The 133,546-nt window shown below is 29.9% G+C and overlaps 3 protein-coding genes across 5 annotated transcripts in view; 1 reads left to right on the top strand and 2 right to left on the bottom strand.

Annotated features, from left to right (window-relative positions):
* The first annotated feature begins 3,646 nt into the window (after positions 1–3,646).
* Positions 3,647–39,999, top strand: TyrRS (Tyrosyl-tRNA synthetase). Of its 3 annotated transcripts, none has more exons than XM_075377139.1 (11): positions 3,647–3,792; positions 6,189–6,420; positions 7,761–7,936; positions 15,602–15,723; positions 18,207–18,347; positions 18,920–19,105; positions 23,270–23,506; positions 24,560–24,688; positions 26,725–26,875; positions 27,038–27,182; positions 31,651–39,999. In XM_075377139.1, the coding sequence occupies exons 2-11, from the start codon at positions 6,205–6,207 to the stop codon at positions 31,759–31,761; spliced, it is 1,614 nt and encodes a 537-aa protein (XP_075233254.1). In that variant the 5' UTR covers positions 3,647–3,792; positions 6,189–6,204; the 3' UTR covers positions 31,762–39,999. The 3 variants fall into 3 exon arrangements, with proteins under 3 accessions (XP_075233254.1, XP_075233255.1, XP_075233256.1); XM_075377140.1 differs by lacking the exon at positions 3,647–3,792 and adding an exon at positions 3,815–3,981; XM_075377141.1 differs by lacking the exon at positions 3,647–3,792 and adding an exon at positions 4,098–4,233.
* Positions 40,000–45,216: 5,217 nt separating this feature from the next.
* LOC142330888 (uncharacterized) lies at positions 45,217–98,081 on the bottom strand. The gene is made up of 10 exons (XM_075376356.1): positions 97,985–98,081; positions 72,980–73,068; positions 57,943–58,239; positions 54,362–54,415; positions 54,105–54,242; positions 53,900–53,995; positions 53,766–53,813; positions 48,070–48,126; positions 46,717–46,780; positions 45,217–45,383 (listed from the first exon to the last, which is right to left on the bottom strand). Exons 1-9 carry the CDS (start codon positions 98,079–98,081, stop codon positions 46,766–46,768), a joined length of 891 nt encoding a protein of 296 aa, XP_075232471.1. The 3' UTR covers positions 45,217–45,383; positions 46,717–46,765.
* Positions 98,082–119,936: 21,855 nt separating this feature from the next.
* LOC142331586 (uncharacterized) overlaps positions 119,937–133,546 on the bottom strand; it is a 188,053-nt gene continuing 174,443 nt past the window's right edge. Inside the window, exons 2-3 of the mRNA XM_075377589.1 lie at positions 126,330–126,641; positions 119,937–122,157 (exon numbers count right to left, since the gene is read on the bottom strand). Of these exons, the coding sequence (XP_075233704.1) occupies positions 121,609–122,157; positions 126,330–126,641 (861 nt within the window). The 3' untranslated portion in view covers positions 119,937–121,608. The remainder of the gene's footprint in view (positions 122,158–126,329; positions 126,642–133,546) is intronic.

Below are 133,546 nucleotides of genomic sequence, written 5' to 3' on the forward strand. Positions count from 1 at the left end.
TTTATTGAAGTATAGTACACAAGTTACAATAATTTTGAATTTTTTTCTTTATTATTTTTATATTTACTATTTTATATATTTTCTATTTACTGTTTTACAATTTTATACATTACTGATTTATTATTATACTATTTCAGTATATTAGTGGTCGAAATCTAAGGTTAAAAATCATAATATAGTAATGTGTTTCTGTAAAAAAGATTATACACGCATTATACTATATAATCTTTGCTCATTATAAATTTCCCCTATCTAACAACTATATTTCCCTTCAATTTTTACCAAGGTTTGATTATACAGGATGAGCAACATAAAACCAAGCCCATAATCAAACTGCTACCCAACACTATTTATGAAAGCTTGCACACAACTAGCGTGACTAGTGGATGTATATGTTACTACTGATTATTGCGCTGTTTATCAGGTGGTTATGTGTCAGTGCAGTATATGTTTTGGCGCACTGCAGTACTACTCTCCTCAGGAAACAGACAAGATCGTTAGAAGCAATGCAACTGGTAAAAGGAGGCTGAAAACAAGCCTCTTGTGACTCACTATCTGTGCAGCACTCATTGCCTGAAATTCCTTTATTGGTGGGGATCCAGCAGAAGCTAACTGTTGCATTATGTCACACTGAATCTCACAAACAGCAGAGTGTGTGGATTATACATCACTAATTTGCCTGTAAGGCACTCATGGAATCTGAGCAAACAAGAACATGTTGAAATTTTGGGCTAACCAAATGTGAGGCCTTTAATGGCATACAGTTCTGCAATGAAAATACTGGTGATGCTGGGAAGGCCAAACATGTATGTTCCATTGCCAATCACAACCAACAAACTTAATGTTTCTAGAGCCGTCCATATAAACTATAATATCAGGATTCATGCTATTTATACCATAAAATTTGTTTTGCAAGATAACCAGATTTGTGTTCTTTTTATTGCACTGATGAAGATCAAAGTAGTAATTAATGAGAGAAGGCTGCCAAGGAGGGTAGCCTTAACAATAAGGACTGCAGGTAATTGTATGGGGCTAGAGCGAAAAGGACCCTTAGCAAAATGGATGAATGAATGATGGACTGCATCAAGCATTTTTAGTGCGGTGGCCTGCATCGACGAATAAGCCATGTAACTGTAGTCTAATCGGGAATGGACTAGAACTTGGTAGAAACGCAACATGCATATACGATCTGCTCTCCTACTGGTATTGGATAGAATCCTCAGCATGTCGTATGTTTTTAGACATTTTACCTTAGGCTCCACCAAATGTGTTACCCACATCAGCTGTTGATCTAACCACATTCCTGGAAATCTAACCTGAGTGCTTGGCTCAACTGGTTCACCATGTAAATACAGTTGAGGGTCAACATGTCCCATCAACTGGAAAAAGCAAATGCACTTCATTTTTTCTCCAGAAAAAATTTTTCTGGAGAAAAAATGAATCCAATAGATTTACACCATGATTCTAAGCGGGTTATTGTGTTTCGAAATAGCCTGTTACCAGTAGGTAATGTTTTACATGCTACTTAAATAGAAAATCATCTACAAATAAAGAATGCATAACTGGTTTTTGCACGCAGTTTATTATATTATTTATGGCTATGGCAAACAAAGTAACACTTAGGACACTTTTCTGAGCTATTCCTTTTTCCAGTGAGAAACTTTCAGACATCGTTCCAATTCAGACTTGAAGAACCAACTACTGAAAAAACCCCTGATAAATGTGGAGAGATTACCTTGTACACCCCATTCATGAAGTGTATTTAGGATTCTTCTCCTCCATGCCATGTCATACGCCTTTTGCAAATCGAAAAAGCAAGTACAGCAACCAGGTGTTGGCGAAGTAGGAAGGCATTTTGAATAGAGGCTTCCAGGGCAACTACGTGATCAATAGATGATCTGCTCTGGCAGAAACCATATTGTTCTGGGGCAATCAGGGCGTTTCTCTCAAGTACCACACCAGACGGTTTGCCATTTGCTCCATCACCTTGCAAAGGTTACTGGTCAAGGAGATAGGATGATAACTTGTCGGGCGTGATTTATCCTTACCAGGTGTCAGTATGGGGATAATCAGTACCTCTGACCAAGAAATACGGTCAAAGAAAATTTTATTATAGATACACAAGAGATATCGTAGTGCACTATCTGAGAGATGTGATAATATACTGAGTCTGAGGTTACCATTTCCAGGGGAAGTGTCTCAAGAATTATTCAGTGCATACCTATTTCATATAAGAAAAGGAAATTGCATATATTTCATTATAAAAAAAGGATGTGTTTAATTCATTTTGTGAGTCTTCAATCCCTAACGGGATATTTTCTACCTGCAACTTATATCTCACAAACTCAGAGCAGTACGATGATGCAAGTGAAACTGCCTTCCAAATGTGATTGGTATATAAACTGGCGCAGAAACAATGTTATCGCCACTTTATGGTCCAGTCAGCTGCGATGACTACTGATCCACAGATGGTTTCAACCTTTCTCCATACAACTGATGATGGTGTTGTTCAAGAAATGGATTCGACGTAATTCAACTGAGAATAATGTTTAGCACATCCTAACCCCTAAGGGGATATGTAATGATGTCAGTTGCCATGCCACTCCCTCTATACCTAGCTCTGATGGGCTTTACTGGAGGTCATCTTCAGACTCAAACCAATTGACATCCAGTGGTTCTAAAGTCTAGTACTAAGCTGTGCCTGCGAAAGAGGGGTTTGACTTCTTTGAAAATAGGGGTAGTGGCATGCAAAGTCATATATTGTTGCCGACGCTAATGATGGCGATTTTTCCGGCTGTCTACAGGGGAGACTCTGGCCTCCACGCGGTTCCCCTTGGGTGTGCAATCGCCGATGGTGTGCGTCGGGCGCCGGGGCTGGTACTGTTTTGTTAGACATCCAGCGCCGGTGAGTGGCATGGGCTGGTGGCTATGCGGCGAACAGCCGACGATCCTGTAGACCGAACTTGCAGTAGTTCTCGTTTATTCTTCACTGCGGGCCAACTTTCTGCCCAGATTGCACTGTTCCGCACACCAACCTCCGATTAAGCCACAACTGGCTAGGAACGGAGGGGGTGGTGTAGCGACCAGACACGCTACGAGGAGGGATCTTCTCCCCTAGGGGGAGAATCGAGATGTTCCGGACACCAGCTGGTCAGCTGAGTGTCGGCCTTTGGGGAGACCCTAACGTATATCACGAACGCAATAGCTTTGCACCCTATCCTGACCACAGGGCGTCCGGGGACTTCGATCCAAATCAGGAGGTTTAGTGGCTGTGTGGGTTGCCCGCCCATAGAACTCAAATTCTATGTTGGCCCAAAAAATTGTGGAAAAGTAAAAATTCTTGCCTCGGAGTCGCGGCCCAGCACACTTTCAAAGTCCTACCGATCCCGGTGGACGATCAGCCAGATAGCAGAAGTCTACTATCCGATACGTGGACGAGGTAGAACACGCAGCTGTATAACATGATAAATGCTTAAAGATTGAAGATGTTCAAAAAGAGAAACCGGAAAGAATAGGAAAGCAAGAATACATCTGAAAAAAGCAACCTAAGCAACAATTTTTTTTGTGGTTTTACACTCTTAAGAGATTGTATTAATACTAACACTTTTCAATCAATTTATTAGGACAACTCAATAAGAGACCTGAATTAGGAGACTCAATAGTTCCTGGGGCTAGTGGCCAAGAAGCGATTTATTCACAGCATAATAATAGTAAGTGATACTAGTAACTGTAGGTTACTCATGCAGGTAGCGTGCGCTGTCTTTTCTTTGACATCAGTGCCACATTGTGAAGGTTTGTTTGTGCATATGTATTAAAACATTTTTTTTAATGTTTGTTATCGTTTATTTTTAAGGTTTTGTTCTAGTCAAATAATTTGTGAAGTGTCTTTTATATGACTTGAGCACATTATTGTGTTGAAGTGTGTTATTGTTACAGGTTTTGATGAACATAACCTATGATTATTTGACACGAGGATTTCAGGTTACAGTTAATTTTACGATTTCTAAATTAAATATTTTTCTGATTTATTGAAAAGCATTTAAGAAAAGTATAAAAACAAATTACTGTGAGATTGGATGAGTTTGCTTATAAAAAGGAAAACTAAAATTCTATTTGAATGAAGAGAATATTCATTTTTTAAATATATTTTCTAGATGCTTGCTGTACATTAATGAATAAAATATCAATATAACACAATGTGATCTAGCATATTTTACTACTGTTATGGTACAAGTGGGTTGAAATTATGTTACTGATATATTTTTCATTTTACGTGTTATTCATGGGTTTTTAGTTTTATGATGATGCAGTTAAATTTGGATTAACTTGTTCATTTTATATTAATAACTTGATTCATTCCCTTGATAATTTTATATAAATTTTCAAGATTTTTTGTTGTACAGGTATGATATTGGAGATTTTATTGAAGAATTGCAATAATATTGTGATGGTAGTATTTATTGCATCTTATTGGAAAATTAATTAATTCTACCTTAAAAATTATGAAAAACCTTTACATGTAAATTAGTCACATATTTTTTGTTATTTTTTATTTGCCCTAAAAGTTTTTAACTGCTTAAAAGGTGCTTTTATCCTTACCATATGGTACTGTTAAGTGTTACATAAAGCAATGGCAACATTGATACGAACTATTCAGAATTCTTCGAATTCTGGGTTATTGATTGTGAAGTTCCTACCCTTCAAAAGCCCACAAAACTGGCTGATAGATGATTGATATTTAATTTAATTAAAATATGTACCTAGGTGATGAAATTAAAGTACTTAAATCTGTAATGATCAACCATTATCAGTTAGTGACATGATTTGAGGACAATTCTTGTTTGTAAGTTAAATAAAAAAGATTTGTATTGCATGATTTTCTCATGGTGTCTGATGGTGTAAAAGTTATTTCATTGTTTTTCCTCCTGAAAGGTTAACAGATCAAGATCTAATTTTATTATGCCCTCTTGCTCTTTTTAAGGTGGCCTAGCAGTTAATGAGGAATTGGGTGATATAATTTTCAAATTGTCTGTTTTAAAGCAAATTTCTCTTGTAATAATTCCACATGTCAGTAGTTTTTTTTTTTAATGATTTTGTTCTTTCATATACTTTGGTTATAATGTAACAGGAGTATGTTACTACACCCTTATTAATACATTTATGTGGCTATTGATCATGTATCATATTTTGTAGTTCATATGATTTATTCATGGTGGTTTCAGGTACTTTTTTCAAAGTTGTCTGCACCTCTTGCACTCAGTAATGCAAGAGAACTATGGTTGCTTGTAAACAAAATTTTTAACAAATTTTTTGTGAAATTGAATTAAGGATTAAAAAATAAACAGAATGAACAGCTAGTTTAAGTACTAAAAAAACAATAAAACTGCAAGTATAAACAATACACAGGTACATTTAACTTAACCAACATAAAGGCACATTAACCTAATGTTCAGCATAGCCAAATTCAGGTTATGTAAAACAACCTTACACAAATAGTAACCGATTATTAAGTCCATTGTATGATTATTGGAAAAAAATACACAGCTGTAAGTAACTTACAACATACAAAAAACACATGCATGAGTAAAAGAAAAAGGCGATGGAATCACAGTTGAGAGTGCAAAGCAAATGCGTCTGGCCTCGCCATGATATCAACGACTATATCTTTATCCAAGTATTGAAGTGATCCAACTTATCATAGCTGTAAAAACCTATTAGAACTGAAAAAGGCAAAGCCAATTTTGAAATGACAATGTTAAATTATTTATTTAAAACACAGTGTAATCCAGTGAGAAATGTCGCAAAAACAAATTATTTCCTTTTCAATTAAAATAGTGTACAAAACTATGTTTGAAGAAGGACATGATTATTTTTTTATTACTAAATAAGTTTATTTTTCAGTTTTCTGTATTAATGTGCTCACCATGTGTAATGACGTTTTATTCATATGCTGTTAATTTGGGTTTTGTTAAAATGAACCATTCGATTTTGAATTATGTTCAGCATACTTGTACAAGTTCATATGTTCTAAGAATGATTTCTTTAGCTCACTTTAAAGTGAAACTGAAATCACTTGTTTCATTATTTTATTGTAAAACCAAAAAATAGCTCAATCTTGATAGTAAATATGTAAGGGAATATTCATACAGGAGTACTTTAAAATTTTGTGTTTTTTTATTTTGATTTAGCTAATTGCTTGACACAATGTCCTTACCAAATGGTGAAGTTATGACATGGGAATCAAAAATGGAATTGATTACAAGGAATTTGCAAGAAGTTCTTGGTGAAGATCGATTAAATGCTATTTTGAAAGAACGTGATTTAAAAATATACTGGGGAACAGCGACTACTGGTCGACCTCATATTGCTTATTTTGTACCTATGTCAAAAATTGGGGATTTTTTGCGTGCTGGATGTGAGGTTAGTTTAATTGTTAAAGTGATTATTGTTATTATTTTTATGAATAATATATTTGATTATATTATACTTTATATTTTATATATATTTATATATTTATTGATTATATTTACTTTACATTATTTTATTTATGTTTCTTGATTTATCATGTACTCAAAAAACAAATTTGAGATTCTAAATTGCCCAGGTATAGCTTCTCTGTAAATTTTCTTGTAGTTTTGTTTATGCTGAATCTTTCACAATGTAAAGAAAATTTGTGTTTTTAAGTATTTTAATTTGCATGATGCATTTTGCTTTTGTATTCTTTTAATAAGTACAAACTGTTTTCAAACTTTTTCCAGTCACTTGATGTTTAATGCATTTGTTCTCTTTCTGTTTATATTGACCTTTTAATTTCATTGTGTTACATCCTAAATCTTTAATTATTTGTTTAACGTATTCAAAACTTTGCCTCATGAAATTTTATGTTCACCACTTCCCTTTATGTTACCAAATTAACTAACCAAGGTACTTTGATATGTGACTCCAATATAGTTTTTCTAGTAAGAATTTGCTTCAGCCTTTCCTTTTTTATGGAAATTCCTTTTTTTATTTTAAATTTCAACTGATGTTTGTTTTTCTGACTTTCTCACTGCCCATATCTTGCTGACTGATGGCATATATTTCATACAGATATGTTATTTAACTCCTAAATCAATGTTTGATTCAAGTAAATTTCTGTTTAGCATGCACATTCTTCTTTAGGCTAACTTGATTTTAATATCTTCTGTTGTAATTACCCTGTAATTAAGAAAATTCTTTGATTTTGCATACATATAGTTCACTTAATATTTAAACCCCAACATCTTCCTTTCTGCTACTTTACACTAATTTAATTTTTAAGCTTATTTAATTTTTAAAATTCTAATCTATTAACAAATCCATACCATTTGTTATAATGTCATAATCTTATTTCTTTCTGTTGTGGCAACAGTTAACCTCTGCTGTAATAATGTCCTTAAAAAGATTACCTTGATTTGTTCAGGTTTTTTTATTATTTATTGGCTGCTGCAAATTAATTAAATTTAAAACAGGAAATTTATTAACTGTGTATTATGATATTTGATCATAACCCCAGTTTTTGTTTCTGAACAAGAGTACAAATTTTCAGAAAATTTTTCTAATCTCATTGTTAAACTATGAGTTTTTACTACCAATAGTTTAATTTTGAGGTACTCAACCTGGTAGACAAATTTGGTTATGCCATAAGCATGGTAGGACTAGACTAAATTATGGTACTTGTAATGAAATTTTAACTTAAATAAACACACTTTATTATAAATTTGTTTAACTTTTTGTTCTAGGTAACAATTTTGTTTGCTGATCTTCATGCTTATTTAGATAATATGAAAGCGCCTTGGGAATTACTAGCTTTAAGAACACAATACTATGAGAAAGTCATCAAAGAGATGTTATTATCGATTGGTGTTCCAATAGAGAAATTAAAATTTGTTAAAGGAACTGATTATCAGCTTTCAAAGTAAGTACCTGATACTTTCTTGTTAACTTTATTCTTCCTTTATAATACTTCTAGAAATGTATTAAATGTATCATAGCCTCATCATTTTCACTTCCCTTTAATCCAAGTTCCTTCAGGTTGGGATTTCTACAAAATTTCTCAATCTACCTTGATCCATGAACCATCTCTCTTCCATTACTCTCACCACAGTCACCCCTCTCTTGTACACTACTTCCATCAGTCTATTTATCCATTTCATTCTTGGTCTACCCCTTAGTCTTTTACTTATTTCCCGTGCGTGTATAATCATGTTTGATAATCTTTCCTCATCTGTCCTTTCAACATGTCCAAACCACTTGAGCTTTGATCTTCCTATTGCCTACCATGATTCTCTTGAATTTCATTTCTGCTGCCATCTACTACTTCACCATCCATCTTTCTACCACCTGTCCAGGTTTGTGCCATGTAGGTAAGAATTAGTACAAAGTATGCTTTATACATAACTTTTTTACATTGCAAAGATACTTCCTTGTTCCAAACCAGACTTCTTAACACTCTGATAAAATCCACTTGTCTTCTTTAGTGTTCTTCTTTAACCATTCTCCCATCCTCAGAAAAAAACTGTTCCCAGATAAGTAAACTCTTTTATCCTTTCTTTTATTTTTCTATCGTTTGTAGTTATATCCATTGAATTTCTCTTTTTTCTGTCTTACACAATCACTTTACTCTTTCAACACTAAACTGCACACCACATTTCTGAATTTCTTCACTCCACACATTTATTGTACAACATCCCTGTCAGACTGCCCCCCCCATGTAACCAAGTCATTGGCAAATAGGACGTTTTCTGCTATTTCCTTTCTAACTTTTTTGAAGATTTCATCCATAGATATTACGAAGAAAAGTGGAGTTATCTTACTTCCTTGTCTTAATACATTCATTATCTCAAACCAATCTGATGCATAACTATAACCATCTGGATGTCTGCTTTATCCACATTCTTCTAGCATTTGCCACACAATTTTTCTATCTATGCTATCATATGCCTTTACTATGTCCAGGAATGCCATTACTAATTTCTTATTATAATCCCACTTCTTTTTACATGTCTCAGGGCAGATATTGCATCTGTAGTGGGTCTACCATATCTGAATCCCATCTGTTCCTCTTCCAATCCCCCTCAGTCTTCCTTCTGAAGCAGTTTTCCAGTACCCTTTCAAATATATAACCAGTATGGTGTTCTTGAAGCATTCCCATTTTTCCTTCACCTCTTTTATTTCTCCTTTTGGTAAGCATTCCTTTATCTCTCCTTCAAACTTTTCCTTTTCTTGTTTTTTTTCAACTTCCACTCTTTAATTTTTCTTTCTCACTGGGAATTATCCCAAATCTAAACTTAACTACTACTAACCTACGGTCTCCAACCACTGTTTCTTCACTCACAACCCTCACATCCACCAGTTCCCTCCTGGGAACTATGTGTTAGTGTCTCTTCACTAACACGTAGTCAATTACCAATTTTCTTCTCTCTCCCCATCTGTACCTTGTAACCTTTCTACTCTTATCAAACCGTGAGTTACCCAGTATGAAGTTATTCCATTCACAAAACTATCATTATTTTACCTTCCCCGTTTCTTTCTCCATATCTATGTCTTTATTTATGACAAATATATTGTACCTAGGCAATGATGATGTGAAGATGTTTTTCGCCCAGGAAAAAAAATCCTTATCTGTGTGTTCCCAGTACTGCCTTTATTGCATTTCTCTGTTTTCCCACCTGCACATTCATGCCTCCTATTATTACTGTTTCATCCTCTATGCAATTTTTCAATTTCTGTAAAAACTGTTGTACATTTCTTTCAACACATCCCAACTGTGATGTACAAACATTTGTATGATATTCCGGGTCTTACCTTTGATCCTTAGCCTTAATTTTATGATTCGATAATCTATTGCCTACCCTGTCTATGCACTCCTTTATCTCCTTACCCACAATAAAAGCAATAACATTTTTGCCTTTGGTCCACTCTCCAATACAGAACATATCCTTCCCTAAGATCCATTCTGCTTTTTCCCTTCCATTTAAACCCACTTAAACCAAAAATCCTCATTCTTTTTTCTTTCATATAATGTACCAGTTCCTCTGTGTAGCCAGTAAGAGACCATAATTTTTGCTGTCCGTAACCAGTCTTATTTTTCCCTCTTTTCTTAGTACCCTGTAGCTCACTTTTCATGCTGTTGCTGTTACATCCAAGATCATGCATTACTTTCAGGGAATGTCCTAGCCTTTTTCTATCTATTTTACCAATCTTCATTTTTGGCTCATATACAATGAGTTCATCACATAAAGGCATTTTAAACCTACTGTCAGATCCTTTTTTGTATTGCCTCTGATTTATTATTCTTGTCATTGCGCTGGAGGGAGAAGTTGGCTTATTTACTGGCGGCCGACACTTGCCATGTCACAAGACTCTTTTCAGCTTAGTGGTATTTTTTAGGTGTACTGTCCCTCCCATTTGGCAGTATCCCACCACACTACAGGTCCTGCCACTGCCTGTCCACAACTGCTTATTTGGGACACCGCTTAATCGTAGCTTTACATCACTCTGATGTCCATTCCCCCATCTGCAATCCAGGGGACACGTCGTGTTGGCTCGCAGCTAGGCTCCTAATCCTTAGGCAGGGTAACGGCATAGCCTTTTGTTCAGTTAATAAAATATGAAGAGTGAAAGAATCTAATCTATGTAAAACAATATATTTAAGTAATTTACATTTATAAATTAAAAACTAAATGACTTGGGAAATTTTTCAAAGGATTTGACAATTTATTGAAAATGTCAACTGAAGCATAGCAAGTTGAGTTATACAAACAGTTGCATTTTTATTTCCTTGTATGAAGTAATGTGAGCGCGAAACATTTTGGTTTTCATATTTCAATAAAAGTGTCCATTTTGATCATCCCTGAATCCATTTTGATTAGCTGCGGCATGATATCTGTACGTACATACGTATATATGTGTGTGTGTGCATATGTATCTCACAACTCAAAAATGATTAGCCGTAGGATATTGAAAGTTTGGATTTAGCACTGTTGTAACATCTAGTTGTGCACCTCTCTTTATGATTGCAATCAAAATTAAAATTAATGAAATATTTGGTTCTTAAAGGGAAGGCACATCGATTTGAATCAGACTTCATCTCCTTTTGTTTTTTAATTTATTTTTTTAATATAAATATATTGATTTAATAATTAATCCGTGATTGTAAAAAAATTTACAATAAATAATAATTCCAGATAGTAAAAAAAAATTATTAGTGAAATAAAATGTTATGTACTTTTAAAAATGTGTAAATGTAATTTAATAGGCATTACATATGTATATATATATTATATTTGGTGAAACATCTGATTATTTAATATTAATTGAAAATTATAATTTAGAATTGTATTATTTTTGGATTTTCTTAGCAAATTCTTATAAAAATTGTGTATTTACTTTAAAAAATTGTTTTATTTAATTATTTGACTGAAAAATAAAATACATTTTTGAATTATACTCAATTTAAAGTGATTTTTGAAATTTTTTCATGGTGAGTGTAATATGCACAAGATTTCTGGTGTGTCATATAAATAAAATTTAATAATAATTAAAGTATTCTGTTTAGTGAACTCCTTTATACTGGTTACAAATATTAATTTTGACTTAGGGTATAGAATAATCAGTTTTTATTATTGGATTGTTTGGTAAACAATTTTAATGAGTAATCAAGGGACTTTTACTCTAACCTATTATTTAAGGTAAGATTGTTGAATTAATAATTGTATAAATATTTGATGTTAATAAAAACTAATATTTTAGCAATTGTGTAACTGTCCACTTTTATTAAAGAATTGGGAGATCATATCTCACTTTCAAATGAAATAAGTTTAAATCAAGTGCAGCAAAAATGTGTATATGTAATTTAATAGACCTACAAGGAAGTCATGTGTTGTCCACATCAGATGTTTTGGTTTGGTAAAGGTGGATATTGCTATCTTTTAAAAATAAGTGAACATTCTTTTTAGCAAAGATTATACATTTGTAAATATAAACAAAAGAATAAGTTAACATATTTAATTTTCTAAATGTAGATCTCTACAATTCATACTTAAGGGTGCCAGATTATGCCCTGACAACCCATTTCTGTATTTTAAGAACTCATTCTGATTTTTTGAGACCATCCCAAGAGGTGATTTTATACTTTATAAGAAAATATATGTAAACATAATAAGTTTTTAATAATAATGACAAGCTTAGAGTTTTATTAAGGCGCTTAAGAGTAAAACAGTATGGCCTGATTATTTTTTTACAATCAGAATCAATTTGATTACCTCATGAGAATTTGCCCCCACGAAAACACCCAGAAATTTTAGTTTGTGAGAAATAGAAATACTATTGTAGTCATTAGTGGAAATTCTGTCTATGCGATTAGCAATGTTACTACTACCTGAGAAGAAACACTGCAATGGTTTTATCCATATTTAAAGTTAGATGGTTACAGTTCACTCAGTGAATTATTTTCTGAGCTGCTGTTGTGTAATTTTTAATCCCTTTTATATCTTCAACTATAGATAGATACGTTGTGTCGTCTGTGAAAGGGTTACAATGAATAATTCAAGATTTTGAGGTAGATCATTATAAATAGTAAAATAAAAAAAAACCATGAAGACGTCCCTGAGGCACTTTGCGTTTTATTATATCTTGAAGTGATATTGTAAATTTTACATTGTATTCTTATCAAAAGATGTGATTTCAATTACTTGTTAACTTGCTAAGATATGACTGACTATAACCCTATAACCAACTGGGAGCAGGTCCTGTGATACTATAGCGACTAAGTTTTTTATCAGTAAAAAAAGTGAAATTCAATTGAATGCTTTACTGAGGTCGCAAAAAATTGAAAATAGAATCTTTTTGTTATATAGATTTAAAAATATTTTGCAAAAACTAAAATTATCTATATTATCAATCTTGACTAATAAAAATTAAATTATTTAAAAAAAAGAACTGAGTATATTATTGTTTCTATAAAACTTAGATTCTTTTAATATCTGAATTATTATAAAACAAAACCAGGTTGCTTTTTCATGGTTGATATTTTATATAGTACAGTCTTTTAATTGATTTAAGGAAATCTAAAAAAAACTAGATTTCAGTATATGAAGGAAAATCTTTCATAATGATTTTCATTACCTCGTAAAAGTATTAATGAAAGAAAAGTTTCATGACTGAAGCGACAGCTTGTTTTTATGCTAATCTTTAGACATGGTACCCAAAATTTCTGATTTTGATTGCAATTGTCCACATAAAGATTAATAGAAATTCTGAAATTTTGGTTAAAGAATACTGCTTTGATAAAGGTTTGATGAAATTTTATGAGCGAGCCTATCTCAGTGGGAGATTTTTAATGAAAATAGCTAAAAATATATTTCATAAAATTATTGAGTTCACCAGTAATGTATTAATGGTATATGTTATCCATGTTTTACTTATTTGGTGAATCCTACAAAGTTTTTTAAATTAAAAAAATAAAAAAATAAATTATAATTAAAAGTACAGTAAAGATCGCAAATAACAAAAATTAGAGTTTATTTCTGTAGGATTTTGATGGGGAAGCTTCTACAATAAGTTAATTTTATAAGTTGAAAATGAATACTAAGTTCAAATGAACTTTATTAATAATAATAATAAACAAATGTTGTTTAATTTAAGTATGTTTTTGTAATTCAGTGAAATTGGGATAAAAAATGAATTACTTTATAATTTGTTTTATGTAATGACATTAATTTTAACAAGCTAATAAAAATTTTTTACTGAATATTATGATTTCATTACTAATTTTCAAACTATAAATTTGTGAAATCTTACTGTAGTTTTTAAAATATATTTTCCAATCTTGCATAAAAAAATTACAATTTGTTTTTCTTCATCGGAATTTAATGTTTTTTTTTTTTTTAAATCAAGAGAAAAAGATATTAATTAGAATTAGTAAAACTCAATGTTTCTCTTGAGACTGAAGTTGGTTAGAATACTGTTGTTAGTGTAGTTAAAAAAAGTGAATTGATATTTGAAGGTTTTATGTTTTTTCCTAAATTTCTTTATACACATGTTGGTTTGATAGATATTTAATAGCTGTTTCGAAACAAAACAGATGTGCAAAGTATGAAGTGAAGAGAATATTTAAAACTGAATAGAACGATTTTTTAATGACGAATAAATAAAAAAAATTATCTTGTAGATAATTTTGAGTAATTTAATTTTTTTATTAAAAAAATCCTAGTAATTAATTAATGTTGTGTTGTAATTAGTGTACCTTTTTTAACCTCAGGGACCACCGTTAGGTGGTGAACCTGGGACCTATCCCAGGTTCGAATGCCAGTCAGCATGTCATTTTTACATGATACAAATAATTCATCACATCCTCTGAAGCATGCTACCTAAAAACTTTGTATTTTTTCATCTTCAATTTTATGCAGACTGGGTCCAATTATAGCAAAAAGGCTTTCAGGTAGTGTGTTTATAGCAATAAAAAACATACTATTTCTTTTAAGATTTGATTACTTTATAGCTAATTTTAAACAAGACTGTATAAGACTACACACTTCATTTACATTCATACATATCTTCTTCATTCATCTTCTGAAGGAATAGCTTACTTCAGGTGGTTCCAGAGGCTAAACAGAAAAAAGAGAGAGAACTAATTTTAAACAAAAAGGTATTGACGTAGAGTAAAACATGAGTAGACGTATGAGCATAATTCTAAGTATAAAATTATTTATTTGTGAAGTGTTTGTATTGTATAATTTATTGGTACTGGGAAGAAGATTCATTGAAAAAATTCATTATAATAAAAATATTAATTTGCTCCTAATAAATTATAATTTATCTTGTCATGGTAGTATTTACATTCGTATGCAATTTTTTTTTTAATGTAAATACTAAGTGGGTTTTGGAAGTTTTAAAACATTTTATTGAATTTGAATTGTTTTAGCATCTTAAGTTTCTTAGAAAGATATTTTTAGTTTTGAACTTTTATAAAATAGCATTTCCATATACTTTTAACCTTTAAGTCTAATCTCTTGAATTCTTTTGGAGTTTTTGAGAATTATATGCTGAATCAGTTGACAAAAAAATCTAATTGATTTTTAACTTATAAAAACTAACTGTATAATTTCATTTTTAATAAATTTTATTGTATGAATTTAAATTTTAATTATTATTCTTTTCTTTTATCATATTTGTTAAACTTATCTACCTATTTTCATGTATATGATTTTTCTCAGTGTTTATTGACAATTGTTTAAGTATCAAAGTGGCCATTTAGATTTTTAGTAAAATTTTTGATAACAATTTTTGAGCATAATCTAGTTTTCAAATTATATAAATACCTGCTGAGATTATTATTGCTAACTGGTAATTAGGAGAAGTGTAAGGGTACAGGTTATAGAATTTCATATGTTGCTGCCTCTTTTAAATGGGTCTTATAAACAGAAGGTGGAATGAGATCTTCCATTCTTTTAAATGGAAATATTATTTTTCTATTAGTATATACTTGGATGCTTTGAATTAAGATTGTATAATTGACCGATTATTAAAAATTATTTATCTAGATGAATTTTTAAAGTGGTTAATTATAAATTTTGTTTAGGGAATATACATTAGATGTGTACAGACTTAGTTCTGTAATAACTGAACATGATGCAAAAAAAGCTGGTGCTGAAGTTGTAAAACAAGTTGAACATCCTCTGTTATCTGGGTTACTTTATCCTGGTAAGTATTATATTAGATTTTGAAAGATATGTTATAACTTGTGTGATGTATTGTACAAGACTTAGAAACAAATGTATATTTGCAATTCATTATTGGTTCTCTTAGCGTGCACAGTCTATTGAAACTCATAAATGTGACATTTTAATAAATAAATAATCTATTGGTTTACGTCATGTTCTTCAACTGATTATGAAATTATTGTGATAAATTTTGACCTAAAAACTTTCCCAAAATTCAGTAAATCACTTAAATTTGAATTCAAATTCAGTTGGTCCCAGACCCATGGCTCTGTTGTATAAATGATAAATCAGATAAAATCAACTGTCTTGATTAATTAGGTATTACCTGTTCCTGAGGCAATATAACAAGAAATAAATTAAAAAAATTACTCCCTAATATTAAACCACTGGTACTTGTACTGGGTGATTTAAAATGGACTTCTTTAAAAGCATATAAACATTTATTTGTATAACTTACAAATAATTAGATATGGTTGTGGTATTTTCATTGCAAAACATCAAGTTTTGACTCCCTCCTGTGGTTCATTAGTACTGTATTCTGCCACCAGCATGTTACCAGTATTGGTAAAAATGAATACATTTACTGATCCGGAATGTGCTTGCTGTGTATTTTGTTGTTGATTTGCAGTCAGCAACTGCAGTTCAATGCAATTTTTGTAGAGTATGGTAGGGAGCCTCCGAGTAGGCATAAATAAGGCACCAAACCTTTGTTCAGATAGGTTGTTTTGTTAAACATACAAAATCACCAGAATACTCACATGTCCCTGAAGCTGCTGTGAAACAACTCAGAGAAAGCTTTGTATATAATCTGAAAAAAATCAACTCGATGTGGGTCATGTGAGACTGACATTCCACAAACGACTGTTTGGTGTGTATTACATAAATGATTGCACTTGAAGTTATACAAACTAACCATGGTTCTACACATTATAATGATGACAAAGTTACTCGGCTGTAGTTTTATGTGGAAAAGATGGATAGAATTGGAGATGACAATACATTCTTATTCAACATAATTTTTAGTGATGAGTCAATGTTTCACATCAGTGGCAAGGTAAACACCCTCATGAAACTTTACAAGTTTCACCAACATGAAACACACAAGTGAGTTTCTGCTGAATCCCTAGCCACATTCGGATTCTGGGTAATGAACATGCAGATTCCACTGCTAAAGATGCATTTAGTCAACCTCCTTCACTACCCATGTTCCTGTCCGACTTTATTAACTATGTGAAACTCACTCTTTGTACAAAGTGGCAAGATGACTGGACGGCTGTAGTAGATAACAAACTCCGGCACATTAAAGGTTATGTGTTACCATGGGACTCCTCTGCCAGTTGCGAATATGACACATAAGAGCTACTCACGGGTATCTGTTGTCAACAGTAAACTCACCAGTATGGATACGATGCAACTGCCGCTTGATTGTGCGCCACAGTTTTGTGGAGTATGTACGTTACGCGGCCTTGTGTCATAAATTTAGATTGCCCAGGAATTTCCGTCAAATCTTGGCCAATAATAAAGTTTTGGACCAGGTGTTCTTGTTTCTTGAAGTGCTAATATTTTACATACTTTTTAATAGTGCTTTTAGATCTTTTTTTACAGTAGTTGTATGTTTTTGTGTCTAACATTTTAGTTTAAGTTTTTTATTTTGTCTTTGTTTTTAATATTTTAGTTTGCTTCATTTTTGTTATTCTATTAGATTTTGTATTTATATTTCATATTTTGTTTTCCGGGCAATGATAATATAAATCTGTTTTCCCCCCAAAAAAAAATCTTTGCAGCACATTCATGAGAGCTTGAAAGTCAATGTTTTTTGTACCCAAGTATCAGAAGACTGTATGGTCCATTCTTCTTCCAGAAGGCTGTAAATGGTATCGTTTATCTGAACATGCTTCAAAATTTTCTAATTCTTCAGTTAGACAATGATGATCAAAATGGATGCCATTTCTATCATCAAAATGAGGCACCACCTCACTCTGCCTAGAAGTCTAAAATTTTTTTGATACTCAATTCCCAGATCATGGAGGTCCAATTTGCATGGCCACCTCACTCCCTAGATTTGACCCTGCTAGATTTTTTCTTGTGGGGTTTCATATTAAAAATTGAGTTTTTGAGTTATTATTGAGCTAACTAGCTACAGTCTGGAATGAAATCAACTTCAGGTGGGATGTATGTCACATTACAAATGCTAGCCATATCAAACCAAAGTGAATGTTGAGTGACCAACATCCCTTTTAAAAAGTCAAATGTGGGCACCATATAACTTTGAGGGAGTAAGTTAAATTCTCGCTCAAAAACCATTTTAATGGTTGCACCCTCTTTAAAACTAGTTAAAAATAAAAAAGACTGTCTTTACAGTAAACTACTGCTATTAGAAATAGTTGCAGGATTTTTTATATCTATAAAGATAATCTGTTAGTAAATATTTAAATAATAATTAAGCTGTAATTTGTTTTTTAGGCCTTCAAGCATTGGATGAAGAATATTTAAAAATTGATGCTCAATTTGGTGGTGTAGATCAGCGTAAAATATTTACTATGGCTGAAAAATATTTGCCGCAGCTTGGATATGTGAAAAGAATACATTTAATGAATCCTATGGGTATGATATTTTATTTATTTTATGATTGTATCTGAGATTATTTTCTTTTAACTTTTCATTAATTCTTTAATTAAGGAGTCAGTTCTTTGATTGTTAGCTTGTCACTTAAATTATTTCTAAAACCCTGATAGTTCTGGGATTTATATCGTGTGATTGCTTTTTTCAATATTAAGTTGTCTACTATTTTTAATATTACGTTTGTTTAAATTATATTTCTTTTGATAGGTTATGTTTTGTTTGACAATAAATTGTGTACATCTTAGAGTTGTATAAATATTATTAATAATAATGCTTTTTTGTGAAATATTTAAAAATAATATGTTATTAGATTTCAGTGCTCCAGAAAAATCATATTTGTTAGAAAAGTGGTATGTGGTCAATTTAGTTTCTTTATTGATTATGTATTGGAATTATTTTACTAAAAATACGGCTTTAGCTGATAGATTATCCTCCAAAAAGTTTAATTATGTTTTCAAGGATAAATCTCCTAAAATTTTATTTGTTTAGTCATGATTTTGTAGAATTATTATGATTTATATGTTTATTTTTTTTTTGTTTTCTTTTAAATCTAGTTCCTGGTTTGGCTGGTGGTAAAATGTCTTCTTCTGAAGAAGATAGTAAAATTGATCTTTTAGATTCACCTTCAGCTGTAAAGAAGAAATTAAAAAAGGCTTTTTGTGAACCTGGAAATATTGAAGATAATGGAGTTTTATCTTTTGCTAAACATGTTATATTTAGTTTATTCAAAGAGGGAGAAAGTAAGTTGACGATGTGTATTTTAACGTTTAATATATATTTTTTTATAATTTTATATGTATGTTTTAGTGCACATGTAAGGCATTATTGTTTATAAACAGAAAAGGGATACATTGATTAATACCTTGATTTAAATCTGTCTTGCAACTTCTTTATTTATGTCTAATGATATATTTTGAGTATAATTTCCAATCACAGAGTGTGATTTTATTAATGCAATTTTTTAGATTGTACTGATGAAATTAGAATAATAAGTCTGAAATTTATTCTTGTACATTTAAAATGGGAACTGCTGATGCATGGTTTGATAAATTCACTGTTTCATGTTTGCATGTAGACTGTTTATCAAATGTCTATATCAGATTGTAATTGTATATTTATATTGACTGTATTTACAAATAACATATTTGTTGTTGTTTTGTTTTAACTTCCTCAACGATATGCAATAATGGAGTAAGAAACTAACATCTATTGGTAGGAATTTGTTTTCAAAACATGTTGTAAGGTATAAATAAGAAAGTTAGATGGTAAATTTAAATAAAATATTTATAAAAGTTTACCTCAGAGACCCAGAAACTGTTAAATGTTAAAATTATTTTGTTATTTTACATTATTATTTTATTACTTTTTATGGCTGCAACACATGTTAAGCAACTGAGGTACATCAGGTCAGTAATTGTGGTGTTAAAGTAAGTGTTCATTTTTATAACTGCTTCCTGTGTAAACAGTGAAGTTGTGACTTGTAATATTGAATGTTACTGACAACTCAGCAAGATAAGCATGCTTATATGCAATAGTATATTTGGTTTAATGTAGAAGCTCCGTGGCGTAAGTGGTAGTGTGTTGACGTTTCATCTGGAGGTCCCAGGTCTGAATCCCGGTCAGACTTGGCATTTTCACATATGCTACAAATCATTCATCTCATTCTCTGAAGCAATATCTAACGGTGGTCCCGCAGTTTAAAAAAAAATAAAATAGAAGCCAATTTATTTTGTACTTTTTCTAGTAAGCATGGCATGGAATGGTTGTTATTCTTGAAATGGTTATTTTGTTTTTGGGAGTGACCTTTTACTTGTGTTGATCACCTACAACCTTTATGGTAAGATTCTAACATCCTTTGGAATTTATGGATTACATAAACTACTTTCTTTGCTAGTTGGTCAAATATTGCAATAAACTTTAATGTGTTGTGTAATTACATTGGATATTGGTTTTCAGTACTTTATAGAGTAATAGATCCTTCCATAGCTGCAATATTGTATCATTATTTGATAGCTGATTTTATTGTTAAACTATGTAATAATGAAATTAAATTTACCCTTTACATTTTTTCTGATACTAGAAAAATATACAAATTTGTTTATATATATATAAGGTCATTTCATAATGTTCTTCTGAGTTTCGAAAATTCATTAACAAAAAACTATTTCATTCATAAGAATAAAACTAGTACTGTACGAAAGAGTACTTCAAATAGTTTTTTCCACATATACTAGGCAGTTAGTAAACCATTTGCAGCAAGATGGTTGTCCTGCCCACTTTCTAATGAGGTTTGACAGTACCTTAACACAACATTACCTCGGCGCTGGATAGGACGTGCATCTGAAGAAGACCAACACATTATGCTGTGGCCACCAAGATCACCAGACTTCATGCCATGTGATATGTTTCTCTGGGGTTACGTGAAAGATAAGGTGTTTATCCCACCAATGCCGCACGATATCGCTGAGCTAAAGGATCACATAATCAATGCAATCAATTCTATTGAAAATGACATGTTAGAACGAGTTTAGCAAGAGTTAGACTTTCGTGTTGATGTGTGCTGTGTCACCAGAGGAGCACATATTGAACATTTATAGATTTTAACAAAAACTCTTTGAGCCCCTGCATCACCTCGTACAACTTTCATTTAGGTAAGTGAAATACGTTTTTGTACTGAATTTTTGTAACTCCTAAGAACATTGCCCTGTAATATATATCCTATGAAATGCCCTGTATATATATCCTGGAGTTACAGCCCAGTGTGGGTTTTGACCTCCTCTACAATTTTCCTCCAATTTTCTCTCTTCATCCTGTCTACCCCATTGCTGTCACATCCCTTGTTACATCCTGGAGCTAGTTCTTGGTCATTCTCTGGTAATTCATCTTGGAGTGTTCTTGGTCTTGCTCTTCTAGTCCTGTCTATTTCTCCATGCATTATATCTCATTGCAGTCTCTGTACTGAGCAGAGTAAAATCCTTTTTGTCCATTCTATCTATTCCTCTCCATTGGACTAATAGTGCTATTACATCAACATTCTCCTTCATTTCATCACCTTTCTCCATATATATTTATATATATAATTCAAACAAGAACAAACAAACTAGCTAAAGTACAAAAATTAACCTGGTATACTTATAGGTCATTCAATATATCCTTAGAAAATCCAAGAAACAGCACTCATAGTATCAAAAACGGTTTGCTTTTACTAAGTGTTATTTGTCACTAGAGTGAAGTTAAAGTTTCAGCTGTATCTATCACGCGTGGTTTCATTGTCATAGTCAATTGAAGTAACAAGCTGTTGTTTATTTAGAAAAATGGAAAAAAGTGTTTCAAGTGGTGATTAAACACTTATATTTAAAAGGCTTAACACCGAAAGAGATCAAAGCTGAGTTGGATTAAGTTCATGATACATCTGCTCTTGTATTTGCAATCGTTTACAATTAGCCAAATGAGTTTAAACATCAACATACATCCACAAAAGATGAACATCATTTGGGAAGTCCAGTGGAAGTGACCACACCCAAAATGATTGACAAAATCCATGATATAGTTTTGAGTGATCGATGAATCAAAGTGCACGAAATAGTTGAGGCCACGGGCATATTGCAAGGTACTGTGTTTTCAATTTTGCATGAAAAATTGGGTGAAAAATTTTTGCAAGGTGGGTGCCGCGTTTGCTCTCAGTGGAGAATAAACACAATCGTATGGTCGACTCTGAGGCTGTTTGGTGCTTTTCCTTTGCAATCCTTACGAGTTTCTGCATTGATACATAACTGTGGAGAAAACATGGATACACTACTACACTCAAGACAAAGGAACAGTCAAAACAGTGGGTTTTTGAAGGCAAACAGGCTCTGAAGAAGTCGAAGATGGTGAAATTGACCGGCAAGATGATGGCCATGGTTTTTTGGGATGCATGTGGTAACGTCTACATTGATTACTTGGGAAAAGGACAAACAATAACTGGAGAGTATTATGCGTCATTATTGCACCAGTTGAACAAAGAAATCAAGAAAAAAGCCCTCATTTAAAAAAGGAAAAAGATCCTCTTCTGTCAAGACAATGCATGGGTGTAAAATTGTGGAATTAAAGTTTGAATTATTACAACATTCACTGTATTCACTGGATTTGGCCCCCAGTGACTTATTTTTATTTCCAAACTTGAAAAAATGGCTCAGCGGGCAATGGTTCATATCAAATGAGGAGGTCATCGCCCAAACAGATGCTTATTTTGAGGACCTTCTGAAATCCTACTTTTTGAACGGCTTAAAAAAGTTGGAGAAGCACTTGGAAAAGAAAATAGAGTTAAAAGGAGATTACGTTGAAAAATAAAAAAATCTACACAAAACAGTTTGTTTTTCTATCTTTTTCTAAGGACTTGTTGAACAACCCTTGTATATACTGGATGAAAAAAAGTAAATTTCATGAGCATCCTTAACCAGTGTTAATTTAAAAAAAATAATGTCAAGAGTCATCTAGAAAATCTGGTGTGATCAAAGTAATAATTAACTAACTATCTGCAGAATAATTATCACTTTAAATAAAGTAGTACATAGCATAGTTATGTAATAAAGACTACGTAGCTTTCTTTTACCTTGTAGCCTGTGTTTAGCCTAAGTATCCGAGATTTCCCTATGTACGTTTTTAATTTTAAATAATTCATTCTGTATCTTTAATGCTTATGAATTTGTTATTCTGCTACACACATTGATAATGCTTACACATTTATATGAAAGCCCACTATAATGCATTTAGTTTGTAAGTTGAGGGCTTGTAGGTTGTGAACATTCTTGGTTTAATTCATATTAATAAGTATGAAATTCAGTAAAGTATTCACAAGTGAATATTACATTTTTTTAAATGCACTGAGAATTTTATGGCTTGATTTAATTTTTTTATTTTAGAATTTGTAATTGTTCGTGATGAAAAGAATGGTGGTAATTTGGAATTTTCAACTTATGAAGATTTAGAAAAATGTTTTGCAAGTCAGGAATTACATCCTGCAGATTTAAAAGCAGCTACTGAAATTTATATTAATAAACTGCTTGATCCAATTCGTAAAGCTTTTGAAAGCCCTGAATTAAAAAAACTTGCATCAGCTGCTTATCCACCGCCACCTAAGAAACAAGCACCCAAACAAGGTAGGCATTTGTTTAAAAATATTTTATTAAGTTATGAAGATTTTATTTTAGATTAAATTAATTAAACCTCTTTGGTTGGGAAATCTACCTATGAGGGTACCCAGGAAAACAAAAATTATTTTCTGTAGGCAAGTGGGTTGTCAGTACTGCCCTCTCCCACTAGATACGTTTATTAGACTCTCCTGCTAAGTTTCCCAGGTACTGTTCTTGAGAAACCATCACAGAGGACAGAGTGATTATTTTTTTAAGCCCCTCCTAATACTTTTGATGGCAGAAACAATTTCAATGCTTATGGGAAGGAAACTCATAAGCCAAGCAAGAATTTAAGAGTACCTTATTCAGAAATGGACAAATGTCACTGAATTCCATAAGGGTTGCTCCTCAATGTCCAGAAACATGTTACCATCATGTTTTATTGTTGCAGAACATTTGATGAATTGGAGGAAAATCTGGAATTTCATAGAGGTTCGTGAAGAATCCTAACTGAAGATTTGAACATGAGATGCATCATGGCAGAGTTTGTTCCACGAATGTTTTCAGAGTGAGAACTGTCTGAGAGTGTACCAGGAACTGAAAAAAAAGATCCAAACTGACCCAGATTTTTTGTTAAAAGTCATAACAGAAGATGAATCTTGATGTTATGGCTATGACCCTGAAAGAAAACAGCAGTCCAGCCAGTGGAAGACAGCTTCATATGTGAAGTCCATGATGGTTTGTTCTTTCGACATCAAAGAGCTGTTCACATTGAATTTGTTTCTCAAGGCCCTCAGTGAATTAACATTACTGCAAGCGATAACAGCAATATTATCATTATCATCATTTCTCTTTTCATCCCTGATGAGAGTTGATAGTGCAGTAGTAGTAACTCAGACAGTACTTTGATTTCTCTGTGATGAAATGTATGTAAGAAAAAGTGTGAGTTTAAATTAAACATAAGTCTCGCTTTTGTGATAGATATGTGGGGTGGTTAAGCTAAGTTTTTTTTTTATCAAATGTACATAATTTAGAATCATTATTTATTTATTTTTTGCTATTATTTTTTTTTTTCCTTAGCTGCAGCTGCTGCGACACCAGCCAATGATGCAATTGATCCTCATAGGTTAGATATTAGAGTAGGAAAGATCGTTGAAGTCGGAAAACATCCAGATGCAGATGCATTGTATGTTGAAAAAATTGATTTAGGTGAGTCGAATAATATTTTTGATTCAGCAGAATAAGTTAGCTATTCTATGTTTTAATTATCATTACATCCAGAATTAAGTTTTCATCCAATAAATTAAGTTCTACTTATGGAATAATTGAATTTATTAAAAACAGTGAAAGTTTGATTTTTATTATGAGTACTGTAAACTTTTCGTTATGGTAAATTATACACACTAAAAAAAAGTTCTAGATCTTGTACATTTAAAAAACTGAATTGTCATATCTTAAGATTAATAATATATTTGTTATTTGGTGTGAATTGAAAATTATCTAATGTAGTTTAGTTTGATTCTAACACATGATTTTCCAGTAAAATAACATTCGAGAGAAAAGGATTTCCATTGTAATTGAAATTTCAGTGTAACTCAAGAATCCATTATACACATGAAAATATTCATGTTAATATTTGGATTGTATATCATACACTATACATATTCATTTGTGTTGTTAGTTGGGAAGGTTGATTTAATTGTTTACTTTATTCTTATAATTGTATATGCAGCTAGTGATTTTCTGTATGCTGCTAGTGATTTTCTCTATGCAGTATTGCACATTATAATTTTTCTTTCAGAAACCTTTTGCATATCTTTAAACATGACATACGAATTGGAATTTTGTGGTAATGGTTACTTTTTGGAGATGCTATTTATTTATGTCTTTTGGGGTTTATTTTGAGAGGTAGTTTTGTTATTTTATGCATAATTTAATGTCTTTTTTATTGGAAGTGGGACAGTATTTTAAGTGAAAATGAGCAGAAAGGATCCATACAATGATAACCACAAAAATTATACTAATATTGTGCATGTACCATTTAACATACATCTTACTTTTTTCTTGTAGAAGATAATGAATGGGCTATATTTATTTTACTTTATTCTGAATAAAATAAAAGACAGTTTTCATACAACCATATATTAATGTTAGTGATTAACGGTTTTTAATTAAAATAATTGTTTTATGACAATATTAAAGAATTATTGCTAAGAAAATGATATTAATTATTTTATGTTAAATTTATTTTTTTCTCTTTAATATGATATGATATGGTTCATATTTTTGTAATAAACATGAATTTTCAGTGATTTTTAAAAAAAATATCCTTCTACATGACTATCAAAGTACTTTTCTATTTTTGGTTGTACTATTTCCCTAGTAAAGTACTAAAAAATATTTATAATACTTCATGTGTTTTTGAAAAAAAAAAATTTACTCTGTGCGAATTAGTAGTATATAAAAGTACCCATTGATGAAGTATAACCATAAGTTGTGTAAGGGGTGATTATGTGAAAAAACTCTTAGTGATTTTGTGATGTAACTGGTACCAATTCACCAAAGGATTATATTGTTTTATTTTTCTGCTCTTCTGTTCTGCCCCAAAACCATGAATTCCTACTTCTGTTACATGGATTAGTTATTGATCTAATTCTCTTCTTTTCAGCACATGATGCTCCAATACTGTACATTTTTCTTTGTTAATTTCCACACCTTTCTTAATTATTTTTTTCTATTTCCTTCTGAAGTATCATCTGCATACTGTACATTCTGTAGCTTGATTCTGAACAACTTTTTCTTCAATTTTAATTTCTTAGCAAATACAGCTAGAATAGCTGTATTAAAGGGGAAAGTATGGTGATCATGTAAAAAATGGGATTTCATGTTTTCTTGCAAATCTTTACATTTTAGGGTCCAATTTGTGTTTGACCCTGTGTTCTGCTTTTACTCTTATATCTCAGGATTGATAAAACTGTTTTTCTTTAAATATTTCTATATTTGGGGCATTGATCATGTAGTTTTTTTTCAAAATTTGTTAAGGTGGTCATCAACTGACAAACTTCTTAGAAACATAAAAGTAAATTTTGATACAAAGCAAATTATAAAACAAAGCTAACAAAGCATTAATATCCCATAAGTGCCAGGTTAAAAAAAATTGCCTTTATAATTTTTAAAATTTATTTTTGTATCTTATATTGATTAAAAGAAAATAACTTTTATCTGAACATTTTTTTTCATTGTAGGGGAAGAACAGCCAAGAACTATTGTCAGTGGGTTAGTGCAGTATGTGCCTCAGAAAGAAATGCAGGATCGTTATGTTGTTGTGTTATGTAATTTAAAACCAGCTAAAATGAGAGGAATCGAATCATGTGGAATGGTACTTTGTGCTTCAGTGTAAGTTTATTCCTTTAAAATAACATTTTTTTCTTATGTGAAACATTATAAATGTTATATTGTAAGAAATGTCGCATCACTTAATAAAATAGAATAGGTTGAGTTTTTAAATAAATTTTCTCATTCTTTCAAAAGTTATCTGGATTCCTTTTTTTGTTGCAGTGAAGATGACGGTAATAAAAAAGTTGAGCCGTTAGATCCTCCAGCTGATAGTGCACCTGGGGACAGAGTTACAGTTGAAGGTTATGAATCTGGAACTCCCGACCAAGTTCTTAATCCAAAAAAGAAAATTTGGGAACAACTTCAGGTTACTGTATATGTTGATACTTTTTAATTATTTATCAATGTTTGTTTGTGCTTGCGCATATGTTTGTTTGTGTGCATGTGTATTTAAAACATAAATAAATTGAGACTTTTTGAGATTTGGGTGTGGAGAAGGATAGAGAAAGTGAGGAATGAGGGTATAATGAATAGTATTGTAGAGCACAGAAGGAGGAGAAACAATATTAGTACATAAAAGAAAAGTAAATCAATTAGGATATGTGATTAATGGAAATGAAATTTTTACAACTGCATTGGAAGGGTCAGTAGAAAGAGAAAGTAAGCGAGAAAGAAGGATGAAATTAATAAATGAGGTGAAGATTGGAAAAGGGCTGAAGGAGAAGGCTTGCGATAGGGATGGATGAAGACAGCAGTAGTGTAACGACCTGCTGCTAGGCAGAACTCCAGATGATGATAATAGTGTACTTTAAATTATCATCTGAGAGAATTGTACCTACTTTTTATTTTATTAATTGGTAATCCTTAAGCATCTGTTGGTGTAGAGTAGTAAATGTATAGGATTTCAGAAACAATCTAATAAATTTAGTTGAGATTGGTGGTGCTTGTCTATAGAAGTTTTCATCCAAAAATTCTCTCTCTCTCTCTCCCTCACTCACTCTCTCTCTCTCTCTCTCTCTGTGTGTGTGTATGTGTGCGCATGAGTGTATGTGTGTCTGATAATAATATTTATGAAATATCTGAATGAAAAGTGAAGTTTTAGAACAAATGTTTTATTAAATATTTATTTTTTATATTAACTTAAGATTTTTTCTTTCAACTTATTCTAAATGTTTTTAATAGAAGCATAAAGGAAAAAGTTCATTAAATAATTTTATGAATTGAAATTAAATTCTATTGGATATTAATTGAATTACAAAAAAATTGGAATCAATAGAAAGTACTTGGCAAAATTTTTGCTTAGTGTATATTGTATTTATTATAGCATATGAACTGTTTGATTAGATCAAGCTGTATACTGTGAAATGCTTATTTATATTTTTTACTGCATTAGTATTATCTTGTTTAGAAAATTTAAAGTAAAATATATATTGTACTGATAGTTTATTGTTTATTATACGTGATAGATATTGAAAAAAAATACAAGATATCTGCTGATTTGGACAAATATTTTAAATAATGAGACAAGTCTATGATGGTTGTGTTTTTAGTTTTTGATAATTGATTCTTATGTATTTTTAGCACTGAATTAAAAAATAACCTTAATTTTTATTCTATCACATTAGGATTTTTCATAAATCGCAAATTTCAAAATTTGTAAAAAGTTGAAAAATTGTGAAAATGTGATACAATAAAATAGATATAAAAACTTTTTTTTTAATAATAAATTAATATAATATATTCATTTTTTAGCTTATACTATGCATTCTTACAGATAAACATTTGAGTGGTCTGAAGCAGATGGTGGAGGATATCATTGATCTCTTAATTTCAAATGAAAATTGCCACAAAATAAGTTTAATTTCTATTATAGTGCATTTTTTAATTAATTAACTTTTGTGAGGTACTTCATGCCTTTGGAAACCACTCTCCCTCTTCATCCACCCATAATGATAAAGTATCTATTTTACATACTTATAATTTTATTCCATGTGTCAAAGTTTCTTTGGATGACTTATACTCTGCTTTGCGCTTTTCCTTCTATGTTCTCTGTAGGGTTCATCTTGGTGTAACATCCAGCAAGAGTCTGCCATTATCATAGTAGTATGTTTTTCTTGATACCTCTTTTTCATTTCTTTCATGTCCTGATGAAATCCCTTGCCCATCTCTTCGTTTACGGCACCCAGATTTTCACGAAAGTAGTCCACATGTGAATTTAGGAGTGAACCTTCAAGCTCATAGAATAGCCTAAATTTTTCTGCTTCTGGAGCATGTTCTGAACGATTGATTTGAACTTCAGTCCTTCTGATTGCCCAGAAACTTGGTTACTACATCTTTAATGGCTTCCCAGGCTTCTTTTTCTGTAACTTCCATTTGTTCTCAAAATTACCATCGTTGAGAAGTATTATAATGTCAGGTCCAGTAAAGACGCCCTCTTTTAGTCTGGTAGTTGATAACACTGGAAATTTGTTACAGATGTATTTAAAATATTTACAGTCTTTTGGTAAGGCTTTGACAAATTGCTTCATCAAGCCTAACTTCATATGCAGAGGTGGAAGGAGAACTTTACTCGGATATGTAAAAGCTTTTTGGAGCACATTTTTGGTTCCAGGTTCTAATGAAGCTCCTTTTGGCCAGTCTTTCCTTATACAATGGTTTTTCTCTGTCTCTGCTATTCCATTCACACAAAACACAAGGAAACTTTGTGTATCCTTCTTGCTATCCTAAGAGCATTGATATTATTTTGAGATCGCCATACGTAATCCAGTTATGATTGCCATATTTTATTTTATTGAGAATGAATTCCAAATTATCGTAATTTTATTGAGAATGAATTCCAAATTATTGTAACCCTTTTTAAATGGACAGAATGTTCGATGGGTATTGACAGATACGTATTCCCATTGTGAAGAAGGGTAACTTTGAGGCTTCTTTTGAATGAATCTATTAACAGCCTCCAATCGGTATTTTTGTTCCGAATGATTTAATGGAATGTTAAATCGAGTAAAAGTCCATGTACATCAGTGCAGAAGACTAATTATTCTTCTGAAAAGTATGGAAAAAAATTCTTTTTGAACCAGGAAAATGAGCTGCTAGCAGGTTCTTCTCTTTAAGCCTCAAACCAAGTAATTCTGAATTTTCTTTGGTCAGATGTAAGTCTTGAACCAAATTGTTTAGTTCAGACTGTGAATAAAGTTTTGGTACACAGCTATCTTCGGGTTCGTACACCTTGGTGTTATCTTCATTTAAATCACTTGTGGAACTATCTACTGCAGGTAAATTTTCTGGTGGAATTGGCGTTGTTATGTCTGGACCATGAGGAACTGGGTGTAAGTTGGATGGCATATTTGGATAGATTCTTTTTTTATTCTTCAAATTGAAACCATGAACACCAGTCTAACAAAAGTAACAATCATTGGTGTGATTTCGTGGCTTTCTACACACCATTGAACTCCAAATCTGAACACTTCTTGTTTACTGTCTAAGTCCACTTAGACCACCATCAAAGTCCTTCAACACATGTGTAGCAAACATAGTGGGGTGCCCAAGTTTGGTTTTGATCTCTTATTTTCACTCTGAGGTACACTTGTCGAACGAAACTTGTTATATTTCATTTTTGTCTTTCTACCATTAACTCGCTACAAATGTAACAAAAAGAATCTCAGAATTTTTTCAGGCTCTTGAAGCCAACCCACCGAGTTGGTCTAGTGGTGAATGTGTCTTCCCAAATCAGCTGATTTGGAAGTCGAGAGTTCCAGCATACAAGTCATAGTAAAGTCAGTAATTTTTTACGGATTTGAATACTAGGTCATGGATATCGTTGTTCTTTGGTGGTTGGGTTTCAATTATCCAAACATCTCAGTAATGGTTGAACTGAGACTGTACAAGACTACACTTCATTTACACTAACACCATCCTCATTCATCCTCTGAAGTAATGTCTGAACGGTAATTACTGGAGGTTAAACAGGAAAAAGAAAGGCTCTTGAAGCCATTTTGAAAATGGAAAGTTTGCTTTATGGCCTGAAAATATTCTTTCCATCAACAAAAACGTCCTCCGTTTGATTACGGAGGATGGAAAAAAACTCGATTTACGCATGGTGATGGTTGAAAAAGCATTGATAGTAGTTGTATGGTACATGATTGGCCTGGTAGCTACCAATAAATATGTTTCATCTTGTTAAGACTTGTCACAACCTGTCAGCCAAGTTCTCCCACTGTCTTGTCATCTTCAACCCAAACTCCCCACTGTCATCCTCTTCAGACCATTCAATTATGTAGCTATAAGAATGCATATTATAGGCTAAAAAAGTGAATATATTATAATGAGTTACAATAAAAAAAATTTTGTTTATTTTATAGTATCTAATTTTTCAACTTTTTACAAATTTTGAAATTTGTGATTTGTGAAAAATCCTGACATGATGGAAAAAAATAAAGTTATTTTCGAATTGAGGTTAAAATATGTAAGAATCAATTATCAAAAGTTAAAAAACATTCCACTATCCAAATTTTGCAGGCTTTGTGATTATACTGTGACACAGATTTGTTTCCAGTTCATTAATCTTGGTTAGTAATTAAGACTTCAGTGCTTCAAATGATTGAAAAATATAAATAGTATTTCAGAAATAAAGTTGTGGTTAATGATGACATTCCTTCCTCACTTTACCATCCCTAGGAATCCTGGTAATTCTTCTCATCAAGTTGCTTATTAATAATTTTAAAAACTCTGTATTATGAATTGTTAGTTTATTATTTATGTATCAAAAATTTTTTCACTTCATACAAGTGGCAGTTGTGAAGTAAAATTGTTAATATGTTTTTTTTCTTTTTTAGGTTGATCTAAAGACATCGTCAAGTTGTGAAGCTCAGTGGCAGGGTGTTAATTTACAAACAAAACTTGGTAGAATAACATGCAAATCATTAAAAAATGCTCCTATCAAATAGTACATTATTAAATTTTCTGTTCAGTTAAATACGAGGTGACCTTTAAAACATAAAAGCACAGCGCCATTTGTGCATTGATAATGTAAGCTATTTCTTTCCACAAATATTTAAAATATTAATATTTTCAGATTTGAAATAACCGATATGTTTCTGGTAATTTTTTTAAAGTTATGAACTAATAATTGTGATGATAATATCTTACATTTTTATCTATTATGAAGAGTAAACTTCATTTTTACACTATTCTTTTAACCTCATTCTAGCTTTTTTTTCATTTATAAATTTTAATGGGTTATCTGTAATTCATACATTGCATTTTTTTATATTGCAGGAAGGTTTCCTTCTTTTTGTTCATATAAACAGATTATTAATTTACCCATGAATATTTACTTTAATTAATTTTTTTTTGGATGAGACAGCTATCCCATAAATATTTTTTTATATAGAAGGTTTGAAATTATTTTAAATTAGTTTTAATGATTATACTTCATGACAATTTTTCTTTTATAAGAGTTTTTAACATAATTTTTATTATTTCATAAATGGCTTGAAATGTAGAAGTAAGTTGTTGTTACAGATTTGTTTAAATGGTTATGTTTAATTAATTGTTTAAAATTGCAATAATTAATGTTTAATACATTTATTTGTAAATATATATATAATTTTTGTTTTGTTGTTATGGAGGGATATCTTATTTAATTTGTTTCACACTAAATTGAAAATTTCTTAAAAAAATAAAATAATATTCCACTTTTAACAATTCTTCAGTGGGTATCTATCTCTTCAGGTATTAATCAACACTGTTATTGTTATTTTTTAGTGAAAAGTTTTTTTTTTAATATTGTTAGTTGGATTTATGCAAAAAAAGCTAAAAATAGTTATTCAATAAATTATTGGGTTGGTATTATTAAATTTCTAATTAGTTATAACTGAGAATTATCTGTCTGAGTTATCCAATTGTAAATGTTAGACTTTTTTGTTTAATTTACCTACTTTAAAAATTATATTCAGAATTTTCATGCTTTTAATGCCATTTTGTAATCATTTTTATTGCCATTGAAAACTGCATTGCATTTAATACCTAATGCAAGAGGTAAATTTTTTGTTTTTATTATTACAATCTCAGATGTGTCCTATATGTGGATGAAATTGTTGGAGCAGAAAAGGCCAAGAATCAAAATTTGTTACTAGATGTGCCAATTTTGTTAATAGAGCTTTTAGTGGATTTTAAACTTTAGTTTAATTTGAACCCAGGACAGTATTGTTGCAGCCAGCAATGAAAACTACTGCATGTATGAGCTTGGCATTTACAATTAAACTGTATTAATGTGACTAACTACATCTGTTTTTTCTAAACTATATGTAGAATTCATTAATAGATATGAACTCAATATTGTAATCAAACTTATATGGTATAGTGTTTGGCAATCACAGATAAATATCCTCAGATGAACTGATCTAATTTATTGACTAATCTTGACTGCACTTGAAAATAGTGATTAAAGAATTACAAAGTTTTTATAATACAAAAATCATAAACCTTTATTCTTGAACAACAGTTCTCAAACTTTGGTTTTACATACCACACATGTGAGTTACAGATCAGTAGTGTACCACTGAAGTATTAAGTATGTTATACGTACGTCATTAAGAAAGCGATAGAGCTATACAATATTATAATTTTTTTATTACAAATTTTTTAATCACTTTTTACAAAAATATTTATTTTCTTTATAAGAAGTGTTGTTATATTATTCATTTACTTACATTATTGATTACATTATTCTTGAAGACTAAAAATTTAATGAGAAAGGTGATGCTGCATGCTTGAAACAAGTGAAGAGTTAACTGGTTTGGTTGAACTTAAATTTAAGTGCAAATTTGGTCAAGTTTCACTTTATATGAAATATATTTTTTATTTTTAACGTAGCAGAAAAAACAGTTTTACAAAGATATGTGGTAGAAAATGGAATTAAAAATAACAGTGCTTTTCTGGTCAGTGATGAATATTCATTTTTAACCTTTAGCCAAAATTCACATGACTACTACTACTACTACTAATAATAATAATAATAATAAATATCTGTTACCGTAATAATTTTGAATTATAATTCAAAAATTATATTATAACAGTTTTTTTTATTGTTGTCTATTTACATACCACCATGAGAAACTCTGCGTACCAACAGTGATACACAGTTTACCAACTCTGTATATTACACATACTATAGTTTGAGAACTGCTGTTCTATAATTTTACTTTAGTAATTAGAATTATTTATTTATTTTGTTTTTTGTGCAACAGAACAGCTTTACAAAGCCTTCATATGTTGCACAGTATTACATAAAAATATATACAATAGTTAAAATATCTTTAAAACAGTTGTAACAATTTACATATAAATTGAAAATACAATATTTAAATACAAAAATATCAGAATACAATACTAATAATAAATTATAAATTTACAACAATGGAAATAATAATTAAAGTTTAAGTCACTATTCACAAAAAGTTCACAAAAATACATTAATTTCGTTCAAGAAACGAACTTGCGGCAAGAAAATCAGACCATCGCCTTTACCATCGTATAAAGCAATAGCAAATTTAGATAAATATGTTAATAAATGCAAGTTATGAGTCTGTGCATAATCATAAAATAATAAAACAATAAAATGGTCCAAAACAATTTTAATAATAACAACTGATATCTATCACATTATACAGTAATAATAAATGCAATTACAAAGAATAACAATTTAGTATTTTACAATTAAAAAACACAATTCAGAATTTATAATATACAAAATCAGAACATAATTTTATAATAATATATTTTAAAACAGTAAGAATTACAAAGTAATAAAAAAGAATAAAATCAGAGTATTGATTAATTGTGATTATTATTAAGCAGTAAATAATTTCTATAAGCAGAAAAAGAATAATTCTGAATAAAACTATTTTAACTAATATAAAGTTAAAATAATATTATTTCAGAAGATGAATTAAATGGAAAAGGTTAATAGTTAGACACTGATATAAGAATGAAAATGGATACAAACATATATAATATATATACATACATATACACTATCTAGCATAACCTAGTCAGTGTCACCAAATATAGCTTGATGTATGTCATCAATAGATGGACGAGAAAAAAGATCTAATAGATCAGCGAAACTGTTTGCCAGACCAAAGCATCTTAATACTGGAGAACACTCAGAAACTCTTCTGATGAAGTAGGGCCTAAAGCTCCTGATGTTCCGAAACGGCACCCGCAGTTGTAATTCACGACATTCCGGCAAAGTACCATGGAGGAGATCTGCAGCAAACTTCAAATCGAAAGCAGTTCGCCGATCTTCCAGTTTCTCTAGCTTTAAATCTCTACATTGAGTAGTGTAGGAAGTGGTTTCAAATTGACCAGGAAACCTGCATCTCAACGCCCAAAGCAGTTTCTTCTGGACGCTTTCAATCATATCATTAGTGAAACCACGATCCCTGTTCCAAATGACTGTACAATACTCAACAAGAGGACGAACAAGTGTTTTATACAGCAATAGCCATGTGCTTATCAATATAAAACGACGACAAAGCCATCTCACAACACCCAAATTTCTTCTTGTCAATGAGGTGATGGCTTCAATATGACGTATAAAGGAAAGCTTCGTGTCAAAAAGAACCCCTAGGTCCTTTATCTCCTCAACTCACTCAATGCGAGAGTTGTCTAAGAAATAAACATGACGAGACCAATTTGTCTTTCTTGTGAAAGTCATCACCTTCGTCTTTTCAAGATTCAAAGGAAGACTATTCTCAACAGACCACAACCAAGCCTCGTTCAACGCTTTCTACAGCAGCAGATGATCTGCATCCGAAGAAATCCTCCTATAGATCTTGATGTCATCAGCGAACATTAGAACAGAACAACTAATACGCTCCATTATGTCACTGATGAAAATCAAAAAAAGGAGTGGACCAAGGTTCGATCCTTTAGGAACACCAGAACCAATTTGAAATTCATCAGACCTGGAGCCACCAAAATGCACTCTGAAGTAAGGTAAGAAGCAGTCCACTTAACCAGCGAAGAGGAAAAATCCATTTTTTCCATTTTATTCAATAGAGGGTTATGTGGAACCGTATCGAAAGCTTTCTGGAAGTCCAGTTATACTACATCTACCTATCCCTGGCCTTCTACTGCTGGACCTACGGTATTCAGAAGGGTACAAAGGTTCGAGGTAGTTGACTTACCCAATAAAAATCCATGCTGCTCCACAGCAACATTAGGTTCGACGTATGTTTGGAAGACCTCGCAGAGTAAAATCTCAAATACCTTCGGCAACACTCCTAACACAGAAATGGGATGAAAGTTCTTGATATTGGAATCATTCTCCTTTTTAGGTATGGGGATGACCCTAGCTTTTTTCCATGTTCTGGGAAAATACCCTATCCTCAAACTTAAATTGAATAAATCAGCCATTATGGGAGACAAAATAACAGATAATCTTTTTATAATAAAAGGTGGTATGTTATCGATCCCAGCTGCTGATTTTCCATTAAGACGATTAATGGCTCTGAAGACGTCATCAGCCGAAAATACAGGTATGGGTGGCTCCATCATATCAACATCTGAGACGACATATTGACCAGCAACAGCAGGTTGACAAACAGACTGGAAGTATTCCAGTTATTATCAGTCGAAACATTGACAATCTTTCGACTGATAATTTGAGGATCATTACATAAACGATCATCCACCATCACAGCCGCAACAGAATTCTCTGGTGTCCTATTGTTACGAATGTACTTCCAGAATCTTTTAGGTTGATACCTTAAATAACTTTCAATCAAAATGCTGTGTCTTTGCCTGTCGCTTTTTAACAACCGTTTTGATTTGGCTCTCAACCTTTTAAATTCGTCATAATACATGGAAAGACCATATTTTTTGTGAGATGCATGGGCCTTTCGTTTCTCACAAAGTGTTGAGATTAAACCTCCAGAGAAAGTTGGGTAACCCCTCAACTTCGGTCGCCTTTGTGGAATATTATCTTGAATAAACTTCTTTTAGTCCATCAACAGCATCGTCAATATTGTCGAAATTATGTATGTTAAAATTCTCCGAATGGAACTGATGGTAAAGACCCAAGTAGTCCCCTGAAGGAAAATAAAAAAAGGACTTAACCTCTTGCCTAAAATATGATATACCATCAATAGGCAACGAGAATGGAGGGTAAAATCTATCTTTATTTAGTATCTCTAAACAATGTTCATTGAGTATACGGCGCTGAAGATTCGTGATGACTAAGTCTAAAGTGTTACCATCACATTGTCAAATTTGCTCCAAATACAACAAATCTAAAAATTCAAATAGAGGAGCAGCCTTTAGCTTCCCATAAAATGTGGCGTTGGAGGAGCACCTATCCAGCCAACTAACACCCGCTAAGTTGAAATCACCAATCATTAAAAAGTTGTTAGATGACGCTTCAACCTTACTCTGAAGTTCCTCTGTAGGACCTAAACAAGATAGCAAGAAACTGGGGAGGAAAGTAGTGAATTCCTATTAACAGAGAAGGTCTACCTTTTTGACGTATTTCGACTCAAACACATTCGTTGGTTAATTCAAGGTCATATCTACGTACCACCTGGAAGGTACGTTTTACTGCCAGTAACACTCTGCCGCCATGCTCAACAATGCCAGGAAAATATTTCCTGTCTGCCCTGAAGACAAAGTATTCCTGTGGAAACAGGTCACTGTCCAGATGTATATATCCAAGCCAGGTCTCAGAAAAAGCAACGATGTCATAGTAATTATCTGCTACCGCCTCAAAACAATCCTCCATCTTGGTTCTAAGGCCATGAACATTCTGGTAGTATACCTTAAGCCCCATTTTTAATAGATGATGCACCATCCCCGGATGCTTTGTTGGTATCCAATAAAGAGTTCTTTCGGCGAACCGTAGAATGGAGAAATAAGCACTCCATTGGGCAAAGAGTCTGCGGAGTTCACAGTGGCAAAGTCAATTTTATTGACCAGCACATAGAAGGAGTTGTAAGAAGGATGCTTCGTCTTTAGCTGCCTAAGCTCAGCCGATCAAAGACCAAGTCCTTCAACAATACCACGCACTACATCCAGTGTCACCGAGGTATGGAAGCGGGAAACAAACAATGCCTTCTTCTTTGCCGCTACAAGATCGGGCTTAGCCCCACCTTTGCCAAAGATAACCTTTTTGGCTGACTTCCTTGGCGCTGATGTTTTCGGTTTTATTCCATCGGGCTTGTCTTTATGAACCTTTGATCTTTTCTTGACAACCTTGCTCCAAGTCTCCTCATCGTCAACTGTGGAGGAGACAACCACCTGTGAGAGAGGAACACTCTCAGCCTCAACCAACTGCGAGACCTCACGAACATCAATCTTCTGCGAAGGATTCTTTGTAACCACTGCAGGAACCCTGGGCACAACCGGTTCAGGTCCCTTTCCTCTACCGCCGTGTCGTCGGCTACCTTGACGGCATTCACCATGACCAACGTCACTAGTAGAAAGTGACAAAGACATAGCTTTAGTCAGGCGCTGTACCTCATTTTTAAGGGCAACATTCTCCTTACGAATAGCGATCATCTCCTGTCTCAGGGCAGAAACCTCACCAATCAGCGAGTCTGCAAAACTAGACAATCTTAATTGAAGGAGTTCATCAATGCTTCGCAAACTTAAATCACCCCTATCAATGCTATCAGCAACCTTGTCTTCTCCATCAAATACTTCATCAGAATTCTCTGAGTTAATTACCTGTGAACCTCTAACAGGAGTATTTTCGTTCACAGTAATTCTTTTTGAGGAGCAATCCCGACATTTGTAGGCCTTACTATCCTGATAAAATTTAACATCTTCATTAGTCAGGGTCTTAGACGTCAATAAACATTTAACGTGGTGCCTCTCGTTACAATTTCTGCACTTCAGATTACTTTGTCTGCCAAAGAATGGCTGATGACAAAAGCAGCAAATATCCTTACTGGATGGCATACTGAAGGGGTCGTGTTTTTATTAAATTAATTATTATTAATAATAATAAAATAAGAGTAATAATGATAAAATAATAAAAATAATAATTATTATATATATAAAATATATTAATTAAAATAAATAATAATAATTTTAATTAATAATAATAATAACAATACAGTTTATCCTCTGATGATAAGAAGGAAGAAAATAATTAATATTATTATTTATTATTATTAATAATAATATGGAACAGTATAAACAAGTCAGTTTATCGATTCACAAACGAGTCACACTATCTTGCTGTCAATCTGGTGATGCACTTAGGTTAACCTATACAATATTTGTCCATGTGGTAAGTTCCCGCCTAAACTGGTGGAAGTTGCAAGCCTAGATTAACCTACAATTCCACAACCACTGCATTTCACTATAAATGACCAATAATTAACAAAAGAACAATGACCAAAAAAAACAAACATTAAACCGGTCAACAATGTAATTTGATATAATAATTAATGACCACCATCATTAATAACGTCCTCCAGTAAAACAGTTTATAATTTACCTGCACTGGATTTTAATGTTGCCACATGGTCTTCATCACAAACTTTAGTTTGTTTTAAAAAAATGGTGTTTTACAAAAGAATTTATTAAAATAAATACTCAGATATAAGTAACAATTTCTTGTAACACATTTACACAAATTTATTACCGACATATATAGAAAAACCACTTATACACAACTTAACAGTCGGAGTTCAAAAATGGCGTGACTTCTAGCCACCATAATAATAATAATAATGATCAATAAATTATTCAATTTTCCTCTATTAATAATAGCATCTATACTTTAACAGTTTCAACGAGCCATGCTTATAATTTAACTGCAACATACAACTCTTTAAAAGCTTTGTGAATTCTGCAGGGGGATAAATTTTAATTTTGATTCTTTAGAATTAATATTTTCATAAGAAAAAACCTGTTATGAGAATGGCTTTTGATTTTTTTTTTTGGGTGTGTCAATTTTGTGATATTCTTATATATAAGAATATTTAGTGACTTCGCATTTGTCTTTTATAAAGAATAGTATGTAAATAATTATATGTATTTATTTTTATTATAAAGGTGCAAATCATTTGGCAATAAAACTTAAAATAATTTTTTTTGTTAATATATTTAATTTCTTATATGTTAAGAAAAATAATGTAGTAATGGTAAAGAAATAAAATTCGGTCTGTGATTAACTGGTTTTTGAGTTTAATTGATTTATTTCTTTACCTGTCTTTTGAATTCTTTCTTTTTTATTTCTTGTTATTTCTCTCTGTTTTAATGTGAAGGTTATTTTATTTTTACGCGTATATTATCATTTATTTGTGTGAATTATAATAAATCTATTTTATGTTAGTAGTTGAAATTAATTTTTAATTTATTATTATTTAATTTAAATTATAGTGGATTTCTATAGGTTTCTCTGTCTGCATACATTCACTTTTACTGGTTATGTATATTTATAATTTGCAAATTCCATATATACGTGTTCATTCCATATATTGTGTTTTAATCTCATCTAACTGGTTTTGTCCATGATGACTTTGTATCTTGTTTGGGTAGGAATCTGTTCTAAAATTTTTAATTTGACACTCCATTCTGTGAAATAGAATATAGTCTGCACTGTACCAGTTGTTGGTGCAGCTTCTTATCTACAGTTGTAGTTATTACGTCTTGTTTTACTATTTTTTTCTACTTGCAACCTATTTGTGACTGTGAACTCCTTCACAAGTGATTAATTTCTGTTACCAATAACATCAATTTATTCTTATTTTAGATCATGCTATTTTTTAATTAAAAGGAAAAAAGTAGTAGTGTGATGAAAATTGGCAAAATTTTGTTTACAAACTTATTTTTTCAAATAAAAATTACGAGTAAATGCATGACTTTTTGAGAATTTTTGATTTAGCTTGGCCAATTTATTTCATAGAATGGGATCAGCTTTATTTTAATCATTTTTATGTAGGTTTCATCAATTGGCTATACACTTGGATATTTGGAATCCCACATATATATTCATAGATTTGAACCGCAATGTTCTAAGAATTTTGTTGTGTACTAACTTTAATTTAAAAAAAAACATTCTGTACTTGCATATTTAGAGCTAGAGATACTTGTGTGTTCATCTAGGGATAAAAACATAAACACACACACATACATATATATGTATATATATATATATATATATATATGTACTTTATGAATTCCAGATAATTATAAATACTAATGGTGGTGTTTTTATTACTTTAGTTACGTTTTTTATGGTAAATAAAGTTAATATGCAGTAAAAAGTCAGCCTCCATTGCACGAGTGGTAGCGTCTCGGCTTTTCATCCGGAGGTCCTGGGTTCGAATCCTGATCAGGCATGGCATTTTCACACGCTATAAATCGTCCATCTCAGCCTCTGAAGCAATACCTATCGGTGGTCCCGGAGGTTAAAAAAAATGCACTAAAAAGAAGAGAGCATTTGTATGACAGTTGTATTTTTATATATAGAAGATGAATGTAAAAAATGTAGCGAAGAATGGAGAAAAATTAGAAGATAATTCTCAAAAAGTGTGACTGATCTCCATTGCTCTGGAAGACCAGTTGAAGTTTCGACTACCATGCTGCAAAATCGCATATATGATCTTATTTCCGAAGACAGGCGAGTCAAAATTTCCCAAATTGCTGGTTTGTGTAATATTAGTGTTGGAATTATGCATTCAATCATTCATTTCATGCTGAATTATCATAAAACGAGTTCGAGATGGGTTTGCAGACAGTTGACTCAAGTTTGCAAAGATACCTGGATTTACATTTGTTCTGAGCTTAAAGAATGGTTTGAAGCAGAAGGTTGTTTCTTTCTACATAAGAAACGTGAATACACCATTTTGACCCCGAATTCAAATGGTAAAGTCTTGAGTGGAAACATCCAGATTTGCCCATCAAAAAAAATTCAAAACTCACATCAGTTGGTTAAGTGGTGTTGACAGTCTTCTGGGAGTCACAAGACCCAATTTTTAGTGACTATCAAAACCAACATACCGTGAGCAGTGAGTACTATTCTAACGTGCTCCAACAGAAAGTGAGACCTGTGATAAGGTGAAAATGCCAGGGCACTCTCTTAAAAGGTGTGATTCTCTTGCATATCAACACGCGCCTCCACATTGCTCAGAGAATGGGAGAAATGCTCAAAAAGTTGGGTGGGAGGTGTGCCACATACTCTTTACAGTCCAGACCTTGCCCTGTCCGATTTTCATTTTTTTGGTCTGCTCAAAGATTTTTTACGTGGCAAGAAGTTTGTTTAACTGCTAATAAGCAGTCAAAAAAGTAATACATGGTTCAAACAACAAACTGAAGACTTCCACGCTGCGGGAATTAGAAAGCTGACAGAACAACTAGACAAGAGTCTAAATGTCGCCGGAGACTATGTTGAAAAGTAGTGTAAGTTTCATTATCATTGAATAAAATGTTTTTTCTCTATATCGATTTGTCTCATTAATTAGTGAACGCCTTGTAACTAAAGCTAAGTGTCTCCTCTCATATTTGTCGTAAGACATTTTGAATTTTATCAACTATGTAATTTTACATCCTGCTCCTAAATAAATTTTAAACGCCTCTGTTATTTTTCTTTTTGTTTTTCCTGTTTTTCATATAGTGGAATATCCCATAAAAAATACCTTCAAGAATTTTTTGTAATTCTCAGTTCTGTATTTGCTACTATTAGATTTCTTTTTGCATGAAAGTGCTGTTTTTGATGATCATCACATTTCACCTATTTTTCATTATCCTACTACCCAAATAACACGATTCTGCATAAATTTTTGATGTATTGTGCTCTCCTATGTTAATATTTAACATTTCAATATTCTCTTTTTTGTTGTAATTTTTTACCTGTTTTAATTATTTTCAAACTGAATTTCTCTACTAGAAATATAACCAAGCCGTTCAGTAATTCTGTGATTTCTGTCAAAAGAAAAATGTTATTAGTGAATTTTTAACATTTTTTTTAAAACTTTTAGGTAGTGACTTCGTTATCAAAGTTTTCTTTCAGTTTCTGCATTACTTCTTATTTATTGGTTATTGAAAGTAATGAGGAACAGACTATATCCTTGCCTCATTTCCATTCTGAATCAGACCTTTCTGCATCTTCTGTTCTTGTAACTACTACTTGTACAAATTATAAAAATTCTTTGTTCTCTATATTTGAGCATGATTTTTTTTTAGTCTGTTTTAATTAATGAATGGAAAAACTTTTGTATAAATAAATGATTATCATTTTACTTTTAAGTTTTGTTTTGAGGAAATAAAATGACCCGTTATATTTTTTTAAATGTGACATGAAAGGAGTTGATGTAACCATTATTGCATTGATGGTTGAATTTACATTCATGTTTACATGTCCATGCTACAATGGGAATATTTTTTGTTTTGTATTAATGTGTCCAAGACAGTTTGAACTATTTTTACTTCCTTGTATGAAGTAAAAGAAGTATTGTGATCGTGAAAAATTTGGATTTCAGATTTCATTAGAAATTTACATTTTGACCATCCCTGAATCCATTTTGATCAGTTTCAGCGTGATGTCTGTATGTACATACATATCTTGCATAACTCAAAAACGATTAGCCGTAGGATGTTGAAATTTTGGATTTAGGACTGTTGTAACATCTAGTTGTACACTTCCTTCTTTGATTGCAATTGACTTAACCAGAAGTTCCAAAAAATTTGGATTTTGGACTTTTTCTTAATTGCAGTAATAATCCCTCATTGAGAGCTTTTGAACAATATATCGTAAATGGTACTTATTTTCATTGGTTCCGGAGTTGTAGCCAAATAAAATTGTACTTAATGAAATATTTGGATCTTACAAGGGAAGGAAGGCACATCGATTCGACTCTGATTTCATTTCCTTTTTTTTTTAACTTTTGTTTAATATATTTTTTAACTCTTTTATTTTAAATATTGATTTATTATTAATTATTAACCTAGATAATTCAATAATAAAAAATGAAAAAAAGATCAGAAGTTATTAGTGAAATAAAATTTTATTTACTTTTAAAAATGTGTGTGTGTGTGTAATTTAATAGGCATTATTACATATGTATATATGTAATAGATTTGGTGGAAACATCTGATTATTTAATATTAATCGAAAATCTTTAATAAATTGCAAACAATTCTTATCTTTTAGTTCATTACTTCTCTGATATTGTCAGACAATATTCTCCTTAACTCAGAGTTGATCATGATTTTGTTTATTTGTTTTTTGTTGCCAATCATTTAATCGCTCTTTGGTTTGATATAATTCTTCTGATCTTAATTTGTGTACCGTTCTCTAGTTTTCAAATTTTCTCTCTCTTTATATTCATCATCCTCTCTTAATCTTTTTATTCTTTCCTTGGTCTTAATGTTTCCTCCTCTTTATATCTATCATCTTGTCCTAATGTTTTTATTCGATCTTTGTCACAACATTCTCTTCCTGTTTATTTTGTTTGGTTTGCAACATTTTCTTCCTTCTCTTAATGTTTTTATTCTTTCTTTGTTGCAACATTTTCTTCCTGTTTATTTTTTTTGGTTTGCAATATTTTCTTTTTTTTATTCTTTCTTTGATTTTAACATTTTCTTCCTCTTTATATTTATCATCTTCTCTTAATTTTTTTTCTTCCCTTGTTTTTAACATTTTCTTCCTCATCATATTGATCTTCTTGTCATTATTTTGAGATATATTTCTTCATGTTGTCTTTCTTTTTCTTGTATACGGTTTCCTTTTCATATTTGATTATTCACCAAATAATCCAATAATAAAAACTGAATATTTTGCACTGTAAGGTCAAAATTAACATTTGTAACCAGTATACAGGAGTTCTCTAAATGGATTAGTATAATTATTATTAACTTTTATTTATACAACACCAGAAATCTAAAACTTTTGTTAATCAGCAATTCACAAAAATACAAGTAATAGTGATCTGGTAATAAGAGTAATGAAAAGGGACCTTTAATCTATCCTAATATTTCATATAAGATTGTTGAATTAATAATTGTATAAATATTTGATGTTAATAAAAACTAATATTTCAGCAGTTGTGTCCACTTTATTAAAGGATTGGAGATTCCTATCTCACTTTCAAATGAAATAAGTTTAAAAGAAGTGCAGCAAAAAATGTGTATGTGTATTAATAGGCGTACAAGGAAGTCATGTAGTGTCCAGATCAGATTTTTTATATGAATAAACTTCATAAATGAAGACTTAACTTAGTTTTTCTTTAATTATAATTATATACACACAGTATTTTATAGTTCTTTATTATATCTTAACTTTTAGATAAATTAGCATATTAAATAATTCTTGGAATAATAGATTACAGTAAAAATATGTTAAGATTTAATTATGATTAAAGTTTATTACTTTTTTTTTGGTTGCTAACTTGTTTTTAAAGTTTTATCTTGTTAAGTAATAATCTTTTATTTAAATAAATGATAATTTTGTTTAATAAAAATTCAATTATTCCTGAAGAAATCACCGTAACTGATTTCTTGTAGATTGTTTTGTTTCAGCTGCAGTGATAGATCTTGGTTGTAGATTATTTAATGCCTGTAAAATTAATAAAATTAATTTATTTTGATTCAAAACTTTGTAATTAATTATTAAATTATTAATTACTAAGACATAATTTTTTAACTGTTAATTATGCATCAAATGCTTTACTTTGTGTAGCTTTCTAATTAGATTCAGAGAAATTGCCAGGGATATATTTGTATTTATTTATATTCTGTCGTAATTGTTATGCTCTATTTTTGCATATGGTTGTTTTGTGGTGGTATATAACAAGTAAGAGAAAGAAAAAATGAACAGTTTTTCAGCTATTTTGTAATTGTTTGTGGTGTAATATTTTTTTTTATGTTCTGGAAGTTATTCTTTATTGTGTATATTGACATGTACTTTTGATAAAAATAATAATTAGGTATGATATAGACTAGATGGTGACCAGACAGGAATTTCTTTTTTTCTAATGTTTCTTTAATATTGTTTTTTCTAGTTCTTTTGTTGTAAACATGAATTATTGAATTTCTATTAATCTCATTATTACAAGAAATTTAACACAAGAAGTTATTGCTGCTTGTTGAAAGAAGTAGATATTCTTTTATTGAATAATTTGCCTATTTCTGCTTTCATTTACTTAACAGATCCTTCAGTTGTAAAAACTTATTCTTTTATGGAAATCTATTGAGTCAAGTAATCATAATTATATCTGTATAGATTGTATATCCAATCATCATTTTTCAAACTGCTATTTGGTTAATTGAAACCTCTTAAATTTTTAATTTTTATAAATTAAAAATTTTTGTTAATTTTTATTACAAGTTTTTTAATTTTTGTTGTTATATTATCATCACGCAGAAAGGCCAATTTGTATAAAAATGTTTTAATAGAGAATTGATATTACATATTTTCCTTCATGAATGAATCTGTTGTAGTTTAATTGGTATCCAGTATGAACATTGAAATTATACAGAATATTTTCAGAGTTTTATGGAACTTGAGCAGAGGATATAAAATTGTACAATTAACAAATCATTAATTTCTGATTAATCTTATTATTTTGCTATTGAAATAGTTTGAAAAATTTTAAAAGTTCTTGTTGAAAGCTAATGTTTCAACTTTTTAGACCATTTTACATCGTAGGTCGAAAAGATAAATCAAACTGAATCTAGGAACAATTTAGATGCCAGTATATTTAATTAAAATATTGACTAAGTATACTTTATTTAATTCAGTATACAAAATTAAGAATAATAAATCGTTAAATATAAATTTGCTCTTAAGTTATAAAATCCAAAATTATTTTATTAAATTTTTTTTGTTTTATTAAAAATGGAAGAGTAATGTTTGTAATACAGGTTATAAAAGTGTATAAGATACTTACATTTATTGCTATGATCACTCCCTCTTTGGAAGTTCAAACACTTTGGAATTCACGGGAAAATCGCCTGCAACATTGCAATTAGTGAAAAATCATAAAATATATTTAACAATATTGTTTTATTAATTAATATTTAATATGTATAATTTGCCTTAAACATACTTCTCATTCTTGTGAAAGATTTTTTTTATAAAATTGTATCTGATTATAATTAGAAGTGATTTAACAATAATTTTGTATGAATGTTCAGTACGTTTTTTAAATTTCAGCTTTTTAAAGTTGCTGAAACTAACACCAAGCAATGACAAACAGTTCTTTAACTGTTAATTTGTTGCTATTTCAACTGTCAAAATTTAATAATAATATGAGACAATTTTTTAATTTTTAGTATAATTTTTGAGTTTATTTTTTTTTACTTCCTTGTATGAAGTAAAAGGATGTATTATAATCGTGAAAAATTTCAGATTTCTACGGAAATATCCATTTTGACCATACCTGGATCCATTTTAACAGTTTCTGCGTGATGTCAGTAAGTATGTATGTGTGTACGCATGTATTTGGCATAACTCAAGAAACAATTAGCTGTAGAATGTTGAAATTTTGTATTTAGTACTGTTGTAACATCGAGTTGTGCACCTCTCCTTTGATTGCAATCAACTGAATCAAAAGGGGTTCAAAAAAAATTGGATTTTGGACTTTTTCTTAACTGCAGTAATAAGCCCTCATTGAGAGCTTTTTAACAATATATCATAGGTGGTACTTATTTTCATTGGTTCCAGAGATATAGCATAATAAAATTTTAATTAATGAAACATTTGAATCTTACAAGGGGAAAAACTTCATTTCCTTTTTTTTACCTTTTTTTAAATTTAAATATATTGATTTGTCAATAATTATTAACCTGTGTTTATAAAAAAAAAAACTAACTAAGAATTGAAAGTCAGAGGCACTATCATCTTGGCAATGATTTTGACAAAGTAATCGTAGTAATGTTAGTTTGTTGAATTCTAGTAATTTCACTTCATGTTTATTAAGACTCATTGAATATTGTGTGCAGACATCTTGCACGGATTGTTACTTTTTTATAACCTTTAATAATGTGAATAAAATGTTACTGTTATAATTTTGTTCCACGTTATGAAGATATGTAAGAAAAATGATGCAAATTGCCCTTCTATGTTATTAAGTAAGTTCTGTTGCAGGTTAAATTAGTTAGTTATGTGAAATTTAACTTATTTTAATGAAATTAGTTTTTATTTTTTATTTGTTTGTTTATATGATAAAACTACACTTAAAATTATTCTTATCATGCATATTGGTGTTTTCATGCTTAATTATATTTAATATAATTATTACCAAAGGAACTAGAGGATCATATCCTATATTCTGGAATTTGGGGGGTGGTCCATATTCCTGAAAAAAAGATTAAAACATTGAATGATTGATGCAAAAAAGTGCATTAAAAATATCCTTGTTTATGGAGCTACATTTCTGAATTATGCAGCTAATTGATTTTAGTCATATGTATTTTTAAATAAAGAATAATAATTTTTTGAAAGCTATTTAGTGAGATATTAAACAAAACTGCTTTAAGTATAATTAATATTTTTGGGGTTTACTATAACATTATGTGTAAGTACTAATAAAAAGAAACTACAAGGTTTCAAGTTGTCAAATATATTAATAAAATAATTAAATTTGAAAATTATTTTAATAAATCAATAAAATGTTAGAATGTTAATCTAAAGAGTTAGTTAAAATAAATTGACATTGTTTACTGAAATTATCTAGAGAAATGATTTAAAACTGGTACAGAAAAAGAAACAAAATAAGAAAAAAATTTTAAACTTTTTATTTCTATTAGAATTTTTCTACAACTGTAAAAATATTTTAACTTAAACTTTGTAGATATTAGGGTAAAATTTGTTCTTGATGTATGAGATACGTAAGCCTGAATGTAATCTTACTTTTGTGCTTCATCTTAGATGAAATGTTTTCATCTTAAACAGTATTTTAAGCAACAATAAATTTTGGTTCTGTGTATCTAAATTGGTTTTTAGAAGAATTTATAAGCGTGGAGTTTTAATGAAGTTTAAATTTTAAGTATCTTGAAGCCAAGGAATAGAGGTACTTAAATCTGTTATCTAATTTTTATTTGTTGAGCTAACAATTAATTTCTAGGGAGTCATTTATTAATCCAGAACCATCTTGTCAGTTTGAGATGAACAGATAAACAGATGTACCAATTTTGATGAAACAAGGTAAAATTTGTTTATACTATTGTGCTAGTGTTAATGTTTTTTTTGTCAGTTTATGAACCAGAAGAATTGAATAAGATAATTTTGGAAAAGATGCATCATGTTACTGATCTAGAGCGTATAAATTTACGGATGATTCATCATTAGAGGCATTAGACAGAAAAATATTCTTAAAATTTATATGTCTACCAAATGGGAGCAAGAATTTGTTAATGTTGAGGGATTTATGGTTAGCATCTCTGAAGTGGTAAATAATAAGCTCTTTCTTGCTATGGAGGGCTTTTAAGTGTTTGAAGCTGTATCCCATTTGAGCAATGAAGATGATTGTGCAGTTCAATTTATATATTTCTAAGGGCATGATGTTTTATATGTAAAGGATTGTTTTGCTTTACTTAGTGTTCTGAAGGGTGACAATGTTTCCAAGTTTATTTCTTTTCCATGAGCCTTTTTTTGCTAGGTTTTTATTTACGTACCCACAAACTTGCCTAATATATTTTTAATCTCAAAAAATTAATTCATGATCTATGGGCTAACATTCCATGATGTATGAGATTTTGATTATGAATTTACTTAGGAGATTATAGGATTCCTTTTGGTCGCACAAAACAATTTTATTATTATTAAAAAAAAAATAAAAATAATATTATGAAAGCCTCTAATTAAGAAACTAGGTTAAAAAAATTTTTATCGAGGCTAAACGAAAGTTACATTGAAAATTAACCTTTTAAAAGAAGTGTAGTTTTGTATTATAAATTAACAAATGAATTAGGAGACTAAGTAGAAGGAGATTTGATTATTAAAAGAAATTTTATACTTTAAAGACTCTGAAAATTGATTTTTTGTTTTCTCAGAAGTTAACATATCAATTCATATTTTGTTATTATGATGAAGCGGCAGAAAATTGCATAACTTTACTGGAATTGAAATAGAATTAGAAAATTTAAAATCAGTTGTAATTATTTCATTATTCACCAACAGTGGTTGGTAGTAAATTTCCAATTTTTTGGGAAAAAGTTGTTTTTTGAAAAACATTTTTCACTAAATATTATCATCAAAATTGATTATTCCATACCACTGTTTATGCAATAAGGAACGTATAAATAATTTTGAAATGTATTAATTCATACTATTTGATGTGTAATTATTTCATTGTAAATAAATACATAAAATAATTTTTAAAAAAACAAAACCAACAATTAGGATTATTTTTAATATAATTGGTTACTATAAAAATATTATTAATAAAATATGTTCATTTATAATAAATGTATAAATACACTACAATTTTTTATTTTATATTGGTAGGAAAATTATAAAAATTAATTTAATTTAAACAGAGAGAATACCTTGCTCTTAAACCTGTTATTATGATGCCAATACAACTTAAAATGTACTCACAGATGCATGAAACTCATGTGTTTACACTTAACGTAAACACATACATATCACTTTCCAACAAAAATAACATTCACTAACATACACACACACACCACACCTAAAAGATAGTGTGTTTCAGCAGTTGGGAGAGGACATAACTCACAGTTAAATAAGAATTTAAAATAAAAGAGCAGGCTTCAAATATTTTATTAAAATAAAATATTAATAAATTGACAGTTTTGATCTTAAGAGTCGATAAATATATTTTTAGTCGTAATCTATTTTTTTTTGTCTTCAGTCATTTGACTGGTTTGATGCAGCTCTCCAAGATTCCCTATCTAGTGCTAGTTACTTCATTTCAGTATATCCCCTACATCCTACATCCTTAACAATTTGTTTTACATATTCCAAACGTTGTCTGCCTGCACAATTTTTTCGTTCTACCTGTCCCTCCAGTATTAAAGCGACTATTCCAGGATGCCTTAATATTTGGCCTATAAATCTGTCTTTTCTAATAATCTATTATGTTTTTATATCCGAACAAGTAACGATATTAAAAAATAAAATTAATCTCATTAAAAAGTTTTCTTTAATATGATTCGTTATTTTATCAGATTTTGCCATTTTAAAAATCAATGGGCAAGCTTTAATTTATAAATGTAAGTAGATATATTTAAAAAAAGCTTTGTTATTGAGTTAAATATATAGAAATATAGATATGGTCTAAAAGATACACCATTTCGTAATTTAGTTAGTGAAATATTTTGCTAATTTAAAATTGCTTAAAAAGGAAACGTGGTACTTATCAAATCAATTTGCATAGCTTCAGGAGTATCTCATGCTTGTAAGCATAATGCATAACCTTAACAATTTCCTTGGTTAAAAATGTCACTATCAATTTATTTGTTTCTAGAAATAATTGAATTCCAATAAATTCCTTCATTATTGATTAAAATATTTGGTTAATTATTATTATAAAATAATAATAAATATCTTATATTGGTTTACATTTATGTACGTACGTGTCCCCAAAAGAATCATCCAATTTGAATTGTTTATGTTTTGAAAAATGTTGAATATAAAAACTTAAGATTAATTTTCTATTAAAGGTTTATTACATACCTAGTCATAGGTGTTCAATTTTTTTTCATAATTAGCCTCCGGGAATCACCGTAAGGTACAGAGTAATTTTTTAGTCCTGTTACCCAATTTTAAATGTAATTTAAGAAAGGGAAATTTAGGTGAATAAAAAAATGTATTTGTTACTTACAAAAGAGATTTAATAAAAAGCTATTACTTACATAACTGTTAAAGAATATGGTCAAAATGCTCACCCCTTGCAGTTATACACGCACGGACTCTTTTCAGCATATTAGCAGAAACCTTTTTAAGAGTTGCATTGGAAATATTCGCGATTAAGTCTGAAATATTGACTTTAAGTTCATCAATCGTGTGAGGATTGTTTTTGAAGGCCTCGGACTTAATATAACCCCACAAAAAGTAGTCAGAAGATGTGAGGTCTGGGGACCTTGGAGGCCATAAGCCCTTGCAGGCCAAAAGCCTTTGCTTATTATTCGATCATCAAAGAACTCTTGCAGAAAATCCATAGTTTCTCGAGACGTCTGGCATGTAGCGCCGTCTTGCTGAAACCAGCAATACTGTTCTTGAGGTTCCAGGAGGGACACAAATTGGCGCACATTATTCCTGTATACTTCACCATTTACTGACTGTTCGAAGAATGTGGGTCCGACTACACAATGACGAGATATCGCACACCACACACCAATTTTTTCAGGATGCAAAGATTTGTCTTGTAAAGCGTTAGGATTTTCAACCGCCCAAATTCGACAGTTTTGACTGTTCACATAACAATCGAGATGGATCCAAGCTTCATCACTAAAAAACACTGTGTTTAAAAATTCGATTCTGTTATTATTTACGAGAGACCTAAACCAGCGGCAATATTGCAATCCCTTGTTTAAATCTGGAGCTGAAGCTCTTGGACTAATCGTACGCGATACGGATACAATTTCAATTTTTTAGCAGCGTTCTGAACACTCTAATATGACAAACCATCTTGCGTGGAAAGTTTTCGTAAACTTTTCCGTGGAGAATTGAGCAATCTTGTTTTCACATTCTCTAAAACGACATCTGTCAAGCGAGTTGGTCGACCACTACGTTTTCTGTCGCAAACACTACTTGTCTCTCGATATCAGTTTGCTAGCCTAGAAATTTATATTTTTTTCTGGCGGAGGAACACCAATAAATTTAATTTGAAATGATTCTTTGACACTCGCGTACGATTTTGTAGCAAAATATTGTTCAAGAATGAAAACTCTTTGTTCTATGGTAAAAGACATTCTGTTCGTAACACGACCAGAAACGGCACAAAAGTTTACACAGCTCAAGGAGAATCAACTCTCACTGCCGTATCTATACCGGTTGAGTAGCGCTACCAACTTCATGTCACAAAACAAAATTTCCCTTTCTTAGAAGAAAATTAACAGACATTAACAATTGGATAACAGGACTAAAAAAAAAAAAAACATCCTGTATTACTTCCTAGGATGATAGGTATGCCAATGGCCAATGGTCTAAAGTTGAGGAATTCATGGTTTATCTAGCAAAAGAAATGACAGCGGAGGTGTTTAGTCCCAGCTTTGCTTCCTTTGTTAACTTTGTCTCTTTTGTTTTTTATTGTTCTTGTTTCTTTGTTTTTGTTAATTCTTTACTAGTTATGTATGTTACGGTTTATATTTTAGTTTTAGTTCAAGTTGTGTGTCGGACTTACTTTTACCTCCTCAGGTAGGTGTAAGTAATTTCAGTCCCTTCACTCAACTGTTGCGGATTCAGCCTTCTTTAAGACTAAATGAGATGTGTTTTGTTTCTACGTGTCCACCTTTGTTAGAAGTACACTGGTGCCGCTAGCGACATTCCCATCAGTGGCATCCTGGCCGAGGCGAGACTGCAATATATCTACCGCCGAGGTTTTTGAAGATGACTTCTGGTAAAGCCCATCAAGGCTAAGTACGGAGGGGTTGGTGTGGTGACCGGAAATGTCACATGGTGAGTGTCTTCCCCCCTTCGGGGTCAGTGTGATAAATTTAAAAATAATACTAATGAAAACAAAAAAAAAATTAATTTTCTGAATCTTAGTCAACGTATACAAAAGTAGTATATGCTAAAATAATTTTCATTAAACGTCTACTGTATGGTGATTTATTTTGTAGTAATTTTTTATATGAATTACACCACACCTTTTTTTATATTTTATATTATGATGGTAGTATTGGTGGTGAAGCTGTTAGGTATGGAATTGGTGGTTTATATTTCTGTTCTATTAGAATTTTTTTCAAGAGCCTTATTTATAGTAATTATTACAAAATTTATAACTTAATAGATGTGTCTTTTACTTACGTTTGTTGGTGGTGGCGGTGGTGGGTATGGAGCTGGTGGTCGATGTTCCTGAAACAGTTTTTTAAAATTTAAATTCTTAATCTTTAGTTTATTTTTAATAATGATTATAAATAATTAATAATTTTTTTACTTACATCTGTTGGTGAAAGAGATGGCGGCGGCGGTGGTGGTGGAAATGGCAGTGGAGGTGGTGGTGGTGATGGTGGATATGGAGCTGGTGGATTACATTCCTGAAACATTTTTTTTTTAAATTTATATTTTAAGTAAAACTTAACTTTTATTATGCATTTTTTTAAAAATTTTATAATTGTTATAAACATTTAATGATTCTTTACTTACATCTGTTGGGTTTGTTGGTGAAAGAGGTGGAGGCGGTGGTGGTGGTGGCGTTGGTGGTGGTGGTGGCGTTGGCGGTGGAGGTGGTGGTGGTGGTGGTGGTGGCGGTGGTGGTGGATATGAATCTGGTGGTCCGTATTCCTGTAACATTGTTTTTTTTTTTTAATTTATATCTAAAGTAAAACTTAACTTTTATTTATAATTTGTATTTTATAATAATAATAAATACCTCTTTAATGAGTGGATATTTTTTTACTTACATCCGATGGTGGCGGCGGTGGTGGAGGTGGATATGAATCTGGAGGTCCGCATTCCTGAAATATTTATTTTTACCTTTTATAATTTATAGCATTCAAGATTGTGTTTATTTGTGAATTTTAATAAGTTATGAATAACTTAAGAAATAATTGCACTGGTTCCAGAGTTGCAGCAATTAATGAAATATTTGGATCTTACAAGGGAAAGGTACATAGGTTCGAATCAGACAGCTCCTTTTCTTAAAATTTTTTTTTTTTAATTTGAATATATTGATTTATTAATAATTATTTACCTTTGATTGTGAAAAAAACGTATTACTATAAATAATTCAATAACAAAAAAAAAAAAAAATGAAAATTTATAAGGAGTTGTTAATGAAAATTTTTTGTACTTTTCATTAAAAAAAAAAGAAGTGTATATTCAATTTAATAGGCGTACAAGGAAGTCATGTAGTGTCCACATCAGATTTTTTAACAATATTTTTATTGAACTTTGAAGGTTGTTTTAGAAGTAAATTTATCCACTCAACTTACTGTTAAGTAAAGGTTATACGGAGAGCGTATCGTACTTTACAACATTATTTATCGTAAGTAAGAATTTGAATCGCTATCTAAATCCCTTTTTTAAGAGACAGCGGCATATGATTTCAAATCATTGAGAAAAAGATTATAAATTTTATTTATCAGAATTGAGTAAACAGTTTTAGAGATAACATCCATTTCAAATTTAATTGTTCTACGATTTTCGTAGCTAGACGTTTGCTGTAATTTTTTGCAGTGAGCTATCTATGTAGTTGATAAATACAGTAATATCCATGAATATAAGTTAAGAAGGAAATCGATTTAAATCGTATTGATACAAAAATGTTCAGATACTATTAAAACCTTTTTAAATAAAAAAAAAAAAAAAATATATATATATACGATACTTTCAAAAATATTAGAATTCTTTCTTCTAATGAACTTTTGAATCTGGTTAGCAATATTTTCTTCTGGAATTACTGATAGATCGTTTAATGTACCCATTTTAAAAAAGTTAGGAAACTTTAACTTGTAATCAAATAATACATTCGATCTTTTAAGTTTTTGTTTATAAACTCATATTTTTCAATTTTGTAGATACAATTTTGTAATATTTTATGAACATAATTTAAAATCTAAAATGTTATTAGTATCTTTGTGTATTCCGTTTCTTTGAGATGTTTGCAAAATTTGAGTTCCTTCGTATATTAAAAGTCTATATATTCCGTATATTTGTGGGTGAATGTTTGTCCTGCCTGTCCAATTGTAATTTAATTTTATGCTTTTGGATTATTGTATTTGTTTGTATTAGCCGAATCAATAAAGATTTTAACCTCGAAAAAATTTATTCTACAGAATTAAATTATTTTAATGGGTTCGGAAAAGTATGTAGAATAAAAGTGTGCTTTAGCGGACACAAGCGAATAACTAACTGTTTAATTTATTAACAAATCAAGGAAACATATTTAGTTTTTCGCCAATAGCGGCTTTATTTTTTGTCGCATGTTAAAATAAAAATAAGAAATAGATAGCTAAGGAAATTTCTCATAAAAAACCTCTCGGGGTACATATTTCTACGAGCAAAACAAAGGGCGCTAGAAAATTTTACAATGAGCACCAAAATCACGCTATCATACATAGGTAGCCTAACTCGAGGGTGCGCAATAAATAAACTTCCAGTAGGAATTCTGTTCCTATTAGAAATAATTAAAAAATTCAAAAAGGTACGGATTCATAAAACCCAGGGCTATAAATTAGTTAAATTTTTGATTTATTTTAGTTTCTGATTGCTCGTTAATCCGGATCTACTGTGAAAATTTGCTAGTTGATAAAACGCCTACAACAATAAACAAATTGCAAAACATAATAAAGGTAATATAACATTCTGTTTTAGAACTATCTACATTCTATAAGGAATATTTCTGTATGTTTAATTGTTTAATTATTAGAATTTAAAAAATTGCATTTTTTTTAGAAAATCTTGTTTTGGTACCTTGGCTAACACTCAAAACCAACAATCATTATTAATTCTGTTTTTCCAAATATACAAATATTTTGTTACTTTAAAATAAAACATGTATTTTAAGATGGCAGAGATGGTTTTTTAAAAACTTTAATTTTTCAATGAGTTTTAGGAAGTAAATTTTAGTATACTTTGTAAACACATGGAAATGACGCTATAATCAAATTGTTATAAAAAATTAATGAAAACATATTTTTACGCAACTTCGTAGATTTATATAAAAATACGTCATTTATAAAAATTTAACCTTAAATCTGATTGATTTTGCAAATTTTTTGTGGAAATTTTTTTTTTTAGTTTTCCGTCAACGTTTTGTTTTTATTTTTAATCTTTTTTCTTTTTTTTTTTCTTTCTTTCCGTAGCGGAGGAAAAAGCACTGCCAGCCGCCGTCAGGCCCGCACTGACGGCAGTGCGGGGCTCTCACCCGCTAAAAAAACCTCCCCTTCTACCATGCAGGAGCCGGATCTAAGCCATATGGTATGTACAGCCCCTGCATGATCACCCAGGCACTCCACTATCCGAATCCGTGTGACCGGAAGGCGTCCCCAGGGGGCGATCGACGATCGACGAGCGACGACTCTGAGGAGCCCCCGCCCCCCATCCAGAAGCTGGCCCCCTTGATCACCCGTCATCGAACTCCAAGCCTCCATAGATTCGCATCAACTCAGCCTGCCGTCGCCTCTCTTCATTGGCCTTCTCTCGTATTATTGATGCGATCGTAGACGAGACACACTCCCACTTGTTGCCATTGCTGAGCATTACCTCGATTATATTGTTGGCCCCCTCCACACCCTAACCCTCGTGCACTACGCGGAAGTTGCGCCATCTAGGGCAAAAAAATACTACATGCTCTGCTGTATTCAGTCCGCCGCAATCGTGACAGCGACTTGTATGGCATCTGCCCATCCTGTACAAGTAGTCTGTACATTTTTAATCTTATGAAAGAATAAATACCACCAGTAGAAAACTAAAACGATTTTGCATAAAAAAACTCGGGAACACTTTTCTCTACGAGAAAAATTAAGAAATTATGGATAAACTATTAACATTAGTGTCACTGTGTACGAGAAGGTATTCAGCTACTATACATCACAGCGCGATTTTGGTGCTTATTGTAAAATTCGTTAGCGCCTTTAGTTTCGCTTATAGAAAAAACTATCCGGAGGGTTTTATGCAAAATTTTTTATCAGCTATCTATTGGTGCTCTTTATTTTTACATGCGATTAAAGATAGTCGCTATTGTCAAAAACTAAAACCTTTCCGTTAATTTGATAAGCAAATTAAATAGTAATTCACTTATGTCCGTTAGGGCACACTTTTATTCTGCATACTTTTCCGAACCCATTCCAGTAATTTACTTGCTGTAGAGAATTTTTCGAGTTAAGGCTCAAATCACTGTTGACTTAGCTATATGTGTTTTTTTTAATATTTTGTATGATTTTATGCGTTATTTTATTTTGCTTTCAAAATAATAAAACACGGGAAAAGTTAAGATTCTGATTATTAGTAAATACAATTGAGTTTATAAATTCGTTCTTACCTCAATTGGCGGTTGTGGTGTAGGCGGCGGGGGATGTGACGGTACTAATGGCGGAGCCGGTGGATATGGATAAATAGGAGAAGGTGGATGAGGTATTGGAGGCGGTGGCACGTATATTCCGATTGGGATTGAATATCCTTCTGGAACCAGAGGTTGTTCGCCTACAGTTCCATCAGAGACTACAACTGGTTCAATTATTGATGTTCTTCGAGGTGGTGGTGGAAATAATGCTTGTGGAGATTCATCAGTAACTGCTCTCTTTACAGCTAATAAGCAAGCCAAAATGAAAAACTGCCTCTGAAGAAAAAGACAAATTAAAAATTGTAAATTAATTATGATTCAAATGTATTATATATTTACTGTTATTTTAATACTGATGTTTATTCTTACATAAATGAGGTTGGTAATGCTTTGTGAATATCAATAATGTCAAATCAGTGTTACGAAAATCCTTAAAGGATAATGGCAATTTAATGAATTTATTTTTCTTTATCACATAGTAAAGAAAAAAAATTACAACAGTTTAAATAATACCGGTATCATACACAGGTTTTTGTGTTTCTTTCTTCCTTGTGTAATCCCGAAAATTTTAGGTTTTCAGATTTCAACGGAATATCCATTTTGACCATCCCTGAATCCATTTTGACTAATTTCGGCGTGACTTCTGTACGTACGTATGTATCTCGCATAACTAAAAAAATGATTAGTCCTCCTCTTTTGATTGCAATCGACTGGACCAAAAGTGCTCAAAAAAACCAAAAACCCCAAAAAATTGAATTTTGGACTTTTTGTTAACTGCAGTAATAAGCCCGCATTGAGAGCTTTTTAAACGATATATCATAAGTGGTGTTTATTTTCATTGGTTCCAGAGTTATAGCAAAATAAAATTGTAGTTAATGAAATATTTGGATTTTACAAAGGGAAGGCACATCGGTTCGAATCCGACTTCATTTCCTTTTTTTTAACATTTTAAAAAAAATTTAAATATACTGATTTATTAATAATAATTAACCTCTGATTGTAAAAACATTTTTACAATAAATAATAATTCAAAAATAACAATAACAAAAAAAAAAAAAAAAATGAAAAAATCAGAAGTTATTAGTGAAATAAAATTTTATGTACTTTTCATTTAAAAAGAAATGTGTAAATATTTCCATATCAGATTTTTTTTACCTTAGTTTAACTAATAGGTAGTCAATGAACTCGAAATAAGAAAAAAAGCTGACAACACAGCTGTTGGAACGGAACGCAAGAATGGCGGGAGTTTCAATATTTCTCCCTACAGATCGTAGAGCCTGGACAATGTCCCTTGCTGCTGTATCTTTCTATTATCGGGCGGGTTACATCGGTTATTTAATGGCGGTTATAAATTTTAAGTTTTATTTATGGACGGATTTGGTAATTAGCGTTCCTATCCGTATGGACCAGCGTGAAATTTATTTACTGGGTCTGACCGTGGGAGATTAAGGTTTTGAACCTAGTACTCCCGGCGTGATTCCCCTTCATTAAATCCGCCGAAGTCCCCTCGGTACCAGCACCTTATGAGTTAGCAGGAATACGCCTACCGGGGTCCTACTTATTTGGAGGGAGCAATGCGCCTCCTTCTCCGGAGGGAGTCGCATATGCTGACTGAATTAGATTGCGGTCTCTTCGTGGGACGGTGTGGGGTGTTGTCTAGGTTTTTATAGTTTTAAGAAAATTTAATCGTGAAAACGGTCACTTTGGCGACCGGAATTTTCGCGCGGTTTCCATTTATAGGTTACGCGATATAGAGACTCCTAAGGCTGGTTTGTCATCTTTTTTTGTTCTCGTACCGCCTCTTCATGGTGGTTCGTTTAATACGACATGAGGCAGTTTTATTATACCCTGTGGAGGGTCCTCTCGGCAGATGTCCCGGAGATGACCATGCTCGGACACGGCCGCTCTCCCGAACAGTCTGCGTGCCTGCGCCACCCACACCTCGGTTATGGTGTTTAGTCCCGCATCGTAGCGAAGATTGACGTTTCTGACGAACCACGTTGATCCAAATATCGTCCGCAACGCTATGTTTGAGACGGCTTTGAAGCGTGGAGTTCAACAAAGCTCCCCATGCCGGGTAAGCTTATGTTAGAATCGGCAGAACATATAGCCGAAAAATGAGCAGTTTGGTCACCAGTGGATATGGGCTGGCACTGTTCAGTACTGTATATAGTAAGGCCCTGACGGCCTTTGCCCTTTGGGTCACATATTTAACATGTTCTCCTAAGGTAAGCCGTTTATCCAGCAGGACTACTCCTAGGTACGTCAAGTACCTGGGAGTCAAAACAGTCAATGTTTTCCCAAAGGGGATTTTCTCTCTTGAGATTTCCAGCTGCCTGGCTGGAGCACGTGTTTTGTATGTGAATATCACTGCCACCGATTTTTCACCGTTGACCTTGATTCTCAGTTGTAGGAATTCCCCGAAACGCGGCTTTAGCCGCGTGGTTCGTTTCTGATTCACGGTTTACACACAAATTAATTTGAAATATTTATCATTTTATTTAAATGCAATATTTTTTCGTTTATTTAATTCAATGATTCTAACTAAAGCGCGCGCGCATACCGTATTTAATTCGCGCTGGTGTGGTGGTACTAGAGGCAACTATTAACTACGGTAGTGTAATTTCACAACTTACCTAGAACAATTTTCGCTTGTACGGTCGGTAGACTGATATAGCCGCGAGGGTTTGACCCAACAAGGTACCGAGTCAACCGGATCGAGTAATTTTTTTTATACGTTAAATATTATTAATTTATTTAATTCTATCATTCACCTGTGTTTAAAGCATTTTTTTGGGGTGGGGTGCGATTTTATAAAAACACTTTTTGTAAATATTGGTATTTTTTAATTGTTAACAATTGTGCCCAAGAAAAATATGACCGCAATAAGGCGAAATCTCAAGATAATGAGGTCGACCTTGCTCTAAAGCCTCACTCCCTTGACCTTTTAAATTGAAAACTTAATGGCATCAATTACTCATATATTGAAGTAATGTGACAAAGTTTGATCAAAATCGGTCTAGTAGTTCTGGAGCATAGAATACTGGCATTACAGTTGACCACGATCAAAAAAATCCAAAACAAAACCCTCTGCAAAAAAAAGATATTCGTGATAGCGAAATAGGATTTCAAACACGTATACATGAGTGACTTCCTGTAAGCTGGGTCGACTGTAAATTCCGTGCGATGCAAAAAGATGTTAAAACACCATAGGTATGACAATGCAAGGAACCAGTAATTCAGCGACACTGTAATGCTTGAACATACACCTCACGTGCAACCACCGACGCTGTTTTGAGGTTGAAATTTGAACCTATTCTACACCCACACCCTCATACTCACCAGATTTTCCGTTCTACGATTTTCACTTCTTTTTCACAAATAAAGAGGGATATAATTCATTTCATCATGGATAATGAACTGAAGGATGCATTGAGGTCGTGGATGAAGGAAAGACCGCCAGCATTGTTCATTGACGGAATGAGAAAACTGGTTCATCGTTGGGAGAAACGTATAACTGTAAGCTGACTACAAGGAGGAATAAATATAAGTTTTTGTAGAAAATAAAATATACTTTTACGTTATATTTGTTCATCTGACTAAATCTTTCCATTTGTGTGTCATGAGTAACTGTGCATTACATTTCAGCCAACCCTCGTGTGTTCAATTACACTCTTTACTAAATGAACGATTTGGATGATTATATTTTTACGAAAAGTTCCTGTGATGATCCTGCTTTAAGCTTTTCCAGGTACATTGGATTAAATTTTTCCATATTTTGAAAAAATTAAATAAAAATTATTTGAAAAACTTGATGGCAAACGATACATATTCCCAAATTCCTGACAGCCTTAATTCACGTTCAATTGTATTTTCATTGTGTTATTAATTTCTCTGTGTTTCTAATCTTATTTTTATTAAAGCATAACTTTCTCACCATTTGCTATGCTTAAAAATGTATTTTATATATAACAACATTTTTTTTTGATCAATATATTTTAAATAAATTTAAAAAACTGACTTTAAAAATGCACTGAAAGTAAAAAAAATAGTATTGCTATTTAAATTTTCCATAAATTTTAACTTTTTCAACTTGATTCCAATTACAGGTTAATATAATGTTAGTAGCTGTTTGTTATTAGTTAATTAATTAATATAGCACCAACTTATAAAGTCGAAACTTAAGAATAAATAAATTTTCAAATAAATATATATAAATACTTTAAAATTTTTTACTTTAAATAAATCTACCCAATCGGGCTGGTCTAGTGGTTAACTCATCATCGTAAATCAGTTATTTAACAGCAAGTCGAATGCTCTGAGATTCAAATCCTAGTAAACGTCAGTTACTTTTATACGGATTTGAATATTAGACAGTGGATAACGGTGTTCTTCGGTGATTGGGGTTCAATTAATTATACATCTCAGGTATGATCGGCCTTAGTCTATACAAGTCTGCACCTCATGCATATCATCCTTATCTCATTGGGTCATGGGCGGGAGGTTGCTAATTGTTCACTAGTTGAACAGATTGTAAAGTAAACAAGAGGAACATAAATAAAATCTATTTTGTTTTAAATTTAATTTAAAACAAAGATCATCGTAACTAAACATTTGGTTTAGCGATAACTAAACAAAGTTTAACGAATAAAAAATTTAAAATTAAATTTCAGAAGCCGTTGGAGTCAGGTAAGGAGATTGAATTTCACCGGTGGTATTTAATTGTGTATTGTAAAAACTATTTAGAAAATAAAAAAATAAAAATTAGAAGAAAAAATAGTAATAATAAACAAAGAGATTAAATCAGAATATAAGAATCAAAATCTAGGGATAATTTGTTAGTAGAGTTAGTAGATGATTTAGCGATCTTTAAAAAATGTAGAAACAGCAAAATAACAAATGTTTAGCAAAATATTTTGAGGAAACCAAATTTTTAACCTACTTCAAAAAAGGAGGTTATACATTCGACCCGAATTTTTACTTCTTTGTATGAAGTATTGTAATCGCGAAAAATTTCGGTTTTCAGAAATTTCGGTATTCAGATTTCAATCGATATACCATTTTGACCATCTCTGAATCCATTTTGAGACTAGTTCGGCGTGACGTATGTACGTATCTCGCATAACTCAAAATCAATTAGCCGTAGGATGTTGACATTTTTTATTTAGGACAGTTGTAACATCTAGTTGTGTACCTCCCCTTTTGATTGCAATCAACTGGACCAAAAGTGTCCAAAAAAATCTCAAAATCCAAAGAATTTGGATTTTGTTAACTGCAGTAATAAGCTCTCATTGAGAGATTTTCAACGATATATCATAAGTGGTACTTATTTTCATTGGTTCCAGAGTTATAGCTCAATAAAAATTTAATTAATGAAGTATTTAGATCTTACAAAGGGGAAGGCATATCGGGGCGAATGCGACTTCGTTTCCGACTTTCGACTTCATTAAAAGCAAATTTCTTATCTGTTACGCATATAAATAATAATAATAAAAAAAAAAAATTGTTTCAAAATATCAACCCCGTCCTTTTAAAATTGAAATATGTGTTTTTGTTCATTTGTTCTATCTCCCTTCGGTTTAAATATTTTTAAAAAATTTTGAAAGTTTATATTTCATATATAGAGCTTTCAAGAAATGTCTACATTTTTTTAAATTATAGGGCCTGAGATCTAGCAAAGTTTTTGAAAACTTTATTTTTCTGTAGGAATAAATGGAGAAATAAAATACTTTATTTCTTAAATAAAGTATCATTTATTTACCCTTTCTTTATTGAAAGAGTATTAAATATAGAGAAAACTTTACTTAAGCAAATTTTTTGTAGCGTAACCTATGTATGAATATTTTTAGAAAAGTCTTAATTAAAATTTATTTACCACCTTTAAAAATATATATATATATATATTTTTTTTTGCCCCATCTCTCTAATAGTTGGGAAAGTCATGTCAGCTTTTTTTTTGAAACAAATATCTGTACTATCTGTCCCTTCTTTCTTTTTCTGTTTAACCTGCGGAACCACCGTAAGGTATTACTTCAGAGGATGATATGTATGAATGTAAATTAAGTGTAGTCTTGTGCAGTCTCAAGTCGACCATTCCTTAGATGAGTGGTTTAATTGAAACCCAACTATCAAAGAACACCGGTATCCACGATCTAGTATTCAAATCCGTACAAAAGTAACTGCCTTTACTAGGAGATCTTTTCCTTATGAAAATGAATAAGATTTGTTAAATGTCTATAATCGACTTGAAAGAGAAAAACTCAACAGCAATTAATTCTTCTATAAATTGCGTTTTATTATTCTGGTTGCATTCTGTAACAACTTCTGATAGATGATAACGAATTAATGTTTTTGTAGCGTATGGAAAATAAAACAGTCTCACTTGGATTCAAACCCAGAATCTCCGGAAGAAAGGCAAAGATACAATTGAGATCGGTTTTATAATTAATTAGTTCACAAAATATTTATAAATGGTATTATTTATTAAGAAAATATATGTATATTTTAAAATTAATAATAAAATAATTAGTAATAACTTTAATAGGTCAGTTTACATTAATAGTAATTGATAATTACTCAACGGTACGGTTTAGTTATGTATTCTCTTTAAATTAAAAAATGCATAGATAAACAGACTGGTGGGACGTATATTTCTGTCAAACTTATTTATTTTTTGTTAAAATTTTAAAATAATAATAATAATAATAATAATAATAATAATAATAATTATTATTATTATTATGAAAATAAATATGTGGTATAACTTTTTAAAATGTACTTACCATGATGAGATGTCCTTCGTCTATCCTTGACTGCAGTGTTTCTACGAAAACAATGTTCTTATATAGGGGTGAGAGAAATATGTAAATGTCTTCCGGGTAGTAAAATGTTTACCTGATTGCTGAATGAATGCGTAGAAAACAAATTACGTTAATAGTAGGGATAAATTTGATTTGTCTCCGCAAATATATATATATATATATATATATACATTTGTGTGTGCGCGCGCGCGCGTGTGCGTGTATGATAATATTTAGGCTTTACCGGCTTTTGTAGTATATAGATTTTCTGTTTTTATTATTACTAATTCAAAACATTAAAAAAAATTGAAGTTAGAAAAAAGTAAATAAATATCTTATCTTGTTCCGCTATTGGTCTTAACTCACGAATGAATTGTGATTTTTTGGTGTTCGTATTTACATCAACATTCTAAAAAAAAACAATTTTCAAATTTAAAAAAAAATTTTAATTAATACCGCAGTAATTTTTTTAAGTGTTACTAATAGTTGTATGAACAGACCTTGTCGTTTTATTCTGAATTTAATAAATTGAGTTTATAACGAAGTTTAATCATTTAATTGAAAATGTATACTAAAAAACGGAATTTCTGATTTATTATGGCTAGTTTTTTATTGTGTTATGTAGTTTACCAATGAAGTAAAAATTTTACAAATAATTCTTAAGTACTTCTTATTTTAATTTTTCTATATTTTTTGATATTTTTTTTAACTATAATATTTACAATTAATGTAAAACAGAGTAATATGTACAAGTGCATTCTAGTGGTGATTGAATAAATTAACGGCTGACAGTTGGCGTACTTCTCAATACATGTATATGGACCACCTTTTCAAAATAAAAAAAAAATTATGAGACGTAAAAATAAGTACGTCGTTATAACTACTAGCAAGGCATTTAACTAAACAATTTATTGAAAATTAGTAAAAATGTTTGGCTTTAACTACGTCACAAATAGAAAGGGATTGTCAATTGATCGAGTTTACACAGAACTTGACTTTGCTCGATCAGTAAAATTATTAGTTTTGTGAACAGTAGACTTCCTGTTGAATTTAGAAAATTAATTTACAACGGAATTGAATACAAAAATAAAATTAAAATTGTGTAAAGTATAAAATTATATTAAAATAATGTTTAGAATTATTATGAAGTACAAAAATAATCTTATTCTATTATTAATAGTAAGCTATTTTTCCAGGCATAACGGAAGTCACTAATTTGTAAATATCGGTCAGTGTAACTCTTCTTTTTTTTTTACATTTTTTGTAATCTTCATTTTTATTTTCTTATAATGAGTCGGTGCAACAAAGTTAATATTTTCGAATATTTACATATTCGTAAATGTTATGTTAGTTAAGCAGCTTTTACAGAACATTTAATTCTTTATATTATTAGAGATGGACTTCAAAATTTGATTGATCACTCTTAAGCGTTATCTTTAAAACTATAATAAGTAGTGGTGCATTGGCTACTATTTTGAAAAGGAAGATTGTATGAAAAATTTTTCTTTATACGCCTTTTCAATAATAAAAGATATCCTTATTGAAAAATTACATAAAATTCGGAATGCACATTTGGTAATAACTACGTCAAAAAAAGACTAAATGCCAAACGTCAGAGTTAAAAATCGGCCTCTCTTTGCTCGGTCAATTATTTTTACTTTTCTGGCATAATAGCTGTAGAATTATGCTACAAGAAGGAAATATGGTAATCAATCAAAAGATAGGGTGGGTTTTTTACATTTCTCTTCATTTCATGACCCTAAAAGCAGAAAAAAGTGATGGCTAATGTTACGAGTACTGGCGTGTTTGTAGCTTTTTGACTGGATAAACCGCTTTTGATAAAATTTTGTACAGACACTCGTGCATATAGATGGGGCAATTTGTTGATAAAATTTTGGGGTCAGTATCTCTAGGGTGTGGGGTAGGTATATTTTTGTGGTCAATTTTCGCAAATTTTGCAAGCATATTCCCATTTTATATTAAGTTCAGTACATGCATGCGTGCTTATTAGCGCTTTTTAAAAAAAATTTGAACCAAAATTCTTCCTTTTTATTTATTGCTTATCTTGTAGCCGAATTTCTTTTATGTCTTTCTAGGTACAGTACTGACCGAACAAAATACTTTTTAGGCAATATTAGGGCTGGAGAAGCCGATCAAAGATAAAAATATCATATTTTGAAATTTTATAACTTTTTTTGGCTTATTTAAACTTTTAATAATAATATTAAAATAAAATTTCATCATAATTCACCTTCACTCCCAAAACAAGAAATCTTAGGTAACGTTTTATTGATTGTACATTTTTTAGTGGAATTTTTGTTTTACTTTTATCATTGAAAACGTAGAAAAATAAAAAAAAAATTCAAAGATAATTTCGGAGGTGGGAGAGCAGAAGAAAATAAAAAATACCGATTTTAATAATTTTTTTAACTTTTTGTTTTATTTAAAGATAAAGTGATAATTTTACGATAAAGCTCATATAAACTACCCCCACTCCAAAAAATAAATCTTAGGTAACTTATTTCATGTATAATTATTTTTTCACTATATAAGAATAAATAACCAATGCTAGGAAAACATTACAACTTTGTTGTCAGCTTCTATATAAGATGTTATAAAATGTATTGAAAAACATATCTAAATTTTTTGGAGTCCTGTGCCAAAAATTTGTATTTTCCCCTCAATTTATGTAATAAATATTGAAAGTTATTTCCATCTTTATAATGACTCATTTAAAAACAAATCATACAAAGATAAAATTTTTTATATAACAGCAATGAAAGTTTGAAAATTTTTATAAAATTCGTTTGTTTTTTGGAGAGATTAATTGCAACGTAATGCTTTGAGAAGGTATGAAAATTGTTTCTTTTCTGATAATTCATTTAATTAAAAAAATAATTAAAAATATTTTAAGAAGATAAATACAAAGATTAAAATTTTAAGATGATGAATTAATAGAAATTTAATATTTATTTATTTAGCGTATGGCACCAAAACATAACACAGATTGCAATCAAAATTACAAACAAAGATTTAACAAACTAATATATGCTACTGATTCTGGAGTCGCCATCAGGAAATCTTCAGGATTCCCTTCATAAGCTGTCCTAGGGCAAACTTCTGTGATGTGTCTGACAGTTTGATTTTCACCACACTCACAAAGGGGCGTCGGTATTTTACCCCATTTATACAGGAAATAGTCGCACCTACCATGCTGAGTCCGTATTCTGTTTAGCGTTGACCATGTCTTACGTGGCAAGTCAAAACCCGGCGGCCTTTGAGTAATACATGGGATTTGGTTATTCTTCTTAACTTTAAGAATCAAGTGTTACTTGTAACCTACAAGATAAGGATTGAACATTTTTTGGACAATTTTTTTTTTGTCTTCAGTCATTTGACTGGTTTGATGGAGCTCTCCAAGATTCCCTATCTAGTGCTAGTCGTTTCATTTCAGTATACCCTCTACATCCTACATCCCTAACAATTTGTTTTACATATTCCAAACGTGGCCTGCCTACACAATTTTTTCCTTCTACCTGTCCTTCCAATATTAAAGCGACTATTCCAGGATGCCTTAGTATGTGGCCTATAAGTCTGTCTCTTCTTTTAACTATATTTTTCCAAATGCTTCTTTCTTCATCTATTTGCCGCAATACCTCTTCATTTGTCACTTTATCCACCCATCTGATTTTTAACATTCTCCTATAGCACCACATTTCAAAAGCTTCTAATCTTTTCTTCTCAGATACTCCGATTGTCCAAGTTTCAATTCCATATAAAGCGACACTCCAAACATACGCTTTCAAAAATCTTTTCCTGACATTTAAATTAACTTTTGATGTAAACAAATTATATTTCTTACTGAAGGCTCGTTTAGCTTGTGCTATTCGGCATTTTATATCGCTCCTGCTTCGTCTATCTTTAGTAATTTTACTTCCCAAATAACAAAATTCTTCTACCTCCATAATCTTTTCTCCATCTATTTTCACATTCAGTGTCCATCTTTGTTATTTCTACTACATTTCATTACTTTTGTTTTGTTCTTGTTTATTTTCATGCGATAGTTCTTGCGTAGGACTTCATCTATGCCGTTCGTTGTTTCTTCTAAATCCTTTTTACTCTCGGCTAGAATTACTATATCATCAGCAAATCGTAGCATCTTTATCTTTTCACCTTGTACTGTTACTCCGAATCTAAATTGTTCTTTAACATCATTAACTGCTAGTTCCATGTAAAGATTAAAAAGTAACGGAGATAGGGAACATCCTTGTCGGACTCCCTTTCTTATTACGGCTTCTTTCTCATGTTCTTCAATTGTTACTGTTGCTGTTTGGTTCCTGTACATGTTAGCAATTGTTTTTCTATCTCTGTATTTGAACCCTAATTTTTTTAAAATGCTGAACATTTTATTCCAGTCTACGTTATCGAATGCCTTTTCTAGGTCTATAAACGCCAAGTATGTTGGTTTGGTTTTCTTTAATCTTCCTTCTACTATTAATCTGAGGCCTAAAACTGCTTCCCTTGTCCCTATACTTTTCCTGAAACCAAATTGGTCTTCTCCTAACACTTCTTCCACTCTCCTCTCAATTCTTCTGTATAGAATTCTAGTTAAGATTTTTGATGCATGACTAGTTAAACTAATTGTTCTGTATTCTTCACATTTATCTGCCCCTGCTTTCTTTGGTATCATGACTATAACACTTTTTTTGAAGTCTGACGGAAATTCCCCTTTTTCATAAATATTACACACCAGTTTGTATAATCTATCAATCGCTTCCTCACCTGAACTGCGCAGTAATTCTACAGGTATTCTGTCTTTTCCAGGAGCCTTTCTGCCATTTTAATCTTTTAATGCTTTCTTAAATTCAGATCTCAGTATTGTTTCTCCCATTTCATCCTCCTCAACTTCCTCTATAACACCATTTTCTAATTCATTTCCTCCGTATAACTCTTCAATATATTCCACCCATCTATCAACTTTACCTTTCGTATTATATATTGGTGTGCCATCTTTGTTTAACACATTATTAGATTTTAATTTATGTACCCCATAATTTTCCTTAACTTTCCTGTATGCTCCGTCTATTTTACCAATGTTCATTTCTCTTTCCACTTCTGAACACTTTTCTTTAATTTGGGCAATTATTATTCGCAAATTCAGAAAAATATTTTAAACCATAACTGTTTGAAACAATTAAAAAGCTAGAAATTTTATTATAATCACATTTTTCCCGACATATTTACTATAAGGTCATATATTCGAAAAAGTTTTTAATTTTTATGACATCCATTTGTATTAATTAAAAATATTATCTTTTGATTTAATAAAACTTAATGGATATGAGTTAAATTTTATTAAATCTAACAGCCCGATTTTCCCGAAAATACAATACAATCAATCGCAAGCTACTATACGAAATTTCGTAATTGTAGGTTAAACCACCTCTGAGCTATTAAACCAAGCAGAGCCCAACAAACACAATCAACCTCTGTGTGTGTGTGTGCGCGCGCGCGCGTATTCAAATGAATTTTGAAATGAGTATTGAAATGCTTCATTTACGAGTGTCGTGAACCAAAGATTTCGATCTGATTTATGAGCCTTCAAAAAATTGTTTTGTTGTTGTGTTGTTTTATTTGATTTTTATCTTTTTTTTTAATTTTGATTTTTTATCTTTCTAAAATATTTAATTCTTTTGTTCTGTAATACTGAAAATTTTGTTTCATATAATACGTAGTTAAAATTTGCAACATTTTGATATATATTTTTTTTAATAAACTTCGAAATGTAAACTTTATTCACCCAATTTTACTCAGAATCAAATTTTCTACAAATTCTGATTTTTATGTGTTTATTATCCATTTAATAAAGTTATTTTACGCCAAACGTAAAATAATATGTTTTTTTGATTTCAATCAATCTTTTGTCTTTTACCCCAGATTTATCCAAAATTATTAAAAAAATACAATTTTGAGATTTTTTTTCACTTTTAAAGGTCAGATTTCATAAAATATTTCTAAATTTATCCCTTAATTCCAATTTAATTTACTTCTTTCTGGGTCCCAAGAATTACAATCTGGCTTAACTTTACCGAAGGTATAGAAATCAGGGCGAATCTTTCACCAATTATGTCAATCGCTAACGAAGCGTTTTGGAACCTATGTTTATACGATCTTTCTTCTCTATTTTCACCAGTACATGTTCTAAAAGTTTGTTACATTATTTGTGGATCACTGTTTAAAATGATATAACCTGAATTTTGTGTATTTTTTTGCAGAAGACCTCTAAACATCGAGAAATACAAAAATTTAACTTTCTGGTAAGGGAATATTTTCCATTATTATATAAAATAATATTTGAGAAAGTATTAATATTAATACTAAAATATTCCTTTCGAAACAAATTATTATTAACATTTTAATTACTATTATTAATTATTTTATTTTTACTTATCATTAAATTAAAATAATTATTATTGTGCTATTTATTGCCCTGATGGTATGTCATCAATGTTTATTAATGTTATTTACAACTCAAAGTTCAATTAGGACGGAATTTTCGTAGTACTGTAATTAAAGATAGATTAGTCAAATTTATTAATTATACAAAATTTTATTTAATTTTTAAAGGTAATTTATTATTTTTTTCCAATACGCTTTATCTATTGTCATAATTACTGCTGAAATTCTTAGTGGTACCGTACAACTGAGGCCATTGTTCTTTTATATTTTTTTAAATACCCCTCCATTCACATTCTGAAGTACTTAAATACTTAATTTTACCCGACTAAAAAAAAAAAAAAGCGTTCAGATACTTCTTGATCAATATGTACAAAGATGACATCAATGTACTATAGTACTGGCTAATACAAAAGATTTCAGTTTGTAATAGAATGAGGGAAATGAAGAATATGATTGATTGTTCAATATCACATGCAGATAATGTTTGCTACGCATATGAAACATTGGGAGGCAATCACATTCCCACATCAGTTTACTTCGACTGGCAAGCTTCAATTTTATTCTGAAAAAATTTTGGCTGATAACTATTATTTTAGACAAATTCTTTTGTTGTTGAGATAATTAAACATCTACAATACGTTTCCTCGGAACAATGAATAAAATGTATTGATTGTCTATAAGTGACCTGAGCAAGGCAAAGCCTAGCAATAAACAACTCTATATCCTGTTTTATTCTAACTGTGTAACTTCTGCTTATGGATAATAATGAAATGATTTGTTTTTTTTTTTTGATAGTGTAGTTTACTGTTTTTGTAATAATTATAATTTTTTTTCATTCTTATCATGTTTTCAGCTGTAATCATCATAACTTATGCTGCTGGAAATAAACTTAAATTGTTAAACAAATAGATGAATAATTTTGAAAATAATCAAATTATAGCTTCAGAATTGTAAGATGTAATATTTCTTGTGAATAAATTTTTGTCATTTTAGTAAAGGCAGTTACTTTTATACGGATTTGAATATTATATTGTGGAATACCAGTGTTCTTTGGTGGTTGGGTTTCAATTTTGGAGGCTAAACAGAAAAAGAAAGAAGATGGTACAGGGGGTTTATTCCCATTGGTTGTTGAGTGGTTGGGAGAGAGCTATATTTCCTGCATATATAGACAACATGTTTGGGTAATGAATGCGGCCGGTAGTAATGACGTGCGGTATCATGAGAAAAACCTCGTCAATTTGAGGAGGCAGGCAAGTGGGTGAAGGCCAAACTCTACTTTGATCTGGGTGTACGTTGCATCATAAGGCATACTTCTTTGAAATTATCAGTTAAGCTACCCAATCCCAACTAGCTTGGGTAATGGGTGCTGCTGGTAGTATTGATATGCAGTAGAACTTTATCATGGCTCCTTTTGGGTACAAAATGCCCTCGGTGGCTAACTTGAATACTCAGGAGTTGGGGAAGCCCACCGGTGCAACTAATCAGTGCCCCATCTTGGCATCAGACTCTTACTAATAGTGGTGCCGCTCTTTAGGACAGCAGATCTTTTCCACTCATGTGGGGAGAGGCTTTGCCTCATACACAGCTCACTGTTTATGGGCATTTCCATTGCTCTGCAGTGGGTATGTGCCAATTACAGTAGTCATTCTAAGAATTGTTATTATAATTGAAGCCATTGTTCTTTATGTAATTTTTCTTTAGTCTTGCTTGCATTCACTATGTTAAAATGAACATCTAATGTAAAGTCTAGTACTTACATCATTAGAATAAACATCTAATGTTTTATTAGTCTTAACTTGGTTTGTTGGAAGGCATTTCTTGACTAATGTTATTATAGAACGAATATCTGTATGTAAAATAATAAGTAAAAGTTTATTTTTAAAAAAAAGAAAAAAAAGAGAAATATGTCAGGAAATAGCGTAACTTATATACTAATAACTTAACTTGTGTACTATGTACAGCAGTATTCACAATATCACTGTATTGTTTGTGGCCTCACATTTCATATTCACTGATAATATTTTCTGTATTTGTTAAATAGTTGCAATAAGAATGATATTGATTAATCAGACTTCAACAAGAAATGTTTAATCAGGAGATTGAGTATCACATTTTTGTTTATTTTTTTGTTGATTCATTTGTAGTATATGTGTTGCATGTAGGTGTATGTGCAACTCAAGGGTTTAATGAGTTATACGTGCATGTCTTGAGTATATATTTTTATAATAAACAGCTTGCTGATGAAATAAAAATATCTGCATTATTTGAAGATACCCATTTTGAGATTGTTGCTCGATCTTGAATCTCACATGTTTACTTCTGGGGATAAGAGAATAATTTAACTACCCTCTAATATTTACAAATTTTCTTGTTGATATTTCAGTTCATCTTTGGAGAGAGGTTAATTTTCATAAATTAATTTGAAAATGGTGTATGTAAATATGAGTATGTTGTGTAAAAAACACAAAACCTAAAAGAAAGAAAATTAGTTGATAATTTATATTATTTTTAGCTTACCTCCTTCGAATATGTATAAGTATGTAAGTTCTGTAAAATTTTCTACAATTTATTCTTTAAAAACAGTTGCTTTTCAATGGTAATGTTAGTGTAATAAATAAGGAGAAATTTACAAAAACAATTTAAGGGATTAGGAAGTCTAAGGAAGAATATTTGTTGAATTTTATTAATATAATGATCAATTTGATAAATCATTATACTTGGTGTTCAAAAAAGAATATCGAGGATTTAATTACTTGTTATAACTCTTGGATGATATGCAAATTGTTGACTTAAGGTTAGAATCAAAGGGTAAAAAGGACAGTTTTAGTGTATGCATGGCCATAGATTGATTACCTATCTTTCTGCTTGACAGCATCGTTGGTAAAGATAGCCACTCCTGAACAGATTGCCTTCTATGTTTTGCAGTTTGCTAAAGGCGAATCAGTAGTTGCAGTTCATGAATTCAGTTCTACATGAATTCTGTAGAAAGCTTGTGAACCTGCAAATGAGAATAAATTCATTGATAGCATAATAAATTTAAAACGACTAGATGCCTGTGTAAAGGGAAGAGTTCGGGATGACTGAGAGGATCTGAAGAAAATGTTGAACGTATCAAGGAGTCTTTTCTGTTTAACCCTAAAAGTCTGTTAGGAATGCCAGCAATGAAGTAGTAATGCCAGTGTAGAATGTTTTAAGGAAATGCTTACATATGCGTCCACACTGTTTACAACTGTTAAAGGCTTTGAAGTCTACTGTCTTCACTATTCACGCGGATTTCACAATTAAAATGTTACAGTACAAAGACGACGATCATATTGTGTTTAGTAATCAGTCAAATTTTCATCTTAGTGGTAAAGTTTACACATATAATATCTGTATCTGAGGGATCAGAATATTTCCATGAATTCTTATAATGCAAAAGGGACTTTCCAAAATTAAATAAATGTTTTCTATGAAATATCCTGAAGGCAAGTTTACAGACCATTCCTTTTTGTTGAAGCAAGCATAACAGTTGCTTATTTGGATATGCTGCATACATGGCTCTTTCCTTAACTGCAAATGGACTAGAGAATTTTATTTGGCAACAAGATGGTGCGCCTCTTCACTGACAACTCTGTTTGGGATCGGTTGAATGACATTATCCCCAGCTGCTGGTTTGCTCAGCATGGATCAGATGACAGAACTTGTTTGCAATGGCCTCCAAGGAAACCTGCTTTGACCACATATAATCTTTTCCTTTGGGATTTATAAAGGATCTTGTGTATATACTTCAGCTACCTATTGATCTCTATTTTATAAAAATATATTTGTATGACTAAAATATTAAGCCTTTCATTATAAACAAAATAATGTCTTATTTTTAAAAATTGGTCATCAACCAACAAAGTTATTATAGAAATTTTTATGACATAATTTTCAGTCAGATTTTATCCCCACTGTTAAATTATGTAATTTAAATAAGTATGAATTCTTTTTTCATACTTTACATAACCCTAATTAATAGATAATTAAATTTATTATAAATAAAATAACTTATGAAACATTTTCATTGTAATATCTCAGAACCTTTATTTACTTAAAAACAATAAAATCAATTAAAATGCTAATAATAATTAATAAAAACTCTGCCTTTTTTGCTATTTTAAATGATCCCGCTCTTAACATTGACCTATTGAAGATTATTTATCATTTTAGGAAAACAATAGGAGTAAATAAATTACACACAGTTACAATAAACAGTAGAGTTATTTAAATTTGAAGTGAATTTAAACAATGTAAACATAAAACAGTTATTAATAATTGCATACTGTTTTACTTTCAATTTCCCTAAAGCAAAGGTTTGATGTGGCTTTCATTGATAGCAATAATGTGTTGTAGTAGTCAATGATTTAACAGCTATCTTTTTCTTTCAAAAATCCTGATCTAGCTATGATCGTCAAAGTCAAAACCTTCTTCAATTCTCTGATATAAATCTTCAACTCTTAAGGACTAGTGTATTGTAAACCATACTTTTTAGGTGCCCCCAATAGTTAAAACTCTTTTGGGTTTAGATCAGGTGATATTGCGGACTAACCTACTGGTCTTCGATGACCAATACTATCTTTCAGAGAAGTAATCATTCAAGTGGGCATTGATATTGAAGTTTGGTGGGACATCATCTTGCAAGTATCTCATACAACTCCTAGTTACCAGAATTTAATCCAAATAATTCAATAGAAATTTTTTTTGGAAGTGGTAATAATTCTTGTCATTCAATCATGCTGGCATGAAACATAAACTAGTAGTGAATAAGTCAAACTTTTACTGAAAATGGTTGCTGAAACCTTGACTGCACAAGAATTTTCTTGTTATAATTATTTACCCATTGTTTGGAATTTTATTTATCCCAAACACTGGGATTTGTTGTTTTCCCAATGATTATTATCATGAAAGTTGATGAATCCAACCAGATTCAACAATGAACATTATTGTACTTAGAAATGGCAGATTAGTTGTAAAGTTTTCTAAAATTACCTCAAAAAATTATCATCTCGGGAGATTATAATTTTTATTGATTGCTTGCACTCTTTGTATATGATACTGACATGAATGTAGGCTTTGCAGAATATTCCAAACAATCACATGATCAACTTGTTTACATAACATCATAATCCTTGTAATTTTCTCTAGATTTTTTTAAAATATGTTTTAATACCCATTTTCTCAACTCCAGCGTTCTTGTGCTTTGCAATCTTACTTGCTTATGAACTCTAGGATAATCTGGTTTCTTTTATGCAGAATTAGAAAAAACTTTTCACTTGGCAAACAGCGTTTGGGAAAACATTTTACATTAATGTGGCACACTTTCAGTCTGCTGATCCATGCATTAGATGCATGACTGCTACTGCTATATGACAATAAATTTCCATTTTCAAAAAAGTAAAATACAAGCAAAGAAAAACCAGTATCAAAACAATTTAATAAATAATTGACAAAAAATATGATCACAATGAAAATAAAATAAATTAGTAGAATACAAATAACTAATTACTTTTATTGGTACTAGTACAATACTGTACTCAATACCACTCCAATACAATAATGCAATTTTATCATAAGTGCAAAGCTGTACAACCTTTTACTGTATTGTTATCAAATTTGTTTATTTTCAACACAGGTCATTCACTGTAGGACCCCATAGAATGATCATTTCTGGCAAGTATTTAGTTTCTAATACTCCTTCAATGGTTATTTTACTGTGCCTCTTCCTTCTTTCTTCCAATTTTAGGTATCATTCTAGGTAGCACATTCTTTCTTCTCCTTCTGGATCACTTTGAATTCTAAGACTCTTTTCCTTTAAAATCCATCTTGCTTTTGTTTTCTACCCTTAGATTCTCTTTAACTTATTTAACATTTATTTTATTATTTATTAAATATAAATTATGTAATAAATTATTCTAAATAATTAAAATTAATTGCTTATTAAATCTATTTTTTAATTTAATATTAATTATAATTAATAATTAAGATTTAATTTTTGTGATATTTTTGTTGAGGGGTTAAATCCAGCTAAAAATGATGTCATCAATTTTCTGTAATAAATTGTTAATCATTTTGTTTATAATGAAAAGCTTAAAATTTTAGCTCACAAAAATGTGTTTTGATAAAACTGATTATTACTAAGTTATAAAAGATTAATAAATTGATGTGGTTGCCATTATAGAGATTTGCAAATATTTTAATACTGCAATTTTTTATTTATTAAAGAAAGTTGATGTAAAAATATCTACCACATATTTTAATAATTGCTCAATCCAATTTTGAGGTAAGATTTTTTTTAAAAAGAATTATGAAATGGCAGATAGAAAGTAATAAAGGAGTAATTGCCATTTTTTTCATAGAACAATTTTTTGGTAATTTTGTTACGTAGAATTCAAAAATTAATAGTCAGGTACATTTTTTTTATTATGTCTGTATATTCATAGTTAATAGTATCTGATTCTGTAAATGAAGAAACTATTGTTAAATTTCTTGATTTATTGTTAAATTATATTCTGACCATCTTGAATATGTGCTATAAAAAGTTTTTTTTAGAAATTAAAAAGCATCTGACAGCAGGTGAGATTACCAAAGGATTAGTAATATTTCTGAATGAATAAATACATTTTTTCCTGAATAACAGACTATTTTCCAACTAGCCCACAGGTGAAAATAACCATTTTCATTACTTTTTCCATGAGCTTTTCTTATTTCTTTTTTTCTTTTTATTTCACTTTTCTTATTTTACATCATACAGACGGTCAAAAAGGGCTGTTTGGAAAGAGTAAAGAACTTCATCTTAGTGTACTTAAAATTTATTTTGTTTCATAACCAAATCTTGTAAGTTATGTTTACGTATTGTTGTTTTTTCAAATTTTGTGCCCAAAATAAATAATGAAGGGCTTAGGGTAGTAACAGGCCTGATTTTTACCTTTTAACTCTTAGGTACTTGCAGTACTTATAAAACAAAAATTGGACTGTTACTTACTGTCCTTCATTAAAAAAAAAGCCGACAAACCGAAGATCCTGAAAATGTCTCATTTTTGTGGCCAAAACTCACATGTGGGACAGGTGGCAAAAATCTGAAATTTTTATAGTAGTAAGTACGTTTTAGGTACTTTAAAGCCATATACAATTTATTTTGTTACTGATAGGGTTTGACGAGTAATGAAGCCAACATTACTACTAAAAACCCTGTTCCTTCTAACCATAAACATTGTATCCAAAAATACTGATAAGTATTTTTTTCAAACTATAAAAATTACCATTAAACTCATTAGAATGAATATATTGATAGTTAATAAATAGTCAATTACAGAATGTTAAATAATAATTACAAAATTATAAACAATTCAAATACATTAACAAGTTCTCCAATTCACTTTTACATTATTTTACAATTGCTAAAAGAAGTTATGAATAAATCTTGCACTTTTTGATAAACTTAATTAACAAAACTTAGTGCTCTTGCCATTTTTTTTATTGTGTAGAACTGATAAGTCTTCATTCATCTTTGGTGTAGTGTTGTGTTCTCCTCCAGTAGTTGATAGAAAAAGTTCTGAAGACATGATAATCTTTAAAATATTTTCCAGTTGACAACATGTCTGATTATTCCTCAATGATTTCTTGAATGAAGTACCAGGACAATGCGAATGCAAAAAAATGCGTATTCAATATTCTTCTTCATTTTCATGCATTTTAACTTCAGTGACTTCGCCTAACCACCACCTGCCATCGTATATGCAGCAGACATAATTTCTACATTTTGGCTTTAGTAAACCCATAAAGCAATCAGAAACACTAATGTCCTTGTGTACCGATACTAGCATAAATGTTTCTAATTCAGAGGTTGCCTGGACTTTAAGAATACATTTCTGACTTGTTGGAACATGATTGTGAATGATTCTTGTTTCTGGAACTGTTGTGATTACCTGATAACGAGAACTGAGGTATTTTTCAGTCACTTGAACATTTTTATTAGAGCAGAAAATAAATGTTATGTTTTTAATATTGTCTCTGCAATAATTGTACATTTCAGAAGGTGTAACAGTTTGATTGTTGAAGGCTTGCTTTAGTCACAGATTTCTAATCTTCTTAATGGTAGCACAAATTTATGAAATTTTGTTGCTTTTATACTGGGCTGAGCGGCCATCAGAAAAATAAAAATATGGTTTAACTTGTGGTAACAGTGTTTTTACTGCAAGTAAAAAGCAAGTTTTTAATTTTAAAAGCAAGTTATAAATAAATTTGGTTTTGGAAGCAGAAGAATGATGTAGTATTGTGCTTCAAGTACTCAAAAATCACATAGTAGCTTTGGCTTTGTAATTTTCCTTCTTTTTTAAAACATATGAGAAATGGATGTACTGTGGCATACGTTTTGACCAGTGATATGACAGGACTTCATTCTGTATCATAAATGAAAAATTTTGAGAGAAGTCTCCCATTACAATACAGCCACCCTCCAAGTTTTCCATTTTAATGTTGAGGAAATTAGCTTGCTTCTTTGCAATAAAATGATGTCTTTTCAGATTACTTAAATTTTCAGTAAGTTTATCTAAATATACTTGAAATGGAAGACTTTGAGTAGTTAGTTCACAATGGTCAACAGAAACCCACTGTTTGAAGTTAATTTCAGAATCAAAATCATCTCAGCTCTTCGAATAATCTGAGCACTTCATTAGTGCCTGGACATTTTTCACATTGTGACAGTATGCACGTTTCATTTTCTATATCACATATCATTGTTGAAAGAAGAATTTTATAATCAAATTTCATCTTTAGAGCAGATACGTGAGTTTTACATTTTGGTGTGATATACACACAAACAGAGTGAGTACCTGACCCACCTGCCAGAACAGAAAATTTAGGTCTTAAATCAGCAAATTTTGAAAAACAATTTTTAAATTATGTTTTTCTTTGAAGGCTGTGTACAGTTCTTTTAAGTTACACAAGATAAGCTTTTTTGAATATTAATTTTCTTCACATCAGCTTGTCTTACAGAGACACTAACCTTCTTGCCTGGCATCATTCATCTGTGCTTATCATTCTTGTAAAAGTCTTGTACACATTTAAGAACATTTTCATCAATTACGTAAGTGGGTTTCTTTTTGCCGATTTGAAGCAAAATTCCATTTGTTTTAACTGTTTGGAATTGACAGGTAAATTTATTAATTATTAATCATCATCTTGTCAATCTGTGGTGGAGTGGTAGTGTCTCAGCCTTTCATCCAAGATTCTGGGTTTAAATCCTGATTAGGCATGATATTTTTCATACATTACAAAATTCTATTTTCATATTTTTTTGTTCAAAGCTTTGAACAAAACAAAGATTTGAACCTTGAATTAATGGATTAATTCATCAAATAAACAAAAATTCAGTTTAATGTAGAGATGTTAGTAAAAATATAATATATAACAGTTTTCTACTTTCACCTATTCTAAAGCTATGGAAGTAATTTTAACATTATTATTAATTTAATTCATAGTGCTCCTTTATTCCTCATTTTATAGATTGTAAGCCATCCTTTTATGAGTTAAGAATCAAAATTTTTGTGTTACCTATAAAAACTATATAAAACTGTTTTTGTGTTTACATTGTAAGTTAGGTGCGATATTCAAATAGTAGTTGGTCTGTGTCATAAAACATGTCACCTTTGAAAATGTTAAAAACACTCAAGAATAAAAAAAAAACGTTTTTATTTGAACCAAATTTATTTGTAACATAAATACCTTCCTACAGTTACATCAAACTATTCTATAAAACTATTTTTATGTATTATTATGGACTGAGTATTTCAATTAGAAAATATTCTACTGTAGTTTATTTTCATGAATATTTTATTTACACATTGTCATGTTAACTCCTATAATACAACTGGATTTTTTTTTTTTAGTTTTTAGCCTACTTCTAATTATATACAGGAAAATCGGTTGGAATGGTACAAACTGGTTTACAACAGAAATTCAGCTGGGCATTAATTTTATTGGTTGGTACTTAAGATGCATATACACAATGTTGATCATCATCTTCAATCAGTATGTGTTCTCTGTGTCTTGTTTTACCTGAGTTTTAATATTTAATGGTGTCAGTGTGTATGGTGTTTTTTTAATATGGTTCATAAGAAATTTTCAAGATGTATATTTAAAGTAATATGCTTTTTGTTTTCTGTTAATTTTTATAAGATTTGTTTGAAAGTTCTGCATTTTTATATGAAGATACTCGGTATTAGAGTTATTGTCTATTCTTGAACTGCTTTAATGCATTTTTATAATACTGATTTATCATATAGTATTTTGAAAAATATTGAGCATTAGCAGATATAACACAACCTTTCTTCTGCTTTTCGTGGAATGTAAACACAATTATTTTTCACTTTTGTAAAATCATTACAGACACTGTCTGCGTTAATTTTTTTCTTTTTCTTTTGATTTTTTTTGTTGTTATAACCTGTGTAATCATATTGCATATAGATCAGAAAAACCTGTTCCCTTGATTTAAAGTTATATAGTATGACATAATTCTGTACTGCTGTGGAAAAAGGTTTTTCTTTTTTACTTTCTGTTATAGAATTAGTTTCAGGTGTGTAACAGAAGGTTGATATACATGGTGTTATATTTTCATGTGTCGGATAAAAAATGTAAATTTTTTTTATTCTGAAAATTATTTGATTGAGGTTTTTCAATTAAATCAATAATAGTATTGCCTTAAAAAAAGGATCGCCCATTTTATTGATTTATCTCTATGCTATAAGGCCCACCTTGATAATTTTTCAGGATCCCTCAAGAGAACATTTTTGAAATTGTTAGTACAATGAATAATTGTTGGTATAATATTTTTTTTATAAATTCACTCTAGTTCATTATTTAATCTTTAAAATAAAATGTATGCTGTGCGATAATGCACAAATTATGTGTTTTCATTTATGTTAAAAGTATATTTAAAATTTTCTGATTAAAATAAAATCATGCATGTTGATTGTGTAAACAAAGTTAGTGTCTAAATAGACAAAATTCAGTCTTTATTTTGACTTAAACTAAGGCTCAGATTATATAGTATTCAATATTTAGCATGATTTTATCTATATTTTAATTTTGAAGTTTATGTTAGGACGAACAATTAATGATTTCAATTTGTGCTAATTGTTATCAGTTTTAGTTCATATTAAATTTTTATACAAATATTATTTTTCAAATCAGAAATATTATTAATATTTTAATGTTAGAAAAAACAATTTATTTAGCTCGCCATATTTATAGGCTGTTTATCTGCAATATAAGCATTTATTTTTTTACTGAATTTCTTGAGTTAAGTTTTCATGTTGTAAGAAACTGATTATTTCATTCTAACCATTCAGTGAATTTCTTGAATAATTTTGGAACTTTATCGTATTTGTAATTAGTTTTTTTTGTTAAGCCATTAGGATACCTGAGAACTAATGAGAAACATTCACATGGGACTCTTGACACCTACAGAAGGATCATGAAATGAAACAAACAATTCTACCAAAAGGAATTTATAATTTATGACTTGCTCATTGGCATTGGATGCCTCTACCTAATCTTAGTGGATATTAAAATATACATATGACAATAATACTACCTCATTATTAACTGAAAATTTTGCATTAATCAGTTTAAATGTGTGGTACAGAATATACTTGGTTTTTCGTCTGGTATGTAAGGGTTAGACTACTGGGAAGGTTTTTCTGAAAAATCTCTCTCCCATCCAAAAATTGTGTGTCATGGGGAAATTTAAGAATGAATAAACCTTTCAGTCAATCTCCACTGGAAGAGATTTACCAGTAGATTTCTTTCTTGAAGATTCCTACTAGACTTCTATCTTAACAGGTAATTGAACTACTACAGTAGATAATAAACTCCAATACATCAAGGATACTGTGCTGCCATGGAGCTCTTCAATCCAGAATAACTGTTTAGAGGAGTTTATTATTTGCCGCAGATATATACATGTGCATGCACAACCAACCACTTACCAAACCACACACACACACACACACACACACACACACACACACACACACACACACACACACACACACACACACACACACACACACACACACACACACACACACACACACACACACACACACACACACACACACACACACACACACACACACACACACACACACACACACACACACACACACACACACACACACACACACAGAGAGAGAGAGAGAGAGAGAGAGAGAGAGAGACACACACACACACACATACACACACGCGCACACACACACACACACGCACGCACACACACACACACACACACACACACACACACACACACACACACACACACAACACAGGTGCACATTTAAAGTATTGAATTAAAATGGATGGTATGCTGTAAGTTTTCTTTTTGTGTTTTCTGTTGTATTGTGTTACACGCTTATCGTAAAAACATCTTTACAGTATGTGCTGGAAAAATTACATCAATATTGGAATGAGGGGAAGGGAGGATTTGAAATCTGTTGCTTTGTGTATTTAATAGTACTTGTTTATTAAAATAGGAAAATTGGATTATATGTATATAAAATTGAAGTTACTTACTGCTAATATGTGTTAATTTGGTTTTAATTTTTATTATATTTTTAAAAGTTTCAGTAAACCACTACAAAATAGTGTAAGAAATTCCTTCAAAATAACTGGGTTCAGTTTTATTTGTTAATAATTTACAATTGATTAAAAACAAAGTATATTAACAAAAATTATTTTATTGTATTATTTTGACTTTATAGATTTGTACAGTATTTTCATTTTCAATAGTTATTTACACTGAAAGTTTCTTTGAAAATAGTTGTGAAATTGTATGTCAAACATATTTTTAACTTGTGAAATGGTTTCTGTCCAAACTCATAAATAGGTCTCCACTGTCCATTTGTTTTCTGTAAATTTTTGTATTGTGAGAAGTAGAACTAGATGTCACGTGTTGAAGTACTCCTTCATTACAATTACTGAAGAACCATTGATGTAAAGGATTTTTTTCCTTACTAAATACTCTCTTGATGTGTTTTCAATTCAAATTCATGAAGTCTATGCTGTTATGAACTATGAGAAATTTTGGGGCAATTTCAGCATTTCTTATTAACATTCTTGACTTGGATTTCTGGTATGTTGGCAATGGCTTCATGTATGCTTGCAATTGGATGTTCTTTTCTATTTGCATTGAGGACGTGTGAAAAGCCAATTAAGGCTCTGTTTATTAAGTTATGGATTTTTGTTTTAACTGGTGATGAACAGTCTTACTAGATTTTTTTCATAATTTGAACACACTTGCTAGATGGTGCCGAACATGATACTTTTTAGTGCAAACAAGTAAGTTGATTGAATGCAGTACACTCCACAGACTAAAAGTAAGTAGTTTTGTTATATCTTTGCTGATTACTTGTTTTATAATAATGATATTTGTTGTTGATTTTACTTTATTCTCCAGTAAGTTTTCTGTTAATCTTATTTGCAATTTTATTTAACTGTTGAAATTTGTTTTCAAAAACTGAAGAAAGGTAGGTAGGTAGGTAGGTCTAGTCAAATACCTACCTACCTAATTGTATTAGATTAAAGAGTAGTCCCCTTTAATCTAACACAATTCTACAACAATTTTTAATACCCCAAAAATATTTTTTATAACTATTCTCCTATATGATCTAATATTTAATCATATTTATTCTTTATGTAAATATTGGATAATGTCAATTTTTTTAATGTTTTTTAAAAAAAAAACAGTTAGCTCTAAAAAAACGTTTTTAGGTAAAAGTAGGTTAGTTTTAAATATTTTTAGAAGTTAATTTTTGTGTTAGTTTTACATAATGCCGATTATTCCAAGATATACAACATTTAGTGTTTTCTGAGCTGTTTATAACGTAAGACCTAACAATACTTTAGCATTTGATTGAGTGTGTGCTAATTTTATAACTTGTTTACAAATCATTATATAAATTTTTTTCTACTAATTTTGTTTTGATAAAAAGAAAGGAATTAAAAATCAAGAAAATAAATAAGATTGCAAAGGCAGTAGTAATTTTTAATTTTGTCATTATAGGAAGGTTAAATTTTAAGCTCTATTTAAATATTGAGAAAGTTTGGCATCCTTATTGGCATTTAAAAAAAAAATTGTTATTACATAAATAAATAATTAAGTAAATTTTTTATGGTGATAGTTTTTTATTTATTTATTTTTTCTTTGTTATCAATGTTGTGGAGAAATACCATTTTCGCAACCCCACAAGGTGGGGGAGTGTTGAACTCATACGGGTTCAGCTGGATGTTGTTATAGGGCGAGCCTATGTGTGTCTGCACCCATAGTTGTTTATTGGCTTTGTGTATCATTACTCTTTAGAAAAAAACTGTATAATTTGATGAGTTCAGTCTGGTTATGTTGTATGACATTTTGACTGATTTTATCTTTAGCAGTGATAGTTGGTGTGGTGATGCCTTTATATACATACATCGTATAGAATCCGTATTTTGGTTGCATAATTCCATATACGGGTGGGTGTTAGTAATTTTCAACACTATAAGAATTTGCATTATTATTGCAGTTGTGTAATAGTTTAAAATAAACAACCTGTCTGCTCAGCTGGTCTTGGCAGTGATTAAATAAGTTTAAGCGATCATATTAAATCAGCTTGGTAGTTACATATTTGGCTGATTGCCAATTAATTCTATCAGAATTAATTTATACTTTTATGTTCATAATTTAAATAAGTTCAGTATAAACAAGTGAACATTTAAAAAAATAATTTAATTAACTAATTGAAATTGTTTAAGAATTTGCAATTTTTTAAAACTTAACTTTTAGTAGTCGGACTGGTATTTGGCTTTTTTTGTTGTTTGCTATACAATTTAAGTAAATCTAAATAAAATTTAATAGTTTTTTGTTGAAATATCTGATTAATTAAATTCTTAATTGTATTAGCAAACGTTTATTTATGTGTCAAATATAAAAAAAAGTCACGGAATATCTTGTAAGAATTTTAAAATAAATTTTATCTTTTGTGGTATTTTATAACCACTGATACAAATAATTAAGTATTTTGGCAATAAATACAGTCACGCAATAAATGCAGTCGCCTTTAAAATAACTTTTCCATTGCTTTAGACTTAATTGTCATTCAATTATTATTTGCAAAAGAAGATTTTCCTATTTTAGTGTGTTTAGTGTCTTTTTTCTCTTTAACCCTTTTTTTTTTTTTTTTCTAGTAATACATTGCATGAAATTAAAAACTTTATCAAATCAACCTGGTTGTTAGAGTGTTTTTAATAGACAGCATTAAGGGAGAAGGTTGTCAATTCAGTCATTATGTTTTTCTCCCTTTTTTTTAATATATTTACCTAACAAGTAAGTTAATGAATTTTATGTGAAAATTCATGGAATTTAATTGGAAAATTTATGGTAAAATAATAATGCTTTTTTCCCTCCATTACAGAGTGAGTTAGCTTACATTTATTAGCAGCAACTTTTTTATGTGCTTGCCTGCATTCCTTTTCTAATTTTTATTATCAAGATTGATTTTTTTGTAAATGGATTTTTTCACACTGGTAGAGTTTTTTTTTTGTAGAGCCATCCAAATTTTAAATGTGTAAAACAAAAATAGCTTTAAATAAAGTAAAAATATAGTTTTAAAAAACTGCACAGAAATCTAAAAAAAACTTTTTCAACCTTTGCTTAAATTTTTACTTTGAAGTTGAAGTATTGGTAAAAGTATTATGTATAAAATAAATAATGTTACACAATAATCATTTTTTTCTAAACATTATCAAAATAGTCCATTCCAAAAGAGTGTGATTGATATGAGAGCTGTTCAAAAATTTCTCAGCCTGAAAAAGAAAACACAAGAGTTTTCAGATTTTTATTTTTCAACTTTGTATCTTGCAAGATACATTTTGATTTGCAACATACCAACTTTATAATACCCTCAGTATAATGTGATTTGTCCAGTTTGCAAAATAAGCAGTTATCTCAGCATTAATCTCATCATTTGAAGTAAATTTTCAACTAATAATAAGTGTTCTGCCCAAAGGCAGGGTTTCACGTGGCCACCCTCCATTCTGCTCAATTCTGTGCCATCCATTTCATTTTATAGTGACTTCCTTCCCTTTTTATATTGTCTATCATTTTCATTCATCTCTGACCTCTTGATTTCCTCCACGTTACAAATTCTTCCAATGCCGCCACCAACAGGCAGTCACATCTCAGTGTCCAACCAACTGCATTTTCTTCTTTTTATTATTTCAATAATTGCCCTCTCTTCTTCTACTCTATGAAGTCCTCCTCATTCCAAACTCTCTCTCTGTCCACCTGATCTTTTCCATTCTCCTCCAAACCCACATTTCAAAGGTCTCCAAACTTTTCTCCTCTCCTTTCCTAATAGTCCATATCTCTGCCCCATAAAAGGCCACACTCCACACAAAACATTTCGCAAGTTTTTTCCTTACTCACAGATCTAGTTTGCTACATAGCACTATCCTCATTTTGTTGAATGCTTCCTTTGCTTTAGCAATTCATACTTTAACTTCCTGATCACTCTTCATATCTTCCTTAATAATGCACCCCAGCTACTCGAAGGATGCCACTTGCTCAACTTTATTTCCCCCAACCCTAATCGTTGCCCTTTTGGTTGATCTGCTAATTATCATGCTTTTTGTCTTCTTTGTATTCATCTTCATCCCACAGTCCTTGCTTTGTATTTGTCTTCATCTCATACTCCTTGCAGGTTTGATTTATTCTTCTCAACATTTCATTCATCATGTACTCACTCTCTGCCAACACTGCCATATCATCAGCGAACCTAACACACTCTTATCCTCCTTCCTCCAATATTTACACTCTTATTACCAGTTAGACTCTTTTCAATTATCACTTCTAGGTAAAAATTGAACAGAGTTGGTGACATGCAACATCCCTGCCGCACCTCTCTCCCAAGTCTGCTTTCCTCTGATTACTCATTCCCAATCTTTTTATCTTCTGTGACAAGTTCAGATTTCTTATTAATCTCCTTTCCCTCCAAGCGACTCCTTTTTCCTTTAAGATTCTCAGCAATTTATTCCATTCCACCCTGTCAAATGCCTTCTCCAGATCTATGAAGACCACATATAAATCTCTTTGCTTTTCAATAATTCTTTTTCCAATCTCTCTTATTAATCCTATTCCATCCCTTGTTCCCTTCCCCCTTCTAAACCCGAACTGTTTTCCCCAATTGATATCTCTAGTCTTCCATAAAATTTCCCATTCAACACTCTTAGTAGTATCTTAGCTGCATGCGATATAAGACTAATGGTCCTATATTCCTCAAATTTCAATGTATTACTCTTCTTTTCGATTGGTACCATAATAGTAGTCAACTATTTTGGTCCATTTTCAACTAGCAAATCGTTTCTTCTGGTTATGAAGAAGAAGTAGTAGCCAGTGAGAGCTAAAATCAGTGCATGTGGAAGCACTTCAAAGCATAAGTTATGGAATTTTGCAGCAACAACCGAGAATTGTATGTAAGCGCATTATCGTGGTGAAAGACAATATTTTATTTTTGGTCAGATATGTTTAGCCTGAATAATACCCTTCAATCTATCCAGTAGTGAAGTGTAATAGATGGTCCTGCCTTTATCCAGTCTATGAGCATTACACCATGAGAATCACAAAAAACTGTAGCCATGACTTTTCCTATAGATGGAACCGCTTTTGCTTGCTTTGGTGCACTTTCACCTGATCCCACCCACTGCTGTTTGGTCTCTGGTATGTGTAACTGTGGAATCGTGTTTAAATAGATCAAAACACACATGAGAAGTGTTCAGTAAATCGATTGTTAATAAATGCTACACCTAATGAACAGAAATCTTTTTCATACCCAAAACATTGTGTAAAATGTAGTGGATATGGTATATCAAAATGTTTGCTATGTAAATAAGGTTGCATACTTTCAGTTGTGGCATCATTTGTGGATTTTTGTGATGATTTCATCAATCCTAGTGTTTTTGGCGTATATCTTCTTGTTAAACTATTTAAAAACAAAGTACTCTATTACAGCTCGATTAACTTCAATTTTATTCATTTTTCAAAAAAATGTCAAAACTTGTTTTCTTTATTCGATAGTCACAAACAAGTAACTCAACAAATGCGTCTGAAACCTCACAGTAAAGTATTATACCTGATTGATAAATATCATAGCCATTTTTATATATTTGCACCTTCTCTATCAAGCAGAAAAATTTTCCAAACGACCTGGTATTTTCTATAATGCCTTCATTTTTCTGGTTTCAAGTCAAATACAAGAAACAGAGGCTTACGTAGTGTTTGGGGATTATAAAAAATATGTTTGTTGAGAAATATAAATTTAAAAAAGGGCTTTGGTAATTTTGAACTTTTTTAAAATTAATAAATGAAGATATTTTTGTAATATATATATATTTGATATATATATATTTGATATATATTTATTTGATATATATATATATATATGTGTGTGTGTGTGTGTGTGTGTGTGTGTGTGCGCGCGTGTGTGTGTGTGTGTGTGTGTGTGTGTGTGTGTGTGTGTGTGTGCGTGCGTGTGTGCGTGTGTGTTTATGTGATGTATTCTACTCTAGTAACCCTTCTTTTAAACTGATAGTGGTAATTTTTCTTGAATGAACTGTAATAAAAGTCAACATTTCATTAATTTGAAATTCAACTAATCAATATTTATACAGTATAATGGTTATAGATAATATGAAGAACTTTAAAATAAAAAAGTTCTCCCCCCCAATATTTTATAAAAATTGACTTTAGGAGTGAGTGTCATAACCATAGTGGTTGCTATTGACCTGAAATGAATCCCTGGTCTTCTGAAAATTATATAGAAATTCAAAACAACAGTCTCATGCCAGGCTTACTAAGGAAAATGAGTAGTAAAGTTGTTTTCCAGTACCTTCTTCATTAAACCAAATATTTGGTTGCATAACAACATATCAAACCCATCAAAATGTCATTGATTTCCAGTTATGCATCAGATTTTCTCAGAACTTGCGCACAACTTTTGGCTTAATATTAGAATCATTACTCTTAGAGAAAGCATCTCTTCTTAAATATTAGATTCTTTACATGTATTATTTACATAAGAATAACTAATAAACAAATTAATATAAACCTTTTCTAGTATGAAACAGTGTCAGTTTCAAATGAAGAGGGAAAAAATTTGAGTATAGCCTGAAAATTATTAGATTTTAAATTTATTTAGAATGCTTTCAATGTGTATTTTTACTCAAAAAAAATCGTATATTTGAAGTCTTTCAGCCTCGGATTTAAATCAGGTTCTCCTGTAAAAATCTGATACTTTTATTTATCTTTTTAAATTTATTTCTGTAGTTTAAACTATTTTAAAATTCATAAACTTAGTACAATATAAAATGTACAATACTCTTCACGTCTGACAAAGGATTGGAATGTTTCTTTCTTATTGTAGTTCCTATCTTATAACGCCCGTGACGTGATATTCTTAATATAGTTCATGAAATAAATATATTTATGAAAAATATTGTTGACATAAAGAGTAATATGGTATTTTCTTAGCGTTCAAATCATAAAAATAACTCAACGTAGGCTTAAATACTTAGGCCAAAAAAAAAAACTAGGTTGTGTGATGAAGAAACGGGAAAAAAGGACAAGATAGGAATTGTATGATATTTACGATTATGAGTTAGGGTACAGGCAAGTTGTAGGTAAGTAAAGCAGTAAACAAAATAACGTGACAGAATTTAGAAAGTAAGGTTTATTATTGTTGTGTAGCACGCATACTGTGTTGTGTACAGTATAAGCCATGAAAAAAAGTTGACTTTGAAACCAACGCTCATTCTTGATTATTTATTTGCTTATTTATTATCGCTAATTAATTAATACTATTTTTTAAATTTTAGTTTGTAGTATACGAGTATAAACAAAAATTTCTTTTCCTTTTTCAGCAATTGTTATTTTTAATTATTTAACAAAATGTATATCTTTTGTTTACTTAAAAATAATACAAACATCTCTTTAAAAACTAAACTATGTACGAATTAAAAATAAAAGACTTTATAGTGTCATAAAAGAAAAAGACCAATTACAAATACGGCCAACATTTTAAGATAAGATGGATTTGGAAATAATATTTGACACATGTGTAAGTCAAATAAGTAGATACTTTGAACTGTTATATTAAAACGTGTTTCTGAATTAATGTTAGTCTACATTACGGTAAGTTCAAGAGTTTAAAGTAGAATTTTCTGACTAATCAGAATATTTTGTTTTGTTACAACAAATCGATTTAAAATTTTTTAATTTTTCTTTTCTTATACGGAAAAAAATAACAGTTTTAAAAATTATTTGTAAACCTCCAAACCAAACAAAAGGAGATCTATCAATTTAAAAAACAAAAAATTCCTGTCCAAACCCTTTTCCAAATTGTATGAGAGCGTATCATTTAAAAAACAAATTTAAGTCGATTTATTGAAACAAATCAGAAAACCCTCAAAAAAGTAGAACCTTGTGAAGAAAAAAGTAAAGTTATCACTCAGGACATCTCGAATTTCAGCCACCATCCGTCACGAGCAGACAGACGGTGGCTTCTGATTTGCGTTTCAACAAGTCAGACTAGCGTCCTATATATAAATGGTGATCTTCGGCTGGATCATGTGATTCACGACATCAGTCATGGTTGGTTCACTGATTTATCAGTAGCGAAACAGTTTTAATTTGGTGGAGCCAGAATTAGAATTTCAAGTTAGCCTTGCCCGTAGCCTATGATAAGCCTCGGATCAGGTCTGCCTTCCACCAAAACCCGTTGCAATCCATAAAAATCTATTAGAAACATGAAAAGTTAATTGGCACGTCCCTTGGAAGGTCATGTTGGATTTTGTTTGGATCGTTAGTAACCTATGAGTGAACAGCATTATATATTGTTCCGTCAACTCATACTGGTTGTGGTTAGATGGAGTTTAGCATCTGGTGTACCGTACCAATTTTATACATAATGCCTCATTCTTCAGATTTGATACTACAGAGGAGAGGAATATAGTTTATTGCATTCAACTGTCATCCATCCGATGAACCAATACGGACGATAAATAGTTTGATACAGCCCTAAATGCTATTTGTAGGCTGATTTAGTTTTGTTTACTTATTCTTGCTGCTTAAGGAGAAACCCGTGAAGCGCGCCATTCTGATAAAACTTATGGACTTGTGTGTGCATATATATATATAGAGAGAGAATGGGAATTTAGTTTTCAGCCTTTAAAAAAGAGAACCGGTTTTTTTTTTGTAATAAAATAGATAAACTGATAATAGTAATATAAAGTAAAAGTTATGCAAAGCGGTTTTTAAAATAAAATGTTTAAAAAAGGTTTAAAAAAAAAATCAAACAAGAATCACTAAAATCAAAAAATAGTCGGCCATTTCCGTTTAGTAAATAATGATTCATTATAAAAATGTAATTATATAAATAAGAAAATAAATAGTAACAAATACAATATTATATTGTTATAACGTGGATACAGTTATAAATCCGATAGAATGATGTTCCATCCAAAAAAAAGTTATCACACATTAAAAAAAAATTTCTAATTTTTATTAGATATATAGAAAAGCATTTTAAGTAGTTAGAAATAAATTGAACAGAATAAATAAATACGCTAATAGATTTAGTTTTGTGAAATTACACTTAATTGTAATAAAAAAAAATATGAACTCCAAGCGAAAATAACTTTTTCAAATAACTATCTAGCTCACCAGAGTTATCTAGTGGTTAACTCGTCGCAAATCAGTTGTTTAACATTTATTCTCGAAATCGAAGTTCTGAGGTTCAATTCCTAGTAAAAGTTAATTGTTGATACTAACAACTAATGGTTAACACTAGATATGGATACCGGTGTTCTTTGGCGGTTGGGATTCAATTAACAACATGTCTCAGGAATGGTCGAACTGATTTTGTACAAGACTACACATCATTTACATGTCATTCATATCATTCTCATCCCCGAGAGGAGTTGCTTATTGTTTATTAGTTGAACATATTGCAACGTACACATTAGGAAAAAAAATAACTATCTTAAATTTAAGTGTTAATTTATATACATTCAAATGTAACGTATTAATATAGTATTGTATTCTAATAGAATAAAAGTGTATATGACTTTACGGTATTTTGAATTCAAATCGGTTACTAGAGTACTCTTTTTTCAATTAGGATACAAGGGAAAGTTCTTAAAAGGCTGTACAATTACCGTAGTTTACCGTACCGATAAAAACAATGAGAAAATGAAATCCAGCTACGAAAATATAAATACTGCATAATACATATTCAGTATGTATTTTAATTTCTTTACACTTTATTTTATTACATAATATTCTCATTTTTAATTATAACATTCGGAAATATTTTAATTGTGTTACAATATTAATTCAATTGGTATCGTTCTTTTCTTTCGTTAATCACTTTATCTTCGAAATAATGTGGGTATAAAAGTTGTTTCCGAATGGCCGCATTATAATGGGGTAGTTTCGGTTTAGGGCGAAAAATGTTTTTTCGTTATCATTGCCCGGATAACAGGGTAACACTGTATTTATAAAAAAACAAAGGATACTTAAGAAAACCTATAAAACAGAGAATTTCTGACAAAATTAATAAAATATAACTATAAAATATATTAAGTAACTGTTATAATTTTTTTATACGACTGCCCAAAATAGAGTGTAATGTATTTAGGGTGTATACGTGTTTGTTTCACCGTAGCAGCTCAACGGCTGAACTGATTCAGATGTATGACCCTACGTTGGAATCCTTACGTACCGGGAGTGTCATAGGCTATATAAATATATATGTATAAATAATGGAGATTTGCCGGTTGAAGCACAGGCTTTAATGAACTGTGAGCCTCTATGTTAGTTGGTTTGAACTGAATGATTCGAATCAATCGATCGAATAATATTACAAAAATAGTAGAGTTAGATTTACTTCCAATAAAATGAAATAATATTAAATAAATTAAAAAAATGTCTGTTTAATAATAATGGACTTCCCGTGGGGACTGCATGTGAGGCTAGAATGATGAAGTGATGCGAGCACTCGTGCCGAGGCTAGAACAATCATCACCATCAATTGGTAACAAACGGGGTTATTTTCTTATATAAACGGTTTAACTGTTTTTTTCCTGATATTAAAATGGATTAAATATTAATTTCTGTGCAAGTAAAAGGAAATTTCAATTGTAATTTTTTATTAAGTAGTATTATAATACCGTAATTAATATATATATATATATACACACTAATTAATATTAATTGACTTTTTAATTAATGCTTTAATTTTATAATATTTACAATTAAAAAATAATATTTCCGGAAATACCGCCAGTAATTTAATATTAATGCAAGTTATTATATTACCGAACGATATTAAATTATAAATAAATACGTAAGATTACGTCACTCATTATAATATCGAAAGTACTGTTAACTTAGAACAAGTTTTTTTACCTCTTTAAATGTGGTTGCGTTTTCTTTTTATACATTACATCATCTGTTATAATTGTCATGTTTATTTTAATAGTTTCTTTAATGTTAACGAGCACGTTTATCCCATTTTTATAGACTAGTATTCGGTTTTTTTTTGTAGAAAAAAGTACTCGGATGTGTATCATTAGAGCACCTTACGAGTATATTCTCAAATAAATGAAAAAATTCAAATCGTTCTAATTTCCATTTCCATTTTTTAGTTCCGGAAGATATTCTTATTTACAGTATTTTTGTAATCTAAAAACATTTATTTTTTATCAAAATATTACTAGTGGTTTCAAACTAGTGATGCAAATTTTTAATCCTAATGATATTCTTTTGAAAAAATAATTCATGTCTAGTCTCAATCCTTTTTTTTATTGATGTTATATAACAACTGATATTTAATATTTTTCATAATTTGGCCAAATGTATTTCATAAATACTAATATAAGTATTATTAACCAATAACAATTTAATTAAGAAATACAATCCAATTATATTTCTTAGCTTAATAAAAGATTTAAATTTAAACTGAAAATTTACATCTTCATAAATAAGACAAAATATTCTACGGCTATTTTGTTTTCTTCATAATTTTTTAGATTTTAGTAATTACTGGAAAAGTTTATTTATGATTTATCAAATTTTTTCATTAATTCTTATCTTAAATATGGAATCATTGGGATGCTGAAGCACGTTTTCTTTTTAAAAAAATTAAATTATTATTAAATGATGCGTCATATTAAAAACGTTTTCAGTAAAAAAATTAAATAAATAAAGTCTCTTTACATATTATGTAATTAGATTAAAAAAAAATTATTCAAAATTCATCGTACGTAGATCAATATTAGTTCTATATAAATAAATACAGCATCATTTATTGGAAAGTTTTCCAATAATCGCTGATTTGTCTTTTGATTTATTTGAAAAGAATGCTTAATTATTGAATAATTTTTCTAAAAAAAAATGAAAAAAACAGTGGTAATGAGATATCAAAATTTATAATTTTAAGTTACTAGAGAGAGAAAGAAAGAAGGAAAGAAAGAAAGAAAGAGTGAGAGAGAGAGAGAGAGAGAGAGAGAGAGAGAGAGGGAGAGAGAGTCACTTCAGCTGCCTTTTGTATTTATTTTCTGTCACTATTAAAATATCATTTCTTTATAAAATATTACAATTAAAATAAAGATGTACAAAACATCTTTTTATTATTACCACTGGTCTTATTAAAGATCAGTGGTAACTTTTGGTGCTGAAGCATTGATGATAAATACAGCAAATATAAAAAATTATTGTTAGTCTTTGAAAGGAAAATATTAACGAGAATATATGGTCCTATCAATGAAGATGGAACATGGAGGATAAGATGTAATGAAAAAAAAGAAACTGTAGTGCAAAAAATAAATATTGTAAGATTCAGCAAATCCAGGAAAATTGATTGGTGTGGCCATTTATAAAGAATATCACCGTATAAACAACAAAGATAAATTCTGAATGCAGAAATGAGGGTACCAAGAATATGAGGTAGACCCAGAACTAGATGGCTGCAGGGCATGCCAGAAGATTTGAGGAACATGGGTGTTGTCAACTGGAAGGTATTGTAATCTGTATCTGATTAGAGATGAATAGAGACGAGCTGTAGAGGAGGCCAAAATTCTCGCTAGGCTAAAGTCATATGAAAATTAAATAAATCAATAAAAAATATTACAGATTGCAAAAATATTAAAACTTCCAATTTTTTTTTTCTCCAGGATCTGCTTTAAAATTTATTTTATTTTTTAGTTCCATGTATCAAAAGTATCATTATTTATTTAAAAAGTTTTTGTATTTATTTTTATTCATACAGTTCATCAATTTTTGATTATTAGAGATTATCCTATTAATGTATATGAAAACTTACTTGTTAATTTGCGATTTTTAAATAATTTATGAAATTATTTGAAGGGCACTCCTACCTGCTCTTTAACAGATTTCTATTTAGACCTGTAATTTGTACTATATTATCAAACAATTTATTTAATAATTATTCAAAAATTTATTTGTAGGAATTAACCATAAAAGAGTACAGGATATTCGTAGTAATGAAACAACTTGTTTCATTAATTAATACTGATGTTCTTTTGGCTATAAGATATAATAAGGGTGTTTATAAAAGAACTCCTTGGTCCTAAAAAATTGTAATGAAATAATGGAATCTCTTAAAAGCATCTGGTTTTCATATTTATGTTCGTTATATTATTAAGTTTTCCATCACAAATATTTGTCTGGTTGGTGTCACTGTATGACCTTCACCTGGCAGTCTCACTCTTAGTCATTATGAGACCGCAGCAGAAAGTTCAGGGTGTGATTTGGTTTATCAAAACAAGATTGGTTATTACAGTTCAGTGTAATTATCGATGAGAATATGATGGTACCACATCTATGAATAAAAATAATACTTCAGTGCTTTAATCAGTTTAAGGAAACTGGCAGTATCTTAAAGGGGAAGTCACCAGGCAGGCCATTCATATCTGAACAGAATGTGGAACGGATACGAGCATCTTGTATGCGTAACTCAAAAAAGTCATTAGCAAGGTACAGTTTAGAGTAAGGAATACTGAAATCTACAGAGTAACAAGTGGTGTGTAAGAGGTTTAGAATACGTACATAAATAAGATACAGTTTATATATGAAATCAAACCCAATGACAAAGTGAAAAGATTGGAGTTGGTAGCTTTAATGCTTAACAATATTGGTGAAAATGAGGACTATCTGAAAAATGTCATGTTTTCAGATAAGGTGACATTCCAAATTAGTTGGTCAGTAAATCGACAAAATTGCCGAATTTGGGAATCAGAGCTACTGCATGAAATTATAGAATGTCAGTGAAACTCTCCCAAATTCAGTGTTTGGTGCGAACTGATGAATGACCGTATTGTGGACCCATTCATTTTCATAGAAAGCACAATTAATTGGGATATTTTCTATGATACGTTTGAACTTTATCTTTCTACAGATTAATGATATTGAAGAAGAAAAAGGATTAATTTTCTATCAGCTAGACAGTGCTCTGCCGCATTACAACAATCGTATCCGTGCTGCATTAAATAATTGGTTTCAAAACAGTGGGATTGGAAAAGGAGGGCCGATCATGACCACAAATGAGCCTAGACATGATCCCACTAGATTTCTTTTTGTGGGTACATGAAAAACATTGTTTATTCAGAGAAAATCCATGACATCTACTAACTTCGGGAGAGGATTGTTGCAGCAGTAGCATCTATTACACCTAACATGCTGGCAAGTATGGGAAGAGCTGGATTACCATCTGAACATGTGCAGGACATATCAACACTAAACAAACACTAAAAAAAAAAGTCAGCATTTACCCTTTCATAATATATACTCATGTGTAATACTTTAAATATAATGGTGTTTAAATAATACTTGAAACTAAGGAATTCTTTTATAAACATCCTTATTATAAAAAAATTAACCAAATTTTTAGTGATTTGTGCACTTCTCATTGTTGTTTACGTTTAGAGATATTTATGTTCAGTTTATTTTAATATTAAAAAAAAAATGTATTAAGCAGACTGAAACTGGATTGAAATTTAATTTGAATATTTCACTAATACGTTGACAAATTTAGAAAAACAAACACTTAATTGCCCAATAGTTTTTTTACCTGTTTCAAAACACATATATGTTATATGTTTGTATGTGGGTAGAACTTGCTATATGAATTCTTCCTCCCATCCAGTGTGTACTAATGAGGACTTAAACCTTTTAATACCACAGTTTTAAGTTATGGAAGAGTGGTTGATGATATTTCCTGCTGTTCAATGAACTTTATTTTTATTCACGACAACATTTTTTTATCTGATGAATACATTAACAAATCAAACAAAACTTATATATTCTAAAAGTTTGATTAGATGTGCTACGTAAGTGTAGTCAAACGAATTATTAGTAAAATTATCTGGTCTTATAAATTGTTCTTTTATTTTAAATAATTTCTGTTGATATTACTTTAGATTTTTGTAATTGTGGCCATATTGCATAATAAAATAATATCTATTATAATATAAATATAATATAATAAATATTATAATATAATATAATAAACACTCTTTCTTCAATCATAGTTTTTAGTGAATTTTAAGAAATATTAAAACATAAAAAAATTGGAATTCTTTTTGAAGGGTATTGGGGGGTTTTTTTTTAAGGAAGACTAATAACACCTGAACTATAAAAAAAATCTTAAACAACAATTTTTTTATTAGTTTTACAGCAGTTAAAACACATATTTAAAAAAAAAACCATGTAGATAGTACTTAAGGGATGGGCACCTATGACGAGGCCAGAATGAAGAATACTATTCAATAGTTGAGGGGAACAACTTAACTGATGGTGTATACATTCAAGAGAAATGTCATGAAATCTGTATATTTCCTAGGACAATTAAAATCCTTTTAATATAATATATGGAATAAGTACCTCTAAGACAAGCTTAATTTTCTAAATATATAAATAAACTTTTTAATAATAATTATTTATTTTAATTTTATTTATTATGATAAAACTAAATAATACAGTCAAATTTCATAATACTAAAAATACATATACTAATTTATTTTATTATAATTTAAATTTTTACAGTGACATTATTTATAGTTCATTGAATGAGAATGAGCAGTGATTTACAAAATCAAGATGGCACAAATGTTACTATAATTTGTATGTTGTAAATTATTAATATTATTATTATTCTTATAACTATATTATTAATACAAAAAACATACGCTTGAATTAATTATATAATATTGTTATAAATAATTACATTTATAAAAAAAACTACTCTTATATTTGTTATAATAAACAATACAACTTCAGATTACCTGATGTAACAGCTTATAAAAACAATGGATTAATATAATTATAATAAAATTTTTAAATAAAGTTAAAAATTGTTTGAAAAAAAATATATATATATGCATGAAAATTTCTTTGCATCATACATTTTTAATTTAAAAATTTTTATAATTGAATCATAATTTTTTAAATACATTTATATATGTTAGGTGACATATCTAAAAATGTTACAGACTGCTTGTCATTAAAAAGAAGTTACTTTTGAGTCTAGGATAACCATATTCAATGTAACAAGCAATCTATGACAGAATTACTAATAAAAATGAAGAATTAAGTAGTATCTTGTTGCTTTTATATAAGTCAAACATTCTATTACATATCGATTGGCTGAACCCATAGAAGAGCAACAGATATTAGGTTTTATAAATAAAACCTTAATCAAACGGAATGGTTGTATAGTGAGCATCATTACTTTCAATGAAATCAATTCTGATTAGTGTCTCTTATTTTTTAGGTTTTCTATATATAATACTCTATAAGAAAGACTGGGACAGGTAGTAAAATCAGCAAATCTTTCTCTTGTCTAACAATTCTTTGTGTAAATTTATTTTTTACAAAGGAAAATCCTAGACATTAAATGAGAAAAAAAGGCCTAAGAGAAAAAATAAAAAGAAACAAAGATCATTATATAATCTTCTTAGGATTCTATATTTGTATCTGTTTGCTTCTCCATACTTTTAATTATTGCTTTATAAGCCTCTTAGTAAAATCTACTTTTTTTCTAAATCTTGCTCAGAATTAATTTTTGAGTATTTGATATTGTTTTCAGAAGATATGAGAATATTACTGGATTTTCCAGTTTTTTTGAGATGGAAGAGAGACAGGAAATTAAACAGAATTACTAAATCAACAAGGTAATTAAATTAATCACACCTTAATGTACTTATTTCTTTGATTTTTACTTATGCTTTTTTTTAAATTCCACTTTCCATATATTATAAGTAATATAAATTATTTATTTTTTGTCTTATTTACTATTATGATCAACTCACATTATAATATTATTTTAATTACATTAAATTAAGGCACTTATATTTTTATAAATATTATCAAAGATTAAAAAAAAGTTGTATTTTAAGTTTAAGTACTGTATTTATTGAATATATTGTGTAATTGTTGGACAGCAATAAATTATATGAAAGGAAGATAAATTATCTTAGAATTAAATTTTATTGTATATTTATGATTCTGTGTTCTTGTCATTTAAGTTTTGTAATCACTTTAATTTTGTTAAAAAATCTTATTAAATAATAAAAAGCAAAAGATATTCCATCCCCTCAAATCAGTACAATGCTAACTGAATATATTTTCAAGTTTCCATAATTTTTTATTTTTTGAAATTTATTTTCTTTTAGATACATAAAATGTACTAAAATTAAAACTAAATCAAAATGAAATTTTCTTTATAGAATTTTACTTTTTTTAAGTTCTATTTTTGGGATTTCTAATTCTGGTGCATACACAAGACAAAATGATATGATTATTGTAGAATGATATGATTATTATGATTATGATATGATTATTATTTATACATTTATAAGTAAATGTATTTACTTATAGATTATTCAAAATAATGAAAACAAATATTTAATCTATCTCCTTTTATCATCAACTTTTATACATAAAATAAAGGGTTGGAAAAAAATTAGAATGAAGTAATAATCAAAAGAGTAAAGGTATTGATAATTTATCATGTGTTGATAATTTTTTTTTGCAAAAATAAAGATCAAATTAAAATAAATACTAAACTGTATTAATTTACAGTGATATAAGAAAGGTTGAATTTGAAAATAAATAAAAGAAAAACAAAGGTAATAAAATGTGGGAAGATAATAGTTAAGTAATGAAATTGGAGAACATAATGTAATTGTAAGAGTCCTAAACCAGAGGTTGATAAAAATAACGGAAGAGAATGCAGAAGAGCATTCTCCTTCGGAAGAGAAAGGTTTGGTTTCAGGAAAGGAAAAGGAACTACTGGGCTATTAAGGGTGGTTGGAGAGAGATATTTAGAGAGAGAAAGAAGAATCGGTCTGTATTTCATAAATTTGGAGAAGCCATATGATATCTTCAAATTGGATATTGATAGAGATGGAAATATAATATTCTTAAAGATGAAAAAGTAGAATGGAAAGACCGATGGTTAGTAAAAGAGTTATTTATGAGACAAACTGTAGCAATGAAAGTAAGTAAATTATGACTGTCTGGGTAAATCTAGGTCAAGATGTTAGGCAAGGATACTATCTTTCATCAACTCTGTTTGACATTTACATTGAAAATATGGTAAGGGATAAATTAGAAGGAATAACTGTAGCAGGACGACCCTGGAGGAAGTAATGAAAGAGTACTGTAACCAAGGGAAAAACCAAAGTAACAAAAGTAAGTAACAAAGAGGATTTAGATGTAAGGACGAATGAAGGAAGAACAGAAAAAAATTACTGATATTTGGATAATATGATGACAGGTACTGGAAGAGCACAATGAAAATAAAAGGAAGGAAAGTGATGGCAATGGAATCCTTCAGTAAGAAGAGAGAATTACTATGTAGTAAAAACCTGGACTTAGAGTTAAGAAAGAGGTAGCCAGATAATATGTATGGAGTCTCTTGTTGCATAGAAGTGAACAATGGACAATTAGGAAAAGATAAAAGGACTGAATTGAAATTTTTTAGATGTGTATATGGAAAGTGTTGTAGAAAATAAGATGGATGGATGAATAAAGTGAGAAATGAGGAAATAATGTAGAGGATTAAAGAAGAAAGAGAATTTATGCAAGAAGTATACAAAAGAAAAGGAAATTGGTTAGAACATATGGTTAGAATAAGTTAAATCTTGACTGGCTGCATTAGAAGGAGAAAGGAAGAAGAATAGAAGAAGGATGAAGTAAATAGATGAGGTGAAGATTAGAAACTACAAGGGGATGAAGGAGAAGGCTTGTATAGAAACAACAGATGGAGACAGTAGTGCTAAAAGGGACCTCCCTCCAGGCAGAAAACCAACTGATGATGAATATAACCATAGTCATAAATTCTTTATTTATTTAGGTAGTAAAATAAAAAAAACAAATAATGTAAAACGAAATATTATAAAAAGCAGATTTTCAGACCAGCAGAGCTTTTATAAAGGGAATAAATCTGATGGTATTAAATATTGATTTAAAAATTAGAAATAAACTTCAAAAAATTTGGTGTGTGTTAAACAGACTACACCTCATTTACATGTCACACATATAATTTTCATCTCATTGAACCAAGGGTGGAGGGGTTGCTTACTGTTCACTGATTGAACAGATTGCAACGTTCACATTAGGAAAATAGAAAAAAAAATAAAAATATGGACCTTAGAAAAAAGAAGAATTGAGATTTTTGGAATTTGGTGTTATACAAGAACATATAAAATTAAATGCATGACAAAGTTGGAAATGAAAACATTTTAACAGGAATCTAAGCAAAAATAAACCTTTGAAAATTTTTAATGGGAGTACAATTAGGGTAGTTTAAACATTAAACTATCTAGAGTTAGATATTTACTTACAGAAGGAATCATAGATGAACTAACTATAGAAATTAAAAGTTAAAATTCATAAAACAATTAAAGATGTCAGATATAATAAAAATATTGAAAAATTACTGTAGAATATAATGGAATAGAAGAGATCAGTCAAATGGATGATAATCTAAAAAAACAAATTTGTAAAAACATTATAAAGTATCGCTGACGTTTAAAAAATAATAACGTTTAAAAGTATTAAAAGAAAGCATCTTTATTTTTATTACTTAAATAAGAAAACAGAAATAATTTTTAAAGCAAATAAAGAATCATGTCTAATTTTACACAATACTTTACAGAAAGATGGCGCACTAAATTAAACAAATTACGTCTGCTGCGTGATACTGGTAAGATATCTGATTGTGCATACGGTAGCACTGGACGCAAGTTAATTAAAATGTGTTGACTGATCACGACGGATGACGTAACTAGTTCAATGACATACCGTTAGCGCTAGTATATCTGTCGTAAACAGAATTTTATCGGTATTCTTCAAAGTAACATTTTTTTTTTTATTTTAGGTTGATTTAACAATTTGGTTTTCGATTTAAAGTGTTCGTTACGTTTATTGTGTGCTTAGTAATTATGTTTTGTTTATAACTAAAGATATTAAGAGTTTTAATTTGCCGGTTAGTTTACAAAATTCTAACCTCAAACAATACGGTTGAACACATGCTGAGAGGCAGGGAGCAGTGGACAGGTGTGTCTAAGGTGGTCTCAGGCATCCTACGGACCAATCGATGGAAGATGCAGAATAGAGCTTGGACTGACTGCCCTTCTTGAAGCAACTGGCGCCGTTCTACCCCTCAGGATGGATTTAGGACGTGCCAAATTTAGGATATAAGTTACTTTCACTTCACGAAGGATTGCTTTGTTTCATGTATGTTACCTATTTATATTATTTTATTCTATGTCTTATATTATGTTTATTTTGCTATATATAACTCCTTTTTTGTTTATTTATTGCCTTGGTTTTATATGTTTCTCTTTATTATAATTGCGTTTTCTATCACATGTTTTGCTTTCCTGATATTTGTCATCTAAAGGTGCAACCCTATAAGCGCATTTCGTAAGAGGTGTTTAGGGGGGCTGTTGTATACCTCACAGGCGAGGCTAGTGTTGGTCTTTACAACAAAAAAAGAAAAAAGGGAGATAGCAAAAAAATTATGTAGTTAGTGGGGTCGAAACGCGGAACCGTGTAGGGCCAGGGAGGTAGCCCTTTTTCTGTGACATCTTGATCCGGTCACACGCAAGAGTGACTGAGTCGGGATGCTCTGATGAAGCATTAAGGACCATCGAGGTTTGTGGGATGGGCGCGCGATGGGGGTATGTATGGGAGGATACTCGGACCCTGTCAGGAGTAGGGACGGAAAAGGGTAGTGTCATCACGGCATCCAGAAGCGGAGATCGTGTTGCTTCAATGAACCAGGAAGGACCCCGTTGGGAAGGTCCATTGGGTGGACATCGCCGGATCACATAAGGTCAACCGAGGCAACATCTTCTGCGGTTACCGGTTGACCTTATGAGGTTAAAAAAACCTCAAAGTATGCTAGATCGTGGATACCGGTGTTCTTTGGTGGTTGGGTTTCAATTAACCACACATCTCAGGATTGGTCAAACTGAGAATGTACAAGACCACCACACTTCATTTACACTCATACATATCATCCTCATTCATCCTCTGAAGTATTATCTAAAAACGGTAGTTACCGGAGGCTAAACAGGAAAAAAAGAAAAAAAAGAAGTATAGTATAGTGGTTCCCAAACTTTTCCGAATTCGGTGGTCTTTTTCAATTAAAATTTTTCCACGGCGTCCTACCCAAGTAAATGTGTGACTACTCAACGTAAGAGATAAAAATAAATAAAACTCGTGAATCTTCATTATTTTTTAATTTTATTAACATTAAATTATAAATGTCTTTGTTCAATTAATTATGAAGTTTTTACAATATTTCGCGGCGCCCCTGTGCCGCGGCGCACAGTTTTGGAATCACTGGTACAGTACATTTTATATTGAAACAAAAGATCCTGTATCTTTTAAAAAATATTACAGTTAGATATAAATTCTCTAATAATAGTGTATAGTATGTTCCCGGGTTCGATTCCCGGTCAGGCGTGGCATTTTCACACATGCTACAAATCATTCATCTCATCCTCTGAAGCAATACCTAACGGTGGTCCCGGAGATTGAACCAATTTAAAAAAAAAAAAAAAAAAAAAAAAAAAAAAAATAGTGTATAGTGTGTATAAATAAGGAGTTGTATTTAATACCTACATTAATTAATAATAATTTTTATTTAAAATATTACAGAAGTATAGTAGATCTTTATTTATTTACCACGTAAGTTTTTTACTTGTACATATTTAACTGATAATTTAAAAACCTCTATTTAAAGATACATTTTTATATTTCATAAAATTTGATTAATTAAGAAGTATATTAATTTGACTGTTTTATTTTGCTTTTATTTAGAATTGTTTTTTTTTTTGTGCCAAGGTGTGAGCTCAAATTGTAGTTCAGTCTTAAGATAGTGCTGTTGATTAAAACCTAACGAAAATACAGCCGTAATACTAGTTTTTAAAACAGATTAAATTAGATTTTTATTGCATTTGAACCGGTCGGTCTTTTATAGCATTGATAAACTAAATATAACTCAAACAGTACGTTATTTGATTCATAATTTCCCCATAACTGTTAACTAAAAAAAAAACATACAGTATACTCACACTATTTTTAAAATAAATTATTTATAACGTATGACAGTATAATATTTTTGTTAATGTAAGTATTGAAGTTCATAAAATGCTGTCTTCTTTTTCTTTGTGTTGCTGGTATATTGTGTGAGGTAGGACTGTTCAAGTATCGATCTTTTCAGAGGGTTTCCTGCATCTTTCCTTCCATTAGCTAATAATAATTTATCAATGTAACCGGCAAACATTAATATGATTTCTTTTTTTAGATCACATCATTTGGATTGTTAGCGTACTGTCATAATTTTAATAAAGAAATATATTTAGTTAATTACTTATTACAGTTAATTACAGTCTCTTCTTCTTTGAATTCGGCCAGCTATGGATCACTCTTCTTTCGTTTCATTTTCTTCCAGAATTCGATCTTTATATCAACCTAAATCTATTGTAAAATTTCATTTTATGTCCAGGTGGACCCAGATTTATTTTTGGGATTTCTTTTCAAATCACTCAATTTTATTTTAATTATTCTAAACAGTAGTTTTTCCATTTTCATTTTATTTATAGTTAATTATTTAAAAAAAATAAATAAATAAATAAATTAAGTTTCAATTTTTTTTTATTGTTTTTTATTTTGTTCTATGTAAATTTCTTTTATATCTTGCTTAGAACTTATTAAATTTATTATTAAAAACACTGTTTTTTTTTTTTTTATAATTGGTTGCCGACTTGATTAAAATATGAAATTATTTCAAAGTAGTATATTATTAAGGTCTGCTACCGTTATCCTAATCAAAAATGTAAAAATTTTGCACTTCAGTTTTTTTTCTATTATGTGCAAGTATGTTTAAACATATTTTATATTTTTGCATATAATTTGTACCGTATGTACATGTTGCGTTGAAGAATTTAGATCTTTTGATTCTGTAGGAAATACTTTTACAACAAATTATTTTCTTTTTTCTCTTGTTTAACCTCCGGGACCTTAGTTAGGTATTGTTTTAGAGAATGAGATGAAAGTTTTGTACACCGTGTATGAAAAATGCCATACTTAACCGGGATTCGAACCCGAGACCTCCGGATGAAAGGTCGTGACGCTACCACTCGCACCACCACGATCAACGATCGTTAATCAATGTTAGATCAACTTATTATAAACTTATTTATTTGTTGAGGCTAGCACAACAAATTATTTTTTTTAAATACGTAAAAATCAAGTAAAATAATTTTAATTTTATACTGCGGTATTTAAAAAAAAGATTTATATCGTTTTTAAGTTATAAAATTTTAAATAATTTTTTTTTGAAAGAAATATAACAAATTTTCTATTCAACCCATCAAGATTTTTGATTTTTTAAATATTTTTCTTTGCTATAACCTTAGTCAATTTGAAGCAATTTATATTTGGTTAAAAAATACTTTTTAATTCAATATAGAAAATCTAATAATGAATTTAAACTGTTTTTATCAGTTTTAAAAAAAAATCAAAGATGATTTAAAAATCAAAAAAATCAACAATCAAATCTAAATATGATAAAAAAAATCGATATAATATTTTAAAAAATAGCAAATGAATTTTTAATGTGCTATTTAAAAAAAAAATCCTTAAGGATTGATTTTTTCCGTTTAAATTTAATTGAATTATTTAATCGTCATTTTGAATTCTTATCCTTGCGAAAAAATTTTATTCCTTTTTTTTCTGTTTATATATTATTTTTTTGTTGTTGCCATGAAAGAGCTCACAGAAGAGCAATGGAAAATTCGAATACAGCGTTGTAAGAATAAAGGAGGGGGTGTGTTTTGAAGGAGATTAATAACTAAATATGTATAAATCTAAAATAAAATATTTTACGGCATTAGCCTCGTTATCTAATGCCACACCTCATATGTAAACAAAAATAAAATGAGAGTATAAATTTTGTTTCGGTTTTATTAAATTAAAAAATGCCTTAGATTTTCTACTTTAAGTTTTATATTTTAATAATTAAATTTTGTAATTTATTCGTTAATTTGATTGTCTATTATTGTATTGCATTTCTTCATAAACTCAATTAGACTTGACAGTTAATCTCATTTAGTATCGGATCAACCGACCAAGGTGGAGGTAGTACCATTAATTGAACCCTAGTGATCAAAGTAAAAAAGTTATTTTTTTAAATTAAGTTAAGAATTTTTATAACGCTTTTAAGTGGATTTAAATCGAGATCTTATAGAATCACCGAAACAATCCTTCGATTGATTTAATTTTGTATAACCGTTATAAATTTGTTACCTTAAGTATACATTTCATTATAAACATTTCTTGTTTTTACTCGAGAGTAAGAAAGGAAGTTATCTAATTACGGGTAATTTTTAACTGAATTTGATTACTATTTATTTAAACTAAAAATGGTTCATTTTATCACACCTAAAATGTTTTAAATACATATAAGAATCATTTGAAAAGTATAAATTTTTAACGGAAAGATTCAAGTTTCCCAATTTCTCTGAAGTATGGAAACAGATACGGCAGTATTTTTTTTTTATAGTAAGTTATTTTTTCTGGTAACAAAAAAAAAAAAAAATTGTTGCGTATGGAAATATTGTACCCCTAACCGGGATTCAAGTTCTGGTGGGCAAGAATATCACTCTACCGCGTAGGTTGATGGAATGATCTTTTATTAAATTTTTCCTAAATATCTTTTTTTTTACGTAAAAATTTATACGAATGGTGAAAAATTGACACGGTGGTGTGATTTGATATTTTTTTAAATGTTTTATTTAATGATAATATTAATAATAATTTTTCGATGGATAGTAAATTTCTGTTTAATTTTCTTTTAAATAAATTTCAGTAAATATTTAATTTTGTAACGTTTATGTCTCGGCAATTAGCGTACGTTTATTCATTTATCCGAAAGAAATAAATTGGTTGGAGATCATTTTTTAAATAAAGTTTAAAAAATTCTATTATATATTGTGATATTTCATATTTACATTTAACAAGTTAAACGTGTAATCTAATAAAAAAAGGGATCTAACTCAGGTTTTTTTTAAATTTCGATATTCTTTTTATTTCTTTTGATGACGTCATATTATACAGTAGGAGTTAAAAGGAATTACGTGTGGTTGCGGGGGTCGGACATCAGAGTTTATCTACCTAACTACGGCATAGTCACTTTTTATAGCAATATCCGTATATGGAAATCTTCGACGTATAAAATTTTAAAACTGGTTTTTCTAGTGCTATCTTAGCAATCACATTTACAACGATTTTTTTTTAAAGATTTATTTTCTATTATGAAAATATTAATCGATATTAATATTACATATAAACACCTACATTTTAATTAGAGTATAATTGTTTTTTTTTTTTTTTTTTTTTTTTTTTTTTTTTTAATAATATTACATTACTTGTTACAAATCATTCATCGGATAAATGTTCTTTTTCTTAATTAATACCCTGTCTGTTTTTAACAGGCCAAGGTTATTTTTTTATTGCAAATTGTATTTTTTAAGTTGGCGTGGGGTTGCAAAAAATCGTTGACGCCGGTGTTCGATATATGGCGGCGGCTGATCGATCATGCACCTCGGGCTAGATCGTAGGGAGCGCCTGGTTCAGTGTATTTGTTAGTTCCTGTTTCGAGTAGACAATGTTGTTTAGGTTTTTTCATTATATTTTTTTATTTAAATAAACAATTATTTTGCTACTACTGTATTTTAATTTTGTTTTATTATTCTTTTCATCATTATTGCATAATAAATTACAAATTATGTTTTATAAAATTTGCAACAAAAAAAAAATTGTATAAGTTCTGTATGTTAACCCACTGGGTTGGTGTAGTGGTAAAGCTTTCGTCGCAAATAGCTGATTTTTGAAGTTCTGAGATTCAAATCTTAGTAAAGGTGAAGTTACTTTTAAACGGATTCGAATACTAGACAGTGGATACCGGTGTACTTTGATGGTTGGGGTTCAATTAACCACACGTATCAGGAATGATCGGCTTGAGTCTTAGAAAACTACACTTTTTTGTCATAGGTATCATCCTCATTTGATTGGGCCATGTCGTTACTTTTGGTCTCAAGTTGAACAGATTGCAACGTGTACGAGTACATTAGGAATAGAAAATGTTATTGTTTCTCCGAAAAAATTGTTGGTAGAAAAATAAATTTAATTAATAAATTTAGGGTAATTCATTTCCCTTTAAAGGATTGGAGAATCGCTTACGGTCATTTATATTATTGTTTTTAAAAGCAGACTTTTACGAAATTGTTTAATTTCTTATATATATGTAATTCATGTAAATTAATATAATTTATTCCTTTCTAATCAATTTTTTATTATTATTAACTAGTAGCCCCTTGTTTCTCCACAGCGTTTTTATTACAAAGTAATGTTATATATTTTTAAAAATCGGCTAGAAACCTATTCCATTATACGTCTCACCCCAATCCCCTTGTTTTTCTGTTTCCTTTACTACCATAGGTAAAATATGTGCTCAAAACCTATATCCAGTTACTCTAGACGTTCTTCTGGTCGGATCGGACTGATGGTCTTTTTATTCTGCTCGAAATGGCTCGCAGATATGTCATCAAGCATCGAAGGACCTTCAAAGTGATTTTTTGTGAGTAATAGTCTTGGAAAGTTCCTCAGTTAAGGAATAAAAGAGGATTTCTCAGAGGAGACTCAAATTTGGTATACGATGACGCTTGGAGCATATATTTGTGGGTCATTCCGAGCAGAATAAAAAAATATCAGTCCGTTTCGTCTAATAAAACGCCCACACGGACTGGAAATAGATTTCAAGCTCAATTTTATTAATATTTAAGATTAAGTATGCATAATTATTGTAAATAGCATTTTTTTGCGGTATTAGAAAATGAATAATTGCATTAATTATCAATTAAGACCTTCTAAATTATTCTCACAACCTTCAAGATTATATTCTTTTAATATTTTAACAGTTAAACATAATTAATAATTTTAACAATATTCATTGATTACTTAATCATCTTTTGGATGTAACAATAAATTCAGATTTTTATACTTTATATTGTAGATTATATGTGACCTAAAATATTATTAGTTAAATTTTAATCCTAAAAATGATTGGATATTAAATAATACTTTTAAATTAATGAATCGGAGAGCGCTTTGTTAAATTTTGTATTTCCCGCTAAAATAATCGTAGTTCAATGGAATTCCGTCATTATTTCCTCTCGTATTTTTAATCGGGAAATAAACTTTCTTTTTCTTTGTTGTAATGTAATGGAAACAAAATTAATGTATCGTTTTAACGATAAGGTTTATTTTTATTTATAAATTATATTACGGTAGTTAAGGCCTTAAACTGATTTTAAAAATAAAAAAATAAGTAAGTTACGGTTTGTTTATACAAGACAGAAGCGAAAGTATTGATATAAGGTTCTTTCACAGATGATGTCATCTCTTGTATTGTTGTTGCGTTTGACATATATTTAAATTTTAAACAGCATATAATGCTGCTAACATATAGTTTGAATTATTTTAGGAAATAGACAACAAAAAAAATGTATTAAATTTATGCACTGGTATTCACTAATATAAATAAGATTTAAATATGCATCTTCCGTTTAAAATTCTTAACAGATCAGCTGCATACAGATTTATTAATTTTACTAGCAAACCCGGCAATACTTCGCTATTGCTAGATTTGAGTATATATATATATATATAGATTAAATGAACACAAATTGAAAGTTTTTTAAACATTAATAAAATGAATATTACGGAACTTCACAAAATTTAACCTTTCCCTTTTTCCCTATTTCTCTTTTCCTTTTCCCCATTTTCATTTTACCATATTCTTCTTCCCCATTTTCCCCCCTTCCAATTTATCATTCCCTTATTTCCCTTTCCCTTCCCCATTTCCCATTTTCTCCTTTCCCCGTTCCATTTCATTTTCCCGTTTTCTTTTTCCCTTCTTCCCGTTTACCTTTTCCGATTTTTCTCTATCTCCCTTTTCCGATTTTTCTTGTTATCCCTTTTTCCCGCGCGTAAATCGGTTCAATAGTTTTTTAGTCTATAGCGGACACACATATCGGAAACATTGAAATGGAATCGTAAAATCTTTAGTACAGCGTGTGTTGCTTTTACGCCCAAAAGATAGCGTTGCTTTAAAAATAAAAGCATGTTTTTACTGTCACACGTGTAACATCTTGGTTATATAAAAACACGCGCGTATTCGAATGTAACGTTGTGTCAAAATTTCAAAGAAATCGGTGAAGATCTTTCGGAGATTTAAGATTTTGAACAAACGAAGATTTATATTTTTATTTATATAGATTTAGAATAAATTCCTAAGGTAACTAAATAATTTGAAAATCCACAAATGGTTTTTTCTTCACTATGCCAATTATTATTGGTATACTATATAATGCGTATGATTTTCAATGTAACGTGTCATCATTGATAAAAATATGTAGTTTTTGTTTTATAAAATACTTTTTTAAATTCAAGAATGTCCGTCATTGTTATCTGAATTCGAACACACATAAATTTATTTCGCATCACCTAATTGAAGATTTGGTTTTATTTATTGTTCCGAGAGCAGCAGTTTCCTTTTCATTATTATTTTTTGTCACTTTCAAATTTTCTTGTTTAAGTAACATAATTAATTTCATTGTTAATTTTCTTTCTATTAATATTTAATTTATAATATAAAAAATAATTTTTTAAATTAATTTTCCATTCTAAAAAAAATCGTTAATTTTTTCCATTTATTCAGATTTATGACTAATTATAAATTTACATTACATAAAAAGCAAGATTTAAAATTAAAAAAAAGTTCTAGTAATAAAAAGATTAGTTTCTGCGTTGTGTAGATTAAGCTATAAAGATTTACGTTATGTGTTATTGCATATAGATCAGAATAAAATAATTCTTTAATATTCTGAGATAAATTTATAGGAAATTACATGTTTAAGATAATTTCAACTTAACAAATCTATTTGTTATTCAATTGCAGGGTGTGTCGTGCATATATACGGAGAATTATTATAAAAAAATAATTTTGTGATATTTATACTTTTTTTTAATCAGGTTGTAAATGATATTTTTACTTTATGTTGTTGTGTAATATTCAAGATTACGTATTGAAGAATAATTTTACGTATGTTTTGTTGGATTAATACGCGTAGTTTTATTATAAAAAGTATATGAAAATAAATATGAAGCGTAATAAAATATTATCCATTGAAAAGTAACTTCCTATTTTAAAATACTTATAAAATATTTATTTTTGCGAGTTTTGTCTTAGAAGTTTTATGTTCTATCTTTAATGTATGAGAATATAATCTGTTATCTTGAAAACCGCATTACTGTCAATTATTCTTCGATGAAGATTATGAGATTCGCTTGGAGTTTAGTCCGATCTTTTTAAAAATATCCTCCAGAGTGATGAAACAGTATTTCGCATCGGTGAAACGTCACGATTGCCACTACTGAGCAGGAGATCCTCTGTTATTCCTGAAAAAATGCAGAATCGGTCTAAAGTAACGGTGTAGTATGGGATGACTTCGGACAGGATTGTAGGCCCATTAATTCTTCGTGGTACCGTGAATGCTGAAAGTTACTTTACTATACTGCAAGATGAAATCTGACCAATTATCTGTGCGTAAAAAAGCGTTGATGATTTGATTTTCATTCAAGATGGCGTTCCTCGACGTTTTACTGTTGTCGTTCGTGAAGAGCTGAATATTCACTTTCTCGGAAGATGGATGGATCGTCGTGGTCCAGCGGCCAGCCGTCCTGTTTAACATCTGTAACTTTTTCTTTCGGGTTGGTTAAAGGAGCAAGTCTATTCTACTAAACCAAAGATTTTGGAAGAACTTTAAGGCCGAATATAAGAAGTTATGTCTACCATTTCGAAAGAATTCCTGATGAAATCAGTCGATGCAGTTCCTGGGCGGCTCGAGAAACTGGTTGAAAATCTGATACCCATATCGAATTTTAAATCATGCTAAACGATTTTCTCTCGTATCCATTTATTTTAAAAATTATAAATAATAAATAAAGTATAAGTATTTTTAAATGAGGAGTAACCTTTCAATCAATGTGTGTTTTATTTATTATCTGATTATTTTTAAGAAATAGTAGTATATGAGTTTTATTTTTCAATTATTCATGTGCAATCTTTTCTCTAAAAAAGCTTTTTAATTTCAAAAGAGTTTATGGTAATTAAATTTCTTAAACTATATTGTATTATATTCTTTGAATTCATTATATCATTATTTACCCATAATTTTCCGTTAAGTAGATAAATTGATAAGCAAAAATAATTAAATAAACTTGTTTAATATATTAACACCTTTTCCTTCCTGAACAATTAATGTATTTTAACAGTATTTTACAATTCAACTCAACTACAAGTGAATTTAATGTTTTTTCCTGTTAATTATGAGATTACATTTAAACATATATTTTTTTTACTCGTCTAAATTTTATTACCGAATCAATTTTACTCTTTTATTGACTTTTTTAATTTTATAAATCGTTTAAAAAAAAAATGTTATTTCAAATGAAAGTTTTTTTAAAAATCAATTTTACACTTCCTCTTTTTTCAAGATTTATACTCATGATCGGAAGTAATTCTTTGTAACTGTTTTATATATTGTACTAAGCTGTGACGTTTTCCGGTGAAACTTACTGGTATTAATGTATATAACTCTATGCTATGATGATTTAATAGATTTCTTTTATTTGAAGCTCACCCTTGTGTGTCCTAAAATGTGTTTTATATAAATATATATATATATATATATATATATATATATATATATATATATATATATACACACACACACACACACACACATACATACACATTATTACTATATTAATCTTTTATTAAAATTCTCCGTTCGTATTAAAATGTAATAAAATATTATTAAATAGCAGTAATTGTGTATTTTTTAAAGAATAACTAGAAAATATTAAATGGATTAAAAAATAATTATTTATTAAATTAATTAGAAAATATTCTTTGTTATCTTTAAATAAATGAAATTTATTTATTTCCTGTTCGAAAAAAATAGGTACTATTATATTAGCTAAAACATTTTAAAAATATTTAATATAAGTAATATGCTGTACATTTTATGATCTTTAATTTTTATTTTAATAAATTTTCTTTAAAATTCAGCTTTGGCAAGAAAAAAAAAATGTTTACTTAAAAAAAGTGTCGACCTGAAAAAAATGTTAGGTACTTTTTTATTATTGCATCGCCAGTTTTTTCATTTTTTTATGTAACTTCTTCAGATTTCATGAGAAAATGAATAATAACGTTTATTTAAGATGGAAAAAGTACTTTTTTTTTTTTTTAATAAAAATAAAAATTACAAAACACTATTAAAGAACATTACCAACGTTTTTTTTGTTTAACCTCCAGGACCACCGTTAGGTATTGCTTCAGAGGATGAGAAGAATGATTTGTAGCGTTTATGAAAATGCCATGCCTGACCGGGATTCGAACCCGGAACTTCCGAGTTCAAACATATCCAACCTAACCAAACATAACCTACCTACGCTCGTTAACCTCGTCTGATTAACGTTAAATGTATATTAACGAGCGAAGCAAGTGTAAGTTATGTTTGATTAGGTTATAAATTCATTTTTTTTTCTATTTATTAATCTTTAAAAATTTTATACTATATTAATGCAAATCTTAAGTCAATAATAGAAATGCTATTATTATTATTATTATTATTATTATTGCTAATCTTATTCGGATTCTATCCATAAATCAGTGTTAATTTTATCCTCATGATTAAAGACGATCAGAAAAATCTTTATTAAAAACTTGTTAAAGTTTAATTAATTTTTAATTTGATTTGAAAATGGAGTCTAATAGTGGTCTAATAATACTGATTTAGAATTAATAATAATATTACATAATTTTTAAAACGTTTTATTAATAAAATACATAAAAATTGTTAATGCCTTCAATATTTGTTATAAATATTCAAATTCTAATATTAAAAATGTATATAATAAAAGGCTGTTATTATAAGACAAATTTAAATACCTCGGAGAAATAATATCAAGTAACATAATATCAAGAAACATTCCAAAAATCCAAAATAGAATCAATAAACTCCGACGTGCACAGAAACTAACACGGTCCACATACAAAAAGAAGTTCCTTTCAATAAAGACAAGAATTAGATACAACACAGTAAATCGACCAGAAGTAACTTACGCATGTAAAATACATTCATTCTTAGAAGCAAAAACAGAACAGAAGAACTTCAGAAAATGGAAAGAAGAATTCTAAGAACAATTACTAACAAATAAACATATAGTAGATGGAAAATATCGACTTCTCTATATTGAAATCTTACATCAAGAGAACAAAACCTTACTGAACATAATGAGGAAAAGAAGAGTAGCATCCTATAGTCATCTAGCAAGGCTCTCAGTAGAAAGGCTAACCAAGAAACTACCGACAAAAAAATAAAGTTAAAAACAACTGGCTAAAAGAAATAGAAGAAGACCTTAAAGAACTTAAAATTACAAAAGAACAGATTTTGAACAGGGAAGGAAAGATTATTCTTAAAAACAAGAAAAAAAAAATTAAAAATCAAAACTCCGAAACAAAGAAATTACAGTGTCACAGACGAACAGAGATTCAAGAGATCTAAAAGAATGAGAGAATATTAGGCAAAGAAGAAAAATTCCCAGAAATGATCTTCCCATCATTGATTAAAATTGCTTTAATGAGGGTCTAAACCATAAAAAAAGCCTGTTATATCATTTAAAATAAATTGAGAAAAATAGAATAATTTTAAGGGTTTTAAGTATTTGGAAATACTATAATACTATAATAAACAGTCTTTATCATGGAACTCAAAATTTCGGTTCTATAAAACTGTGATAAAGCCGGAAACTTTCTATACGGCAGAAATTATAAGACTGTGCAGCAAAATTCTGCAAGAAAATCGAAAATCTAGAAAAAAGAAAAGAAAAGTTATAAGAAAAATTTTAGGTCCTAAATTTCAAAATAATCAGGTAAAGTTAATTCCAAATAACAAACTTTTTATTAAAATTGAAAACTTATCAGACAGGATAAGGAAATAACGAATTGCATTTTACTCCTATTTATTAGAATGAATAACAATAACTAAAAAATTTTTGATTTCTTTCAAAGTAGAAAAACTAAAGGCAAATGGTTCAAACAAGTCGAAGAGGACCAAAAAGAACCGAAGAAAATATGAGAGAAAGAGAAATTTTAAAGAGAATATTAAAAGATGGAAATAAAAGGTTCCAAGAAGCGCCAAAACGCAAGAACAACAGCTGAACTTTCTGAAGAACAAAGGAAAGAATGAAGAGGTATTGGGTAGATAAAAAAGGAAACAGGCGCAAATAAATAAATTATCAACGTGTTCCAAGGTGAACTATGTGGGGGTAAAAAAAATTCGTTAAGTATTTTTCTTCTGCGTTTTTTGTGTTTTTTTTTTTAAGCGTTTTATCCATAAAAAAACTTTATAAAACCCTCACATTTTTGATCAGTCAAATATATATTATTCACCCTATTACTTAGTGGTGTACTTAAGTTTAGTCTTGGTGTACGTGTTTGTTTCTGTAAAATTTATACTTATATGCTTAAGAGTATAATTAAAATATTGTTGGAAATACCTCATATATAACTTACCTAAAAGATATGAATATTATTATATAAAATAGGTAATATTTTATAACGTTACGTTTTCTATATTTGAGTCATGTTAAGTAAATAAGTAGCGTAAGTGGTTGACATTCTGTCGAACATTAATTGTATTGTGGGTAGTTAAATAACAGTTTTATTTTATTTATTTACGTGTATTTATGCTCCTTTAACTGCCTACGTGTAGTACGTTTTCTGTTATTTTAAATATATATGATTTAATTTAGTTGTATTTTTTTTTTAACTCACCAAATATGTGAGTGACCTATTTTAACCTACATATATTGTATTTCTTTTAAATATTTTCTTGTTGAAATTTACAAAGGATATTTTATGATTGAAAAAAAAAAAATTATGTTTCGCGGAAAATTATTAACTTGTAAAGTTAATAATACATATATGCATAGGTGTGTCAATTTGGAGAAATTATTATAATATTTATTTTTTATTCAAACACTAATTGAAAATTATTGCGGGGGAAATAGAAAAACATACAGGTTTATTTTTAATAATTTAGCTGTTTCTAGATTAGATTTAAGTAGGATTTAAAATAATTAATAGGGGAATTCCTTTTTGTTGATTATGTAAATAATAATTAAACAATTCATCATCGATATATGATGATGATAAATTTATTTGTTTGCTTCTGATAAAATAAAACTAAAAAAAGGAAAAAGTTATAAACATTAGATAAATAATTAATGTACTCGTATCTTATTTTTTTTAAGAGTTGAAAGCATCTTAAACACATTGCTCTTGACAAAAAAAAAATTGATAAATAAAAAAATTAATATATATGTTTCAGAATATTGAACAGCCAGAAATATTTTAAATTTGCTTTCAACTGCCAGTGAAAAAGTATGCAGTGCCTGATATGTGAGCTAACTCATTTTAGTATTCAAAATATCTTCCTGTTTTAAATTAAATAAAATAAAATTTAAATTTTAAATTTTACAAAAGTTCTTTTAAATTTTTAATTTAACATATCAATTAATCAAATATTTCAAAGCTGTAGAAGCATGAGCTAAATGGATTATTGCCAAATTGCTATTTTTTTTATTGATGTTTAGATGTTTTTCAATTTAATATTCATTACTCTCAATATTAAATTATCAGAATATTCTCTCTGAAACACTCCTTTTTATTAACTCAAAATGATTAATGTTTAATAAAGATGCGATAATAGTATTTAATTAATAGAAATATCTTTAAAAATTATTATTAGTGTTAAAATATTTGCAATGTTTATAAATAACAATCTGGCTACGTTGCATTTGTCACTAACGTTACCATACTTTTGGCCAGGATTATAGTTTTAACTTGTTTTTCATTATATCATTAAAACTATACTACAATTAATTATCTACTATCGTACTATTAATACGATTATTATACGAATTAAATTATCATTATCGTACAATTAATTATCTATCGACTCATACTCATACCTACACGCGCGAGCGCGCGCGCACACACACACTAATTTTATAATTGTATCGTAAATATATTAGCTTTGTCATAAAACAATTTATGGATGAATATTATAATAAAGTTAGTCCTAAATCACGCATTATTTTTCAGTTAATTAAACTTAATACTAACAAAGCTTACGTTAACAATTACAATCTGAATAACTTACTTATATATACATTTAAATACGGAATTATTTACTACTACTTAATTTATTAATAATTATAATTAATAAAATAAATAATTTTTATCAGTAAATTATATTCTACAAATACTAAAAAAATATTTACAAATATTATATCAGTTTTATTTATTAATTGTAATGATAATTAAAACTGATAGTATAATATTTATTGTTCATTTACTTATAATTAAATAATAATAGTAATGAAATGCGCAATAAATATAAATTTTTGCAAGTAATTATATTTTACGTATGTTATTATTATTTGCCATTTTTCTGGATCTTCTTTTATTTATTAATAAATGGATATAGACAATTTTTTATCTATGTACTATAACATAGTAATTGCGTATTTAATTTTAGGTTATATATTCAAACAGGAATAATTTATTTTCTTTCTATCCTTAATTTAAATTGGTTAATATCTTTTTTAATAATGATTTGAAGTAATCTACAGTGGTCATTATATAATGTAATTTTATTATCAATATAAGTAAATTATTAATTTTTTTTTAGAAAAAAATTACTTTGAATATACGTGCTTAAAAATTCTTAATGTTACGATTGAAAGCTCACTAAACTAAAAGTATTTTTGATGAAATTAATATACTATTTGATTAAAATAGGATAACAAAATCCCTTTAATAAATTTTCTTTAAAGAATTTTGATTTTAGAAATTTAAATTTGTAAGATCTTTATGAAAGATTAGAATTTCCTAAATAGAATTTTTAGTCTAGTCAAAGTAGTCAATACATTAAACAAACAAAAATTGTGATATTATGAACGAATAATTAAATACTGAAATTTAGCACTTTACTACCACATTGACAGTCTATTTCCCCAGATCTATTAGGTAAACGAATAAAGTATTAGATAGATTTTTTTTCACCACATAAGCATTAAGCATTTGTGTAAGAATATGATCTTTCAGCGTATGAAACATTTCATACCTGTTTGAAATCAGGACCTAGGATCATCCAGATGAAAGGCTTGGATGCTACCACTTTGCTATGGAGATCAATGAAGATTCTTTAGCGAAGCTAGATTTTTCATCATTATTATAATAATAAAAAAGTACAGGTTTAATTTGATTATTATTGTGTTAAATATTATTCCGTTCAATATACGCCTTATGTGCGCGTATGAGATTATTTTTGGGTTCTGCGCATAAAATTTTAAAAGTTATAGTTGTATATCTTACATAATTTCTTTGCACAATTGATTTATAAAATTGAAGTTATGTTAATGGGTTGTGTGAAACGCAAAATTAAACTATCTCTGCTTTTTCTTCCAGAATCTTCCTAAAGAAAAATTTATTTGTGATTCTTTTGTATTAAATTATTTAGAAAATAATTTTGTTTAGTTTACTAAATCGAATAGATTCTTTTTATTAATTTTTTTTACATGGGATTAGGAGGCCTGGTTTTACATATAAAAACTTCTTCTGGCTATCAATCCTCTAATTAGATGCTACAAATAATTCATTGGTTGTACTGCTTATCTTAACATATTCGGGTTCGACTTATGATTTATCCAAAAACTGATATCACAAACAGTTCTACTTCAAGGATACCACAAGGCTCACCCCAGTGAAAGGAAACCTATCCCGCTTTGAGTCTAGCGGGAAATACGTAAATTTTTACCTACAATGGGAGGAGAATATATAATTAACGATTTTATGTTGACTAGTTTTAAAAGGCTTCTGGGATAGATGGGATACCCCCAGAATTACTGCGTAGTGCAGGTGAGAAAGCGATAGATAGATTATAAAAACTGGAAACTAATATTTACGAAAAAGGGGAAGTTCTGGTCAGACTTCAAAAAGTGTTGTGATGATACCAAAGATAAATGTGAACAATACAGAACAATTAGCTTAACTATTCACGCATCAAAAATTTTAACTAGAATTCTATAATAATCGCAACAGGAATTATCGAAGAACATACGAAAGACGCCGTAATAAAAAAGGGAATCGGACAAGGATCTTCCTTATCTTCGTTACTTTTTAATCTTGAATTTTTTTTCAGCCGGAAATTAATGATTCATCTGAAAAACGGGTGCTTAAGGAACAACCTTTTTCTAATTCCGGAATTGTGTAGCACGTGAAAATACCTAAATGAACAGTAACCATTTAGTAAGATCCTTAATTTAAAATACGTAATTAATTTAGTGAGCTTTTTTATTTCTTTTTTTTTATTTGCAAATTATTAAAAAAACCTCTAATTGTAATACTATTGTTTAAAATTACTAATTATTTTTTAAAATGATTTAATATTTAATTAAGTGTGTATGGTATTTAAATAAAATATTATTTCAAATAGTCGATTTCAACACCTATTTAAAGATTAATTATTTTTCTTATCTTTATTAAAACCTTGGATCATATGGTGTCGCATTAAAACCGACATATCGATTATTCTTTCGATGAACAAAACCTGTACCAGGAGCTGCATTATAATAAATTACCCTTCTTATACCAAATGGATCGATGTATCCAAAACTACCAGCACGTTTATCACCAATATTTTGTTCTTCATGATATTGCCTCGGTAAATAATAACGGAATCCATCATGCGTAAGAGATATACCGTCATACTCATACTCACGACGTTCTGTCGGAATAGAATTAAAATTATAGTAAGGTCGGAACGTTTGCGGTCGAACGTATTCGGGTGATGGTGTTGTCGGTGTGTATGAATGAGGTGTAATCTCAACTTGTTGCTCTTTAAGATAATTACTTAATGATATAGGTGCTGGTGCAGGTGCAGGTGTAGTTCCTTGTAAATAATCTTGTAGCGTTATCGGTCGAGATGTTGTCGATGGATATTCTGTCGTTGTCGGTACTGTGGGTACCGGTGCCGATGGTCGTTCGTATATTTTAGCATTTTCTACGCCAACTCCACCTTGACTTGGTACCTGAAACATATTACTAATTAATATTTAAATTTGTGATAAAAAACAATTTTAATAAAAACTTCGTATAAACGGGTCATTATAAAAAAAATCCATCTTTTTTGTAAATTTAAAGGAAGGGTTTTTTATCAACTCAATGACTCAATGAAAAATTAAGGTAAGGATATTATTCTAATATTTTCGTTTCTTTTGAATGAGATTACTAAGCTTTACTAAAGTTTTGAGTTTTTATTAAAGTTTTCTAGATTAGATTGAACTTAATAAAAAACCTAAAATTATATAGATGGGAAGGAACGCAAGGGGATATTTTATCCTCCTATTAATCGCAGAGCCTAGACATCAATCCCTTGTTGTTGGATCATTCTAATTGTCAGGTGGATATTTAGGTTTTTAAAGGCAGGTAAAAATAGGCTAAATTTCAAGATACTGAGGGTGACCTTGCTCTACAGCCTCATTTCCTTGTCCTTTTAATTTGAAAATTTAATGGCATCAATGCCCCGTATATAGAAGTAATCTGATCGAATTTAGTCAAAATCTGTCCAGTAGTTCTGGAGATTTAAGATGATTTAGAGGCCAACACCGAACACACGATTATACGAACATTAACATCCGGAAAATTTCCATCCGGTTTTTTCACCTCCATAAAATTTTAATTGAAATTGTTTTCTCCGCTTTTGTTTGAGTTTTCAACGATTTCAACGAAAAAATAGTTCGTTATTGAATTCCGTACGTATATATTTGTGTTCGAGTGGCAGAAAGGCTCCTGGTATAGATGGGATACCCCCAGAATTACTGCGCAGTGCAGGTGAGAACGCGATAAATAGATTATAAAAACTGATGTGTAATATTTACGAAAAAGGGGAAGTTCTGTCAGACTTAAAAAAGTGTTATTGTGATGATACCAAAGATAAACGTGAAGAATACAGAACAATTAGCTTAACTACTCACGCATCAAAAATTTTAATTAAAATTCTGTAATAATCGCAACAGGATTTATCGAAGAACATACGAAAGACGCCGTAATAAAAAAGGGAGTCCGACAAGAATCTTCCCTATCCCCATTACTCTTTAATCTTTATATAGAACAAGCAGTTAATGATGTAATGATGTTAAATAACAATTTAGATCCGGAGTAACAGTTCAAGGTGACAATATAAAGATGCTACGATTTGCTGTTGATATAATAATTCTAGCGGAGAGTAAAAAAAGATTTAGAAGGAACAATGAACTGTACGGATGAAGTCTTACGCAAGAACTACCTCATGAAAATAAACAAGAAAACCAAAGTAATGAAATTTAGTAGAATTAATGTAGATGGACCACTGAATATAAAAACAGGAAGAGAAAAAATTACGGAGGTAAAAGAATTCAGTTATTTGGGAAGTAGAATTACTAAAGATGGATGAAGCAGGAGCGATATAAAACGCCGAAGAGCACAGGCGAAACGAGCTTTCAGTCAGAAATATAATTTGCTTATGTCAAAAATTAATTTAAATGTCAGGAAAACATTTTTGAAAGTATATTTTTGGAGCGTGCTTTTATATAGAAGTGCAACTTGGACAATCGGAGTACCCGAGAAGAAAAGATTAGAAGCTTTTGAAATGTGGTGCTATAGGAAAATGTTAAAAATCAGATGGGTGAATAAAGTGACAAATAAAGAGGTGTTGCGGCAAATTGATGAAGAAAGAAACATTTGGAAAAAATATAGTTAAAACAAGAGACACGCATATTATACGCCACATATTAAGGCATCTTGGAATAGTAGCTTTGATATTTTAGGGAAAGGTAGATGGGAAAAATTTTGCAGTTGCAGCAACGTTTGGAATATGTAAAACAAATTGTTAGGGATGTACGATGAAGGGGGTATACCGAAATGAAACGATTGGCACTAGATAGGAAAACTTGGAGAGCTGTATCAAACCAGTCAAATGACTGAAGATAAAAAAAAATATGTGTGTGTGAACACATTTTGTCTCGAATTTTGATTTCGGATTCGGATTAAGCATCGTCAAAGGATTACAGAAATACACGAAGGTCTTGGTTCATTTCAAAAAAAATTTGTAGTGATCATTACACAATAAGGGTGTAACCTATCAAGTTAGTTCAAACGCAATAACGAAAGGTTTACTAAAATGCATAAGATATATAAATATGAATTTTGTAAATTAAGTGTAAGATACCAAAACGGTGAAAGAACTTACTTTTTAATAATTGAACAAAAATAAAATATGTCATAAAACTGTCAGAACCGCCGTCATAAAGTCTTTATTTGACTTTATATTAGAAAATAAAGTTTATTAAATTAGCTTACGTAGCGTAAGGAAAAGTTAGCTTACGTAGCGTAAGGATAAGTTTAACCCACCGGATTGGTCTAGTGGTGAACGCGTCTTCCCAAATCAGCTGATTTAGAAGTCGAGAGTTCCAACGTTCAAATGCTAGTAAAGGCAGTTACTTTTATGCGGATTTGAATACTAGGTGGATACCGGTGTTCGTTGGTGGTTGGGTTTCAATTAACCACACCTCTCAGGAATGGTCGAACTGAGATTGTACAAAACTACACTTCATTTACACTCATACATATTCATTTACACTCATTCATACTCTGAAGTAATACCTGAACGGTAATTCCCGGAGGCTAAACAGGAAAAAGAAAAGTAGAGGTAATAATTTTGTTAGAAATTAATTAGTTATTGAGAAAACAGTAAATATTCGTTCTGGAAATTCTAATTTTTCATTGATAACTGGTCTTTTTTATAAATCTTTTTGTACTAATAATCGTATAATATTCTGATTGTTTTTTTAAATGTCAAATAATAACTGTAGCGGTATAAATTTTCAAACGCCTTCGCACGACCTTTACCAACCAGCAACGATTTTGCCTTTGTTACTAATGCTTTATTGAAATAACTCCATCGAAGGGCGTCGATAGCTCCCCTCTGGCAACTATGACAGAGAGTCGGTGACGCTAACTTTATAATCTTTAAAAATAGGGTTTTCTGACACCTTCCGACCTTCAAATTTATTGTATTAAATAAATAAGAATAATTTTGGATGTTTTAAGTTTAAGAATCCGGAATAAAAATGTAATCTTATGCTCAAAACAGTTTTCTATTAGCATTCTGCTTGTTTTATTATTGGTGGTCATCAAATTCTCACTGTAACTTTTCTAAAAATATTTAGACTGCAGAAGTGGTCCATCCGAGATCAGCTGATCCTGATCGGTCAAGAACGACTCAATCAATTTTCATCAAATTTTAACTTACATTTCAATGAAACTGATGTAGTAGTTTGGATATATATATATAAACACATCCCGTTAAGTATTTATCATGATTTATTTAATATTTATATTGAACACTGTTCACGCATACAACTACGCTTTTTCAAAACATATATTCGGATTTATTTTCCAAATAAGTCATCATTTTTTTTTTTATAAATAGATTTTTAAGTAAGTATGACTTTATGGTCCGCACCACTTTGTGGAATAAACTCTCATTCCATCACTTTCCTTCTAAACAGTTTCATTTTTATTTAATAAAATAAAATCGATTTATTCATTATTATAGTTTATTATTACTATTTTGAGTGAATTAATAAATACTTTCATCGTATTGAAGTTTAATTTTCTTCGATCCGTATACAAAATTCCTCTTTTTAATTTTATCCAAAACTTAATGTCATCGTTGTCTCATATATAGAAGAAACCTTTTGAGCTATTTTCAGAAAATTTATGCTAAACCAGACCGGAAATATTAGTCAACATAGAAACTAACACTAGCACGTACGTATATCTTCAGAATATTTATATAATTTTTTTTTGTGTTTTTTGGATTAAGAGAATTTAGAAAGATGAACATTATTTGCAAAAAAATCTTCGATAGTCAAAATTTTGGCTGATTGCTATAATTTCCTTTAATAATTATGCTGTTGCAATTGCATTAGAGCTATAGGCGGGATACTAAAAATCTTATTAGTTTTTATGCATTGAACATTCCATTAATTACATCAGAGAACCACTGAGGTTTTTGAACCAGTTGTACCTACTTCGTGGAATCATCAGCCAAATCGATGTTCCATAACTGTTTTCTTTCAGCTGAGAGAGTATAACGAATATATAATAAATACTAACCTAATAATATATTATATATCAAAGCATTTAAGAGAAATTTTACCTTTTTCGCAGCAGATACAGCAGTACCAATCGGAGTGTCGACTCCAACGTGAACCATTTTCGTTCGTACAATTCGATAACCTTTATTATCTGCTATATAATCACGCAATCTCAAATAACCATTAGGATCAACCCAACCGTATGTACCAACTACTGTACCATCCTGTAATCTTTTTTCTTTACGATATTGTCCACTTATCGTTTGATATTTAAAATATCTTTCTGGACCTTCATCAGTTTGGATATGATACTGTGTATTCGGTGAAGTATCCCAACCTCCTATTTTAGCGCTACTGACTCTCAGTACTGCCAACTGTAACAACAAAAAAATCAGTAATTATTCATCAACTTACATTAATGTGCTAATGTTAAAAACATGTAATACATATAAATATAATTTGCAAAAAGATTACGCTTAAAATAAATTTACAAAATTTTTACAATCAGAGGTTAATAATTATTGATTAATAATTATATTTAACTTAAAGAAAAGTTAAAAAAAGGAGATGAAGTCTGATTCGAACCGATGTGTCTTCCGTTTGTAAGATCCAAATATTTAATTAATTAAAATTTTATTTTGCTAAACTCTGGAACCAATGAAAATAAGTACCAATTATGATATATCATTGAAAAGCTCTCAATGAGGGCATATTACTGCAGTTAAAAAAAAGTCCAAAATTCAAATTATTTGTGTTTCGGGCTGATTTGGACACTTTTGGTTCAGTCGATTGCGATATAAAGTGGAGGTGCACAACTCGATGTTAGAACAGTCCTAAATCCAAAATTCCAACATCCTACGGCTTATCGTTTTTGAGTTATGCGAGATAGAGATTTCACGCCGTAACTAGTCAAAATGGATTCAGGAATGGTCAAAATGGATATATCTGTTGAAATTTGAAAAACCGAAATTTTTCGCGATCGCAATACTTCCTTTACTTCGTACAAGGAAGTAAAAAAAAATCAATTGTCAAGTAAAAATTACTTACGAAATACATTACAAGTATATTTAACCGGGATTTTAGAATTAGAATAAAAAATAAAAGTAAGAAAAATTGCCTGTAAAAAACTTTACATTAGTGAAGCAGAAACTTCATTGTTGAACAACGATAGGGAACCAATATCAAATACCCTGTTTAAATTTTTAATTTAAAAAAAAATTATTATGAAAGTTTTCAGTCGTGCAAATATTAAATTGTTATTCCCACCTTTTAAATTTTATTTGTGAGCGGGGATTAAAAGTTTCTTGTTGTCTTTATCTTTCTTGAGATAAGTTTTATCTAACCTACTAAGTCACGATGGACAGTCCACCTGGTTAAACAAGTAGTTAGTAAAATTATAATAATAAAAAAAAAATTCTGATCTGTAATAATAATACATTATACACATCACGTCAGGAATGATGGAATGACGTCAGGAATAATACACCTCATATAAAAAAAAGGATTGTCCCAGCATTCGCTTGGATGGATCATAGAAAAATATGGTAAAATCTTAACCGGAACAGCATCACAAAATGTCCTATTATTTATAAAATAAAAAAAAACTATGTCCTTATAGGCATTATTAATTATATAAATACAAGAAGCAATGTTAAGGTATACGAAAAATATAATAAATAAATACAAAATATTTATAAAATAAATATAAAAAATAAAAATATAAAATAGTTATAAAATAATCTCAGAAACTCCCACCTAAAAAACAAAAAACAATGCTATCGGGTCGATTGGTTCTCGCGTGATTCTTGTATATACAAGATGATATTATCTCACAATTATAAAATTATTATATAATAATAATAATATAATACAAATTAATTACATGCAGTAATATAATGTATAAAATATAAATATAAAACTGTGCAAGGTATCGTATGACTTGACCGGCATAGCCGGGAGAGTCATGCAATACTTCAACAGCATTTTTTTAATCTATTTTATTTATTGAAACTGGAGAATATAAGATTTTATTTTTTATGTTTTTTTTTTTTTTTATGTTGCGCAGTTAGAAAAATAATTGTTTGCCTTTGTTTTGTTTTTAATTTTATTTAGAAATAATACAATTAATCAGAAATTATTTTTACTTTTTTTTATTTAAAAAGCTAATGTTTAGTTTTGAATTTTCGTATTTAATTGCGGATTTCTTTATTGTCTTGAGTTTTTTAACTTGTATTTTTTATCACATTTTTTAGAGATTTTTATTTATTGAATTGTAGCTAACAATAATGTAAGGTACAAGGTTAAATGTGAACGTTTTATCATTGTTAAAAAATTAATCTTTAGCTCACGAACCCATTAGGGTGATGCAGCGTTACATTTATTTTATAAATAATATTTTATCATTGTTCATTTTTTTATTTATGAGATTTATTTTAAATTGAATCGAATTTTTATAGAGTTGAGGACCACGCTTCAATATTTTTATAATACTTAACAATAATACATTTACGTGCTTTTAAACAAAATGTTACCATAATTAACTGTCAAACGTGTGTTGACAATGTAAAGATTTTATACTCATGTTGAAATTTCGTGAGAAAATCGTGTATGTTTAATATAAAACTTGTTGTCGTATACGTTAAAATATCACTTTTTCTAATGATTTTAAAATAGATATGTAAAATAATTTTCCTAATTTATCACTGTTAAAACAGATTTAATTTAGTTCATAAGACACGTAAATTACTATAACGAACTCCTTTTATTTATTAGATTACTGTACAATTAGAGGACATAATATTTATTACTTGTTGGTAAAAAATATTAATCACGTTTACTTTTTTATCTTTATCGTTTCCAAGGGCAAAGGCCAATCTCCTACATGTACCGACCGTTGCTATGTTAAATTTCTGGTTTTTAAAAATATATTTTTTTAATATCGTATGTAGAGCACTGTCTAATTTTTATTCATTCTTTATCTAATCCTGTTTCTCTATTGTTCTGAAATAAACTGGTTTTGTACATCTGTTAAATTTTTTGGTTGATTTTTTTCTGTATGCGGTCAATGGTGTTTTTCGTTAAACCATTGAACTCGGCTATACTACACTTTTAATAAAGTTCATTTCTCTATGAAAAGATTCGATAGCACCCGATTTGCTCTGTAAACCAATGATTTCCAAACTTTTCCGAATCGCGACGCCCTTTTTCAATTAAAATTTTTCCATGGCGCCCTACCCTAAGTAAAAGTATGACTACTCGTAAGTAAGAGATAAAAATAAATAAAATTCGCGTATCTTCGTTATTTTTTATTTTATTAACATTAAATTAATAATTATAAATGTCTTGGATCAATTAACTATGAAGCTTTCGCAGCGCCCTTGTGAAGAGGCCGCGGCTCCCCGGGGCGCCGCGGCGCACAGTTTTGGAATCACCGCTGTAAACTATTACATTAAACGCTGCCAATTTATATTGCATAAATTGGCATGTTCTCCTAGTGAAAATAAAGAAGAAAGTTCTTATAAACATAGGTTCAGAAACGCTTCGCTGTGAGTGTCGGCTGGCGGAAGATTTCGCCCTGATTTTTGAGCCTCCGGTAAAATTAAGCCAGATTGTAATTTTTACCCCACCGGGTTGAACTAGTGGTGAACTCGTATAAAACACAAACTTATTAAAAACAAAACATTAAAATTTGACAAGGTATTAAACGAAACAAAATGTTCGATATTTAATGTATTTTTGTCAATTTTTCAGGTCAGATTTTGTATAAAAACACTAAATTTACCCTTTAATTTGATTCCCAAAAATTACAGACTGTCTTAATTTTACCGAAGGCTTAGAAATCAGGGCGAAATCTTTCGCCAACCGATACTCGCTAATGAAGCGTTCCAAACTTATGTTTATATACATTTTTTAATTTATTTTCACCAGTAGTACATGTCCTAAAGGTTTGTTTCATTCTTTTTGAATCACTCTGAATATCAAAAGTGACTTTATTATTTTTACGGTAATATCTATTGACTTCCAATTTCACGGTGTTTGTTGATTTTGATTAAACCTTTTATTTTACCCACCGGGTTGGTTTAGTGGTGAACGCGTCTTTCCAAATCAGTGATTTGGAAGTCCAGAGTTCAAGCGTTCAAGTCCTAGTAGTCAGTTATTTTTACACGGATTTGAAGATTAGATCGTGGATAGCGATGTTCTTTGGTGGTTGAGTTTCAATTAACCACACATCTCAGGAACGGTCGAACTGGGACTATACAAGACTATACTTGATTTACACCCATACATATCATCCTCATTTATCCTGTAAGTATTATCTGAAAGGTAATTGCCGGAGGCTAAACAGGAAAAAAGTAAAACCTTTTATTTTGCACAACTTAAATTCATGGGGTAAATTTTATGTTATCTTATGACTCTGACCTGAAAAATGAAATGAAATAGGTCCAGAACTATCTATAGCAATTTAAAAAAAAAAAAATATTGTAAACCCAAAAAACTGGTGTCGTAAAACATATTTTTTGGTTGTGACGTACTTTAAATTTCCATTAAACAAATAAAATTTTGTTACAAAATTTGTAGAGAATTTATTCTCAGAAAATTTATCTAAATAACATCAAATAAAAATGAAGAATAAACGTAGTAAAATTTTTATTAACTGTAAATATATTTCATTATTGTATTAAAAAAAAAAAAACGAAATTATTTTACCAAATTTTTCGGGCGGTTGTAATACGACTTCGGAACGCAAATTTTAAATTATAAAATAAAACAGTCAACCTTTTTCATCCCCATGTAGAAAAATAAAATAAATCATTTTATAATTATAGATTGCAGCCAGTTTTCCTTTAATCTGTTTTAATAAAATTTTTAAAGCATTCATCATGGATCTGTGATTTGTAATAATCATAGAGTATAATGAATCAAACCCACCGGTTTGGTCTAGTGGCGAATTCACCATCGCAAATCAGCTGATTTTCGAAGTGAAGAGTTTTAAGGTTCAAATTCTAGTAAAGGCAGTTATTTTTATACGGATTTGAAATTCTATTCTAAATCGTGTATACCGGTGTTCTTTGGTAGTTGGGTATCAATTAACCACATATATCAGGAACGGTCGACCTGAGATTCTACAAGATTACACTTCATTCACATTCACACATATCCTCTGAAGTAATACCTTAGGGTGGTTCCCGAGGCTAAACAGAAAAAGAGAGTGTTACATCCTTATTTCAATTTCGCCGATCTCCGTGGCGGAGTGATTGTTTTTTAGCCTTTTATCCGGAGGTTCCGGGTTCGAATCCCGGTCAGGGAAGTAATTTTCATACGCTACAAAATATTATTTTCCATATCTTACGCACATGATTCAGGCTTATGTGGCGATATCATCAAGAAAGAAAATTACTGTTGCTAAACAACAATCATGTATACTCTATCGAAAATATTAAATGATGATAAAATTATATGAAATTGCATTATTGAGTTTTAGGTTAACAATTTTAAACATTCATTTTTAACAACTCCAATTTTAAATATTTCTGCTTAGACCTGGAATTAATGATGCGTTTGATTCTCTCAAAGGTAGAAGTATAACCTTTGAAGTTTTGCATTATTTAAAAAAACCTAAAACCTTAATAACCTCGATATGTATCATATTACCGATTGGGAGTAATAATAATTAAAGTTGACCGACACTGTAACACCAATTGGTTTTTAATCAGTTTTATTTATATTTTATTCGTGTGTACATTGCATTCTATTCAACTTGTGAACAATTAGCAACCGCAATGATATGATACTATATGACATGTAAATCAGGTATATTTTTTGTACAGACTTAGGCCGACCATTCCTTAGAGTGTCGTTAATTGAACTCCAACCGCTATTATACCGGTATTCACTGTCTAGTATTCAGATCCGTATGACTTATATTAGGATTTGAATCTCCGAATCTTCGACTTCAAAATCAGCTGTTATGTATGGCCTATTTTACCACGAGATCAACCCGGTTGGTTGATATTGACTATTGTTCTAAAGTAACCAAATTTTTTACAATGATACAAAGAAATTGAAAAAAGAAATCGTAAATAAAAAAGAGACTTTTTTATTTATTCCAACAATAATACAGAATACACTATAATATGATGAATGTACAATAAAAACATTTGTAACAATTTATATTGTAATTATGTTTACATACTTATTATTTAAATCAATACTTTTCCATTGAATGAATATTTTTTGTCAATGTATCATCTTCTAACAATATATTGGAAATATCTTTCATACTGAATTTTACGGCAAGTGCTGCAGCTAGAGTATCAACAACATTCAATCTCGATTTCTCACTTGTCCAAAAATCATTAGTAATTGAAATATCCCTTTCAACTGCTGCATTAGTTTCAGCCAGAGCAGCACAACGTAAATTGAAGAAGAATAAATAAATTTTTACATGAAATATGTTCATTTTTGAAATGTCTGAATATTTCCATCTATCTTTTATCAATTTCAATGTGTTTATTTTCCTATTGTATTAATTTTTCAGAATTTAAATATAAAATCAATCTTCTAATTTCTTCAGACAGTTGTAATCTATTTTAATGTCTGGCATGTCTTAAGATAAAAACTTACAAGATTCGATATCTGTCCAATGTACTTGCAATGAAGTCAAAAAAAAACATCATTGGAAACTGTTATTTCCTGTAATATGGATTTCAGACCGTTCTTCGATATATTGAAAATATGTTTGGTAAAAATTCTGCACTTCTTTGATAAACTTTTCCGTTACCCGGCCCGATTTGATTCATCTAAGTCTGACAATTTTCTTTTTATAACTAAAGGAAGAAAGTTTTCTTCAATTTGAGATTTATATTGAAGTATAAATCATTCAAAATAAGACTAATTTCTGTAGCTGAAATGTGTTCACCCTCAATATTTTGAATGGTTTTTTGAAAGATAGATGCTTGATTACGCACAAAATACATTAATATCTCAGATATTTCATTAATTAAAAAACGATTCCAGGATTTTATGACATTTGTCTAAATTTAAAAAAATATGAATGGAAAGACTCAAACAATTATAGGACATGCTGTATAACAGGTGTTAGAGTAAGTCATCTAATTTTTTTATAGCCTAAATGTTTTTTGTATTCAAAATTCTTTCTTCAGAGAATTATTTTAAAGTAGCTAAATGAATGAACGGTAAAACGACTAAAATACAAATAAATTGTAGTTATTATTATTCTACATCAATTGACTTTGCACATGACGCCATTTTGTTTGCA

Source organism: Lycorma delicatula, chromosome 10 (assembly GCF_047948215.1).
Source record: "Lycorma delicatula isolate Av1 chromosome 10, ASM4794821v1, whole genome shotgun sequence".
NCBI lineage: Eukaryota > Metazoa > Arthropoda > Insecta > Hemiptera > Fulgoridae > Lycorma > Lycorma delicatula.

Coding starts and splice junctions, on each gene's coding strand:
- TyrRS (XM_075377139.1), top strand. CDS start 6,205: ATGTCCTTACCAAATGGTGAAGTTATGACATGGGAATCAAAAATGGAA. Junction 18,348..18,919: donor ACATTTAATGAATCCTATGG/GTATGATATTTT, acceptor TTTTAAATCTAG/TTCCTGGTTTGGCTGGTGGT. Junction 24,689..26,724: donor TGTTGAAAAAATTGATTTAG/GTGAGTCGAATA, acceptor TTTTCATTGTAG/GGGAAGAACAGCCAAGAACT.
- LOC142330888 (XM_075376356.1), bottom strand. CDS start 98,081: ATGTCCTGCACATGTTCAGATGGTAATCCAGCTCTTCCCATACTTGCC. Junction 54,416..57,942: donor CACCACAACCGCCAATTGAG/GTAAGAACGAAT, acceptor TAAATATTTCAG/GAATGCGGACCTCCAGATTC. Junction 53,814..53,899: donor CATCTCTTTCACCAACAGAT/GTAAGTAAAAAA, acceptor AAACTGTTTCAG/GAACATCGACCACCAGCTCC.